The sequence below is a fragment of the Pseudochaenichthys georgianus genome, chromosome 1 (assembly GCF_902827115.2).
Source record: "Pseudochaenichthys georgianus chromosome 1, fPseGeo1.2, whole genome shotgun sequence".
In the NCBI taxonomy this organism is placed as follows: Eukaryota; Metazoa; Chordata; class Actinopteri; order Perciformes; family Channichthyidae; genus Pseudochaenichthys; species Pseudochaenichthys georgianus.
The window spans coordinates 13,563,830-13,708,008 of record NC_047503.1 but is presented as its reverse complement, the minus strand read 5'-3'; the positions used below and the strand labels follow the sequence as shown (position 1 = coordinate 13,708,008).

Here is a 144,179-nt window from a genome sequence, read left to right as displayed (position 1 = left end):
TCTTTCAGCATAACCAAGCAAATGTTCATAGTTTTCATCATTACTGACCATTTTTCAACAATCGTAAAATGCTGTTTTTTGTTTTAGTGCCAACTTCACCCACAGAATACTGGGCCTGTAGCTCGAACACAACATGTATTGCTCTCATTAAGAGACTCAGCAGCTTTAAAGCTTCAGTAGGTGTAAAAACACTTGGAAAACTGCAGAGCCAGGAGAGGTGTTTAATACTGCTTATACAAATTAAATACAACTCCCCCCCCCCCCCACACACACACACACACACACACACACACACACACACACACACACACACACACACACACACACACACACACACACACACACACACACACACACACACACACACACACACACACACACACACACACACACACACACACACACATCCCAATAAATGCCTCAGTAAGAGGAAAGAGGAGTTGAGGGAAGAACTGGATTTATGAAGAAAAAAGAGAGAAAGCATGAGTCAGCAGTCTGCCAGTAAGAGGGAATTGAGACACAGAGGAAAGGCTCACAGGATATAGCTATCACTGGAGCTCTGACAAAACAAGTCTGGGCTCACTTTACTGTGTGTGTGTGTGTGTGTGTGTGTGTGTGTGTGTGTGTGTGTGTGTGTGTGTGTGTGTGTGTGTGTGTCATTTCCTCAGCTGACTGTACATGAGGCCATCCAGTTCTGTAAAACCACAGCAAAACACAGGCCTCTTTATTTTGTTAGCGATTCAAGACTTTTGCTCGGAGCATAACATAAATACTTGAATCTTCGAGGAAAAGTTCCACATTTTGGGAATTTATTTTCTGTCTTACCAAGCATTCAATGAGAATATGGATACATACACTCTCATGTGTAATACCATTGGGCCAAGAAATAATACAAATATGTTGGTGTGTTGCAATATTAAACAACTCTCTTACCAGGGGATTTATATATCAAACCCAGAAATATTAAATGAGAGGTCTTTGAGGAAAGAAGACACAGTGTCCTCTACACAGTTTGCTTGTGTGGGACAAACTCACAGAACTGTATGCATAGGGCAAAAGAACGCAAGAAAACAACAGAAAGCCAAACAAAAAAGGTGTCCCCCACCTGTCACTATACAGTCCAATAACAACTTCAAATAGGTGGATAGACAGAGTATCTCCAGAGAAGAACTCACACACACATTGCCAGGAATTCCATGAATTCCAGCTTTCATTAAATCTTTCAAAACTGCGTAGCCTTTGGAAAATGTAATATTCTGTGTAACTACCATTAGGATATTCATGGGCTTGTATGTTCAGATTTGCACTCTTTAATCCAACACACTTTAATCAAATCTGTGGAGGTGAAGGCACAGCATGCAACATATGGATCTACTTAGCTAGACTAATGGTCTAGTGGACTAATGGTCCAGTTGTGGAGCCTTGTTGTGTAAGAGATGCCTTTAGCGATATTGTATTTAATGGTAAGATCATGTGGGTGTGTGGTGAGTTAAAGCCATTTTTATTTTCTCTCCAAATGTCTGCAAGATGACAAATCGTACAGTTAGAGTTGAATTCCGGATAGATTAAAACACTTTGAATGGGGTGACGTCACGCTTTGCCGAACTGCATTGTGATTCCGTCGCTTCGCTTTGCTCGCGTTGCTCGCTAGAGCAATGTTCTACTTTTGAAGCTTTAATCATATGCCAGTACAAGCTCTAGCCAATCAAACCGCTTCCTTGTGTGTCCGGGGCGGGAGATTCATGTGATTGTTAGTTAGTCGAGTTTCAGACAAGCCTACCAGCAAGCTTCAACGCACGCCGCCGTGTGGATGCTACGTAACAGTCAAAGCATGAGATGTTCCCACTGTGGGTCAAAAATAATGCGCTGTGATGTGCAGTCGCCACGTTGGATGCGATCCGAATTATCTAACGCAGCCCCTCGTCCTCCACAATGTTAAGCTGTAGGCACCCATTTAGCTATTGCTGTTAAAAGCTTGCTGCTCGTAGAAGTGTCCAGGCGTCTCCCCGGCAAACTTTCAAGCGTGGTCTCCTGCAGCCGCAGGAGTGGGACTGTTAGCATCAGCTGTGTGCTTGGCTTGCTGTTTAAAACACCTTTTTTTGCATCCATATCTCTCGCTAGAATCTCCCACCATTCAACACAACAACAGCAACGTCAAGCCTTTGGGCTCTGAAACTACGGGGCGGGCCGAGGTCAAATACACATGCGTTAATCGCACGTTAAAATAATTAGTGGCGTTAAAAAGAAATTGCGTTAACGCTTTAACTTGACAGCCCTAATAATTAAGCAAAAATATAAATAACTAATGTCATGCAAACATATTAATATTTGCTTGATTCCAGTGTTGAATTTGGCACAATTGCATACAAACGTCAAGGGATTTTAAGATTCTGAAGTATTATGCTAAAAACTCAATAACTTAGATTATTATTTATAGTTTTGCTGAATAGTTTCATGTCCGCTCTTACCAAACGTAAAATGCGAGGGCAGTGTGCAGACGGGGAGCATGTTAGCTTAGCTTGGTAGCCTCAGCTAGCTCTGGAGCTTCCAGCTCGGTGGCAGCAGGTCCCGCCTTGGCTCCGCCTCTTTGCCCTTATTTGGAGCAGGCGGGAGTTAGACTCTGACGTCACTGTCGAGACGTTCGTGGCTGACACCGCCTAATTTAGGCTTCTCAGCAACTCTGCAGAATCCTATGGGTGACGTCACGGACCCTACGTCCATCCAGTCTATGGTCGGGATGTGTTCTTTGGTGTCAGTTTGGTGTGTCAGGGCCTTTACAGTTTGACATTACATAGGGCATTATCATTGTGCCCTACTGTAAATGTCTATATGGATGACAAACAATTGAGTGCATGTTTGTGAAACTGAATGTCCAATATTCCTTATGGATGTCTTTCATGCAGGGCTATTTCCCTGGAATCTACCCAAGCCTGGGCCAAAAGTATGGGTATGCCCAACCCAGTCTCACAACAACAACAACAACAACAACAACAACAACAACAACAACAACAACATTTAACAGCTACGTTGGTCCACAGCAGGGGCGCCGCCAGGGATTTTGGGCCCCATGAAAATATATCACATTGGGCCCCACCACCAGGCACAGGCCACGCCAACCAAGCACAATTGCTGTAACCACACCTCCAGAACCCAATCGACTCATTTATGCTTTAAATAACTCTACCTGTACAGGCTTGCATCTATCTTGTAGTCCAATACTAACTGCACAATATTTACTGACACTGAGCGGTGAAAATACAATACTGTGCAGACGTGCAACATTCTGCTGCAGTATAATTCACTATTTGATATAACACTAGATAGATAGCGACAGTATGTAGTGAAGGAACGCGCTCCCGCTCATGGGAGACTGCTCGCGCTGCGCTCCGCAGCAAACAGCTGTTTGCTTTTCACCCAACAACGACAACCGCCTCACGAAACGCTATGTTGTAGCGTTAATAGACGAAACAATTTAACAAAATTGCTTGTCAAAATACCAATACCACAGGACCATTTTTATTTTTAAAGCAATACTTTTACCTTGAAAATCAATGCATTCTAATACCGGGTCAATTTGACCCCGGTGGCGATTTTTGGTATAAAAAAATCTCTGGCGGTTCTAGTGTTAATGTCAGCAAAACATTACAATTATTATTTACAATGGACTAAGCATAGCTAACAGATTAATTTCCACCACTCATGGACCACACACCCACCTTTTCTTTTGAAAAACTGGGTGACATACGTACTAGCATCCCTCCTCACATGCTCCAAGCCCCCAGGAAGTGCGCCGGAGTCTGATGAGAATATTCGTGCTGGTCAAACGGCGGTACTACACTTCCTTTAGGTTGCTGGGCCCGGAAACACTTTTTCCCATTGACTTACATTGGGAAAGAGTGGTCTGTAACTCGTTGGATAATTTTTTTTAAACTAAATAAACTACCCAGTATGAACGTTTGTATAGCCCTTATTAAAAACATTCGTTCCTCAAGTTGTAAAAATGTGCTAATAACGTTATTCTGATAGTTATTTCCCTCGGCATTATGAACGTGCATCTAACCCATGGGACCGCGCCGCGCGGCACGTTCATGTTACGTGTTCAGCACTACATGAGTTTCTCTTTACCTGATCTTTACCCATGGATGCACAATAACAACGGACCATATCGCCTTACTGCCAGCCCACGGAGCTGTAATAATGGATATATTGCACATGTTTGCTGTAATTCATCATTTGTAAACTATTATACTACAGTTGTATGATGTAAATCTTGTACCGTAAATGTTGTATTAAATAAAGTTAATATTACCGACGTAGATTAACGTTCCTGTAGCTTCTTATTGCACTTGCAATTGTTTTAGTTACTTGTGGGCTACTTAACATGAATAATCACAGTTACTATCCTTTTACTATTTCAAAAAGAAATAGGCTATTGTTATTTTAACTCCACCACAGTAATCCATCATCAGCTTTACTTTTTAGATAACGTTTTAACTCACAATTGATCATAACAGGCTTCAACATATACATTTTTATATATTACCAAGTGGTTTCATGTACAACCCACACAAGTATCATGCTAAATGAAGCTCTGTTGCTTGGATATCACTAGATCCTGATGTCAGCGTAATATAAAAGTACATAACGATTTATGTGTAATTTAGCATAATTTACTAGCTAGCCGCTAGCTGCTAACTGCCGCCTCGTTAATATAAATCCAGTACCATGCTGTCATGAACGCGCGGTGCTGTTACGTGTACGCAAATTCACGTGCTTAATGTGAACGAGCCTTTTGGGCGGCGTGGTTAAAGTTGCGCATGCTCTATGAGTGCATACGTGTACTTCTCAGGCATGCCGGGTAATCTGTGACGTTTCGCTCTCTCAAAAGTTGGGCCATTTTGTCATCATGCGCCATTGAGCAACTCTCATAGGAATGAATGAGGCCTCGCCTCCCACGCTGTATCCAGTTCTTTTTATACATCCATGACATGCTCTCACTCTCTGCTGCTAGAAATAGTGGTGCCGCACAGCATTTGGAGGCAGGACCAAACCATTACATGTAAATAGAGGGGGGTGTACAGAGTCTTTGGATAATTAACTTTTGGAATAAAAAAAGTGAAATGAATCGTAAGTTTAGTGAGTACACTATCAATATAACGTTGTATTAATGTTAATTATTGATGATTGATGAAAGGTTAATTAAACATGAATGTTCTAAACATTTGTGGGGCTCCTGTCAGTCACGGGCCATTAGAATCGTCCTAACTTTTCACCCCCTTACGGCGCCCCTGGTCCACAGGGCAAAACGTATGTTAACAACAAATCCTCTCAAATAATTGTTTTCTTTATATTCCTCATGGCAATTGTCCATGTCACGTGATCGTCAACTTTCCCGGCATGAAAAACAAATAGGCAGACACGGGACTTATTTTAAAGGTCTCCTATTATACAATTTGTAGGCATATATTATAGGTCTCAGATTATAATAAACATTAAACTGTTTTGCTCAAAATATCACCCGTTCTAGCCATGCCTCATACCCCTTCTATTTCAGCACTGTAATTAAAGTGCTGATTCTGGGTCCTTAGCTCAAAAAAAAAAAAAAAAAAAAAAGAGAGAGACGAGAGCTCATGCAGGATAATTCTACCCAGATACTCAGCATGTATCATGTTCCAAACCACATCTCGCAGGTTTACCACAGGTGAGTACCTTTTTATATATATGTATATATATATATATATATATATATATAATAGCATCCCATAATCCCCTCTGTTTCAGCCCTGTTTCAAAAGTGCTGATTCTCTGTCTGTTACTTTAGATCAGGGGTGGGGAACCTTTTTCCTCTCAAGGGCCATTTCAATTTTTTCAACATCCTCCGAGGGCCGTACAAATTATTGACCTCTGCTTAAAAATCACAGCCCATTCATTTGGCCTTTCTTTCATGCTGTGCAAAGAAAAAGCAACCTCTTAATCCAGATATCTTGCCATGACTCGCGCATGCATGCACGTGCACGGTGTGGTATGACCACCAAACAGAAAGATATGGACACAAGATGTGTGCAAATGTATTTAGTTTCCTATCCATGTGGACATGATTTAAGTAGGGGGGGGGGGGGCTAACCTCCTTTAGGGGGGTCCGGGGGGCATGCTCCCCCGGGAAGATTTTTGTTCTTAAATGTTGAAGTTAAAAGCATCAATCTGGTGCACTTTGAGAGCAAAATGAAGAGATCTATGGATACATCTTTCAACACCCATATGAAACAGAACTGTAAGCAGATTTACTTTTTCTTTATGGATATTTTACAAATCACTCTCCTTTCAAACTGTATTCTTGTTTATTAATAACAACTTTTGTTTACTGTCATATAGTATTTTATACCTGTTTACTTTATTCTCTTGTTTTTTGATAACTATAATGTTCATATAAAGATGTGCCTTTACCTCACTGGTTGGAGAACAAGCTTCTTATATTCGTTAGCAAGGCTAGCTAACCAAATGCTAATAACAACAAAGGTATTGACTATGATCAGTATGACAGATGAACAGATCGCCACTGGGCAACTAAAACACAGCCAAGCAAAAACTGCAGCATGTGTACGGATTTATGGGTACTGCAATGTTTGAAGTCCCGGAGCGGTGTTCTGGTGCTCTCCATCAGAACCATGGTCAGAACTGCACCCCAGTCAGACGAGACATATACCACGTGATTGACACGTTAGGCTCATGTTGTGTTCAAGGACCATGACCGTTGCCAGGAAAAACAGGCACTCGCTTGTTTAATTATTTTGCGGTCTAAATTTCTTTAATTTTTTACTTTTTTGCGTGTGTTTATAAATTACCTCGAGGGCCATACCAAATGGTCTCGCGGGCCGTATACGGCCCGGGGGCCGGAGGTTTAGATGAAAATAAGGAGCCACTCCCCATGCCCCTCTGCAAGATATTTGGTTAAAAAGAACACAATGGTGCTCTGAGGAGATTCAGGTGATAAGGTTGGGGGGGGGTTACCTTGGTTGGTTATTGGCTAATGGTTACACAAGCCAAAAAAATCGATATGACATCATAAAGTGGCCAAAATCTGATCAGCTCACTTTCAGACAGGTTTTTATATAAATGGATCAGGACAAAAAGAGAGAGAATCTTTGTTCCTGAAACTTTCAGAATCTCTTTACACAGAGGGGACACATGTTGATGTATGAAAGACATGGAAAAGTGGATTTTGCATAATAGGTGACCTTTAATAATGTTTTCATTAGATCTAATCCGAATTTGCTGAAATTAAAGTACATAATATGTAATTCAATGGTAGTAATAGTCTATCATTCAGTTTTAGATGCTCAATGGTGCCCTTCTCATTTGCTTTACAGTCAGAAACCAAAGCTATAAGTGGACTGCTCCAGTGGCTTCACATCACATAATACAGTAAGTAGCCTTATAATCAGCAGCAGCTGCCACGTCAGGAGCAAGTTATTACAGCCAAACGCCATCTAGTGGTCTCTTTGGGAATCCTAATTTGGTTTAAATTGAAACAGACTTTTCTCCACGCCTTTAGACCAGGGGTGGAAAAAGTACTCAATCTTATACCTTAGTAAAAGTAGAAGTACCAAGGTTATGGAATACTCTGTTACAAGTAAAAGTCCTGCATTCAAAATGTTAACCAGGTAAAAGTACAAAAGTTTTAGCATCCAGGGCTTGAAAAGAGCGTTATGGGATATAAACTGTATATATACCATTGTGGATGCTTATATGTGATGCACACAGAATGTCACATTTTAGCAGAGGCAGGCAGTTTGACATGTTTTGATGTCAGCACAGATTTAATTTATCAGCATGAGGACAAACAGCTGTGCCCCCTGTATGCACTGACAAAGTGGTCTGGCTTAATAGTTGTGGAGTCTTAGAATACCACAAAACACATTTTCAACTTGTTCTTGATTTCTATCCCACATTTCCTGCAGCCAAAAGAGGACTACCATTTCCAAAACAGCAGAGATTAAAACAGTTTTTCAGTAACAGAATCTTCCTCACGTTGTCCCTCTGAACTCTGTCTGGATGTCAGCTCAAGTTTGTATGCATAAGGAAAAAGAGTGAGGGGGGAGTGGAGACATAAACAAAGGCGTAAAACCTGCCGTCTGTGCAGATGGACAACAGATGCTGAACAGCTACTTGTTTAGGAGCTTTTATTCTGAAATGATTTGAGCTTCATGAAATATACCGTGCATTCCTCTGCTGTGAATTGCAAGTATTATAATAAACAATGTATTAATTCAAGTAATGGTAAATACAATTACGGGATTTTCTGCTTTGAATAACCATGACTACAGACCAAAGGTAGTTCTAACCATAGCTATTCATAAAAGTGTCTTAAAGGTCACCTTTTACACAAAATGCACTTTTTGATGAGTTACATTTAAAACTACAGACGCAGAATCAGCACTTTGTGCTGAAGGTACCTCATACCCTGAGGGCTTGAATATAGGGGCATGGCTACAGTTGGTGATCTGTTTGGTATTTTGAGCAAAACACTTCAGAGACATGTTTTGTACAGATATGGCCCTTCTTGGGAAGCCCACCACTGGAGCTGCTGTCAATTGCAGGGTGAACGAGACTGACATTTTACTCACTCTTATGGTGTGTTTATTTGAGTTGGTTAAACTAGCAGGGGCAAGACTGGTCTGATTTTGTAGTTGAACGTATTTTTTGGAAATATTCGCTACTTTTGGCCATTTCTGACTGAATCATCCAAATTTTGGATTTTATTTTAGGGAAGTTCCCGACAAGTTATCCAGACATCCTTGGTCTCAATGGATCTGCCGACTTAAGAATTGAGCTCTCAGAAAGAAGCTAAACTTCCAAAAGTGATTGGGTCCAGCTATAAATTCACAGAGGGCCAGCTAGGGTAACTCAACGAGAGAGTAATGTCAAATGACAGTAAAATTGACCAATCATATCTTCCCTCTAAATGGGTGGGCTTTATTTTCGTGGACTTTATGACAAGTTCCGCCCGCTCTGAAGTGTAGGTATGCATGTGTGTTCAACCCAGTCTCATGGCATCTCATAGATTGTTAATCTATTGATTCGTGTTCACCAACACGATTTCCCCCTTTTTTTCTCCGTGTTGCACAGCACGATTTTAAAAGCAATGTATTTCTACTATTAATGTGTTTCGTGCCTGCAGCACGTCTTTTTCTCCGGCCGGGTCGTTCATAAAAACATGTTCTTACTCAATATCAAGCCACAATTATTGCTTTTATTTTAAATCGTTTAATTTCGGACTTTTGTTGCCGTCTGTGAGGAAAATAAATGGGGCTCAGAGCCTCAGGATACTGAAATCTGTTTTTTGCTGTGATTTGGTGTTTATATTATATGCAATCCGGAAAACATTTTTAAAAGAATACAATAATACTTAATTCCGAGTGTTCTTGCTTTTCTCTTTGAAAGTCATCACATAACGGCATTGTAATACACGGTTCGGCTGCATTACATATTACAGATCTGCCGTAGTTCTTTATTTATAGAGCCCTGATGAGAAGACCTTTGGAAAAACTGAAGAAATGCCGCCGAAACTGAATACTTGACGTGGATCATAAATATATCAACAATTAAACAACATCTTCAATTTCTCTTCACACAATACGTCTCCTTGCAGTAACAACACTAACTCGGCTGACTTTTACATTTAATCTAATTTGTGGATAGGTTATATTTACACCACAACGGTGCACAACTGATATAAAAGGACTACTGATTTTCTTTGAATATAAGAATGTAAATACTGAGTCTGAAATAGTATAGCAATATGCTGTACAATTATGTGAAAACATGAATAAAACTACACATCTTCAGATGTTGTACATACATAAGTGTCCTACACTAATAATACAAAGTTATTATGGCTGTGTGTACCTTGTGTGCACCGTGGTTAAAGCACGTTATTGAATTATTGTTTTTATGTGTTATATTTGATTACAACAATATTAAGAGTACATACTTTCATAGGGGGAAAGTAGAAGGTTTGTGATAGAAATATAGAATATAAAAAATCAAATAGATACTGTAAGTGATCTCTACAATAAAACAGTTTAGTGCTGGATGTACAAATATATTAATAGGAGGAGGTGCAAAACAGAAAAACGAATGAACCTTTAAACATTAAATAACAGATTAAGGACTTCTTTTAAATAAGAAAAAAACGTTGGGGGTATCTATCTACAGATAAATATTAAGCCTGACAAAGTACTTAACGTCTAATATATTGCTTTCCTGCTATGTTAACTATGTTGAAGCACTTATTTTAACTGATATTATACTTATGAATTATACCCTTATGTATGTAGATAGTATAAGAAGTGTGCAGAATATGACAGTTTAATGGTGGAGGTACACACATATTGATAGATGTCTTGTAATGCACTGTTGAGGAACCTGTGACCCAAGTTTTTCATTCATTGCATAACTACACCGTATAGTTGTGTGATATGTCAAACCTTTGAACATCTTGAAAGGGATGTGCAAAATAGCCATAATATACAGTCTTTAATTAACTATTAGTAGAGAATAACGAGTAATGAATATACTTTCATTCATGTCAATTGCAGATACATGTTTAGTCTTCTCAAGCACCAACTATCAAATATCTCTCCTGATTGTTGGCACTTGACAATCACCTTACCTGCATTTTACTCAGGTGTAACTAAAGTCTGATTTAAGGGTTGTTTGTATTTCACATCATTAATCAGAATCTGCAAAGTAACTCAAATAAATGCAGTGGAGTAAAAATACCAGGTTAACCTCTGAATTGTAGAGGAGTAGAATTACAAAGTAACAATGAGCTGTCATGTGGGTATATATTAATTCTGCGCATTATGGACACAAGCGATTTTCACCCATTTATTAATTATATGTTTTACATTTGATAACACCAATGTGTTTAATACTGGCAACTTCTAATTGTGGGAAAAACGAAAACGTTCAGTAGAGACGTCCCATAGAACATTTTGCAAAACACAATAGCCCCATTCTGAGGGGGCGTTCGATTCCTGTTTTGGATAGTCTGGCGTGGTTTCATTCCATTTCAAACCGCTGTGTGACGCTCAGCGTAACCTTGGCGCACTGCCACTCCAACATCCAATCCCAAAGTTTGAAGATTAATCACGGGGACTGTAGTCCTAAACGATAGCTGGGGATTATGGGTAGTGTAGTGTCTTCGGCCACCCTAAACTCAGAAATGTTGACAATCGCAATGATGCTCGAAATGTCCCTTATAGGCCTACGTCTGTTTCAGGTTATTTTTATTTTGAAATTCAGTTCCTGACATACGCCAAAAAAGCCCGAGATTATGGAATTAAATCATGATAAAAGTAAGGATAATTGTGTGTTATTGGTGAGTAAATAACTGTTATTTTGAAAAGAATAACAAATTAGAAGGAAAAAAAGATTTAAAAATACAGATTTCAGTATCCTGAGGCTCTGAGCCCCATTTATTTTCCTCACAGAGGGCAACAAAAGTCCGAAATTATACGATTTAAAATAAAAGCAATAATTGTGGCTTGATATTGAGTAAGAACAAGTTTTTATGAACCACACAGCTTCCGGTCTTCCACGACCCGACCGGAGAAAAAGACGTGCTGCAGCCTGCAGGCACGAAACACGTTACCAGTAGAAATACATTGCTTTTAAAATCGCGCTGTGCAACACGAAAAAAAAGGGGAAAATCGTGATGGTGAACACGAATCAATAGATTAAAAATCGTGTTGGTGAACACGAAATGCCGTGAGACTGGGTTGGTGTGTTATAACAACGGGTCAAGCTAGGTATAAAATTCACGGCTCGCCACTGCTAATTCAAAGCCACAGCTCAGACACATGTAATGATAAAGATTGTTTGGCTTGTCTGATAAACTGAATTAGGCATTTACTGAACTCACTTTGTAAAATATGTTGCACAAATGCAGACACAGCATAAATAGCACAAATATTCCTTAAAAATAATAATCAAATTTCCACGAGTTCTGATGGCTGTGCAACATTTAGGAACTTTCCTGGCATGCAAAGTGCCTCTAAACGTTCCCGTGTTAGCCTTGTGGTTAGCAAAACAACACCGCCACCAAGGGGACAGTTATTTCATTTAAAAAAAGAAAATAAGGAGGAGTTGAGGAAAGAACTGGAAAACAACGTTATAGAAGAAGAAGTTATACATTTATTATTGAACCAGCTTTTGAAATCCAAAAGATGGGATAAGGGATTACAAAAAATCATTGCACTACTTAATAAAGTATTACTAGTAATAACTCTCATACAAAATGTACAAATGTTTGTTAAAAATGTCATTATCATCATAACAGGCCTTCAAATCATTTAGTTACAAATATAATACATAATGAAACTACTATGACACCATTTTGATAGAGCTTCATAAAGTTTAAAAGTCAAAATATTCAAACAACCCAACAGCTTGCATGGAAAATATTAGCAAAATGTATTGATGAGCACTAATCCTACTGCCTGCGCCATTTTCAGGAAATACATAAATAGTGGGACTGAGGTAATTGATATTGTACCAAGCAACATAACAAAACAAAAAACTGTCCAACACAAAACAAGCCCAGGATGCTTAATGGATGCACAGTCATAAATATGGCCTTTTACCCAAAAGAAGAAAAAAAGAATAAAGACATCAAATGTAATTTCTCTCCATTACCTCAGATATAACAACTTTATACACAAACAACTGCTTCTCCACTGAGAATGTTGATTAAAAAAACTAAACTGGGGTCTGAACGGATGTATTGGTCTGATGTGGACACATTGGATAGAGACGAGATGCAAACGGAGAAAAGGCATCTCCATTGAAAGAGTGTGAATGTAAATATGTAAGGCTGCCATCTTGAAAGAAAACGCCGGTTGCAATGGGATAGAATCGGTTACATTAGAAATCCTGCTCTGTGCGTGAGGTGAATGTTTTAACTTGCCTCGGCTTACAGTATGACATATTGTTGCTGTGGATGCGAGAGAATAATGTTCCGAATGTATTCAAATTCTTCTCAAACACACATGGGCTGTGGAAAAACTGATCAGTGGTTTCTTTACAATGAAGAAAGCGTGTAGGTCTTACATATTAAAGTGCTAAAGTGTCACAACCACCGTCTGGTGAAACAGTAGATTAAGCTATGACCTTATAAGTCTCTTCAAACATTGTATTAATATCTACCAACACTCACAGAAAGCGGCTCGAGTACCCAGACGGATACAGAAACATGTTCTCAAAGGCCTCAGTCCCGTAAGAAAGCTAGTCAACTCAGCATGTATGATGTCTTGGGGAAGGTTATGCATTCAGCTCTGTAGGAAACTGCCTGGAGGGAAATCTACGGAAGCCCTCAAGCGCCATACTTCAAACATTCCATTTACCCGGTTTTCCAGTGACAATTGATCAGATTTCTCAAGTTATTTATGTCATTATCTCTACATAACAATGTTGTTTTCCTGAATGATTTTTAAAAAGATCAAATGTTTGACATAATAAAATAGCTAATTTAAGATCACAAGAAAACATTTTCTCATGAATTGACATAATAGGCTTTGTCTCAGGAAAACAACAAGGGTTCTTTTTTAGATAATTACATTTTTTGAGAGAAAAAAGTGGAATTAAATGGTTTCCATGGGGACATTTGGGTACTGAAAAATGCGGACCATGGCCTTTTAGGACTTCCATACATGGTGGATATGTTGGATCCGTTTCCTTCAGGTCAGCATAGTGTGCTTTCCAAAGCCACCAGCTGTTACTTATTTGGGACAGGACAATGTGCCGACATCATGCGATTGGGTTTGAGTTGAGGAGGGGGTTCATGATAATGAGGGGAACAAAACGGAACAAAAAAGCATTGTTGACTTCCTGGAGGTTTTCCTTAAGTGTGATTTGGGAATCTCAGCCATAAACCGGTCTGAAGTTACAGGATTTAGGAAGTCGATGAACTGTATAAATATTAAAGGAAGAATAACACACTTCCACACAGAGCTAATAAAGCCTCACTCTTCCAAAGTAGCTTTGTCACAGTGTGCAATTTCTTTGTTTAACCCCAAACGGAGTACTTTCACACGGAGGAATGCACATACAGAAATTAAAGATTCAATGATGCTGTTCAACTGTCTTTCTAATACCCTTAGTAGAAATGTGAATGCTCAATTATAACCAGATGAAATTGCCATACTCTTTGGACTGCCAATTCTCCCTTAATGTTTTGTTAGAACAACTCTCTTAAAAAGGGAGTGCTTTTTTCTGTCTTTTCACGCTCATATTGAGTATTACAAAAATACACATATACATATATATATATATATATATGTCCATGTGACCATGCCACTGTTTGTGAATTTCAAAGGCCATTCATAGAAAGGGGTGACCATGAGCAGAAGGCAGAGTAAGGGTGTCAGAGTCCAAAAACAGAAGGCCAAGGAAGTCCAGCGGTAAAGTGATTTGCTGATCCCAGGTCAGTATAACTGTTCAGTGTTTTTGGTGATAGAGAAACAAGGACTAAGGAGCACTGGTCCCCAGGTGTGTGGCAGAATGTGTGAGGGGAAGTGTATGAGAGTTCACTGATTGGTTGGTGCATCCAAAAGGGAGTGTGGGATTGTGAGTGTTGCCATGAGGTCACTCAGAATCCCTCTGGACCTCAGAGGCATCGGCTCGACAGATAGGACAGGTTCGGTTAGCCTGGAGGGGACCAGAAAGAAAAGGAGATGAGGGTTAATATACCTCAAAAATGAATATACAACAGATGCTGTCAAATTCAGAGGAGGCGCTCAGCAGATTTGAAAGCCTGCTCACACCTTTATTGAAAAACAGCAACACCTTTATGCAAAGAAAACCTACTAGATTCGCACCATTGACCAATAGTTTCCAACATTCCAATAACGTACAAACAATCCCTGTCTATATATATTTGAATACAAGTTTGGTTTGCAGACAGTGTGAGACAGAAGTTGATGGTCCAAATACATCTGGAATGAACCGTGGCAAGGAATTTCCAACTGAATTCGCCGGACCACTTTCTGGAGTAAGTAGGCTTTAAGGAGAAACACACTGATAAAGGAATGATATCCAAACACCTAAATGTCTTTGCTCACCTTAAGCCACTTGTCGACACACTTGGCGTGGAACTCGTGATTGCAGGGCAGGACCCTGAGGAGCTGGCGAGACTCGAAGTCACACATGCACACCACACACCTGGAAGACAAAGCAAGGTTGGAACTATTTAGAAAAACATCTGTCACACCTCCCTAAACTTATAAACAACAGCAAACACAGTTCTTACAATGCAGATAAAAGGAGGAAGGCACTCACATTGTTTGCTCAGACTGATGGTTGTTGGAGTTGAAGCGGTACGATGGAAGCTGTTCGATATCTGCTTTGGTCAGACCGCGGGGCTTTGCCTCCCCGAGACGCTCCGCCAGGTTCAGCAGCGCCTGGAGTTTTCACACAGAAACACAACGTTTGCAAAGGAAACAGGCAAATGATAATTGGCTAAACATGTGGAAGTTTAATAGAAGTTGAACATGACCGTTTGAACTTTTGTTTCTAGTTATTGTGCTTTTTATCTTGTTTTTAATGATCGTTTTACTCCTATTGTGTTATTCTATATTGCATGTGTTCCCTGTACAGCTCTTTGGTCCACTGAGGTTGTGCTATATAAATAAATAAAGATTGAGATTGAAGTCTTACCTCATAGTTCTCCACCTCTCCGTCGTCTACGTCCAGCTCCAGATTGATAGTGGGGGCTACATTGGGGGGCACAGGGAGCATGGACCTGGATGTGGTTGAAGACGGTGACACAAAAATTAGGAACATTTCATTTGTAACGCATCTTAGGGGTACTGAAAATGCCCTTTTGTAGTTCTAACAGTAACAGGAGGAAATGTTAAGACTTACAGGAAGTATGGCAGGAAGCTGGGGTGGTAGGGGGACGGGGGCACCGCCTGCTGGGAGCGGTAACGCCGGCTGGTGAATCGACGAGGCATAAAATGTGGATAGGGCTGTGAAAGGTGGGATAAAGACAATCAATTAGATTTATTTTCATCAAAAATCAAACATTTCCAGACGTTTGAATTCTTTTACTAGAATTGCCGTTGTACCAACAGCAAATCGTGTATATTGTCGCCGTGTTAATTTTTCTAGCTATTCATTCTAACTTTGATTTTAATTTCCAAAAAAAAGGACCATCAGAAATATAAGAAAAGAAAGGAGTAGATTTTAATTCAAGCTCATTTCTAACCTTTAAAAATAAAATGTTAAAATGATGCTTTTCTCAAACTTGCCAGTCTTTGTAGAATGCTTTCCTCCTACCCTATATATATTTATATTTTTTGTACCATAATCATACATCACGATCCAAAACAAAGGCTAATGAGGTCATGGTTATTAATGCACTCACCGATGGGAAGAGCTCCTGCACCAGGGGGTCGTGGTGCGAGAGGAACTGGAGCGGTGTGGAGGGGGGCAGGGTGGGGGGGGGCTGGTGATGATGGTGGTGGTGGTGATGGTGTGCGTAGCTGAAGCCCCCGCCCACTGAAAGCTGCTCTCCCAGAAGCTCAACCTCGTTTTCAATCCTCTGTAAGGGCTGAGGAACAACACAGCACAGTGTTAATGGTGACAAACGGAACAAAAACAGCGCCAAACAAACTGAAATAATAAAATATGAACACTATATTATCTGATAGAAGAACTTAACTGATTTAAATTAGTTATAACATGTACATAAATTGATTCGAATTGATTTTTGACTGTTATATATCACATAGAAATAGAAAAGGGCTTATTAAGTAGACCGCATCAACTCTCCTGACAGTCCAGGAGATGGCGCTGTTCAACAATAGTCTCCCAATTTATCCCTTTTTTGTTTTTCACATGCAGCCTAGTGTTGAAGATTTAAATAACAGAATCATGATTTAATAATCGGATTAGATCAAATGTCATTTAACAAAGAAATTCAGGTCAGCCTAATCAACTGGGGTTATCGTCTTCTTCTGTGGTAAAAAAGGAGGACTCCCAATTCAGAATTTTTTTTTCATTACAGCCATTTTATATAGCTAAATACTTTTGAGCCATAATACCTGGCTCTCAAAAAAACAATCTTAAACTATTGTTAAACTTTATAAATAAAAAACTAAAACTACAATTAAATAAAACCTAATTAATTATATACAAATAGCTTAACCTTGGTTTGCGAGTAGTTTTGTAGGGTATTCAAACATATTCAGTACAGCAGATTTAAAAATATGATACTATCATTTCTGGGTGTTACAGTAACTGCATAATGGCTCCCTGTATGCATGCCAAAGCGCTCATATTTAGCACAGAACACTGCGAAAATCAATGAAAGTAAACTATTATAAAAACCCATCATTAACGTACCGATCGTGGCTGCTGCGTCTGGAAAGGCAGGAACTGTGCGGGTGTGGGGAGGTGGGGCGGGTGGTGAGCGAGGTGGGGGGGGTGGGGAAGCAGGAACTGGGGGTCACCGGACAGCAGCGAGGGGAAGGCATAGGGCATCGGCAAATGTTGCATTGAACACGCCTGTAGCATCTGAGAAACAAAGGTAAGAAGAAAAAGACATAAGAGAAACATTCAATGCATGTTTTCCAATGTGGCTGTAATTCCATATGTCACCATAAGGTGGCAGCCAAGACCTGGAATATTAACAAGCAACCTTTAAACAGGAAATATTCTGCAGGTCTTTTTACTTTTAACCCACTTTGCTTTTGAGCATTTTGCTTTTTCCGTGGTTACACTATGAGAGACTGCAAAGCACAGAGTTTCCCTTCTTAGGAACAAACAAGCCCACACACTCCTACAGACTGTTGCTCTCACCGGGTGGTAGTGTTGTCCAGTGCTGAAGACCACGCTGCAGGCGGGGACTTGTTGAGAGGAGCAGGTAGGGGGAAGGTGCTGGCCGCTACACAGGGGCGCTGCCAGACTGTGCGGGGGGACGGGGGTCACCGTGTAGGAGACCGGGACACTGGCCTGCTGCAGCTGGGGAGGGAACACACCAGTTAATATGCAGACACACACACACACACACACACACACACACACACACGATTTCTTACAGCGGTTATACTCACGATTATATCGGCTAAAATAATAACCATTCGAAATATTATGCTGATGGTCTCAAAAGTATGGTTGAACTCCAAAATGGCGATAAGACATACTGGAATAACTTGACGTTAATTTTATTTTTAAACTGATATTTCCATTGCATTAAAATTATCTGTATAAATAAAGCATAAAAACTAAATAAATCCCATCTAAGACTGACCTGTTCATGGAGGTCCATGACCATGGCTCCTTGCTGCTGCTGGACTGCGTGATGGTGCTGGTGCTGCTGCTGCTGCTGCTGGTGGTGCTGGTGGTGGTAAGGGTGATGATGGTGGGCAGCAGGGTGCAGTAGTCGTGGTAGGGTGGGAGGGTGGAAAGCTCGGGGCTCCTCCAGGCCCACGGCCCCGCCCCCGGCTGTGGGAGGCTGACTGTAGACGCTAGGCGTGTGTGTCGTGTACGTCTGGTGTGTGGGGGGGTGGTGGTGGTAGTTCTCATCCTGGTGCTCGGATGGCGACAGGCGAGGGTGGAGTGGTGGTGGGGGAGGCAGGTGACGGGTGGGTCTGGAGAGACGTCCGCGCTGACGCCTAGCTGGCGGGCTAGAGGGGGGGAGAGAGGGACAGTTACATTTTCAGGTTCATATTTGTATTTTGTGCCCCTACTGTGACATGTTTACATGCTTTAATGTCCAGGAGGGGAGTGTGTTGAGAGAAACTTTGGGATGTTAGCCTTTGCAGACCATTTACATGCATAGAAAGAAACCCTATCTAACACTACAGGACAGGGGACATGCCCAAAGAGTACAAAAGGGCCTTAACATTGTGTATCCTAGACATACGCGTTGTACGTGTTCGGTTGAACACTATACATCAAGATGGCGGAGCGGGGCTCTGGAGCATGATGCAGCGTCTGGCCTTTTCATCTCCGTTAAAAGAAAGATCGAAGAGATTCAGCGACAGATGTTTGACACAGAAGAGTAGTTTGTTTTATTAGCGTCTTAAAGACAGAATGGTATGTTTAGTTTGTAGTTTTCTGTCTATGTTTTCTTTTTCTATGTTTCTTTCGCTTGCAACTGGTAGACATTAACACATACATGTATATCAACAGTTTTGACGTAGAAATTGCTCAGCTATTGCATTCACTGCTTATGTCTTGTACCAGATACAACACCATAAGTGAAGTGCGTACACATTTGAACTTTATTGGAAGTGGGCGTAACTTGAGAGTGGAGCCGTACGTCAACAAGAGGACTCACCTGCGTCTGAGCCGAGCGGGGGTGAGGTATCTCTCTTGGTGGTAGTGCGCGTGGGGGTGAGGCTGTCTCCGACTTGAGGGTCCTGACTCCCAGGGGCGGATAGGGGGAGACGGGGTGGATGGTGGGGGGACGGCTGAGGTTAGCTGTTCCAGGACAGTCTGACTGGACAGCCTCTGGCGCTTTGGACTGGGGCTTTCCTCGCTCTGCAGAAGGAGGGAGGAGGAAAGAAAGTGGGATGAGTGTTGTGGTTAGTGACCCATAGCACTCGAATCTAATCAATTTCACTATGCTGCGCAGGCCTACAATCTATACTGCTGCATGGACGTTAAGTTCCTTTGTGACTCATGGCATTTCCTGTATGCTCCACAGTGAGCGTCTGTGTGAAAGAGAGCATATTACACCAGCAGCACTCGGAGGCCTTCAGGGTACAGAGTCACTTCCTCTCGGAGTGAGGAAATGCTAGACAAGCACTCACAGGCCCATGTGAGAGTCATGCAGAACACTCCCTCAGCAAATACTTTGTCTTGGAGACAAAACAAAGGCAGTGACACACGGACCCGCACACACCAAGTGAAATAGCTGAACATGCAGTCACCCAGGTTTAGACTGACTAAAGAGTTATCATGAACTCTGAGTCACTTCTCTTCGCAGCAGTGACTCTCACACTTGGCCCTCTGTGAGGCAAGCACACACACGTTTGCCACTCATGTGTCAGTTGTTAGTCATTCTGCTGAACCGAAGCTGTGCTCTGAAGAACACTCCTGTTCTTTAAGGGGCACCACAAAGACACACACCTTCATAGTCACCATCACTTTCTATCCATCCCTGATCACACCCACGCGAGAGCAGTGTGATAGCTAACAGGAAACAGCTGGAGCGCGGGCTGTAGAAATGCACCGTTATGGAAACGCCCGCAGACATGCACGACGTCACGTTTACATATGGGCAGCTGCCGCGGAGTTCTCCAGCCCATAAAGAACAACACTTTGTGAAGCTTCTGAGGAGGCGGCTAAACTCAATGTGTTTCGACTGTTGGCAAAACAACACTGTCGACTAACGGCTGTATCGCTCACGAGCCCTGGATGTGACCTGAGCTTGAGCAGCTGATGGGAAAGACAAACAACAACAATGACTTCATTAAGACCGGAGCAGATGACTGCATGATGAGAGGCCAGGAAAGAAGGACGGACAATGGAAGAAAAAGGGAAGTTTCAAAAGATGGAAGAAGCTTGGTGGAGCCACCAGAGCCTGAATAACGGAACATATCTTGGGTCACGACGAGTGTCAAACACCCCTATATTGAGCTTAATGTTTAAACTGCCCTTAAACTGTTAGGAATATGTTTCCAAAAGTATTTATTGGGGTGGGGAGGGGGGGTCATTTGATGTATGAATCAGTTTTATGATGTGGAAGAGAACGATAACATCCTAAATCTATTTTTAAATACACGTCTTTCTATAAAATGACCTTGATACTGATGGACAGTAATACTACAAAGTCAAAGTGAGCATTATTAAGTGATTTGTTAAAAAACTAAATACTTGAATTCAAATAGAGAAGCAGTCAAAACCTTTTAGGTAAAAATAGGTAATTTGTGCAAGTTGGCATAAATAATTGTTGCCCGTGTGTGCACATTACACAAATACACACCATCGTTTGCCTTTAGTATCGCACAGTGAACGGGAGAAGATCCTAATCATCATCCCCATGTATTGAAACCGGAATGGATTTTGCATCCATGTTTATTTAGGTAAATGAAACAAATATTCAGATACGAGTATAATAAATAGATCTATAATTCATGTTCTGATAAAAAGTGAAATGAATGGCAGGCACACGATCTATGCCCGTGTCTACACAGGCTGGAGGGTACCAGCGACATGCCCCCACCCCCAAACCTCTCTGTTCCTCTAGACAACACCCCCCTTCTCCTACGACCCTACACCCCACAACCTCTGCACCAGCCCCGACCCCGACACCCTTGGGACATCGACTGTGCCCATTTTCATATCTAAGCCAGCCTCCTCCACCCCGAGCCTGACATATTCCCTCCTCACACACACCCACCCCACCCATCCCCCCCTTTCCTTCCATCAGATAAGATGAACCCCTCTTCTTCCCTCCCCCCTTTTTCCTCCGCATGTCCTGTCCGAGACCCCAAGACAAAAAGTTATTCGACGGGACACACAGAAACAAACACACACTCTGTCCTAACACATGCAGACTATCGGCCATTAGTATGAAAGTTTGATGGGCTTGTCTACCCGCGTTAGGAGGGGGGGGCGGTGTCAGACAAAGGTGTGTGTGTGTGTGTGTGTGTGTGTGTGTGTGTGCTCAAGCAATATGCTTTATGTTCCAACACAGTGCTTGTTGTGAACATACACACCCACGTCTGGTCCAACCACATTTTCACTAATGCTAGAAAAAAAATATGCCAACTCTTCCAGGTTCAAAACACACACACAACAAACACACAGTGACTCAGGGTACTGCCCAGAAACATTGTACTCCATTACAGCACATTCTGCAGTGCCCAGTGAGGAGACCACACACACAATTCCTTTGACTAGGTCCACAACACACACACACACACACACTGAGTACAGACACACCCTGCCGTGTCCTAGTGCGCCATGTCCACATTTGGGATGTGCATGTACACACTCCTCGCAGTAACTGGCCAGCAGCTGTTGTGGCTTCGCTGTCAGTGCTGAGAACCAGAACACAGAGCAGGCCCTCGGAGTGCATGCAAACACTCGCAGGAGACCGTGAGCCGGGGTCTCTTTTTGCTCGCATTCAGAAAATTGCAGCGTGAATGTGAAGACAGCGCAAAAATGGTCATTTGCTTCTTTACAGATTCATTCATATTTGCTTCCACTCAAACACTCCGCCCCACCCCCACTTCTGTTCTTTCCATCAACAACATTTCAAAGCCCATTTTGTTTCCTCTGCCACTGTTCCTCCCTCCTTTTCCTTCCCTCCCTCCTTTCCCTTCCCTCACTCCAACCCAGTCCCACAGCTGGAGGTGAAATCATTAGCAATACCCCCTCCCTCCCATCCTCCCTCTTCCTCCAAGCTTTCTGCAACACCTTCCTCAGCATCCTGCCTCCCCTCGTCACCCGGTTGCTGCTTCATCTGCCTGCCTTTCAACCCAGGGCCTTGACTTGTGACCGTGACTCGTTTACTGACGAACACTTTGGTTTCAATTAGAATTATATTAACAACACGACCCTTTTTGTGAAAACTGCCATCATTGACAAGGCAATGCTGCTAGCATAGTCAGCTCCTACAATTTCATTAACAATCAAGAAATACAAGCTGTTGTGTGGCGTAGCATTGAGAGCACAATTTCACATGGAGAATTTGTGTCAACAAACAAACTTTACATTTCTCCACCCTTTGGGGGAGGCACACTTGTATAATGTATAACGTATAAACAGAGTTCAGATGTGCAATCGATGCTGCGTTTGAGTTTTTCAAGAAGGTAAAAGCACACAGAAGAAACCAAAGAGCGTGGACTTACTGAACAACATCAGCCAGTCATTCTCGGCGCCAGAATAGCTACAATTCCACTGAAAAACAGACGCACCGTCTCAGCTTTTCATTGAGATTTTAAGCCTAAATGCCTTATTTTATCAATTTATTTGAAAATAAATCATTAGAATAATATCCCAAAATATAAGTTCTACCTTTACTTTATAACTGTAAAGTAAGATGGCGTCACCAAAACTAAAAGCCATGTTTACTGAATGTATTCAGCCTCCTACTCTTTTTGACAAGTCCAGGTTCACTGGTGAACATGACACACATCGCACTCTGCATTAGAACGTGTGCACACTCATTCGAAACACAGTACACTTTACAAACTAGTCCGCTTCAGTGCGTTTCATTCCTTCACACAGCATCGGCTTAGAGAAGATATCATAACATTTAGACATGACACAACATGATCTAAATCTGGCTTAAAAACCATTCATATTACGTCGAAGGTGCTTACCTTATCACTCTCGTCTCCATATGCATGATCTGGATGGCAGTGGTAGGACCCTCCAGAGGCTCCTACAGAGGGGGAAGCAGAATACAACACAAGGTCACACAGGGAGACAACAATATGGCTACAATCTGTTAAGTCTGGCGTTTATTATATTATGTTACTTGAATTCATTCATTATTCCCATGGAGAATTTTAGCTTGGGATCAAATTCTGTGACATATTTACACATTTTAATGTTCAAAAAGCTCTTTCTTTTTCTCATACTGCCTATGCTGCAGCACCTCTTTTCACCCTCCGTCTGAAACCAGAGCCCAGTCTGCTCTGATTGGTCAAACACTTAGAAATGTCCCGCTCAGTAGCCTATCAAGTACCATCCAAACCATTGACATGCACCTTAACCTATACAAGACAAGAAAGGGAAAACCCAAAATAGAATAAAAACGGAACCCTTTAAGATATTTTATTTAAAAATACACTATTCACTAGTTGGAATGCCTTATGAGATCAATACTTACAGAAAATATAGGATGCATCACTAATCTGCCACACTGATACAATATTGCCAACCACACTGGCAAACCTCTCAATGGTTTTTTTCTAAATGTCAGAGATGTTTCGATTCGGGCCTCAACCCGTGTGTATCTGGCTTAAGAACAGGGCAACATATAAAGTCCCTTTTTCTAAACATTCCCCAATTTGTATAACCAAGCATACAATGTCTGGTCCTGTTCTGTGTGAATTCTGTTGACTGGCCTGAGCGGTTCCATCAACGTGTATCATTTGAAATACAGAATACAAAAACATGTTGTTAAAACCTATTGTTGAAATAGATAGCACCATTTATACCCAAGCACTGGGGAGACTCGTGTATCTACATACAGTACGTTTAATCCTTTTGTTGTTTATTGTTCTCGTGGATTTAATACACAGCGGCAAAAACACAATGACAACATGTTTGTGCGGAGGGATGCTGACCATGTGTAGTGCTCAGAAGAAACACATATGGTGTCAGAGGCGCACACACAGAACAAACAGTAATCCTGGATTAGAGGAGCTTTAGGATGATACCGCCAAGACTTTTACTCTTTTGTTTTTCCACAATCCTTTCATCTTTTTATTGTCTTTTCTATGCTAGCTTTTTGTTCTCCCCTTTAGCCGGGGACGTCCCCACCACAGATGGAGGCAGCGGTGTACACACCAAGGGTAAGCGATCCCAAGGGCACTCCAGATAAGGCTACCTTAACATTAGAGATGAAGCAAGCTGAAGCAGAAGGGAAAGGAGTGGTGGGATTTTTCCCGCTCACGGCCTCCCTCTTTGAAGAAAATGTGATTGACAACAAAGAAGAGATGGGGGAGAAAGAAAGAGAAAGAAGAGGCAGGCACAGTGAGGTTTTCACAACTGAACCATGAGCAAATTCCTCTCCAATCCCTAGAGCAAGGCAAAGTAAATGGAATTGAAAAGGCTGAGTTAAGTAAAGCTTACATTAGTATAGTGAAAACCGACTAAAAGGCTATATATATATGATATGAGATGGTTTGAGACGGAGTGCTGGTGAGGCATTCATGGGACTCGCCGCTCTTCTGTAAAACACCCATTCACCGGTCACAATAGGCAAACATCCAGCTTCCTCCCTGAATATGGTCCCACTTGCACATTGTCAGAGTTGGGTAAATGAGTCAGAGACGAGTCATTCAGTCGGAGTTACTCTATCGAGGCTGCAGCACAGCTTTCAAAATGTGCGGATGACATCATGTCCGCTGTTGGACGAACAGACTGCACACTCGCAGTTTAGTTTCAACACTTTAGGGCCTTGAGGAAAGTGGAATAGTAGGATGACGGTATGGATTTTAATGTGTGAACACAGTCATTCCCTCTCATGACATCCAGGCCATTAAAAAAAAAAGATATAGGCAATTTTCCTAAATACTATAACCCTTTTACCGACCCTAAACATACATCACAAACTATCTCATCAAGGTAGATAGCGGGGACTAAATGGGACCCTAGCACCTCTTTTCACCCTCTGTCTGAAACCAGAGCCCAGTCTGCTCTGATTGGTTAGCTGGCCGACTCAGTTGCGATTGATAAACGGCTTAAAGATGTCCCGCCCCTTAGTCAATCATGTTCAATGTGTTGGAGCGCTGGCCAATAGACGTGAGAGAGTGATGTCACTATGTCGCAGAAGTTAAGTAGTCAAATCGTGTATATAATCGATATACATGTATATCCAAAATGTACATTATTAATTTAACTATCATAAGCCTCATATGTTTGTTATGGACAAGTTTCATGTACAGTAACTATTTGAAGACTCCTACCCTTTATAGTGAAATGGTATGACTTCCCTACGCATGTTGGAGAAGAACACATTGCTAGACGTTGTGTACGTGCTTTAAGAAGACTACTGCGACCACAAGAGTGAAAAGCAAAACGTAGTTCAAAAGAGATGGTGTCCTTTATAAAGAGAGGTGTGATGTGAGAAGGAATCCTTTTAACCGGACGGTTCGAGAGTAATTCTACGCGAAGAACACTTCCCATAATCTGCTAAATGAACGACAATAACAGAAGAAGAAAGACAGAAATGTGCGATAAACATTTCTATCCTCACATAGTCGTGCAAGTCCACCACAATACACAATCCTTCTGACGCAAAGCAGTAGCCTGTAGAAGAAAAGAGGATGTCTCTGAAAGACCAGGAGCACAACCGTGATGGGAGGTGAGGATGCAGGGGGGAGGGGGGAGGGGGGTGTGAAGGAGAGAAACGACAGGGGAAGAGAATGTGGGGGGACAAGAAGAAGAGGATGGAAATGCACATAAAAGGGTGAGAGCAGTGAGGAGGCAAGGGAGATGGGAAAAGATAAAGAGTGGAGATGAGAAAAAACACAAGGAAGGCGAGTGGAGGGGGGAGAGAAGGCGAGGGAGTGAGGGTGGGGGTTGTGGCTTCCCCTCTTGACTGCTATTGATTTTCTGTAAGCCTCAGAGTGCATCAGCTATTTCTATCCATTTCCTCCACCTCTCCCTCCCTCAATCTCTCTTTCTCTCTTTCTACCCCCTACACCCTCCCTCACACATCCTCCTCCTCACACTCTCCATCACCACCCCTCCCTGCCACCGATCTATTTCCCTATCTGCCGGCCTGTCTCCCTCTTCCCCCGTATATCTGGCAGCATCCACATTGCCCTGCTATCCCTATCGCACCATCTCCGCCCATGATCTCCCATCGCCCTCGGTCTGTCGCAATCTCCTATAAAACTTCCCTTCTTGTGTCAAAGCAGAAAAACACAGGCGGAAGTGGGTGGAGTAAAAGCTGTGTGGATAGATAAGATGATAGATAAGTGACAGGCCCACTTAACAAATCATGAGGAACAAATAGGGGGAATTGGACAGAACGCTGTGGAACGTGTGCCAGTTTACATAAAAAAAGAAGTAATTTTAGCCAGGCATACTCGTATGTGTAACACACGCACCTCTCATATCACCCCGCCTCCTGAACACATGTCACAGCACACTTCACACCCTATCGCTAAAGCAGAGTTGAGTAACAAGCTGGCGCACGGGCTTAAAATAGGCAGGGTGTAGCGTCTGCCCAGCCATTACCTGGCTAGCACGGCTTCACACCGTGAATGTGTACGTGCAGAAACAGGACTAATTCTTCTTTAGTGTTCTTATTACCTTCCTCTCTGTTCCGTAACTGCTCCTCTCAAGTCTAAAAACTGCCAACACATCCCGCGGAAAATGCGCGGGTACACGCTAAATACTTGATCGTGGAGTTAAAATGCACATGGGCAGCTTTGAAAATAAGAATGCACTGAACAGAAAACCAGTTTTTGAAGTACATAAAATTGGCAAATAAATGCAATACCTTCTGCTTCCTTGAACAACCAATCATAGCTGGATGAATCACACAGCACTGCACAAACACAGGATATGCAGTTGAGAGGCTGAGAGTTAAAGATACCCAGAAACCCTTTCTTTGCATCTCTTCCCGAGAAAGTTGCACGTAACCATTACTTATTTGCATTACCATTGATTCATCTGCCGATTGTTTTTTAGATACATTGGTTAGTCAAATAGCAGAACATGGCCATCGAAAGCATCCAAGTGACATCTTTAATTGTTTTGTTTTCTAACCCAAAGAAATGACACGATTATGTTGTCAAATGTAGAAAAGCAAGAATTCTCAATATTCAAGACATGGAAAGTGTCATTTGAATGATAACTCGATTAAGAAAATAGTTGGCAGAAATGTCTGTCAAACCACTAGTTATTTTATTCCAACAATCATTGCAGATGTACTTGCCAATGATCAATTGATATGTTTATCTTAGGCTTGTTTTAATGACGTCGCTTCAACCCGACCTGGGAGTCTTTGACTTTGTGTTTCTCAAAGCCTTATGGAACGCCAAAAGAACATGTTCAGTTCGTGACCTTTACTTCACTTGAACAAAATGCAGCAGTTTATCTTTGGAAATGTAAAACAGCTGAATATTCTTAGATACAGGGCAGCGTGAGAACAAGTTTTTAGAGAGTACTTGTCCATGGACAAATGAGTTTGGCAATGTACTTGTCCGAATACATTTTTCACTTGTCCAGAATGGACAAAAATTGGGGCCACTGGAATCTTCTTCTTCGTCATCGTATTTTACATTTTCCCACGGTTTTTACGACACCGCTAACGTAAGTGAGCGGTAAGATTTTACTGCATCACACATAGGGTTGGGTATCGTTTGGATTTTAACGATTCCGGTTCTGCTTTTCGATTCCGGTTATTTTTGGTTCTCGGTTCCGGTTCTTTGAGAAGGTCAAAATAAGTCCCATGACAAACTGGGAGAAAAATATATTTCTGAAAACATTAAGTCAAATCTGTATTCCTATTTACAAATCACTTCATACTGTTGAATTTCTTACGGTTATTGAATACAATAAAAATAATCTCTGCATTGTTTAGTTAGTTCTAAGTGGTGCAGTTTGAGAATGTACAATTGGCCCAGTCTCCTCTGATGTTACACTGCAACCTGCAGAGTCCAACCACACATGTCCAACACATAGGACATAACCTAATAATAATAATAATGACACATTAGATGTATAGCCTATAGGCCTAGCACTTTTCTACAACGCAAAGACGCTTACACATGTCCTGCAATACACATGCTGCAGCTGCTCACTGCTTGTAAAAGTAAATAAATAGTATTTTCATTTCAATAATGTACTTTCTATACCCTGCTTCATAAACAATACTGACATCCCTGTGCTCCTCCGAGTCTGGGGGTCCGGCGATGTGAGGACAGCGCGAGGACACAGACAGGGAGGCTGCTTCATAAGGAAATGGCGGTCAATATTAACAACACAGGAGTTAAAACGCTTAATAACCTTCATTACGTGTTAGAGAAAGAACATAAGAAAGTTTGACAATAGCCGCGTTCACACTGCGGTACTTTTCCCACAAAGGTTCATGCGAACTTAGTTCATGATCGCGTTCACACCAAAAAGAGCCGGTACTAAAAGTAGTTCATGCGAACCTTTTAATCCCCTCGAAAGTCCCTGCTAGAGAGCAGGGACTTTCGAGCGGCTCTTTTTTTGAGAAAAGAGCTATATGTCTGATTGGCTGGGCGGATTGCAAACCACGCCCCGTAACACTCCCCACAAGTTTTGTGAAGCCGCCATTTTATTATCCTCGCATTAGCATTATTAGCATTAGCCCAGCGCAGAAACGCAGAGAGACTAACTTATGGTAACACAAAATAAAACATGGGAGCGGTGGAGATGAGGAGGTGTCGGCGTTCTGGCGATTTACTCGGAAGGCTTCAGTAGAAGCTGCTGGGACTCCAGCAGCTTCTACTGAAGCCTTCCCCAACTCCGGGGACTTTGGGCGGCAGTATACGCCGTGAAGTGGTTTGCGGCCTGCCAGTAAACCCAAAGCAGAAGAAGAAGAAGTGACGTCAGCGGCTTCATTTGCCTAATCCTCCCCCAGGGACTTTTTCTGGTGTGAACGCGATCTGTACTTAGTTCATGCGAACTAAAGAGTTCGCATGAACTAAGTTCGCATGAACCTTTGTGGGAAAAGTACCGCAGTGTGAACGCGGCTAAAGATGAGGCTGTTAAACGGGAAGCGGATCCGCTGTGTGTAGAAAGAGAGAGAGAGACGCTGAGCTGCACCTTGCAGCGATCAGCTGATACGGAGCATAGAGAGAGAGCTGCGGTCCGCGGGGCTCGGCCTCGCCTCCTGTCCTCACAACTCTTATTAATCCCGGTACCGGGTAATTGTTATTTGTTCCTACTCGGAACCGAGTTTTGCTTCCCAACCCGGCCACTGTGCTACACTTCCCACCCCGCTCCGCCCCCGTCTAACTGTACAGAAAACGGCGAGATACATTTCCTTAGGAATCGACAAGCAGAACCGAAACTAACACTTCTAAACGAACAATGGCGGACACTTACAATTTGCGAATGAGTTCTGCCATTTGTAAACTGAATGTATCAATAATTTGTCTATCAGGCCGAAAAACGTCACTTGTCCGCCGGACAAGTCAATTGAAAGATCTACTTGTCCGATATTGTAAATAACACGTCCCGGACGGTGGGACGTGTACTTTTTCGCACACTGCAGTGGACCTCTAAAGACCGGATGTGTGCAACATAAAGACTCATAGTGGCAGTATCAGTGCTGATATCCTGTCGTTACAATTTTGGTCATAGAACTGAGAAGTGGTGCAGCGAGACACTTGCTAATCCTAACGCCCCGTCTACACTACAGGCATCGAAAAATGCTTTCAACGCTTCGCCCCATTCACTTGAATGGGGTGACGTAGTTGATTTTGAATCTTCGCCGAACTGCATTGTGGGGAGCATGGTATGGCTTTGCAAACATCACGAGCATCTATCGGCATCACAAGTTGAACAATGTTTAACTTTTGAGGCTCGATGCTTGGCATCAGCCAATCAAATCCCGCGTATGCAAATCTGACAGTACAAGCGCTAGCCAATCAAACCGCGTGTATGCTGGGAGAGACTACGCAGGTCATTTCCTCATATTAAAAAAAATGGAGCGGTAGTGAATCACCCGGTGCTGTATGATCAGTCTCTGTTCATCTACCGGGATACAAACCGGAGGAGCGAGGCATGGAGGGAGGTGGCAGAGACAGTGGATGGAACTGGTAGGTTTTCGCCTGTTTGGGGATTTTATATCCAGTTTACTTCGTTTTAACATTGCTATTGCTTTGTATGCCGGGGGCGGGCGGGAGATTCCTGATTGGTTGTTGGGCTCGAGAAATCGCCAAGCCTCAGACACGCCCAGCTTCAAGATTGTTTGATGCCTGTAGTGTAGACGGGCCGTAACACTTTGGCAGGCATATACAACACTGATACATCATCAAAAAAATAAATAAATCATACTTTGATTTAGGGCTGCTCGATTATGGCAAAAATCATAATCTCGATTATTTGGGTCAATAATTGATATCACGATTATTAAAAACGATTATCCAATTACTTTGAAAACATCCATTTATTGGAAAAAAATGGAACAGTATGTTTTTAACAGTTGAATACGCTGAACTTTAAGTATAATTCAACTGAAAAACCAATAAAAAAAAAAAAAATCGTTTTATTTCGATGTTTTCATAATCGTTGCAAGCCAAAATCGTAATTGCGATTAAAAAATACGATTAATTGAGCAGCCCTACGTATTGATTTAGAAAAACGATTTGGAAAGTAGCCTATAGCATGTTATCTAGTTCTCAATAAACATACAATTTCAACGCCAATACAAAGTGTTAGTCGATTGGAGTATTGCTACCAATGACATATCCCTACTTTCAATTCTGTTAATGTGTCCAAAAGGAAAACTGTTTATACATGTTACTACGGTGACTTCCTTCCCTATGTATACATTTCTGACACTCCTGTTCCTCCTTCCAGCCCACCCAGGCGGCAACTAAACAAGGCCTGTCTACACACACAGTCAGAAGAGGTACATTAAAGTACACATACTTCTTACTCTCTCACTCATCCTTCTGTCCCCCCCCCCCCTCCCTTCTTATTCCCCAGTGAGGACAGATGCCAGCTGAGAGGGAGTGTTATCGGCCTAAAGGAAGTAATGGGACAGAAAGGCAGAGTCTCACTTATTTTCTACGATCATAAATATCAGCGCCATCATCACAAGTCGGCCATCAACTCAGTGAAACTATGAGGAGGAGCTTCTGTGAAGAAATGCGCTTTTCTGTGTCTTTGGGGAAACTAACGCACAATGGATAACCGCACAATGGATGCCAGTACATATGTGAAAAACATCTCCCTTAAAATGATGATGTCTGTATTAGGATTTTGAGAACATTCTTTCCTTAGGTATTCTTCAAAATGAGTTGAATAAGCGATACAGATACTGGCTGCATCAGGCCAATAATGACAAAAAAAAGGTTACGATTTATTTCGATTACAATAATAAGGACAACATTGGACGACAAAACTGACCCAATACCTCAATCTACACACTTGCAGTGGGGTATTCACTTCATGTGCCGTGCCAACTCACTTTGCATGACTGTTACAACAAAAGGCAGGAAGAGGACAACAAGCGGTGGAAATGGGGAAGGAGACAGACATGTTGAAATGACAAGAAGACGCAAACAAAGAGTTGAGACACAGAACTGCAAATTACGCTGGAGATTAAAATGCAAGAAGAAAGAAACAGTGAATGTGTTATCTCTAATATTCTGTCTGTCAGCAGGACAACGATTACGAAAAAAAAACGACTGGCCTAACTCTTAAAAAACTTAAGGGAAGGAAGTAGAACGGGCCAAAAAAGAAGCCAGAATCTAAATCTGAGTGGCTGTGGCTCAGTAGGTAGTGTGCTGGACTTGGAATCAGGGGATAGCAAGTTCGAGTCCCACTGCAGTCAGCACGTCGTTGTGTCCCTGGGCAAGACACTTCACCTCAAATTGCTCCTGTGGGGATTGGCCACAGTGCTGAATGTTTGGAAGTCGCTTTGGATAAAAGCATCTAACAAGTGACAGTGCATCTGTGCTGCCTTCGTGTGTCGACAGAATAATCTAAAAATGAGTTCCCGCCTTTAGTTAATGGTAACGAGTACGACTAGTCGGAACAACAACTTAGAAAGAGGTAACCAAGTTCTTTTTAGAATCCACCACATTTCCATTTTACAACCATTGTCTTGCACCCTTATCACAACCGAACGACACTAGCAAGACATTCACAGTTGGATGATTCCAGTGACATCAGCAGATCCACATTAATGGATTCCACCATACTTTGACTAATAGCAACTCTTGGCTCCAACCACTGACCTCCCCTTCGACCAGGCCTCCATCTGCTCGTAGCCAATCATTTTCATCCTTCCAGGCACAGTATCCACACCTCCTCCAAGGTTGCACACTTAAACTGAGGCCGTCTCTCTGAGCCATGCTTACAATAATGCTCCTATGTCCCTTCAACAGTCAGCCCTTTTCCATGAGCTTGTTCACATCCTCCTTTCTGTATTCCTCCTCTAATCATCTCTCCCTTTCCTCCTTCCTCGTCCTCTCCTTGCACCTGACCTTCCTGAATGTCAGGCACTGCAATGTCTCCAAATGATAACTCTTATAACAGGAAAATCCAACACATTCACTCTTTTGAAGGAGTCTCTCTGCTTCCATTTCATTTGTTCAACGTATTCTCCCTAAAGCAACATAAGTAGTGACATTTGGCTTCTTCTTTCCCACTTGTTTTACAAAACCAGATCAGAGCTACAAATGTCAGATTGGTGCATCCCAAAAAAAGCCAATCCATTGAGTGTAATGCTGATTTGAGGTCACTGTCCTCCACCCCCGAGATCTTCTCTTGCTGACCAAAGTGACTGCTTTGTTAGTTATTTGGAGTGACGGAGTAGCGGGGAACCCCTGCTACTCGGTCGAACCAAGTGAATGAGTTTCCCTACAAGCCGAAAAGAGGTTGCCCAGGCGACAAGACAAAGGAAAGTAACAAAAACACGTTTCCACTTCAGCTCGAGACACAAGAACGGAGATGATAGGAGTGGAGGGCTAAAGGTAGAGTGGCAGGAGTGTCTGGCCCTCTGCTGCTTTGGGCAATCCATTAAAACCATCCCTCCATTAGGCAAATGGGAGGGAGGAGGCCAGAGAAAATGGACCGGAGGGGTACAGAAAGGGTTGACTGAACTAAAGGGGAGGGAGAGATGAATGTCTAAAAGAGAGGCCAGGCTGTGACAGAGGCCGGTCAGAGTCAGGATAGGATATCAGCTACAGAGGATGTTTTTTACGCAGTCAGACCAATTTGGCAGCAGTTTTAAGAGTTTGGTTGGAACTTAAGCTTAAGTACTTCTGCTATGCTTCACTTTTGCACCTCGAGTCTACATTTTGCAGACGCGGCCTCTCAGGAGTCCTTTTACTTCCATGTTAACTTCCTAAAATGGTAAGCGAAGCCGTGTGAACAGCACATGAGATAGAATGTCAAAGACTATAGGGGGGGGGAAATGGGATCGCTCCAAACTGTATAAAGCAAGCATGAAACAACAAGGCACAAAAGAGGCCAGAAGATTTAGAATAGACTACTAGAGATTGCGAGGGAGGGGGGGGTTGAAGAGTCCAAGATATCATTAGCTTTCATGCCCAACGCAGGTGACTAGCACAGGAAGAATGGACTAAGTATCTCTTCTTCTCCCTCCCACCAAGCAGAAGCCACTCTGGAAATGGGAGAGGGTCGAATAAAAGGTGTGTAGCGTCGGGGAAAGGTCCGGCTGGCCAGCTGCTTCACTCGTGCAAAAGAATATTCAAATATAATTTAAACCCGAGGTTTCCTCTGGCTAGGTTCATTAACAATGTAAATAGCACTCAAAAAAACCACATTCATCTGTTTTTGTATTACAAATTAAAGCTTTACATTTGAAGTGCTTCTAAGCTACCAAATTAGCTTATATACGTTTGCTACACTTCGATTGAAATATAAATGTATGCACACATAGACATTACATTATTTCCATGTTATTATTATTATTCCTTTGTGCGCAGTGCCTTTTAAGGTCTAATTGAAATTAATCGAGATAATGTGCGAGTGCTGTAGAATCTCGAGCCGCTGCCTCACCCCTCTAGATCGAAATCCATTTGGATGGAAATACAATACAGTCATTCTATCCATTGATTTGTGCTATCCTACATGTCATAGCCAAGGTTTCTATGACAAAGTACGGGTCGTAGGTCACAGCAGACCGGGAACACGTCTGCTGATGACTCCCCGTCCATGGTGATGCAGGCGGATTTGTATTTCTTTTTTAAATAATTTTTGGAAAAATCATTTGTTTCAGTTTGTCTCCCTTTTAGCAACATTTCCTTCAAGCCCAGCCAACCTAAAGCGAGACATACAACACACAAATGGCTAGACTACCTATTGGCTGGCAGTGCAAAAGAGGCCTTTGTTTGTTGATGTGTGTTCAGCTGTTTTTCTTCTTACTCTCACAGACAGGTAATTCCAGTCCCAATACTCAGTTGCTGAGTCTCTTATGTAAACAAATGTAGACATTTATGTCAGTACAGACACAGACTTGAGGAGTATTGTTTTGTGTTTATACAAATTGCATTAGCGAATCTAGCATTTGAATTATATACAAGAAAATAAAAACAGCTGTAGTGACGAAGCTACATCGTGAGAGGAATGTCTGGGTTCTTAGTCAATACAAGTTATTCCAACATGCATGCATAATCATTTAGTGGACAGTTTTAGGAAAGCAACTGTAAGACATTCCTCTCAAACGATGCCTTTGATAAAGCCTTTACAATGTACACTACAAACTAAACTGGTGTCATGATTTGCACGTGAATAAATGTAAAAAAAATGTCTTTTTGTGTTCTTTTCAAATGTCTTTCATAAATAAATTACCACTTTCAAAAAAAATATTCCCCAAAGCACAGCAGGACACAAATACCAGCCGAGCATTCTCCTAACCTGAGAAGCCTGTTAGTTGTGCTGAAATAAAAGCTTTCCCATAGCCCCGCTGAATGTGAAACTCTAGCTGTGCTGTTTCTATACGTGGCTTACTGCACTGCATTCACTGTGAGTGCCCTCGCGTATTCTCCACCCATGCACACCCTCACTAAGTTTTGCTTGGCACTGGGGCATAAATATCAAAGTATGGCTTACCAAGACAGAAAAAAAACCCTATCTATGATTTGAAGTACTATGATTTTAGTTTGAGTTTGATATACAAGACTATGTCAAATAATAAACAAAGGTGTCAGCAGAAATGCAAGTCTTGTTTCCTTCCCAAATGTACAGGCCACAAATATGTCTCCTTGGTTATCAAGCAGTCCTTTTTGAATCTATGCCTAGCTTTGACAAAGATTAGACAGTTCACACGGAAAGGCTTGTTACCTAGCTACATCAATATTTGTGTAGTAGACTTAAAGTAGACATGCCACTGTGCCTTAAGAAAGAGTCTGGGGTTGACTAACTATTCACAGCAGTTCAATAAGCTCCAGGCGAGCCCAGTCCCCACACCACAGACTGCTGTTGTTCCTTTACCTACTGTATGTGCGAGCTGCGTGAACCACATCCACACTGCAGCTCTCTGGCAGGCACATAAAACACCCCGTCTAATTAGAATACAACAAATGTGTTCACACATGCACAGGCACTTGTGTCATGCCAACCCCAGGACAGCCCCCTCCCCGTCTCTCATATTGCCTTTGAAAACATATTAAACACCTTGACTTCAATCACTTATTTAAAAGCCTAATAAAGTCAAATAAAACGTGTGATTCAACAACCAATCTTGGTTGGTCTAGCACACACATTCAGTGACAATGACAAGTGGGGACATTTACCTTCCGCCGGGATGCGGTGCGCTCCGGGAACCGAAGAAAGCCTCTGAATGCCGGGAGAGGCGTTGCTTCCTGGGGCTCTTGGCTGGTTCTCCGGGTGGTTGCTGTGAGCTCCAAGTGGTGCGCAACCGGCACCGTGCTGCTGTGGATGTAGTTGCTGCTGGTGCTGGTGGTGGTTAGATCCCATGACTCCGCTGCCGGTTATTCCATTGCCGTTCCCACCGCCATACTGCTGGTAATATCCGGAACGAGAACGCGATCGAGTCCTTGGTGGCTCCATGGCCATTTGGTGGGGGTGAAGCGGGTGGAAGAGAAAAGAGGAGGACGCGGCTGGGGACTGCGGCGGAGAGCCGTTGGTGGATCCGGGCTGTACAAAGCCCCTCGCGCCGCTGTGGCTGTAGCTGTAGCCCCCGAGTCCTCTGCCCCCCTCCGCGCCCCCGTACTCTGTTCGCTCCGCCGACTCCGCCACCCCCGCTTCGTCGAATAAATCAGCCCCTTTAGGGACAGGCTCCGGGGTGGAGGGCAGCCGGGGGCAAACTCTGGGCTCAAGAGTCGTTGGCTGTCCAGCGGCTGCGATTGGCATTTCCTTACGGGGGGTTTCCTCTGCTTCTCTGTCTGCGTTTTTCCTCTCGGTTCCTCTCACTGAAGAAGTCACTGTTTGAAAATACAAAGTTGGAGAGTGGCTAAACTGAGCTATATCACCGTGTACACAAACACTGAATGTTCACCCCCCAAATACTTTTTTTTAGTCAAGCATTTCTGTTTTGACTAGCTACTTCCCCCAAGTTTGTCTAAGTAACGCGACTAAACACAGCGTGATTCCCCAAACTGGTTCAACCACTAACGATAACCTATTCAAATATCTCCCATATTCTCGCGTTTTCTTTACCTTAACAAAGTATGGGAAGTGGTTGGTGAATTAGATGTAAGATATAGCTATTCCTATTGAAAGTAACGACAAGTCTGCTCTGGTATACCGGCAACGTTTAGTTCATAACAACCGAGGAGAGCGTATGGCCATGGATCGCTAGCTCACGGCAAGCTAATGCATGCTAAGGTAGTGCGCATAGCTTATTTTGGTAAACGCATTATCACGCCTATTCTAACCGAGAACAACCGCGTTAGCACACCCGGACGCTTTCTGAGAGCCGTATGAATCCCCGAACTGAGTTTAAGTCAACTTTGTCCACTTTAACCACCATTTAAACTTGTTTAGCCAGTCTGTGTAAGGTCGTTCACTAGCTTGGCAATCCAAATGAACCCCTCCTCCTCCGCCGACCGACACATAGATAAAGCCCGTAGCTAGCCTCCCACGCCTCGAATCCCTTTAAATTGCTTGGTTTATAGAAACAAAACAAGAACGCTTTTTAAAATAACTTATTTTGTTGACTGAGTGTGAACCGGTAAAGGTTTTCCAACTTAAAAAGGGGCAAACAGCCAAGCGCACAGAGAAAATGTAAAAAGTGGTCAACCTAAAATTACAAAGAAAGAAGCAGAGCTAAAATTAACACGATCTTAACGAATGACCCCGCCTCTGAGTATACCGCTGAAACCCGGTCCAATTTTCTTTGCCCTGAATCGTTTTTTACAACGACTTACCTTGTATGTGCTCTCCTCGTACTGTACTCCTGCCTCGGATCTGTCGATAATATGGTGAGCCCAGCATGTGAGTGCATGCGAATATGTGTGTATGCGCCCTGTGTTCGCTTGGAGTCAGCGTGAAATGTGACAGACCGTCAACGCTCAAGTAGGATTTCACCAGGCATGTTCAATCGATACAAGAAAAACGAAACCGTCTGTAGTGGTTTCTCAGCATATACCTCTCCCAAACGCTCAGCGAAAACAAAATAACACGAAACTATATTTAAAAGTGTCGATTATGTTTTGTTTTCATTAACTTTAAGGTATAATAGCGAGTTTACCGGTACTATCAATTGTTTGTGGATCGGTAATCGATTATTTCTCCTTTTAAATCAGAAGCTGTGGATAGCAGAGAGGCAGGCTAAAAGGGGCTTTAAATTATTTATTTACAAATACCAAGCCTTGCCTTCCCATTGCAGCTGTTTCTTCTGGAGCCGCAAGTCCGCTTTGAGAATAACTATTTGCTGTGTTTGCAAAAGTGGATTAAAAAAGGGAACCAAGATTACGATTGACAAACAGGAAAAAACAAAACAGGGTTGATTTAGCCCATGTCGGAAATAAATCGGCCTAATTCAATTTTCACCATCAAGGCTAAAACAAAGGCTTGTGCGACCCTTCTGCTACTGAGCCAGATTTCGGATGGAACAAGTTTGTGCATGTGTCCACACACACACACACACACACACACACACACACACACACACACACACACACACACACACACACACACACACACACACACACACACACACACACACACACACACACACACACACACACACACACACACACACACACACACACACACACACACACACACACACACACACACACACACACACAGCTTCTTCTGTTCTTTCAATAAGATGTTAAAATATGAAAAAAATATGGTATTATGTGAATTTTGACATTTAACAAATTATGTGTAGTTCTAATATTCTATGAATCATCTGTCCTTATGTTTGTGTGTCAATGTGTGTGTGCTCGTGTGTGTATTTGGCCGACTATGTGTGTGAAGGGTGTGATGGATGGCATGTGAAGGGAAGCATGCATGTGATCTCTGTCTGGCTGTCCACACACACACACACACACACACACACACACACACACACACACACACACACACACACACACACACACACACACACACACACACACACACACACACACACACACACACACACACACACACACACACACACACACACACACACACACACACAATCCAAGTTCATTCTCGCTCCCCATACCATATTCCCTTGGTCTTGTTCTCTCATTTCACACACACTCAACCCCAACTCATCAACACACACACACACACACACACACACACACACACACACACACACACACACACACACACACACACACACACACACACACACACACACACACACACACACACACACACACACACACACACACACACACACACACACACACACACACACACACACACACACACACACACACACACACACACACACACACACACACACACACACACACACACACACCTCATTACACTCCCTTTCCCTACTTTGATGATATGCAAATATCCCTCCCACCCTCGCCTCTCCTCCGTCCCTCCTCCTCCTCTCCTCCCTCCCTCCCCCAAGCAGCCTCCACCTCCACACACTCACAGGCTAATGCACTGTGGCAGCGTCCACAGACAGGCGGGGAGGATCAATTTTTCACCCAGTGTGCTACCGATATTCATAAGATAAGGCCACAGAAGAGTGAAGAGAGAGAGGTGGGGGAGGGAAGAGGAGTGACATAGATGGGAGTGGGGAAATTGGCGAGTGGGTGTAATGAAGAAGAGGTAGGGTGTCCAGGAAAAAGGGTGAGAGGGAAAGAGGAAGACGACTAGGCAAGGATCAACACGGGTGAGAAAGTAGGGAGGGGAAGTCTTGTGGGTGTGCAGGAGGGTGGAGGCAGGATGAGTAAGTGGGTTAGGGGTGGTAGGAAAGGGGGATGGGGTGTAGAGAGGGCCTGGGGGATGGGGTAGGGAATGGATGGGGTGGTGAGGGAAAAGGAGGGATGGTGTGTGGAGGGGGGGTTATTTTGCTGACGTGCTCTCTTATTGGCTTGTTCAAACGCTGGGGGAGGGGCAGCAACAAACCATATTCTCACCAGCTGTAGGGAAGAGCAGAGAAACAAAGAGAGAGAGAGAGAGAGAGAGAGAGAGAGAGAGAGAGAGAGAGAGAGAGAGAGGAAATGTGTTTTAATGTTGATATTCTGGTCTAATTAGATTCCTGTCTAAGTGGCGGAATGAATGGCGCTGATCAGATAGAAATAGGCGTAGTAGAAGATGGGAGCAGGCTTTGTTTGAGTTGGAGAATTCTGATTTGTGAAGAGGTGCTTGATCTATAATTCAATTTCACTTGAGACAGATAGGAGCAAATTGTCTCTCGTGGATATATTCAAACTCTAATTTACACGTGTAGAAAAAGGCTTCCTTCTGGATTGCAGCTGAATTTTAGATGACTGACACGTCCTTGCTTTTATACCCCAGGTTACCTAATGGGTATGCAATATGTCTTTTTGTTCGGGTATAAGTGAGAATAACGACATTTAAAATGATCCAAATGTGTGAGTCTAGGTTCGATGATAACAAAAAAGAAACATATATGGCCATAAGGCGTGCAATGTCTGCCCAGATCAAGTGTGGAAATATAAAAAAATGTCCAAAATAAAAGATTAAATAGAACAGAAAAATAAATACCATTCCTGCACACACAAGAAGGCAGATTGAGAGCCATGTGTTTGTGGAGCCCAGCTGAACCCCGCCTGCTAAACCAGTCCGCTGGCTGTGACAGACTGACAGGCAGGGAAATAGAGAGCGTGGTGTGTGTGTGCGTGTGTGTGTGTGTGTTTTGGAAGAGAACACAAGAAGAGAAATTGAGACAAAGAGGCAGATTGACCAATGCAGACGGACACAACCGATACAACAGAAAGGAAAGAGACAAACAGGAGAGACATGGCGACATGGAGAAACATCCAAAGAGAGGAACGCACACTGTAGTGATACACAGAGAATGAGGGAGGAAAGAGGAGAGGGAGCCAAGCCTTCTGTGGCTTAGCCAGACTGGAGCGGTGGGACTTGGCTGGCTGTGGACCCTTGGCTTCACTATTAAAGCAAAGAAGAAAAAAAAAAAAATCAGTCAAAAAATGAAAAGGGCAAAGAGCTATGCCAAGAATGCACAGGCAAGAAGCAACACATTAGGTTATTTCCTTCTGCCCGCCTCTCCGTTTCCCCAAGCAGATCCAAACAATAGGTGTGACCCGCCACCAGAGCCGAGCGCTACACTGGTCAGAACCCTGCTGAGGGACCTTGAAGTTTAAAACGTAGCTTAACATCCCTTAGATATGCATTTTGTTTCATTCGAATGAGCTTTAAGGCTGGTAAAATGGTATTATCCCACACAGTCTGACTGCCATACACTTTATCAGCTTGTTCCAACCCTTTATCGAAGGTTCTTTATAATTGTAATATTTAAACCCAAGTAAGACGTTCTTTATGGTTGCATCATCGTATCAAATGGATTTTAGATCAATTTAATCTTTTTTTTAACCAAATTCAGTTTGACATATTTAGGGCATTTGATAACTTTGCAGTCTCCATTATAATTTGATATTTAGCTCTGTGCGTTTGATCAGTGTTTTGCTGCTAGTCTGAGCTTGTGATGAGTTATCCGTCAGCCGTCCTGAGTGTGTTACCACTTGTGTTAATAAAATAATGTATATATAAAATGAATCACACTTATGTCTGTAGCCACGCTGGCAGCTCTGTGATGCTGTACTTAGCCACTGGGATGCTTTGAGCTAAATGCCAACATCTGTATGCTAAATTGATCACAATTACCATCAGAGATACATCACAATGCTAGCATACTGATGTTCATTATAGGTATGGTGTTGCCGGTGATGTTCAGATCCAAGTTCAGTAGCGTGTTAGTTTGCTAACTAAACAAGCTGAGACTGATTGGAATATGGCTAGTTAAAAAAAAAAAAAAAATTATAATAATAAGAATAGCTTGGATTTATATAGCGCCTTTCATGGGACCCAAGGTCGCTTTACAAGGAAAAACAGGATTAAAAACAAACAAAAACAAAAGGCAGTCAGACAACCAGTCAGACAGACAACACAACAAATAGATTAGGGGCCGAAGGCCTTAGTACGCTCTCCGCAGGGAGAGCGTTCCAGAGGGTGGGGGCTGCCACGCTGAAGGCTCTGTCCCCGAAGGTTCGCAGTTTGGTGCGGGGGGTGGTAAGCAGGCCAGAATCTGAAGACCGCAGGTTCCGGGGAGGGGCATGTGGGCGAAGGATGTCCGATAGGTACTGGGGGGCATGGGCATGGAGGGACTTGTAGGTGAGGAGGAGGACTTTTAAGTTATGCAGGACTTGACCGTTAACCAGTGGAGGTGGATGAGGGTGGGAGTGATGTGCTGCCACGGCTTTGTATGTGTGAGTACCCTAGCAGCATAGTTTTGGACATACTGGAGCCTGTCCGGGGTTTTGTTGGGGACCCCAAACAGGAGACCGTTGCAGTAGTCCAAGCGGGAGGCGACAAACCATGCGTTTGTCGCCTCCCGCTTGGACTACGGCAACCGTCACTCTCGGAGTCGGTTGCCGAAACCCTAGTCGCACGGAGTCTGGCAATGTTCCTCAGATGGAAAAAGGCAGATTTGGTGACAGACTTGACGTGGGAATGGAAGGAAAGGGTGGAGTCGAGGATGACACCCAGGTTGCAGGCTTCAGGAGATGGGGAGATGGAGCAGCCGCGCCTTGGTTGCCACAACCATGAGCTCTGTTTTCCTGCTGTTTAGTTTGAGATAGTTGGACGACATCCGTGCTTTGATGTCATGCAGGCAGTTGATGAGAGACTGAGGGGGGAGCTGGGAGGATGGAGTGGTGCTGAGATGCTGTTGGGTATCATCAGCGTAACAGTGGAAGTTGAGTCCATGATGTCGGATGATCTGGTCGAGGGGGAGCATGTAAATGGTGAACAGGACCAAAGTTATGACCTGCTGGTGGCATACACAAGCAGTACCAGATTGTATTGATCCAAAAGTTGTTGGGGCAGACAACCAAAATAAGTACAATCCATTCTCATCATCCGTTCAAAATGTCTAAAGTGTCATGGCCATGCATCCAATAGATCTTTTAATTCTGAACCAACATTATGGTCCGGCCACTAGCTGGGCTAACATTGACTTAAAATCTCTCATTGGCCTTTGCTGTTGTTACTCTCACAGTGTATGGCATCGCAAAACAAATACTGGATGTTTTGTTCTTGTAGTTTCTGGCATGGTGTGTTTATCTGTTGCAATGTGCGTATGGTATTTACAGTGTCTGGTTAGCCATTGGGAGTATTGGACATTATAGTAGCCCCGAAGAAAATTGAAAAGCCAGAGCGGCGTCAACACCTGTGTAGTATCTGCCATTAACACACAATTTCCTCCATTGGTTTCTTCCAAGACCAAACAAAAATAAAAACATCCCATAATGCAATCTGACTGACCCAGCTACTCACAGCTACTAATCATGTCATATTAGTCACCATAATCATATCGCTACGTAGTGGCATGAAGGGGACTTACGGGCTTTGCCAGATTTATTGTGAAAAACAAGGACTTATTTTTCTGACTTTTCCATCCGCTGATACCCTAAGTAGAGGATTATAGCCTTTAGATCGTCTGACTCCGGAAAGACCATCACAGAGGGGGATATTTGTGGAAAACACACCCCAGAAATGGCTCCATGGTGCACCCAAATATCCACCCGGCTGTGCCAGATGAGCACCAGAATGGCTTAGGAACTCTAAAGGATGAGGGATCTTTTTGGCTTGGGTAGAGAAGCTTAAGCTGTGTCCCTTTGTGCTGTTGACAGTCTGATGGTTTAAGAAAATAAAGCGAGGAAATATCATTTGGAAAACAGATATTTTTTACACGAACAAACAATCACAGGAATGGTACAAAGTATCAAGCAGGTACCCATTAAGTCCCGATTTGGTCCTTTGGTCGTCATCCGTCAAATGTTTGAGATGCTTCTTGATTAGGCTTGCCATATGTTTTGTATTGCAAAGCTGATTCTGTGTGTGCTGCTGAGATGCAACCCCAAAGCCATGTCATATTCTGGGCTTGCGGGAGGAAAGAGGATGCCAAAAATTGAAACGTGATGACGAGTGGGTGTGTGAGAGCGAGCGGGGGGAAAGGCAACCGTCCAAAGGCTTCTTTTTTTGCCATGTGTACGCACATGTGATCAACAGTGCATTTATGTGTGGGAAGAAGGAATCCATCCAGCCGTTTTTCCTTCCAGAGCCTCTTCCTGCCCCCCCCCCCACCACCACCATTCTCAAAGCCGGCGTCAGGAGGGTTTGGCCTCGGCGAGCTCCAACCCACCAGAGGAGACGGAGGAGAGGAGCCAGTGTTTCTCCCTCCTCCGAGCTCTGTCCGTTTCCACCACACACACACACACACACACACACACACACACACACACACACACACACACACACACACACACACACACACACACACACACACACACACACACACACACACACACACACACACACACACACACACACACACACACACACACACACACACACACACACACACACACACACACACACACACACACACACACACACACACACACACACACACACACACACAGTGTGTGTGGTGTATCTCATATGACTTGGCAAAAGTGAACCATGCATATGTGCGTGCCAGTGCGGGAATGTGTGTGTTCAGAGTTTTGGCAGTTTTCTCAACGCAGCCTTACCAAAAGATCCACAGGGAAATGTGGTTTTAACGCCCCCTCTCTTCTCCTCCTCTTGTTTCTTTTCTCCCTCTCTCCATTTCACAATTACAGCTCCTCTGTTTTCCTATGCTCTACTCCCCCTTTCCTTTTAATTTCTCTCCAATTCCTTTACATTTTTCTCTAATTTTTCTCTAATCCAACGAGTAGAAATCCTCCCTGCTTCTCGCTATTCCTTCTCGCTCTAATGAATCAAATCTCTGCTTTTTCTTGGTGCATATTAACTAATCTGTTCTGTTATTATAATGACATCATCATCACCTGAATAAAAACGCTGTAACATGCGCCGGCACATCGGCCTCTGATTCAGGGTGTAGCTCCACACAATGAATGCTGATGGAGAGACATGAGTTATCCTGTAGGGAATGCTGGTCAGATGAAATAGCTACTTGGTATTCCATCCCCCTGCAAAACATGACACACAGGAGCGGCATGCTGGCAAATATGCAAATTATGACTACTATTTTTCATAGCCTTGTGAAGTTCATCACATGTGTTTGTGATGTTTAAAGCTGGGAAATATTCATTACAAAAGCACACATGTGTACATGTTTGAAGATTAAGAAGGCCGATATTTACTCAAGTGCTTGCACTTCACTTCTCAGTACACTTATTTTAGAGGTGAATATTTCTACATGTATCTGGTTGCTGTTCTCACAATTTGAATATGTAGGGTATTAAATATGCAAACAATCAATAGAATATAGTGCATAGTTATAGATTTAACTACCCAAGAGTAAATTAAGTTATAACATTGTTTACCTATTTGGCACCATTCACTATACTACCCACATATCATTCTGATCACAGATTTGTCCATATGTTCTAAGTATTTTCAGTTTCTCACTACAACGGATCCAGGAAATGTATCCCCCTTTTTGCCAAAACACAATTTGTAATCCTGGCCCGTTGTCTTGTTTCGTTTGCTGTCAAATGTGCGACCCAGGATCCCCTCAGCAAAAACAGGCCTGTTGGCTCTCCTGGCCCCAAATGGTGGACCAAGCCGCACATTGGTTTCAGGACAGCAGAGAGTCTACACATCTTTTGTTGCAGACTGAAAACTCAACTGTTTAAGCTGCACCTTTGCCAAAAATAACAGATACATATATATATACATATATATATGAATGGGCTTATAGATAGGAAATGTACCTGCAGGATTCTTGCTTCTTCATCTATAAATGCACTTATTGAAAGTCGCTTTGGATAAAAGCGTTAGCGAAATGGAATGTAATGTAAAAGGGCATTTTAAGTACCTTGTGAATACTTTTGGCTTCTTATATTAACGTTTTAGTTGATGTTTTCCTGCTTTTACATTCAAGCTTGTCACAGTAGAGCAGGGGTGTCAAACTCAAGGCCCGGGGGCCAAATCCGGCCCGCCACTTCATTTTATGTGGCCCACAAGAGCTTGCAAAGAATATAATAAGTTTATTATAATGATATTCGTACCGCTTTACAGGAGAACGTTGCCCATAAACTACATGTCCCACAATGCATCTCATTTTGTGACATACGCAATGAAGAGACTTGCAATGATTTTCCCTAGACTTCTGATTTCAGACATAGTTAATTATTAAGTTATTACCCTATCCGATAATAATCCAATGCAGAGGAAATATTGTAAAATTATACATTATTTTATATTTATTATCTATATATATTTATTTATATAGTCTTAAAGTTACCACCGGCCTTTTGAGTGCAACCATAATTCTAATGTGGCCCGCGATGAAATTCAGTTTGACACCCCTGCAGTAGAGGCACAAAATGCAAGTATGAACCTGAAAGTGAGCAATATGTCCCCGTTAAAATAACCCAAAAATATAATAAAATACACTGAAAAGGACATCTTTAACATTAAGCTGAGGACATTTTACTGCCACAACTTTCACTTACATGTCGTCTTTCCAAGTGATTTTACATGGAGGTTGCTACTTTTATCAGCAAAAAATGTGAATACTTGTTCCGCCCGTGTACAACTGTGCTGTCAGATATAATTCAGTCATTCATAAGCAAGACACAAGTGACAGTGATATGGATCGAAGCACACAGACGTTGGCCTGTCCTCCACGGTGACTCTAGTTCCCGCTCTGCTCTGAGAAGTTCATCAGAGTTCATCTTCTTTGTCCCTGCTGAGCTGAGGCCGGCTACTGTCTCCCTCCTCTGTCTCGCTCGTCTCTCCTCACCCCTGTCCCTCCCCTGCTTGACTTCCATCACCTGTCCCGAGGGGATATCTGCCTCCACACAAACACACTCACACCTCCCCCTCTGCATGTCCCTCAACCAACCGACCTCACCCTGCCTCTCCCTCTGCTCTTCGGCTTGCAGCCTCTTTATGTGATGTCACAGAGAGGAAGTACAGTGTGTGTGTGTGTGCGTGTGTGTGAGAGAATATAAAGGGGTGTGAGTCAGTGAGGGGGGGTATGCATGTGTGTGAGTATGTGACAGTGGGAGAGAGATAGAGAGACAGAAAGAAGGGAAGAAAGGGCTAAGTGTCTCTTTTCAACTCCTTGTTTTTAATAGAAAAGAGGGTGCACACAGCAGGCCGGGAGAGAAGATAGCTGGGAACCTGAGCTGCTGACAGCTGGTTTTGTCCCTCCTCTCCTCACCCTCTCTCTCTCTGTCTCTCTTCACAGTGTCATGGCTGTGCACCCAAAGCATCAGTATATACACATAGAGTGATGCTTATTAACACGGCTTAACACCTGATATCATGATTTATTTTCCACTGAAAGTAGCTTTTCAAATCACATCTTTCTCTCTCTTCCGGTGACGTCTCGCCCACCACATCCTGGTTTTGGTGCTCACGCAGACATATGTGCAGTTTAACGGTTTTCCTGTCAATTCACACACACACACACACACACACACACTCACATGCTCATGAAGCATATACGTTATCACACACAGTCGTCGTTGAATAATTACATACCATCATGGTAGGCTACTGTCCAATTTGCGGGAAGCCCGTCTACTTCGGTGAGTGTGACCTCCTTAAGTGTTTACTCAGTCTGGCATTATTTTTCTGAACATCCTTCAAGCTCGATCTCTAATTTTCTTCCAGTTACTTGATTCATCTGAAAAGGAAAATAGAAAACATATATGAATAGAAACCAGTAGGGTAAAGCAGAAGTAATAAGGTGAACATGTATTCATATTACTGGCAGTTTGACAGTGGACATTATAACCTGCCAAACACCGGTGCAACTCATGTTGCTAACGATGCACACACCTGCATGTAAGTGAGACATCGTTAATGTTATTCGTTACGCCTGTGCTTGTACTTTAAGTCAATATAGTATGTACTTTGAAAAACAAGCTTTCATATTTATTTTTAAATGTGCCACAATGGTTTTTGAGGCCTATTTGCTAATAAAGCTCTATTCTCCGAACACACAGACACACAAATGTGCGCGCACACATCCATGACAACAGGATGTGGGTCCAGCCAAACGAGCTTCAGCTGCTCTCCGGGTTTCCTCCCCAGCTTCTGTCTCTTTGAGTCACAGTCCTGTCCCCAACACTGAGATGTCACTATTGAATGCAAAATAGCACTTAAACCAAATAAATCAATTGGTTTTTTTACAGCTGGTTTTACTCTTCTCCTTATGAACCAGCTAAGTAGATATGATGTGGCCTGGCCCTCTTGTCTCTTTGTATACAACACCACATTCTTTACTATGTCTACTGTATTTTAAAATAAAAAAACAACAACAACATTATAATACTTTTTTTGATAAATGTGATGCTTTATATTACACATTTACCTCTATATCCAATAATCAATCAATACAAATAAAATAATGCAACATTTTAATAAAGTAGCAATTATGCTTTATTCATGTAAAGTAATAGGTTAAAAAATATAAAAATATGAATAAAAAAGAATAAAATAATTAAACAAAATGAATAAAATGCTTCAAAGAACATCTCATAGTATATCGTTTTTCTTATTTTTACATTGTTTGTTTGTTAATTGTGCATCCCGCCTCTCATTTATACCGTTTTCATTTTTCTCTGGTACAGGTGAGAAGAAGAGGTCCTTAGGGAGGGACTATCACCCTCTGTGTCTCAAGTGTCAAAAGTGCAACAGACAGCTCACACCAGGTCAACATGCTGAGGTATTTTGACATATATCTTCTATTTATGTAAAGGTAATAGCAGTTACAATAATTGATTACATAAATGTCCTATTTGTTTTTCAATATGACGAAAAGCCATATTGTTCACACTGCTACCTGAGGATGTTTGGTCCAAGAGGTACTGCCTTCCTGAGAGCATGACACACACAGGCACACACACACACGCACGCACGCACACGCACACACATGCACTTTCTGAATGTCTTCTCTGTGTGAATCTCTCCTGACAGGTAACAGGTGACTGGAGTCTCTATGGTGCATTGCAGCTCGTTCACACACTGAGCCGACATGGACTGAAGGAACACAGGGACAAAGAAAATGAAGAGTAGGCCTAAATAAATAAATACATATAAATGATGGACAGATATCTAACTATCCATCTACTATAATTTACACAAAATTAAAAATATTCATAAATGTGTGATGACCACTTGATGCAGTGTGTATGTGATTGTTCACTTTTATAATGTAAATTAATTTTCCGTCTGTATTAATAAATGTCAATGCCAATGTCAAACCACGTGGATGTCTAAGTCTCGAGGTGAACTTTGTAATCTGGATCCTGCATGCTCATATCTGGGCACACAGGGTGGGTGTATTCACTTGCTGACTAACACATACTCTAATCGCAGACAACACACACTAACGTAAAAAAATAAGAAGCGTGGAACTATAGGGTTCTCCCTCATCATCAGCAAGCCAGGGGGAAGGAGAAGGAAGGAGGAATGGATGAGGGTGGTAGCTGTTGGCAGGACGAAGCACATCTTATGCCAGCAGAATCTGCTGGAATGGGTGCTACAGTGAGGCAGAGACGGATCACACACACACACACACACACACACACACACACACACACACACACACACACACACACACACACACACACACACACACACACACACACACACACACACACACACACACACACACACACACACAGACAGACAGACAGACAGACAGACAGACAGACAGACAGACAGACAGACAGACAGACAGACAGACAGACAGACAGACACACACACACACACACACACACACACACACACACACACACACACACACACACACACACACACACACACACACACACACACACACACACACACACACACACACACACACACACACACACACACACACACACACACACACACAGACAGACAGACAGACAGACAGACAGACAGACAGACAGACAGACAGACAGACAGACAGACAGACAGACAGACAGACAGACAGACAGACAGACAGACACACACACACAGATATGTAGAGAGAGGAAAGTGTCATGCATCAGGCAAGTGACATTTGAGGTGTTTGTCCTTGAAGGCTACAGAAGTAAAGGGTATGAATGGGATGATGGTCAAAGGGAGAGAGGGCTGATGGGATTATTCTGACATCTAGCAGAGGGATGCCAGTGTGTCTCTCCAGCACGTCTTTGAACGTGTCTGTCCCCCTCTCATCCTCTCCTTCATCCTCCCTCCTCCCTCCTGTCTCCTTCACCCCCTCACCCCCTACCTTGATAGATCACATGACTGCTGTGATACCAGCTGGCTGACTGCTCATTTGCATGTGCATTCACTTATTAGGGAGACGGGTGGAGGTGATGTTGGGGCCCGAGTTATAGGTTGAGAGGGGCTGAGGGTTAAAGGGGGAGTGAAGTGTGCTGGGTAATTGACTGGCACTGGGAGGACTGAAGGAAAAGTAAGAGTCAAAGTGAAAGGACTAAAAGAGAGAGGCAGGTACAGCAGGGGGGAAACACTGCATACGTGTGGAAAAGCAGGGTTTGTCACTTTGCAGTATTCAAAACATGGGTCCAAACTGAAATGTGGAAATTAATAGAATTGATCAATATAGTCCCATGTGGTGGCTGAACCAAGAAAATAATGCCAATTTGTGGTTCCAACCTTAAATTCGGAGAAAATTAAGAATAATGAAAACATTATGAGGAAAAGAACAAATAAAAAAGTTTAATTTTAAATGAAGAAACAAAATAGTATGCTTCTAAGCAAAAGTCACTTTGTGTGGGACTCTCACGTTGAACCTGTCTTCATTTGTGTATCACTGTCGACATCTAGTGAACATAAGAGTTACTGCAACATTTCAAAGGAAGGAATGCTTTGAGGTGTATGAATGAACATCATATCTATGCCTAAACTTGTTCGCAAAGTGCCTCCTTGAACATGTAGTAAGACCATTGATGCAGTATAATGTAAAACAACAGAGCATCCCTTTTTAGTAATTGAAGTGTAACCCTCATAACATCTGCCCTCTCCTTAATACATTTTACACACGTTAAGATTTGGAAACATTTTTCATAAGGAAACCAAATAAACCAAAACCGAATAATTTCCAGCACATTATTGTTCATATAATTCACCATTCGTCTGCGTTAAGACAGCATTTACTAAATTCAATTACATTCTTTGTAACAAACCACTTATGCATCCTGTTCATACAAGCGTGCCAGCAGTTGAATAAAACATGTTGTCCTTTTAAACAACATTTGCTATCAAGATTTTAAAATCTAATCTTATTCTTAACACATCTCTGCATGTATAATTATTGTTCATTGCTTTGAAATTAGCTCTTAACAATTAACAGGAAACAGTATTGGCCTAACTGTTTCGGTAGTTCCGACTTCACGTTGAGCACTTGAAGGCAACGCTGTTCTTTGTGGAGCGCATGCGCAGTGTACCAACTAGGAAGCGGCGCAGACTGTTCTTGAAGGATTATGTGGACATATCATCGGTGAGCGAGAGTTGCTGTTTTTGGATATTTATTTAAGGTTTATATACTCGCGGAAAGAAGGGAGTCTCTTTAAAATGGACGGCTGACAGCTGAAAGGGAAGCCAGTGTAATTAAATGTACATTTATTGTATGTATTGAGCAACAATGATGTCAGAATGCGACCCAACAGAGACAGAGACCAACGAGTCCTTGCTGCTTGACAGCGGGGACGCAGCGGTGCCTGCTTCAGAGTGTAACTTTCACTCCCCAGACCCCCCGAAGGTGTTATTTGACAGGAATGGGATAGGCTTGGGACATGCGGCGAACCCCGGAGCCGCGGTTCGTATTACGGACTCTTGTGAGAGCTTCTTAACCGAGCTGGAGACTGACGGCTCCAGCGAAGAGGCGCTGCTGTTACCGTGCCTAGGAGGAAGCTCGTCTTCCCCGCGGAGTGTACGACAGAAGCGGAGCAGGCGGGACAGACACAGCTCGTCGTCGGATAAAGAGAACCTGGCCTCCCCAGGTAAATGTTTGGATCAACGCCTTGGGTACCTGACAGGGAGTACACACATAGACATTTAAGTTAGGTCAGGGAACACATGCTCGATGATAAGGAGAACAGGTTTTTGCCGCATATGGTTCAACGCAAAATGATACTGTGTAAGGTGCTCAGTGAATGCGACGTGGTTAAAACGTTGTGATGTCATACAAGCCTACTGGGACGTGTTAACCATTTCACTTAGAACTGGGCAATATATTGATATTATATCGTTATATGAGACTCAGATATTGTCTTACACTTTGGATATATATCCCATATGTCACGTGTCTTTTTATTTGTTTTAAAGGCTGCATTTCGGTAAAGTTATACTCTTATGAACTAACCCAACTGTTCTAGTTGTTCTTTAATTTGCTTTGCCAACGGTGTCATTCAATCCTCATATTGGATTTATTTTCTCATGTAAACTAATCATAATTTATGTAAATATTTTTCTCAAATCAATAAGTTAACCATACACTATCGTTACACTATCTATATTGAGGTATTTTATCATAACTACTGTGATATTTACATTTCTTCATATCACTGAGGCCCCTGGAGGATCTACTTGGGCCTGTTTTGTCCAGAACCAAAGTTGGTGATGGATAGGAATTAAGGTGTTAACTTGTTGACCCAGCACATTTGAGAAGTCCCGCATTTCTGAGCAAACAATATACCTCTGTGAATGTTGTTATAACTACCCATACATTACACCGAAGGCATTAGGCTTGTGCACTTTGCACGGAGTTGGAGTCTGTACCCTGTTTGTCTACCCAGTGTTTTTCCACTCAGCTGGTGTACCAGCAGCTGTTATCTTCCCTGTTGGGTGATATGAGCTGCCTGGCACTCTCACCTGGTGACCCAACACTACATAGAAGTCCAGCCACGAGTGCAGCTACAGTGTCCTCCCTGTAAACTCCCTACAATCCGACTTGTATGATAATTCTCTGTGTTAACACAAAGCCAGTTCAAGCTGGTGTTAAGCCTTTTATTATGCATATTTCTTCCTCAGAACAGAACATATTTTCTTGCCTGTGTATCGTCTGTTTTCAGCCTTAGATATTTGCAGCACTACATTTGTTTTGAACTATAAAAAGAAACAAAGCTGTTATAGCACAAAACAAAGGCTAGGTGATTCAGTCACCATGGAAGCGGCACATATTCTGACTTCACTTCTAATTGGACTCAACACCCTCCCCCTCATACCACCCACCTTTGTTTCCTGTTGTAAGACAATTTTTAGGCGTTTGTTTCTTTTTTATATGAGTCATTGCTTTCTCTCTGCTGAGATCTGTGCTCTATCGGGCCAGATATCTAGGCCAGAGTTAGACACACGGAGACTGGTGTCCCGTTTCTTCTGACCTTTTAGAATAATATTCTTCTGGTGTAATTGCAGTTTTTATTCAATGCATTAAAACCTATGATTAAAACGCACAGTCCCGAAAGAAGCTGTACTGTGTCGCAAAATGTCACTCAAAGTCCCTTTGCACATTGTGGCAGTTCAATTTGATCACACATGACTCTAAACCATGCGAGTCCATCCAGCTAAGATTTGCATTGTATCTGCCAAACAGCATTCAGCTCACCTGTTTCCACCGTCTTCTTATAACAGAACCCGTTGTCCAGGAGCACGCATAGCAACCTAACATTATCTTATTTAGTCATTCATTTCATCTTGATTGACACATTTGCATATATTGAAACTTTTAATCCTGTCAAAGTCTGAGCATAGGATTTCAATGCAAGCACTAATGAATTATGAATTCAAGCTGCACTGAAGTTGCGTGTTAAGTTCTTATATTAGCAGTGACCCTGTTCAGAGTGCATTGATGCGACATGCCACACACTGTTTGCTCTGCAGGTCTCTGGAGCTCTGAGCCAGCTGTACTCCAGCTGTGAAAAAGCTCAGCGAATCCCATTAACTGACCTCCTCTGAAGGACAGGCATTAAATATGCATAAGGCCTTTGTGCAAACACACACACACACACACACACACACACACACACACACACACACACACACACACACACACACACACACACACACACACACACACACACACACACACACACACACACACGCACTTTTGAAGTCCTGTACAGATGATGAGGAGGGGATTTGGGACAGAGGAAGTGTGCATGTGTATTCACTCCAGCTTTCTGTGGGGTGAATATAACTGGGAGAGATTCCATCCCGCCTCCCGCCTCCTGCCTCCTGCTTCCTGCCTCGTACACAATGACAATATCATCATAGACTTCCAACATCAGTACAGGCAGGCACACATCCATCATCAGCTGAATAAACACTCTGGATCCATTGTTGGAGATGAAATGACGAAGATAAAATATTGTGACAGCTAAGCTCCGTCTTACACACAGAAAGTAAATGGTGCTGTAAATCAGATGCACCCGTTGTACTTTATCACAATCTATCTCTAGGTCTGTGTTGACACCATGTTATTTCCGTGTTAAAGTCAAGAAGAGGTTGTGTCAACAGCAATCAGTTTCCCTACCAAAAACATTCTTTCACAGCCACACTTCCTGTAGCACTTACTAGTAATTAAAATGTGAACATTGTACATCCGGCTTCAGGGGGTTTGCTGCGGACTGCATAGTGGTTTTACTCACAGAAACAAGCCGTCTCATACTGGGTACAAAACCAGGAGATCTGTCCAACTGGAACACTATCATGTGAAAGAGGCCCTATTGTGCTTTTGGGGTTTCCCTTTCCTGTTGTGTATTATTATTATTATTATTATTATTATATAGGTGGTTGTTCATTGTAAATTGGACTGCTTTGCTTACTTGCGTAGCATAATTACATCACTATGTAACACTCGCGATTCTATTGGCTAGCGCTCCAACACATTGTACGTAATAGGCTAAAGGGCGAGACATCTCTAAGGCTCTCATTTCAGAGCGAAGGGTAAAAAAATATGAATTTGAACTGAAAATGAGACTTATCTCTTATGTTAACGAGTGGTTGCCAATGATGGTAAGCGAAGGCCAATAACTGGTTGCCAATTTCCCAAAATGGTTGCCAATGGCAACCTGGCAACCATTGCTGTAAATCCCTGCTCTGATTTAATTTTTGCATATCAACATCCTTCTGTTCTTCCTTCTTTTTAATATCCTACTCTCTCAGTCCCATCTTCATGTGAATTGGCTTCAAAGGCATCTTTGTTTCTCCTTATCTCTCTGTGACAAATGGCATGTTAACTGTCCCTTTGTCCTTCCTCCGACCCCCCCCCCCCCCCCTCGTCCCTGTGTCTGTCCCTTCATCTCTCCCTGCATCCCACTGTGACGTTACAGTGACTGATACAGAGCATATGGAGCCTTCTGTCAGCTGACTGTTCTCCTGTGGGAAGAAGCAGAACAGTCTTGAACGTGTCATGTCATATGATTGGACCTCCATCAAAGAAATAATTGGCACCCCACCAGAGAGCAGTCGCATGCAGAGAGCTCTATCAGATCTGCAAAGCAAAAGAAAACCCAACTTCTGACGAGTCGATCAATCAGCTCTCAGATTCTTGCTTTATATTCATGTAGCACAGAGTGTTAACATTAGAGAAACTGTGTCACCGGGTTAAGCTAACGTCAATGCTAACTTATATTTAGAACGCTGAATATGTTTGGGAGCTGTTTAAATATAGAAAGTTGCCAAAATAAGATATTACATAATACATGACACAGCGGCTGCTTATGAAACAGGAAGTGTGTCATACCTCTGGCACCACTTTTATCGTGCTATCTTTGGTTATAGATGAGAAACAGTTGATGGAAAATATTGACACATATGTTGGCTTATAAGCATATTGAAATTTGCATTATTTTATTCAAATTGTTATGGTTTTCGATTAAACCATTGCTTTATTGCAGCCCTATACAAGATGTATAGGGCTGCAATAAAGCAATGGTTTAATCGATTCGTTTTTTCGGGCAATAGAACTGGGAGGGATGAAACCCTCTTTAATGGTCACACATGCAGAGCACACAGTGACATTTGTTCTCTGCTTTGAACCCATCCTAGTACCAGGAGTCTAGTACTAGGAGCAGTGGAGAGCTATTGTACAGCATCCGGGGGGGGAAGGGGGGTGTCCGGTGCCTTGCTCAAGTGCACCACGGCAGGGCAGGAGGTGAACTGGGACCTCTCCAAGTAGCAGTCCACACTCCATATTTTAGGTCTGGTCGGGGACTTGAACCGGCGACCCTACAGCTCCCAGTCCAAGCCCCGACTGACTGAACCACTGCCTGTCAATAGCAGTGATGATCAATGTTTTCCAAAAGCTCTTGTTGTCCAGAACCTGGTAGTATGTGAAAATTAATTATTTTTCTTCTTAAAAAAATACAAAAAGTTGTGGACTAATTTAATTGTTGACAACTAATCGATTCATATTTGGAAGTAGCATTTTGTCGTGCAGAAGATCGATTATACTTCACATTAAGAGATTTAAAAAAACCTGTGTTGACTTTAAAGAGCTTTCTATATAGCAAATATAATCCTCTTTTTTCTTCTTTTACCAAAATGACCCATACATGTTTTTCTATATCATACATTGTTCATGAATACACAGATTCAAATGTTATGTCCTTTTTGGAAATGGTGTCATTTGGATATGCTATGACACAGGTCAGAGGTCACCATCAGTTAACCACGCTGAATGACCAACAATTTAACTGCATGGCATTTATCCCACCATGCATTTTGGAAGATGATTACGAATGATCATTTTGTTGGTACTTTAAGAAAAACTGTTGCGTAAATATGAATATCAATCTAATATGTTTTTCTTCTTCTAGGTTGCAGCAGTGGAGACTTCAACCATTTCCCAGAGGATCCCGAGTTTGCAGATATTATCCAAAGGGCGGAACAAGCTATCGAGAATGGAGTCTTTCCAGAGAGGATTTCCCAGGGTTCCAGTGGGAGCTACTTTGTCAAAGACCCGAAAGGGGTGAGGAGAGGACAGAGGAATCACACTGATATATGAGAAGGGGAGAAGAGGAAGGATCATGGACTAATGACAGCTTTCAAATATATTTGAATATTACTAATAATTTAAGAAAGAAATTCCCTCTCCTTTTAGATTTAGTGAACCAGTAGAAATGATAGCTTGCAATCAAAGATGCTAGCTTTTCGCAATTAGCTTACTGTGTTTCTGAGCTGCTTTGCTGACACTTGCTGAATAAGGCAACCAGCGAAGCTTGCATTGATGGCTCACGTTTGACATACATGCCGAGCATCACATGAACTAATGTAACATCCATTACAGGGAACATGTATTGATCTGAAGCTTGTTAGCATCATCCCTGTCACTTGACATGTGTTGCTTATGGCTTAAAATGTCTTGCCCTGTGGTTTCTGTAATGACCACATGTTCTGCCGTGAGCCAAATGTGGGCAACACGTTTTGTAATACTGTGTATCCTTCTTCATTTCTTCTACAGAAAGTCATTGGTGTTTTCAAACCAAAGTCGGAGGAACCTTACGGTCACCTTAACCCAAAATGGACCAAATATTTTCACAAGGTACATTGTGTCACATGGTTTATCTGGCTGTAAACAATCTAAAGGAGTTTAGTAGACATGTTACTCCACGTTTTTCTCCAAGTGTCTTTATTTGCCTCTCTCTCCTCCGCTCTCTCTAGCTGTGCTGTCCGTGTTGTTTCGGCCGAGGCTGCTTGTTGCCTAACCAGGGTTACCTCTCAGAGGCTGCTGCGTCGCTGGTTGATACGAAACTCGGCCTTGGAGTGGTGCCAAAAACCAAGGTTTGGGCTCCTTCTTAAGATTTGTGATTTGCGCCATGCCATTTTAGATTGACTGAACTGCAACAGGGTTCATGCAGAGTCTTGAAAGCAAGTTATTAACAGTTATCTTGCTTCAAATATACCCCTTGAAAAAGTGCATTTTCATTTAGTCTGGTGTCTCTTTCACACATTCAATCGTTCAACCCGAAAATATTATATTATTTGGTCAATAAAAATGCCTCACAAGCTAGAAAACCTGTGGAAATGCATTCAGAGAGAATAATCAGTTAACACTTGAATGCAACCGTAGGTAACGGTGAGAATGTTCTCTCTTCTTGGCTGTAGGAGCAACTAGACACGAGCAGTAGTCTCAAGGTCCAACTCCTCCAGCGCTAACTGAGCGTGTTCCTTTTCATCAGGTGGTGTATCTGGCCAGTGACACATTCCACTACAGCGCCATCGACAGAGCCAAATCCAGAGGGAAGAAGTACGCCTTAGAGAAAGTCCCCAAGGTGGGGCGACGCTTCCACAGAGTGGGCCTGCCCCCTAAGGTAACAGAGAGTGGTAACCCAGTAACCCAGAGTGGCTAATGTCACCACCTTCTAGCTGCTTTCTGCAAGCAATCAGTGAACAACAGAGACTGAAGTGTAGTAAACCTCTTCTGGTTTCCTTTCCATTTGTCCTGTTATTGCCACTGCTTGCCGTGTATCATGCTTGCAGTACAAGACCAAACAAATGATATCTTGCAAAAGGATATAGCTATAAGAGTGATAACTAGAATATTTATTTAGTTATTCTTATAGATTCATGTTTTTTTTTCTTGCAAGTTTACCATTTTATTCTTCGAGAGTTTCTAAGTTATAGTCCGCATTTCTTTCTTTTGAATCTGCAATGGGCTTAGTATCAAATTGTAATATTTATTATAACACATACTAACCTCTTTTTTTGTACATGTTTAAACAGTTTCCTTATTGTCCTAATGCTTTGTTTTACGCACCAGTGGCCTGCTGCCTTGTCATAATGCAGTTAAAGGGTTGTGGGCTCAGAACAGATGCAGTCCTGTCAGAGGACAGTAGAAGGATCGTGTCACACTCTCTGTTACCTCAGAAGACAGGATTATTTAGACAAATAGGCCATAGGAATCATAAATGTCATCTTCACTTGAAATTGTGTTCTTTTTCCAGAAAGTGATTGTGTATTCTTATGTCCTTTCTTTGTAGTGTGCTGAACACCAATTCTAGCATTTCTTCAGAGACCTGAATAACAACGTTGTGTAGCTTCCTGTTTTTCCTCTGAGACAGCCTTGTTGATGATCTGTAGCATTTCTCATGGTAGATGTTGACTTAAAGAATGTGTTCAGGAAGTAGATTGAGGAAGTTGGCCTCATTTTTAAGTGTCATACACTACTGGCATTTCAACTCATCACAACTATACCCTGTTAAGTCAACCTCCCAGCACATCATGAACATATACAGAAGCTGTTATGTTCTGTGTTTAATTTCTAATGTTGGGATGTGCGTTTGTTTTCAGATGGGCTCGTTCCAGCTGTTTGTGGGGGGTCACCGTGAAGCGGACTTCTGGCTGCGGCGCTTTGAAGCAGAGCCTCTGCCAGAGAACATCAGGAAGCAGCTGCACTCGCAGTTTGAGCGGCTGGTGGTGTTAGACTACGTCATCAGAAACACAGGTGTGTTGACATTTAAACACAACGTTTACTAAACTTAACCCTTTAGCTTAACTTAAAAAAAACAATGTCTTTAAAGAAAGAAAAGTCCTCTATATATTAGCTATAAGTTCTACTTTGACATAATACCACAGTTGTTATTGATGATAAAATGCTAGGGGCATATTTCTTTCACAATTTGGGATATGTGGATTTGGATTTTGATTACTTTGACAATTGTCAAAAACTACACTTTGGATCCAGTATTTTAAATTGACTGGCTGCTATAATAAATGCATGATTTTATGCTGTAATGTCCATGCAGATATATTTAGTCTTTAATGGTCTGTAATTTGGTTCACTTTACCTTCCATAATGAAAAGATAACATACATCTTTGCCACAACGCATTAAATAAACCAAATTGATAAATAGGGAAAAAGCCACAAATTGCCAAAATGTTCCTAGTGAGGCATTAGGGTAAACTCAATGTTGCATAACCAGTCCATTCCTGTTTCCTGTTTCCTGTTCCAGTCTCTTTCTATTGTCTCGTTTTGCTCATTTGAATATGTTAAGATTTATTGTTGTACTTTCTAGCCATTTGCAGTCATTCTCTTTGGGTTCTTTAACAGTACGTAATCACTTGTTGACATTTTCAGAATCCTGGAAAGTTCTCTATTGTGTTACATTGAAATTGCACTCGTCATCTAAATGTCCATTCATTTTTTTGAAGCTGTCTTATTGTTCTCTTTCACCCACCTACGTATGAAAACGTAATATTGCTCTACACTCCTTTCAAATCAAACTTTCTCTTTGTCTTTCTCCTCAGATCGAGGAAACGATAACTGGTTGATCAAGTATTTGAAGCCAGGAGAAGGAGTAAAAGGAGACGGACAAAAGGTGAGGTTAAACCAAAACATACTAAGGGTGTGTTTAGATACATTCTCACTCTGCTGCATGCATTTGAACGGCTGGAATGCTGATATATTTTCATCGTGAGACACTGGTTATATGGCGCGCTGTCACTCATTCACAGGCAGGGAACACAGGGGCCCACATAGACAAACAAAAGCTTAGATATAACAGGTCTGGAACCAACCAGAGCCCCTGTGACTGGCTACAGTAGCCACAACCAGGGCGTTTCATTAGCACCCACTGCAAGGCAAACGGCAGACTTGACTCCTCTTCAGCGTTAGACAAATAATGGCAAACTAATTGTTGACGGATCCCATTAAGAATTGTATTGAGTGTACTTTGAAAAAACACCCGTAACAGCAAGTTCACTGTGGCGCAGTGTGCATCAAGAAGTGATTTTCAATAATAACAGTACATCAAACAGACATGTATTGGGTCTTGAATGAATGAATAATCTTTATTTACATGCTGTTTTTACAGCACAGCCATCACTAAGACCATCTGAAAGAAACCCTTAATCAGGAAATGGTGTAAAGATTTTTAAAAGATTTGGGTACGGAGGAAAAGAGAGAGGGTTTTATTTTCTGACACTGCGTGAGTTCCCCGACGCACCAGGGACACGTATGTATACAAGACATCACAAAGTGCATTTTGCATGATGGGTCCCCTTTAAATCTTTGTATTTCTGTCAAAAAAATTATGCATTTATGTTTCTAGTAAAATAATACATTTGTAGTAGTACAATCATTGTGGTATGTACTGATACACCTTATTGAAGGTGTCAATGAATAAATAATTAATATATCCAATGGCCAGGACCAGTGAGCGCTCTGCCTTTTGACTCCGTTACATAAGTTCTGATCAGTTTGGATTTGGTATGATTTCAAATTTTAAAAGCTATTTATAGACTTTGTGGGCTTAAACCAACAGCTTTTTTTTGGCTAAAATGTGTCTCACAACCCTTGGCTGGCTCCTCCTCATCCTCGTGTGGAGCCCTGCCAGAGCCCTGTCTGACTCATCATCAATCAATATGTGACATGGGTGATGAATGAGCAAAGGTTGTCATCTATCTGTGGCAATTAATCAGGCCTCTGGACTGTGATCAATGACGTGTCTGATCATGAATCATTCATCTCTCAGAGAGCTGTTGGTAACGATTTCTCTGATCCCCCCCTCTCTCTGTAGGATGCAGATTGGTCAGAGAATACTTCTGACTCGTGCATGAAGATCGCAGCGATTGACAACGGCCTGGCCTTCCCCTTTAAACACCCGGACGAGTGGAGAGCCTGTACGTTGATCTGTTTCCTCCAATCAGATCTCTTCTTTCATGTCCTGTCAACAACTGTCCTTCCTGATAACGGTGGAAACAGCAGTTATTGACTTCCATGATGAATTCATTACTTTTGTCATTAAATCTATAGGATGACAAATCCATCACAACTACAGGGCACCGCATCTGAACATATGTATTTAAATTATAATGATGCATAACCATTTCATAATAATAGTGTTAGAATTAATGATTTTAATTTTGAAATATAATTTGTTTGTTATAGGAAAATAACGAGTCAGAGGAAAGGTTTTTGGGGAATATTGGGAAATACACTTATGCTTAAGCTAGCAGACAATTAGCTTAGCTTGGCATTACAACTGGAAACAGGAAAAAACATCTTAATAATTTAGCTTGGAGCTAATTGTAGGTGGATTTAGTTTGTTCCTTTTAGTTGACTGTTGGTCACGACACAACATCATAAAACAAAGACAATGTAAACCCTACAAATATGGACATTTGTGATTAGGGAAGGGTTTAACCAGTGAAACCCCACGCAGCAACGCAACATCTTGCAAGAAACAGCGTCTTGAGGGCTTCTTAACATTTAATAAACTATGAATGTGTCATACTCACTTAACGGGAAGAAACTCAGCTTTCAGACAATATTAACCATGTTTAGCTAATCGAGACAAAAGGGTAATAACAAAGGCTCTGAATTAGCCCTGAGCGAAAAAATGCTAACGCAATTAGCACAGAACTCAAGGTAAAATACCCTTATTACTTATCAAATCTGCACAAACAAGATATCGATTAGCAGGCTGAGATTCCACAGATTCCAGATATATAAGTATCATCACTGAGCGATCAGAACTCGCGACAGGGGAAGCAAACATAGACATCACACCACGTAGCATTACGGAGCAAACACAGGAGTAATTCTTACCTATGCTGTTGTTCTGATCAAAAGTTGTGTTCAATGGCATTAAAACGATAAAAACGCTGCTGAAGGTTAATCCATAGGTTAATCCAATGTGTCTGTCACTTTGAAATTATTACTGATAATCCATCTTCATATTTATCTCTACGGAGATTTCATATTAGTTGCTATGATAGCTACGAGAGTGTATGACAGCTTCCGGTTTTGGGCATTCTGGCTACGCATCACTCATTCACCAATGGGCAATGTTTAGATGGATTTTAGGAACTTCCGCTCGATTCTATTGGCTCTAACGGTTCAAAAGAGGTGTCAATCATCAAAATCAACCAAGGGGGGCCATAGCCTACTGTAGATATGGAAAATCCACCCAAATGACCCCAGAAGTGTTTTTTTTTCTAAATCTCTCTAAAAAGGTCAAATGTCACTTGTTTTGCATCAATCTTGATACAGGGTACTTATTATATGTTATAGTTTGGATTCCTAAAGCTTTTAGTCTACCACCATCATTCAAGGGTGGTTTTCACTACAAGTAATGTTTTTATTTTGGACGGACACTAAAATGTACATGTTTTTACTGTGTTCAATCAGAATTTACTTTAAAATAAAGAGTTCACTACTAAATCTACTGTTCCTCACCCAATCAGACCCCTTCCACTGGGCATGGCTCCCCCAGGCTAAGGTGGCCTTCTCCCAGGAGACCCGAGACCTGGTGCTGTCCCGCCTCTCTGACATGAACTTTGTCCAGGACCTCTGTGAGGACCTCTATGAGATGTTCAAGGTACAGACCACCTCACCTCTTTTCCTCCCTCTAACAGCTGTATACAAACAGCTGTCACAAGACTCCCGCTAACATGTGTCATCGTTGTTCCCTTCAGACGGATAAAGGCTTCGATAAAACCATGTTTGAGAGACAGATGTCTGTAATGAGGGGACAGGTGAGTTTCTTTTTTTTAAAGTGGGATTTGACTGTTTTCAAAAGCTTCTCTGCCTTCGTGTCCTGTATTTTGTTATATCCTTCCTATTGTCCTTTCTCTCTTCTGTGCCCTACTTTCAGTCACTTTGGTTGTTTTTTAATGACTTCATTCCTAACCGCCTTGACCTAATTTCTCACCATCCACTCCTGTCTAGTTCCATGCCTATCGTTGTGACAACTAAGCGTGTCATAGAAGTATCATAACATTGCTCAAGGCTCTTTTTTGATATTGTTCTTTCAGTGTACTTGTCATTTTCTGGTTACAATACATAATACATGTTTTATATTCCATTAGAGCTGACACGAGTTTGGTTTGAGAGGAAAAAAAGAAATAATTTATGATTAATTGTCATGTTTTGATCAGGGGAGCAAAGTCAGGGTAGTTTTTGATTTTTTTTTTAAGTGTGGTTGTATGAGGTACTTATCCATAGTCAGTGCATTACTACAGTAGTTTGCAGTCAGCCCTCCCCAGTTTAAAGAAACAGGCTTTCCTGGTGTGGACAGGTGCAGCATCAAAACACATTTCAGCCACCTAAAGTGTATGTGTATGCTCCTTTAGGAGTATCTTCACCATTTTACGTTGCTGTCAGACAGCCATTACAGAGAGCTGAAGCTGTCGATGTTGCCTGAAGAACACGAGAGTAGCTTTGGGTTATGGAGCAGAGGTGGGAAGTAACTGTCATACATTTTCTCAAGTTACTTTACTGGAGTATTTCCATGTTATGCTATTTCGTACTTCTACTCCACAACAATTCAGAGGTAAATCCTGTGCTTTCACTCCACTACATTTATGTTGTGCCCTTAGTTACTTTACAGATTTGCATGAATGATGTGAAATATAATCAACACTTAAATCAGACTTTAGTTCCACCTGGAGTCAATCCACAAGCTACCCTGCAGTATACAAAGTCATTACAGCTAGCTGCACCTTTACCAGCTTCAGATCTGAGTACTTCTCCCGCCTCTGGTCATGGAGCAAATGCTGTGCTTTTGAAAGGGGTAGTTCTGAATCACAAAGGTCACACAACAACACAAACAAGCTTATCATTGCAGCGGTAAGAAGCCAGTCTCTTGTTCTGCAAGGTAGAATGACTGTTTTTGTCAATGGAGTATTTTAGGACTTCATTCCCTGTTGGAAAGGTCTCTCGGAGCAGAATAAAGTTGTGAAAATATAGCACTCAATCAATCAATTGAATACTTTAGGTGGCCCTTTTCCAAACCATAGTGGTCTGTAGATCATTGTCTGTAGATCAAGTTGCAAGGCTTTATTGTCATGTGCACATTAAGTCACAGGCTCCTCCAACAGTGCAACATGAATATATATAGGATAGAACAAATAAAATAGTGCAAGAGATTGTTTTGAAAAGCACACAACGAAATGTAAACAAACACCGAAATATAACGAAAAAACTGCAGATATGGAGAAGAGCCAAAGACATGATTACATGATGCTTCATATAACGGTGTTTATGGATCAGTACCTCATCAAGCCCTCTCAATTATCCCTTTAACTTCACATACTCTCAAAATCAAGCAATGCAACAATGAAAACCGCTTTCTGTATGTCATACATGACCACCCCTGTTTATCACCAGGTGTTGAACCTGACCCAGGCTCTGAAGGACGGGAAGAGCCCCATCCAGCTGGTGCAGATGCCGCGGGTGGTGGTGGAGCGCAGCCGCTCGGGGGGGCAGGGACGCGTGGTTACCCTCGGCAACGCCTTCACACAAACCTTCCACTGCAAGCGGCCCTTTTTCTCCTCTTGGTAGAGGGCAGCGGAGGGAAGACTTTTGCTACAGCTCTTTATTTTTCTTTCCTGAAGGGAGGAACAACAACATGGCACTCATATTTTGGGTGGTAGGAAGTAAGATGGAGAAACATTCCTCAAATTGTGAAGAGGCACACCAGTGTCTGCAAAAGACCTTGGGGCTGTTTGTTGTTACCATGGTGACTTGATAATCGGATTTTCCACAGAGGTGGGCTTTGTTTATTGTTAGCAGGCAGAAAGGAATTTATTTTGTACCCACCTAAAGAACCTACGGAAATCTTTCGCAAGGTCTCTCAGTGGGCTAATGGCCAAAGAAGTAGTACTTGACTGATTTGTGGTTCAGTATGTTTGGGGATCGAAAGTGATTTTTTAAAAAATTTGGAACAGTTTGTTCCTGGTATGGGATAAACACCCAAACTGTTTGCTTTGCCTTGTAGGATTACTTAATAAAATATAGATGCACTTGCACTGCTGGAAGTGTTTGACTTGTTCAGCAGCACTGGGTGAAAGCGCTGTTTTTACACAGTGTTAGTTTTTAAAATCTGCATCTAACGCAAACCTAGTGTCTTCAACTCTCACTACTGCCAAAATCTGTGTGTGGACGGAGTATTTAAAAGCCTCAAGAAAATGAATATCGTTGAAACTTGAATATAGACTTTGGGGAGGGAGGACTTAGTATAAAAACAACATTGCTTGAATGTAATCTGTTTACGTTTTCTATATAGATTATTGCTCCTGAACATTTCAATACGAGTGAATGCTGTCAAAAATATACTTTTTTCTTTTTCGTAACAATGAATGTATTTGTTGTTTGACATATATTTAATTGCTCCTTATAAGGCGCAGCACCTCTTTCCTGCCCTTTATGATACGTTCTATGAAGAGAAGAAACTAAACAGAGGACAATATTTCCAACATGCTCGAGGCTGTTGTGATTTCTTATGTATGCATCTAGAAATTTCTTTTCCAACTCAATGATTGTATAAGAAAAGAGGTATATTTAACAGGTGAAAAATAAAAATGTGCGAAATTTGAGTCTTGTGACGTCTTAAAACATTGTCGACCAAGGTGTGTTCAGCGAAGACAGTTTCCACTCCCACGCCAGGAGCATTGAACCTTAATGATTAACTGATGACGGGAGGATTAGCTCAAAGTGAGCTATTAATAACTCCAATGCAAACCAACCAGACCTTTATTATTACAGTTAAATCAATGACCTTGTGGACAATAATGTTACTAAAAACCTTCAACCGACACCATCAAATTGTAGCTGTGACTTAGACAGTGATGGAAGAAGTATTCAGATCATTTCCTGAAGTAAAAGTACTGATACCACGCTTAGGGGGAAAAAAGAAGGGAAATGTTTACAAGAAAAACCACTAAGAAAATGACTAATAAAATATGTACAGTATATCAGACTTTAAAGTGGAAGAACATTAAAAAAAGTCCCAGATTTAAAACCTAAAGTAGGTTTAAAGACCGATTACCTACAAAATATAAAGAAGCATAACATTTAATTAAGATACTAGTATTTAGGTCAATAAATAGAGATCATGTACACCCCAGCGCGTGCACTACACTCTGCATCAGCCAAACGACTCGCTGCACCCTCACTGCGAGGGGGACTCAAGTTCCCATCAGCAAAAACACGTGGGTTTGCTATCCTGGCTCCAAAATGGTGGAATGAGCTCCCCATTGACATCAGGACAGCAGAAAGCTTACACACCTTCCAGCGCAGACTGAAAACTCATCTCTTTCGACTCCACTTCGAGCGATAGAACTATTAACAAAGCACTTATATACTAATAAAGGGCTGGCTTATCTAAAGCCAGTTGAGTAGCACTTGAAAAGCTTGGCTCTATGAAACCTGATGTACTTATATGATTCTGTTTTCTTCAAGGTTGTGTTTTCTTCAAGGTTGTACTTATTGTAAGTCGCTTTGGATAAAAGCGTCAGCTAAATGCAATGTAATGTACTAATTTACATTCCACTGCTGGTCTTGTATGCAGTGGAACGATCCACATCCTCAAAGATCAGGTTGCAGGTTAGAACATTTTAATTTTAATGGAGGCATTGATGATCACATGTTATCACCTGAGCCCAAACACATTCATAATTTAACCGCTGTCAATTAAATGTAAATACATATATGAAACACCCACATGCTCCCTCCCCAGTATGCCGGAAGTAGTTGAAAAGTGTCACCACACACTCATATGGACTGAGGCAAAGCATTTGGAGAAGAAATAAGATATGAAAACATATATTACAATACGATTAGTGTGCTTTTCAGAAGTACAAAAAAAAGAAAGAGCACACGTGGCTTAATACTGCCACCATGTGGATAAAAAGGTGCATCTCTTAACATTTAAAATGCAATATCACTACCACTCTCAAATTGTTTAACACTTTCTCTAAAAACAATGACTAATATTACAATCATGTTAAAAGCTGTTTTCCGATGCACGCTGCATGTTTACATCAGTCATATTTTAACCAAATGGCTCATGCACTTGTATATTTGTGGGAATTTGTTTAGGCCTATTTATATTTTGATTTGTAGGCTACTGCGACATAAGCAGCAATAAATATGAGAAATGCTTGCCGCAAGGATACTAAAACAGTTCAACTGTAGTCTGCACTGAAAAAACTGAAATGTTCATTTTAATTAACTGTATTATCTCTACTAGTTTCACATAACTATTAGGTTAGTTGAAAGCAATAATATTAAGTTGAACCTAATATTTTTTTCTAAACTTGATATTATAGCTTTCAACTAACCCAGAGGTCTGCAACCTTTTTGACCAAAATAGCCATTTTGCTCCCTTTTCCCAAAACATGTTTTGTCTGGAGCCGCAAAACATATTTCATAGCTTGATAGCTTATAAAGTTGTATTTATTGTTACATCATAGACAAAAACTACAGTTTTTTGGTATTTATTATTTATTACATTATATAAAACTGTTAACCTCTAATAGGAAACAAATAACTAATTATTAAATAAAAAAATAATACTCTGGTCTACTTTAAAATAAATTAAACACAGCACTTGGAGTCCTCTGCACATTTGAAGGAACACAAATATAATTAAAATGGGCCCACTTTGAAATAAATAAAACATATAGCTGCACCCAAAAAGAGTTAAAGGTAGGGTGGGTAAGAATGGAGAAACCAGGGCTGCAGTCGAATAGTCCATTTAGCTTAGGAACCTTCCTAACCGAGTGAAATGACCCGGAAGTCCCTCAGTGGCAGCCATGATAAGTGCCGTTCGAATTCTCTATAGGCGTACAAACTGTAACTATAAGTGTCTGAAATAAATATGTGTAATGAAACAAATACCAATAACTGTATTACTTTGTTTTCTTATGCACAATTTCTTCATACTGTCTTTGTCTTTTTCGTCCTGCATTTATTGTGCCCCCCTCAGAAAATAACTGGCCCCAGCTTGGCCCCCCCCAGTCAAATTGGTCTAGAACCGCCACTGCAGAGGAGACGCGTGAACAATTGATTAATGTACAATATTTCACTCTGAATTGTTGAAGAGAAGAAGTATATAGTTACATAAGAAGATCTTAATAAAATAGAAGCATCAAACGTGTTTCTCAATTATATTTGAGTATGCACTTACTCTACTGGAGGAATAGGCTGCTTTTATTTAGTGTTGTGCGTTTTATTCCCACTGGATGGCGTGCATTATCAGCTACATGTAGTGAGTGGCCTCCAACTAAGTGATGTAGTCACCAGGTTGTCAGAATATGCAGGCAGGCCCTGATGACTAATGTCCGGAGTAAAACTTCCAGAGAGCTGAGGACACGAGCCCAGTCGATCTGTGGAAGTAGCCATCGGGTCCAAACACAGAAAATCATTAAGAAAGAGATATTAAACAATCCAAAAATATCCACCATATAACTTTGTGTCAAGTCTATCACAATGCAGTTACTTTTACTCGCAGCTGCATTTCTCTTTACGCACGACTTCACTGGAGCTGTGCGTCCAGAAAGGTGCGCGTCCCGCTGCGAGGTGAGCTCGTGTCCGAGCCCCAGCTGTCCTGCCGGCGCGTATGTCCCGGACAGATGTAACTGCTGCATGGTGTGCTCCCCCCGCGAAGGAGACCCTTGCGGCCGAAAGAGCGACCTGCCCTGCGGGGATGGCCTGGAGTGCAAGCTGCTCGCTGCGGGGAAGCGGCGAGGCTCCAAGGGGGTCTGCCGGTGTAAGATGGAGCATGAAGTGTGCGGGAGCGGCGGGAAAACGTACGGGAATGTGTGTAAGACGAGAGTGGCCAGCCGCAAAGCTGAGCAGAAGGGGAGACCTGCAGTCAGCCAGGCGCATAAAGGACCCTGTGTTCCCTCATCCACAGGTAGGACAGCTTGGAGTGCGCACATTTTGGGGGATGGGCAAATGATGATCATCCAAATGTATAAAACTTCTTTAATTGAGTACATGTTTCTGTTGTGATATGTGCTTAAACGGCATTCTCATGGTTATTATGCATAGCACACGCTGTGATAGTTATCAGTGCCAAATCAGTACAAAGAATGTTCGGTAAAGTTGGAAAGATATTGACAAATTCGGACTTGACGGATCTATTATTCGGAAACCAAACACCAACGACGTCTCCTAACATCTGTAGTAAGGTAAACAACTCGCTAAACCCTAATTGTCATAAAACAACAAGCCAAACACGGTCCTATCATACAGCAAAGTGCTACCAAACTCAATTCACACATAAGTGGTCTCCTATTGGTTGTACATAACATTTTCATTTGATTTTTTTCATATTGGTGTGTTATTTGAAAAAATCCCCTGCTATACAGTGTTACCAAAATCCCTTCACACATTAATGGTCTCCTGTTTGTTTTACCACCGCAAAATCATTTATCTTTGCATATCTTTATGAATATTTATTGTGTAAAATATTAAAAACTTCACTACTATACAGTGCAGTGCTTTAAAAATAATTTCTCACATGATTTGTCTCCTTATCGTTGTACTACACAACAAGTTGTTGGTGAATGTTTCATGTGAAAAATATGAAATCCATTTCATATTTCTTCCTATTTATCTTCCATAGTGTATGTTTTACTAACTAGATAACACATTTGAGAATTTTAGTGGCATTGCCTGTCTCAAATTGTATATTAATCCTACAGTAACTAACTATCGGTTGTGTGTTTGTGTGTGTATTATTAATGGAGTTTGTTCTTCATGCCAGTACAGGTCGCTTCTCAATCCATCCCAGCAGCCCTCGCTACAAGTTCAACTTCATCGCTGACGTGGTGGAGAAAATAGCAACAGCTGTTGTCCACATTGAAATGTTCATAAGGTGTGACATTTGTTATAATACATAACCTTTTAAATTATACATATAATTATTTGGGTAGCCTTCACACATCTTGTCAATAGAAACATAACACAACCTGCACCCAATATAAGACGTGTTACAAATGTAAGCCTCACTCTCTGCCGTCTCCAGACACCCCCTGTTTAGTCACCACGTGCGTCTCTCCAGCGGCTCTGGTTTCATCATGACCCCGTCAGGTGTGATTGTGACCAACGCTCATGTGGTGACCACGGATGCCATTGCCACGGTAACAGGGCGGCTGCGCGTGCAGCTCCACGACGGTGACGCATACGAGGCTGTGGTCAGACATGTAGACAGGAAGGCAGACATCGCCACCATCAAGGTCAATCCCCAGGTGAGAGCGTACAAACTCAGCACAGGCACATTAAGTCTAGACCATATCCTCATAACATTCTCCACTCTTCTCTCTTCATCCAAATCAAAGTATGCTATGGTACAAAAACATTCTGAACTACTGCACAATAACCCACATCCTGACACGTGTCCTTGACAGCTTTCTGCTAGATATTCTTAGCCAGATACTTTCCTAAACACCCGCTCTGTGACTCAGAGACACCGCGCCAATGTGTGTATTCTCACACCCACATCTCAAATACTAAGACACTTTTGTTTTCATAACACTTTTTCTTAATTTCTCTCCCAGTATGTCTCTATTGCACATTTATTTAAAAATACATTTCAATGTTTTCATTCGTCACGCCTGTCTGTTCTGTGCTGGTATGTTTGATCCCACATGGGAGCAGAAGAAGCTCCCTGTGCTGTCTCTGGGCCGTTCAGCTGGTCTGAGGCCAGGGGAGTTTGTGGTTGCTATTGGCAGCCCCTTCGCCCTGCAGAACACCGTCACCACCGGCATCGTCAGCACCGCCCAGAGAGACGGAAAGGAGCTGGGCATCAAGGACTCAGACATGGACTACATTCAGACCGACGCCATTATTAATGTGAGCACAGCACACACCACAGCGCATGAGGTTTTTTGTTGCATAACGATGTTGGTTGTTTGCATATTTCTTAAAATGTCAATGTTATTGTTTCATCTTTTCTGGGAGAAGTATGGAAATTCTGGAGGACCTCTTGTTAACTTGGTGAGTAGTGTTATGATCAGCTTAATATTTTGAGCTCACATATGATTGTACGCTCAAGGCCCACTCGTGGTTGCTGAAATTCACAGAACAATTGTATTGACTGTTTTATACCTTCATTGACTGCCGACACCTTCCTCCTTTTACACAGCAGTTCGAGGCCTCTAGTTATTAACAAGACTAAAAACAGTCTCATGGCGGCCGCATTTTGCCATTTTTCGGGCCTCTAAAACGGACATCTATAAATATAAATCTGTGTAATTTGAACCGGATTGCAGAAGATCAATTCCATACACCATGTGTTATGATCCATTTAAGTATGGCACAATACAAGGTGAATACATATGTGTTTTATTTGCCTTCTGGACTGTAAGCTTGGAGATTTAGTGAGTTTTAGTTTTGATCTATATTATTAAAATTGACTTTTTGTTTTGAAATATCTGCACTTCAAATAACAAATACAAACTTGTTGCATGAAGAAAAGGATAAAATAATGTAATTGAATGATGAAAGAGGCCTTATTATGCATCTCTCTGCCACACACTCCCCCCCTGCCTGAAACGTATACATTGTAGTGTTTACCTCCGCGACATAGTGACATCATTAAATAGGGTCGGGACATCTCTAAGCAGTTGACCAATTACAACAGAGCTGGCCAGTCAACCAATCAGAAAAGACTGGGCTCTGGTTTCAGACAGAGGGTGAAAAGAGGTGCTGCTGCACAACCTAAAGAGCTTTTTGAACATAAAAGCATGTAAACATTTCAAAGTAGAGGCAGAAAATATAAATATGAACCTGAAAATGAGCTTAATAGCCCCTTTTAAGACGTGAATCAGACTGTATTCCATGCTAACATTTGCATGAATAATTGCTTTATTTTGTATCAGTGCCTGCTTATGGCAACATTTCTGGTTTTAACCTGTATGAACTATTTTCCTTTAGGTAATATTTGTACTAATGGCAATGATATTTAAGCCTTTTTTTACCCGACACTAAAGTCCAGTCTAATTGTATGGGCTCAGAACAGTCTCATAATACACACATGCACACAGAAGGATTCACACTTGTATTTCCGGAGCCACACTTGTGTTTTTCAAAGCACACACAAATGTGTTCCGTTTCATATACATGTAAATAAAATCCAAATACAGAAAAAAGTTTTACATATGTATTTTTGATCCTCACATATTTGTTTTCCGTTTAAATCCTCTGAACCTGCAAACACAAACCGCTTCCTGTGCACGGATCGCTGTGCATTCGTGTGTGGGTTTTTTGAGACTCCCCTGACGGTCAGCCGATTCGTACTTGTAATTTTTTCTATCTATAGCCAATCAGATGTCTCCTCAATTCTAAGCCAATCACATGAGCGCACCCCCACGAGGGTATGATTTATTGCGTTCATGACGTAGCGCTTCATGTACGCATTTTGCGCAGTCCGGAGCTGACAGGTCCATGGAGCCTGCCTGCAGGCGCTAATCTCAGGACACTTCCACTCTCAGTACAGCGCCACTTTCCGAACAGGAAATGCACGCAAATACAAGCCTTTATATTATTAAGGTACAGCGCCACTTTCCGAACCATTGATGAATGCTTGTGTACACAAAAACGGCAGGCAAAACCGTTTTAAATGTGTGTTTCCTGTGTGGCGAATACAGCTGCTTTATTTATGTCTGTATGAAGTTGTTGTGAGTGTGCGAGGGAGCAGCTACAGGTTAGCTTAGCCTAATCGATCAGTGCACTACGAAGCCAGTGCTAGACAGTGGCCGTTTCTCAATCGCGAGGATGCTTGCTTGGTAGCACATGTCTTCAAATCACTTGCTTCAGAAGCTAGGCAAGAATCCTTCCTGGCATTCGGAAAACGAAGAGTGGAACAGGCTAGCAAGTGTGCAGGTGTGCATCATATGAGAGGCCACGCCTTACATTTTCCGCCACAGATTTGGGTAAATTGGTCCGTGCGCAAAGCATTGTGGGGATTTTAAGGACGCGAAGTCTACCCATGTGCAGCCTCGAAATTACCCCCAAACCAAGTACGCGGCCTCGGTGGAATTCCAAGTATGCTGGAGATTGGAACAGTCCTTCGGCGGCACTCGATGACGTAGCAAATATTGGCTTGGAAGTCAGTTTCCTCGAGATTGAGAAACGGCAGTGAACTGTCAACGGGGGGGGGGGAGCCCCGCCGGTCATTATCGGCCGATATTCACTCTTAATAGTTTGATCGGTGCTCTCTATAAAGGCCGATCAGGAGAGCAGGATCTGATCAATATGGACATAAAAGCGAGTGAAGTGTAACCGGACGCGAGAGAGAGATCAGCTGCTGAGTCTGACGGAGACACGCAGCTCTGCATAATCACCTGATGCTCCGCCCTCTGTTTAGCGAGCTGACCGGACAGCGCAAAATGCGTATATGAAGTGTCATGAACGCAATAGATCATACCCTCGTGGGGGCGCGCTCATGTGATTGGCTTAGAATGGAGGAGACATCTGATTGGCTATAGATAGAAAAAATTCCAAGTATGAATCGGCTGACCGTCAGGGGAGTCTCAAAAAACCCACACACGAATGCACAGCGATCCGTGCACAGGAAGCGGTTTGTGTTTGCAGGTGCAGGGGATTTAAACGGAAAACAAATATGTGTGGATCAAAAATACATATGTAAAACTTTTTTCTGTATTTGGATTTGAATTACATGTATATGAAACGGAACACATTTGTGTGTGCATTGAAAAACACAAGTGTGGATCCGGAAATACAAGTGTGACTCCTTTTGCGGATCATGAAATACAAGTGTGAATCCTTCTGTGTGCATGTGTGTATTATGAGACTGTTCTGAGCCCATACCTTTGAACTGTGTTAATGTTTGTGTTGCTTTCAGGACGGTGAGGTGATAGGCATCAACACTCTGAAAGTGGCAGCAGGGATCTCCTTTGCCATACCCTCAGACAGAATCAGTCGCTTCCTCACAGAGTCACAGCCCAAACACAGCAAAAGTCAGAGGTCAAAGGCTGAGCAGCACAGAGGTACTAATATAGTTTCAGTTTTATGTCCTGTGAGAGTTTAATGCCTATGAAGTGGTTCCAATCACAGTTGTTGATTGTTGTTGTGACAGAAAAGACAAAACTCCAAAGAAGACTTCCAGAGGAACCACAGGGTGATGCAGGTGAGAGCTGTTGTAATGCTTTAAGTTTTACCTGTGTTGTTTTCGGAGATGAATATTCTTTAGCCATCAGGATGCTTACCCTGAACAAAGCTTGAGTTGTGACATCCACACACACTTTGAGTAGTTATACTAACACAAATTTAACTCAGCTTCTATTTAAAAGACAATGGACTTTTCCCCCAGTTTCTTTCAGTGAAACTACTTTTTATCCTATCTGAAAATAAGTTTATTAGTATTGTTATTGGTATTTGTAACACTGATGTGAGCGTTGTGTTTTTTTGTGCTTCAGTCTGGTAGCAGAGTTGAAACGTCAGAATCCAGACTTTCTGAGGGCTGCGGTGAATTTTTGTGCAACAGGTCATACCTGACACTCAAGCAGAAAAGTATGTTCACACACTCCTGCAATAAGCCAAGCACACACACTGACATCGCAGTGAGGAAACCCCGATGGGAAACGGACAACGTGTCATCAAAGTAGCACTCAATCGTTGATTTTCAAATGCTATATTGATTGCCATTTTGTATTTCTTTTTTGACATTTGGTCTGGTGTTGTCAAGTTGTTACATTCATTTGTAAATTATTTGTGCAAAAGACATTACACTTGGTTTGTTTAGCTCTTGTTACATTTGTGTTGTTCTGTTAGCCATTTTAAACCAATTTCGCATCTCGAGCTGCTTAGCTCGCTAACTTGTGCTAACGTCATGGGCTCTGCCGCAGCCTGTGTCACTACGGCAGACTGAAAGGTGGTGAATACTTTATTTTAACTTCAACCCTCGCAAAAGGACTGTTTCAACTGGATTTGATACATTTTTGGGAAGTCCCGAAGAGCAGCTTGATTTATTAAGGAAGAAGAAAACGCCACAGCTAGCTAACTAAAGCTGCATTCACATGATAAGCTAATTTCTTTGCGGTGAAAACAGCCATTCAAGTGTCGTTTCTTTAGTTAAATTCTCTGCTCGCTAGCGTGGCTACATTTAGCCACGTCATCTTATTGGTTGTGTGTTGAAAGGTCAGCAGTACCCAAAGGTGGGAAGTAGTGGAGTACAAATACTTTGTTACTTTACTTAAGTACATTTTTCTGGTATCAGTAGTTTTACTCCACTACTTATTTTTCTGACGACTTTTTACTTTGACTTCTTACATTTTTCACACAAATACCTATACTTTCTACTTCTTTCATTTTGAAAACAGTTTTGTTACTTTAGTTTACTTTAGCAAAAAAGTATTTAGTCAGCCACCAATTGTGCAAGTTCTCCCACTTAAAATGATGAGAGAGGCCTGTAATTTTCATCCTAGGTATACCTCAACTATGAGAGACAAAATGAGAAAAAAAATCCAGAAAATCACACTTTCAACTCCCTCCAAAGATTTTCTATGGGGTTGAGATCTGGAGACTGGCTAGGCCACTCCAGGACCTTGAAATGCTTCTTACGAAGCCACTACTTCGTTGCCCGGGTGGTGTGTTTGGGATCATTGTCATGCTGAAAGACCCAGCCACGTTTCATCTTCAATGCCCTTGCGAAGACATCAGAAGGGTTAATTACTTCTTGTTTAAAATAAATATAAAACAAGAGTAGTTTATTTGTGATGTGATTTGTTGCATTGTGTTTTGTTCTTATTGGACTGCATTCAAACCTTGCATGTATCAGGACACATGAGGACTTTGAACCTCAATTATGAATCATGATTTGCACTATTCAAAAGTAAATGTGTATGAAGCACCAGGTAGGGAATCTGACTCAGGATCTACATGGCAATAATTGTGTTGGTTCATTTTATTTTATTTATGTTTTGATGTTCAAGCAATACAAAGGAGAATGGCGTTATGTCCTCTTTTTCCCTGGTATAACAAATATGACTTGTTTTGGTACCTAATCACTCCTCCACCTGTCGACTAATGAATACCAAAGACCTGGGGCCTAAAGCTGCCTTCAAAACAAAAGCATATAGTCAGACTAACTAAAATATTGGCACTAATGTAATGCTCACATTTCTCTGTACAAAACAGCAATACAATACCTATAACAATATATGTATATATATACTTATATATAACAATAAATAGGACCAGTACATCTCTTCTATAAGTTCACCACACATCACACAAGTATTTTTTAAGTTGAAGTCAATACATTTACTGACAAAGAAAACAATCACAATAAAACAATAGAATAAATGAAGACCAGGCAATTGGCTGGTTCAGTTGCTGTCACAGCGGACACAGGAGAAGAGAGCGTTTCTGATGCTCTTCAAGAATCTCCTGACTCTGCTTTTTCTTTCGCGGCGGGTCACTTTGATGACCTCTGAACAACCACAAAGAAGCAGGATGTTAGTGCGATCAAACAACTACAAACACATGAGACTGTGAGGGCTTTAGACATGTGACTTACCAGACTCCATGTGAGCAGCTTCGTCCTCAAGCTTAAAATAAACTGTTTCTGGCTGAGCAGAGACTATTTGCTCGGGAAGAGTCACAGCCTTGAACGCAACACTTTGGACGTTTTCAATGCTTTGGAAGCTCTCAGTCAGTGAAGGCTGTGGTGGGAGACTCTGCTCAGCCTCTCATCATGTCAACAATCACGGTTTCAATGCTTTGGCTGACTTCAGGGTCCTGCTCCACAGCGAAGAACGGATGCTCCAGGACTGTGAGGGGAATAATCCGTCCACACTTGTCCGGCAACAGCATATTTTTCAAGAGGTCCACAAAGTTCAGTAACTCCTCTCTCTTGGCCAAGTGTCTGTAAGGTATTACCTGCAATACATTGAAGGTAAAACATGTCTAAGTAATCCTGTAAAATGATGCAAAGCAGTCAGAAAATGTATCAGAGAAATCCTTGTAATGACATTATATTATCTAAAAAGACAACCTACCTCCACCAGGTCATCAAGAGACCTCAGGTAAAAAAACGGGTTTCCTCTGAAGTGATGCCCAGTCTGTAATGCAAACTCCCATGGAGTCTAGAGAGACAACGTTTTGGTTACATTGTTTATCCAGACAGACACACACACACACACACGCACGCACGCACGCACGCACGCACGCACGCACGCACGCACGCACGCACGCACGCACGCACGCACGCACGCACGCACGCACGCACGCACGCACGCACGCACACACACACACACACACACACACACACACACACACACACACACACACACACACACACACACACACACACACACACACACACACACACACACACACACACACACCTACCTTAAGTGTCCAGATTTGCTGGTTGTAGCTCCCCTCAATGTTAAAGTAGAAGCTGCTTTTTTGTCCACGGTTCAATAGAACATCTGGAGGCTGACCCACCAAGTCCACAATTTGTTTCAGTGTGTCATATTCGTGGACCGCAGGGAACAGAGCAAAGCCTGCTGCTATTTCCGCAGCCACAGCACCGAGAGACCACATGTCAATCTGTTCACTGAAGTCCATGCCCAGGAGGACCTCTGGTGCCCTGAGAGGAGAGGAAAACTTCTTGTTAAACTCACTTTTGTTTATTTTCCTTTACAGAAACAGACTTCCGATTTTTGCATCAAAGCCGCAGCCTCTGTGCCACATGTTTTATTATTCCTACCTGTACCAAAGACTCTGAACAGCAGTCCCTGGAACGGCCTCGGACACGTGGCGAGCCAGGCCGAAGTCAATGAGTTTGACCTGAAGCGGATGCTGCAAGCGGTTCACCACCATAATATTCTCAGGCTTTATATCAGCGTGGATTATTTCCAGGGCCTCAAGGTGGAGCAGTGCTGTTGTCAGCTGAAGAAACACAAAGATTGAGATGCTTTAGGATCACAACAATGTACATTTTTAGGTCTGATTTCCCATTAAATCTCAAGTAATTAAATGATGCTCCTAAAGAAAGGAATGATTTCACATACTTGACGTAAAACTGGACGGATCTCAGCTATGGGCAGAGCGTTGTGTTTTCTCTGCAGCATGTACTCATAGAGACTCAGGTCCAAGTGCTCAAACTCCAAACAAATTAACTTTTCATGGTAGAACGAGCCATACCATTTCACCAGACTGCATTTATCGGCATCGAGAGTCTGCAGCTTCTGGAGAATTTTAATCTGTGGAAGAAATACAAAATGTATTATTGCTATTTGTTGTCACCTTCAATACGAGGTTGTAGGTTTCTCATTTCAAAATAACTCAACACGTAACTTCAGATTTTATAATAAGAGTTTGTAATCTACCTCTTCCATAGCTCGCTCAAAGAAAAGGGGTCTATCCTTGGATATTTTAACGGCCTTCTTTGTGTTGGTTACATTGTCCATACACATGGCCACCTTACCAAAGCTGCCCTCCCCGAGAAAGGCCTGCACCTCGTAGCCGGAGGACAGCAGGGTCCCCTTGTGGATCGGGAAATCGTCTGTGGAGGAGAGGAGAGAGGAGGAAATGGACACACAATTAAGTTACATTTCCCAGTCCACAAAACAAATCACATCACATTGATCAAATTATACTAGCTTTCTGTAATAGCTGGGAAACGAATTAACAAAACACAACACTCTTTTTTATGAAAATGTTTAGGATATGTCTGTAGTGATTGAGAAATGAAGTAGTCAAAGTATTAAACAATTAAAACATCACTTTGTTGTATTATTAAGCATTTTTAAGCACACATTTTCCCCTTAATAAAGTACTAATTGTGTACTTCAAGGAACAAAATATTAGGATAGACAATTGTTACTGAGATTATTACAACATTGTGTTTAAAAAATGCACATTTATTTAGATGTAACAGGAGTATTCACAAATATGTACTCAATTACTGTACAAGATTTAAGATCCAAACAAAGATATTTCTAACCATAACATGTTACTTTCATTCTATTTTTAAAAATAGGAAACATTAGTACTAAGCCTGGTTCTTATTTTGTAACCACAAACTAAAACAAAACTGTGTATTGAGCAAACATAAACTTAAGTCTGTTTTTCAGGACTTTACTTTACTGACTGTTGTTTACTACTCTCTGCTTACCTGTGACTGACATGTCACTTATTGTCTCTGATAGTACTGAATCAAATCGTGCTTGTGTTGAAAATGCGGTGAGGAGCAACAGATGTGTGTCTGTGCGTCTCAATTTCAGGTGAATAACTGAACAGTTTCCCTGGAAGCCGGTCCATATGTTTCTAAAACCTTCCAGTGTTCCATTCTGGAGTTCCATCCATTCTGATGGAACGTTCCAAAATGGAAGGCATATGCAATTGAGGAAACATGTAAAATGTATTTTAAGAAAACATGAAAGTCACATCAATGTAAATCCTTGAATAGGCTGAGATGTTAAAAAGTGAAAAGAGAAGCTTTTTTACACACTCTGATCCTCATGCACATGCAGTTGAGTGCATGCATGAGCATCAACCTACTAACAGCAGCAGACACCTGTCAGCTGCAGGCTGTTTATAAGAGCCACTCAGTAGGTCACTACTGCCATCTAGTGGTGATACAGAATTTCTATGACCAAATTAAATACTTTTTTCTTCTTATCTTTTTAGAAAGGTTGGCTTTAATTTACTTTTTTTTTTAGAAAACTATATTTGAAGCACATAGCAGGCTATGAACAGATTCAACTGCATCAATTAAAAAATGTGGGTAAAATCCAGAGGTGGAAGAACACTACAGTGTAAAAATACTAACAATACTTACAAGTAAAAGTCCTGCTTTCAAAATTGTACTTCAATTGTAATAAAAGTGAAAAAGTATTAGCATCAATCTATTTTAAGTACCAAAAGTAAAATACACTACTGGGTTGCTTAACCTATAATAATATATGATAATGTATGTGTCAATTTATATCTTGTACATATTGGGGCGCCGTCAGGGATTTTGGGCCCCATGAAAAGATATCACATTGGTTACCTAAACATTTTTTTCTTAATGTTCTAAAATTGTTCGGGCCCCTGTCAGTCACGGGCCCTTAGAATCGTCCTAACTTTTCACCCCCTTACGGCGCCCCTGTGTACATAGCTAAATCTGCAAAATAACAAGTAAATAAGTCTGTCAAGTTAACGTAGTGGGGTAAAAAGAAGAACATTTGCCAACAAACTCTAGTGGAGTAAAAGTTAAAAGTAGCATAATATAAAAATTCTAGAGTAAATGTACTTAGTTACTTTACACCACTGGTAAAATCCTACATGTAACGTGTCGAGTGTATTTAAATCAATCTAGTTTGCACTAGCCATCACATACAGAACAGGTTAAACTGAGTCTTTATTTCATCAAATTACTTTATGAAATCAATCTTTAAGTGACGTTTTGAACCAGATCCAGGCTGCTGCCATGCATCAGTAAAGCAGTAGGTGTTGCATACATCGAGTCAGCTAATCCGCTTAATCTGAGTGAAACCCGTCCAAAACATCAAGGCATGTAATCATCTACACTGTCATATCGTGCCAATAAAGAAAATAGATTTACTTTAAGTCAGTTTCAAGCCTTTCAAATACGCCCCCTCCCCTGTACCTGAGGTGAACTTACTTACTGCAAAATCAGTCTAAAAATCAGTTATTTGATAATATCTGTGAGCTAAGAGATGTTGAGTAAGTACATTTATTTTTCATCAAGATACATTGATTCAACGTTTAATTACGATTTTTGAGGACATAGATTTAATTTTGGAAAGTATTTCTGTTCATTTGTCCAACATGTCATACAGAAAACAGCAACACAGAAATACATGTTATTAGTAGGGCTGTCAAACGATTAAACATTTTAATCAGATTAATCAAAGTTTAAAAATTAATTAATCATGATTAATCACCATTCGAACTATGTCCAAAATATGCCATTTATTTATGTATATTGTTGTGGGAATGGAAAGATAAATGAAAGCAGGCGGATATATCCATTTAACATACAGTATGTATGTTTATTATAACATTTTTCTGCATGTCAAAATGAAAGACAACCCACACACCTATCAATCATCAAACCGTGGGGTCTTAATTCATTACGTGTTGATTTATATCAACGGGGGAGTACTTCAGGAAAGTCGACAGAGGGGGGGGGCGATGTGGAGTACTTCGTGACCACAGAGTGTGAACGTTGTGATCAGCTGTTTTAGCGCAGGTCTCCAGTGAAGGGGGGAGTCTACCTCCGCAGCCGGTTGGCGTAGTTTTGGCACAGTTCCGTTGTACAGACCGACGTTAACAGCAGCCCTGTCTGTGCACACGGAGACCGACTCTGTCGTCCGGTGATCTAACCGCCTTCTGGAAAAGCTTCACAAGTACGTCGGTACGCAAATGCGCTTTATGACACAAGTGACGGTACGCATTTCAGATGACGCACATAACCTGCGTACCAGTTATGTGCACCCCTGTACCAGAGCCATATTATTACTATTATATGGCTCTGCCCTGTACTACAGCAAGAGTATTCTCCGTCGGGACTTCCTGCAACAACACCACGCCGTTATCAAAGATGTTCTATTGAGAAGACGATCACTACGTGACAAAAGTTTTCAAAACCGTGGCTACTGAAATCAATCTTACTAACGGCTGTCTGTGCAATTTACTCCGCGCGAGTTGGCAGACTTTATTTTGCTTACTTTAACATCATTTTTCATGGTGGGGCTAAGCCATTTCTTGGTATGGGTGTAGCCTACCCCAGTCATACCCTGGCGCTGCCACTGGTGGCACGTATGGGGCGGGCCATTCTGCACATGCGTTAAATGCGTTAAATATTTTAACGCAATTAATTCAAAAGATGAATTACCGCCGTTAACGCGATAATTTTGACAGCACTAGTTATTAGTTTTAATATGTTAAATGAACTGGCAACCTTGGTAGTAAATTCAAATATCCTATAAAAATACTATGAATTAAGTCATTGCTTATGTAGAATATGTGCACATTCATATGATATTAAAAGCTAATTATTTGCCAGCCATCAAACTATAAAACACTTTGCAATAACAACATTTTTATAAATGGTTACAGGAAGTTACACATGTTTTGCTGCACATGGACTCACACAAACAGTGACAGAGATGATGTGAGAGCACAGAAGGAGGATTACATGTATACGCTCCAGGGCCTCGATAACATATTACACCTGTATACATAATGTGCTTGGCCTGCTTATCTACGTCATTAATATTGATAGTGTCCTGCAGTACCTGCTATAGATTTGGCTTCAATAAGATTTCTTCTTTCAGACTAGTGAAAGGAATACATCTTCCTTTTTAACTTAGATTTGATTGATTTCAGACAATGAACATAAAACAACACAATAAAACAAACAACATCAGTACAGTGAAAAACATTGTTGTCAAACAGCCAGAGTTTCACTAAATAAGTATTACTGACACAGATGGCGGTTGACATATACATAATAGTAGGGTAGTAGGGTATATCCACAATCATGCTCAATTTGAGATGTTTTTTTTTTTTTACCATAAACTTAGATTGGTAGGTTTGATGTGAACACACAACATAAGGTAACCCCAGTCCCTTACAGTGAGTTGATGCCCCCGGGTCTCATGTTGTGTGTTTGATCTGTCCACTTATCAGAGATGTGGTGGGGAGCAGGGCATTTCTGCAGGCGCCTTCCTGGACTCCTATTTACTTCTCACTCCAGTTTATTTGACCCTATCACAACATCCCTCACCTCCCATTACTATTCCGACGACACTCAAATCCACTCCTCTCCCCCAGCCTCCAAGCCGAGGTGTTCATATCTCGTACACCTCTCGCTCCAATTCACTCTCAAGTAGATGGAGTGACTCTCCTCTGTGGAAGAGTTTGCCCTACATATGACCTTTACATTTTAAACCCACAGTGACTTCTTTTTTTTCATGATCTTGGTGTGGTTATAGAAAACATCTCAAAACATTTCCCCATGTGACTCTTATACTGGCTCGTTGCTTCGACGCACATTCTTAGTGCCTTCTTTCTGTTTGCCACGTCTTACTTGAGGTTTTTTTATTTTAAGAAGCTCTCCACTCAAATGGTCAGCTTACTGTTCGTGCAGAGAAAATAACCCTGGATGATGCTATATACCCCATAGTACGTGTGGGATTAAAATGTGCCCTCTATATGGATAACATATGCTTATTGGAAAAAGAAAAACAATTAATATAATAAAGCAATATAGAATGTAATAAAACTGAGGTCCAGTCTCAATGCTAGCACAAGCGGGAATCCAGAATCCTTTTAATAATAAAAATAATAATAATAATGCATTTTATTTATAGAGCACTTTTCTATAAAACGGAAAGACACTTTACAAAGTAAAAATTCATAAAAACAACACATTTTAAATATATAAAACACAATACCCCTAACCCTTAATTACAGATTAAAAGCAGTTCTGAAAAGGTGAGTTTTGATTTGTGATTTGAACATGGTGAGATTGGGGCAGTGAGGGCTGATGAATACCTGGCATAAGAGTTGATCAGTTTATCCAAATTATTTAATAAAACTAAGTGTACATGTTGCAATTGTGATGTCATAGAGTTTGCTTTAGGATTGGGGGCCAAGGTTAAAATGTCAAATTTAGAATGTTCCTACAAAAAAAGTTGAAGTGAAACTTGTATTAAAAGGGCCATTTTATTATGAGTCGCAACTCGTTCAAATTATATTAAATTGTGGCCATGGTAATTTTTGAGTGACAGGTCGCTACCACAAAGCCTGTTTTTTGCAAGCCACAATTAGCAACCCAATTAAGATCTCAGTTTATTAAGTTACGCTAACCAAGCTAGCAAGCTGGGGTTTGCTGGTATTCAAGCGTTCCTTATGCTAATAGCACATGTCCCGCTGGGCCTCGCTCTTTCTCAGCTCCAACCTAAACAATTGGTTGCTTCTGGTGCCAACAAACAAGATGCTGATGAAGCCAAACTCGAGACAAACACACAAAACGATGGCTACATACACTTCTAAATACAGTTAATGGTGTTTGACGATTGTAAGAAGTGCATTACAAGGAAATGTAAAAAAAGTGTTTGTGACTTTACCCATACGAAGTCAAATCAAGATATGATTGCTGCTTTAATGTCAATCATTATTTTGTCTCTGCCCCAACATTTTAGTGTGATACTGAGTTGCCCGGGAAGGCCCTCTTTTAAAGACAACCTGACACTACATTTAGTCAAAGTAGCCCAGTTGAGTTTATCTTCTTTGTTTACTGTTTATATCTGCATTAAAGATCCTTATAGGGTGCTTTTTTTCTATAACAACCCTAATGAAATAATGCAAATCCGCCACTGGAGCCGTTAACCGCTCTAACATTAGGCGCTCACCCAGGTGTGAGTGTGTTTATGAACAGGGAAAGGCAGGTTGTATGTTGCAAGCTCAGCAATCTTACCAACACACGCACACTCAGCAGACCTTATCGGGATAAATAAAGATTAAAAAACCAAACAAGTACGGAGCTCGGACACAGTAACTCCTCGTCTGTGTAACAAGTTGATATATTGTCAGCACCAAACAGAGTCTGTCCTGACTAGAAATATATAAATGTGTCAGGAATCATCTTGGTTCCTGTCTCTTGAGCAGCCCGTTACAGAGAGAGGGGGCGGTGGAACAGCAGAGTTAGAGAGGGAGGGCGTTGGGGAATTGCCGTAAACTGTGGCGTGCTCATGCCAGTTGACTTGACCGAAGCAGACACACACTTCCATTATGGCGGATTGAAATGTCCACTGGACCGTGTAAAAGGGTAATGTGTTAGCTATATGGCGTGGACTGTGAGGGATTTATGCACATGCTAGAGCCATGAATACTGACACGGGAGTACATCTCTCATCAGTCTTTGTTGTGACATCATTATTTCTGTGTTAGGAGGCTTTATGAGTGCATTAGGAGAATGTGTGTGTGTGTGGGTGTGTGTGTATGTGTGTGTGTGTGTGTGTGATTTAGATTCAATTACAAAAACGTGTATTTATTTTGGTTTTGACACAAGTCTACAAATCTATTATGGCCCCTGTCAGCCAGTAAATCTGCATTGGGTTATTCATGAGCAAGAAGCAGGAATATCTCAAAAAGGTGCAGACTCCCTGTCTTCTCCTCTTTATTGCTTTCACAACCGAGCCTTTCTCTGTCTTTTTCGTGTATCCTACAGCTGAGTGGCCTGCGACATGACTCTCCTTTTAGTGTAATGGCAAATCATAGCCATGTGCGCTTGGTCTGACTCCTGGTATGAATATAAAGGCGAGGCCCACACACTGGGTTTCTGCATAGCAGCCCTGAGATTATGTAATGATTATAATAATAACATTATTTGGATAGCACTTTATGAAAAGATGCAGCTCAATGTGTTTAACAGCAAGATAACGTAACATAATCAATACATAGCAATATAAACAGTTTGATAGGAATACAACTAACTACAGCACTGGAAGTTATTCTTTTCTGAGTTGAATTACAGAAAGGCTGCAGATGGTGGATGAATAAAGACATCGTGGTGACAGCAATTCCCACTACGGCCTGATTTGAAAGTCGCCCTCTGGTCAAAAATGTGTTCTTGTTGCTGTGCAGGGTCAGAGCTATTTTTTGACATTCTCCTGCTGAAGAGGGAACATGTTCTGTGTTCACCTCATTTAAATACAGCTGGAGAGGATTCTGCTGAATCACAACTCGTTTCGGAGCGATTGTCATCCAGTATGCAACAAGTGTCATGTGGAAATAATATTTTGAATTAATAAAAAAACAAGTTTGAGGTAATCTTAAAAGATAAAGATTGTTGCTGATACAGATGCAATCCAAAATGTGCAGCATGTGGATTGTCTTGCTTGGTTTCCCTTTAGCTGGGCATGCTGTTATTGGGGATCAATACAGATTTTTTAGGATCCCAATTAGTTTATCTTGCTGGGGTCCAGGCCCGGTTCCAGAACAAAATGACTAAGGGTGCATCTGAGATTAGAGAGGGTGCAGTGGTAAAGTGCTATTTTTATAAATGGGGAGTGTACCTAACACCCTCTATGGGGGTCCTCACCTCCTCTGGGGGGGTCCGGGGGCCCCTCGGGGGCTCCCCCGGGAAGATTTTCTTTAAAATATTGAAGTTAAAAGCATCAATCTGGTGCACTTTGAGAGCAAAATGAAGAGATCTATGGATCTATGTGCTCTTTGCTTGATTCATGCCTTCCCAGTCCCTTATCACGTAGCCTATAAGAGCATGGCGCCAGTTGTTGTAGCCAGTTGTGGTGAAGGCATCTGACTTACTTGAACCGAAATGTCTACATGCATAGCAGAAGATGGCATCTTTTTTACATGAATATTCCAGCCAATCTCTGTTTTGAAACCATGAGCTGCAAAATGAGTAGCCTACGGGCGAGTTGGGCACTTTTTTAAATATACCTGGGCAGGCTCTGTTTTGCCGAGGTCCTCTGGCACATGCGGGCCGCTGAGGGGTGGCGGTGTTTGGGGCAACGAAGACCGCTGCGGCTGCTCCACCTCCGTGGGCGAGGCGGGCAAAGCCGGCGAGTCGGGCGTTATTGTCCACGACAGTGGCCGCGTGTAACGTAATGTCCCCATGATCTGAACTGTTATTACCTGCAGTAGATACTGCAGTGTTACTGCTGGCGATAAGGGCTGGTTGTTTTAACCATTTTCTGATGTCCATCATCACTGACACTGATAGCTTTGTAAGAACCTTGCAGATGACGAACGCGCAGCGGCACAGGTCACACGCACCTGACATAATAACGTTACTTACCGTTTAAATTGACCAAATAAATGCAGCAATGTTATTTAACCACAATTCCAATTTATTTTATTTCAACTAAATTCTTCTTCTTAATATTCTTCTTATTATTATTATTACTACTATTATTATTATTATTATTATTATTATTGTTATTATTATTATTATTATTATATATGTAATATTTTTCACTTGTTTTTTTTTTTCACTTTTCATTTCTTTTTTTTTCACTTTTCATTTTTCAAATGAGGGTGCATAACGACTCAACTGAGGGTGCAATGCACCCTTATGCACCCCCGTAGAACCGGGCCTGCAATCATGTATACAATAACGAAAATGTATATAAAATAGATGGAGTACTTTAAGTAGGTTTCAACACATTACACTGAAGACGAAACTGAGAACATCAGTTCCTTGTCTTTTTCTAAAATCCTGCAATATCATATTTTATTAGATGTTGTATTTTTGCTTAATGTATTATTCCATTACTCCCCCCTAGAGCCCTCCCCTCTCACATTATGACAACTTCTGGTGACAGCTGGCACGGCATGGCTTTCTGTTTATACTATAACGAATATTCCTGGAGTAAATGTGTCCATAATAGCACAGCATGTCGTAGCCTTGTGCTCCTTTAGCACACATGAAGTGCGCGTTTCCCTCCTTTTCTGGTCGAAGTTTGTGTTCGCTTCGTGCCATGATAAGTCGACTACCACAGCACCACTGGCTCAGCTAACCGACCGGCAGCTCTCCATCAGTTGAAGCCGTGACGCTGCTCAATGAGGAACACACACACACACACTCACACCCTCCTCCTCCTCCTCCTGGCTTCACCTCGGGGCCACACGGAGTTTCGTGGGAAACACATGTACAATGCGCATCCTTCCCGTTCACGCTGCTCTTTCTGCCACTGTGCCGAATTTATTTTAAACGTGTCTGCTTTTTATCAGAGACGACGGAACAGCGCAGGTGAGCGTGGCTACCTACAAGCAGAGAAGAAGTTAAATACGGATTTTTTGTATGGACGACAAGCGCGGCACTCAGTCGGACAGCTGTATTCGGATCGGTTAAATTTCCCCGTGGCTTCGCACAATGGACAGCACGGCTTCTCTAGTAGTCATCTATAAAATAAAAGACCAACATGTTGTCTCTGGCAGATAAACATTGTCTTCAATCAACCTCTTTATCATATTAGAGAAGTTTCTTTTTTATGGTTTGACGCTGCTCAGTATTCCGGTAAAAGGAGATCACTCCGCGTGGAGAGAAGTGAGTTGTAAAAAGGCTTACGATATCGGGACGGAGTATTAACACTGTATATTTCAGCTGTTCACTGTTGATGCAGTTTTTTTGGAGGACAATATAAGAAAGTAGCAAGGTCTTCCAAGAAAGGAGATGACTTCCAGCACTGTCCTCCTGCTCTTCATCCTCTCTCTCACAAGTAAGTTCCCCTGTCAAAGTATGGCTGTGTGGTGACGTATTAAAACGAGTGTTTTAAAAAATGTTCTTATTTATTATATTTTCACCACAAAAACGCGTTGTGATTTTCAAAATGAGTATTATTGATATAGTCAGCTTTTGTACAAAAAAAATGGGTTTAACAAATGTACATTTTCTGTCCATCATTAAACAATGTCCATGGTGCTGATGCACACACAATTTTGCAATTATGCAAAAAGATAAAGACACACTTCAATAACCCCCCCCCTCTCTCTCTCTCTCCCTCTCTCTCGCTCTCTCTCTCTCCCTCTCTCACGCTCTCTCTCTCCCTCTCTCACGCTCTCTCTCTCACGCTCTCTCTCTCGTTCTCTCTCTCTCTCTCTCACACACACACACACACACACACACACACACACACACACACACACACACACACACACACACACACACACACACACACACACACACACACACACACACACACACACACACACACACACCCACCCACACACACACACACACACACACACACACACACACCACACACACACACACACACACACACACACACACACACACACACACACACACACACACACACACACACACACACACACACACCCACCCACACACTCTTTCACACACACACACACACACACACACACACACACACCACACACACACACACACACACACACACACACACACACACACACACACACACACACACACACACACACACACACACACACACACACACACACACCATTTATACATCACTTCAGGGGACATTACATTGATTTACATGCATTTCCTGGAGACTTATCCATAACCAACACATGCCTAACCCTTACCCTTAACCTTACCCTAATCCTAACCCTAACCAAGTCTTCACCCTAAAATTAATGATTCCCCTCATGGGGACCTCCAATTTGTCCCCATAAGGGAAGCCAGTCCCCACACGTGACTATGTAAACAGAGTTAGGTCCCCACAAGTATAGTAATGCTAGACCACACCCACACCCACACACACCCACACACACACACACACACACACACACACACACACACACACACACACACACACACACACACACACACACACACACACACACACACACACACACACACACACACACACACACACACACACACACACACACACACACACACACACACACACACACACACACACACACACACACACACACACACACACACCACACACACACACACATGAAATTGACTTTATTAGGTTTCAGTGAGCTGCAAAGCGATAACTTACCCAATAATACGAATTTGTTGTAGATAATGATGCACAGTTCACATTAAAGGTGTCACTAATTTGAAATGGGCTATTAATGAAATGAGAAGATATCCAGAAGGCTTCTTTGCTATGAAAGGTTAATTACTGTAAATCCAACTGTGAGAAGTCTTTGAGAGGACAGACTGATCAAACTGCTGTTTTTTATTTTGTAATGATGCAATGCATTACACACAATACATAATTCAACCTCTTCTCCACATACCAGAAATATCATACACATTATTTTACTGAAATTCCATTTAATATACTTTTAACCAGCCACATTTGAAATACAATTGAGTGGAAAAGGATATCAACATCACCATCAAATACCCCATCAGGTGTAGTTTATTTGTAGAATAACAGCTCCTCCAGCTGCCCACATCCCCAGTTTTCAGAGAGAACATCAAGGACATGACCTGAGTTTCATTAATAATAGCTAGGCTTCGCTATGTGTGTCTTTAAATAGCAGAAGAGCAAAAACAGTTTCTGATGTGATTGGTACCAGTTGCTGATACAAATGTTGCGATAATGACCTTATACATATTTGTATTCTGTGAGATCTCGTTTACATTCTGGGTATAGAGCCTGGTGATAAGTGTGAGCCCTCATGACTTAAAGAGGCCCTATTATGCTTTTTGAGATTTACCCTTTCCTCTCCTACACACTCCCCCTGCCTGAAACACCTTGATAATAGTCCTTTTTTACATTTGTGTTATATAGTGACATCACTATGTAACACTCAAGCTTCTATTGGCTTCATACATTGTATGTGATAGGCTAATGGGCGGGAAATCTCTCAGCGGTTGACCAATCACAACAGAGCCTGTCAGCTAACCAATCAGATAAACAATATGAATGAAAAATAAAGAACTTTTTGAACATTCAAGCATGTAAACATATCACAGTAGAAATACAATTATGAAACCTGGAAATTACATAAGATGTCACTTGTTGTTCAATTAGCATAATAGGGCCACTTTAAGACCCCTGTGAATCTCTTTGATGACAAAGTTGAGTTTCTATATTCAAACTCTCAACTTTTCCTCACAGACAGGGTCCTAAAAAACTGTTTGTGGTTCATACTTTGAAGATACTTGTAAGTAAAAGCAGATGGGCCCTTGAATAATTTACAGGAGGCTATTTTATACCTACCGCCAAGAGAGCACAGTCTTTTAGGCAGAACACTTGGCTGTCTTCACCAGTGTCCTAAAAGGAGAGCTTCTTTTCTTTTCAACCCGACCTTCTTTCAGGGTTTTTTCCCGGAAATTGCATTAGCTGGTGGGTTTCTCTTTCGCTTTAGCTCAATAGGAAAATAATTAATGAGACAAAAGAAAAATCTGAGCCATCGACGTAATATCCACGCAACAGACAACTAATGGACTCTGACAAAGATCCGATACGACAGGAAACACAGCCAAGCATTATTCTGTTACATCCATCAAGACAAAGATACACTAGAATCAAGCTTTGAATTATTGAAATGATGTAATACACCAAGAAGGCGCATAGCACTTCTGTATCTTTCACCATGTTGTTGTGAGTGTTTGTATTTCCCCGAAGGACTGGTGATTTGACCAGCTCTTGTTATATGCAATAATGTTTGGCACTATTCCCCAGCATATTTGCTTTTACTGAATCTGTCGTAAAACATAGAGATTAAAAAACAAACCAGTTATAAAAAAATATACAACTTCATCAATTGTATACATCACAGTCTGTTGTGGAAGTTATAAAGAGCCCTTTTGGCCCTAGAGGGAGCTTTGTGAAAAATTGCATATTTCTTCAAGATATCACTTGAGCCATTTGCTGGGTCTGAAGACTGCTTGTTTAACATTTTGTAGCCTCCTCATTTCTGCTGAAAACTGGCAGCTCGATGCTACATTAGCTGCTACTACCATAACACGCCTAAATATTTGACACAACATGCTATTATCAGTTGTCATTCCCATTATGTACCAAGGTGAATTGGGCATAAGCATCTGATGGCGAAGCGTCCCCATTTGGCCATATCTTCTTGCAAATGTAATGCAGCAACATCCTTGGCTTCTCTTTGCTGCATTTCTTCAGCCATATACATGAATAAATACGATACGATACGATATACTTTATTGTCCCCGTAAGGACATTTGTTCTGGACTCCGTCCTGCAGTTCCGCATACATGTACATATACAAACATAGTGGACATTAAGAGACATACACATATCATCAGTCATACACCGTTTGAACAAACACAATACACAGACGCTAGGGGTGTAACGGTTCACAAACATTTCGGTTCGGTACGTACCTCGGTCTTTTGGTCACGGTTCGGTTCGGTACGTTTTCGGTACAGCAGAATTTTTTTTCACAAAACAAAACATATATTTTTTTATTATTATTAAACTGTGAATAATGTATTCACTCAAATAAATACAAAATATAATAAGATAAACATTAAGGTGCAGCATTTTGATGAACTGAAATAATCTGTATTTGAACTTTACTGTACTAGTACTCACAAAACATAAACTATTAGTTTTGGGTTTTTAATTATTATTAAACTGAATAGTCACTCAAATAAATACAAAATATAATAAAATGAACATTAAGGTGAGCATTTCGATTAACTTAAATAATCTGTATTTGAACTGTACTGTACTAGTACCGCAGCCAGTTTGACATTATGACTTGCTTGTCATTGTATTTTCATGTTTTTTTATAGAAAGATGAACTTGTCCACATTGCTTGTCGAAAGGGCAGATCTGCTGGCACTAACAATGTCTCCTGCTGTGGAGAACACCCTCTCGCTACGGACAGAGGTAGCAGATAGAACCAGGTAGCGCTTTGCTAACATGGCAACATAAGGATACTTGGCGTTTGTAATAGCTTTGGCTCGGTCTGAACTCTCTGCGAGTGGTGGAGGCTTAAATGCTAGCGGGAGTTGGGTTTGCACTTCAGTCTTTTTTCTTTTGGTACCGGTGATATTCACGTTCAGGTGATGCCTTTTCAAGAGTGTGCCAGTTTGATGTATTGCCAGCCGCGTAACCAATTTTAGTTGAACAATGCCGACAAACAGCTTTGGTTCGTCCACCTGTCTTTGTCCGTCATCCTTGTACGTAACTGCGAAACCAAAATGTTCCCAAACCGGAGACTTCAATGATGCTGGAGGATTTTCGAGCTCAACTTTATCTGCGTTCGACAGTTCCTCAAATTACTGACTACATTTGAACGCATCCCTCTGACCAGCTCTCATAGTATGCCTCTCATCCAATGAAATGCCTTGCTCGCTCTATGACGCGTTGAACCCAATGTGAGCAAATTACTCTGAATGCTGCGACGCAGCACCTGAGATTACTTCCAAAAAGTTGTTCACTTTCTCAATTTTTTACGTTTAACATTATATTCGTTCGGTACACTTCGGTACACACGTGTACCGAACCGAAGGGCCCGTACCGAATAATTTCGGTACGGGTACGTGTACCGTTACACCCCTAACAGACGCACATACTGACAATGGCGACCTATTGCACTCCCTCATGGCCAACATTTAAAAAGTACATTTCATTACATTTGACTACATTTCATTTCATGTGAATGTTAAGAAGCTTAATGGACATAGGTAGGAATGAGTGCTTATAGCGGTTCAGCCTGCTCTTGGGAACCCTGCATCTTCTACCAGAAGGTAGGAGCTGGAATTCTGGGTGGAGTATGTGGGTGGGATCAGACGTCCATGGATCAGACACAATTTTGTTTTCCTGTCTGATAATGGACTGCTCATATATGTTTTGGAGAGATGGGTGTTTTTTAACCCCCATCATTTTCATAGCAGTCTGTACCAGGCGAGCGATCTGTGACTTTGACTGCACTGTCAAGTTACCATACCAGGCAGTAATACCATACCTAATGATGCTCTCCAACACTGCATGATAGAACAGTAACATGAACTTCTGCGTCGACTCCGAAAGCCCGGAGTCGACGCAGAAAGTTCAATCGCTGTTGAAGTCTAGAGCACAGACCTTGAACATGCGCCTTCCAGCTGAGTGTATTATCCAGATGGACACCAAGGTACTTATAGGAGCTGACCTGAGTTATGGGTTCATTGTGGATAACCACCGGCCTAAGGTCACCCACTGCCTTTGGGTCCCACACCATCTCCTCAGTCTTCTTCACATTCAGCACGAGATGGTTAAAATCACACCACTGCACAAATCTCTCTATTTCAGAGTGATAAGCCGATGAACTGCTGCCTTTGTGCATTAAGACAAGGATAGCTGTATCATCTGAGAATTTGATGATATAATTCTCCGGGTGGATTCTCATACAGTGGTTTGTGTACAGTGTGAAGAGGACTGGGGAGCTCACACAACCCTGGGGGGCTCCTGTACTGATTAGAGATGTCCCGATCCAATCACGTGATCGGGGATCGGAGCCGATCACGTGATTTTCAAAAAATCGGGGATCGATAATTTTTTTTAAAATTTATTTAATGTTACAAAACAAAAATGACCATGTTCACGTCTTAAAGTCATCCTGAGGACTTAGTTTTGGTTTAAAATTACACAACATCATGTATGTGTTGCTTTCTTTGGGCTTGTTTTCAGACCTGGTTGCTTATTTCTCTGAAATCTGGCAACAGAATGGGCGCAGTGTCTAATAGTAGCAGTAAGCTAACGAGAGGCTACGTTCAGCTGGTGACTCGGGAGTCGGGACAGAGAAAATGTCAGGAGTTTGGAAGTATTATGAAATTGAAAGCGAAGGCAGTGTAACAGCCAGATGCAATGTTTGCAAGGCAGAGGTTCCGCGTGGTGGAAAGAACAGAGCTGAGTTCAACACGACCAATCTAATACGCTACCTGAGAAACAAACACCAACAACAACACGGCGAGTACACAGCGGCCACTCAGGTAACGGCACTGAAACAACCGACACTTTCAGAGACTTTTAAAAGGAAAGAGAAACTGATAGCTGAATTCATCGCATTGGATGACCAGCCGTTATCTGTTACCTTTTTTTTCTCTTAATGCATTGCATAAAGATCGGATCGGGAAAAATCGGTATCGGCAGATTGTCAAAATCAAATGATCGGAATCGGATCGGGAGCAAAAAAAGGTGATCGGGACATCCCTAGTACTGATGGTCCGGGGCTCTGAGAGGGCATTGTTGACCCTGACTTGCTGAGTGCGATTGGTTAAAAAACGAAAAATACCATTTCAAGATAAAAGGATTTATACTGATCTTTATCAGTTTTTAAAGCAAGATGTGGGGCTGCAGTGTATTAAAAGCCCAGCTGAATTACGATATAACATCCTCTGCACTCATACGTTGGGGTACCATTTTTGCTTTTGTATACATTGCAATACAAGTGATGCTTTCTTGGTCAACATAGAACGCATAGAGACATTCTTTAGCATCCAAACTGATGGGAAATGTACATCAAAGTGTGCTGAATTTCCCTTTATTATTACCTAACCCCTTGTGTTCTTTCCCAATAGGTTACACATGTTTGCAGTATATACTACATAATAACTGAATAATTTGCAAGGTATAATCTTAAACTTTCCCACACATGGTTATACGTTAAATACAAGCATTATATCTAACTTAAAGTCACTTCAAATGGAATATAAATATGAAATAAGGCATCTTACTACTATATTAACCTTCAGTTTAACTTACATCTTCCTCTTGTGTTAATAGACTCAGGTTCTTAGACATGATGTCAACAATAATTTATCAACTAATTAATTATTAAGTCAAAATAAACTTTAGACTGAAGTTCCATTAAGTTCCAGATTCCCTTGCCTCTCTTGCTTTCAAATTAGCTGAAACTTTTGCCGTTGAATGTGACATGAAAACTTGGTACAGCAGGGTGCTGTTCTGGAAAGAGAACATTGAAGCTCACTCAGCCTTCGCTGCATGTGATCTTACACAGCAGAAACTTCATGTGGCACAGAGGGGCTGAAGCATTCCAAATATTTAACGCTCTCTCTGCTGTTGTCAGTTTGTTTGACAATGGAGACACAATGGCCGAGGGAAGCCAGGAGAGCATTTTGCTTCTGACTTATTCATACGATCACTTTTTACATAACCAATAATTTAGGGCTGAGGAAACACAACGCTTCAGGGGTCCTCTCACAGGGGGAGGATGCATGACTGGGTTTTTTTGTTTGTTCTTTTGCTCTAAAACCCTGCAGTTAAGCGTGAGACCGCTAGAAGCACCAACACATACACACTGGCATTATAAAGAGAACACGGGATTCCACCTTAATGCCCCTTTGGAAACATTTACTTCATTTACAGCCAACTTGTTTATTGTTCATCATTGTGACACTGAACTGAAAACAAACTGTGATGTCATGCTTGGAACAGCAACGCTAACACGAACACATAATTGTAATTGTTGCATTTGAAGTCATTGCCAGGGACATAAAAAGACAACAACAGCTTTATTAACATGTATTTGTTGTATTTTAAAATGTATGATATGTAATTACATTTAAAAAAAATACATTTAAATTGAAAATACAACTTAAAACATTTTATTTTTGGGATTTAAAGCCCTTTCAAAATGGAATGTTTTCCAACTCTCTGCATTGTGGCTTGTAGGCAGCAGGGCGGAGAATGCAGAGGAGCGGCTGGTGAACTACCTGTTGAGTCCAGAGCGCTACAACAAACTGATCAGACCGGCCATCAATAAGACGCAGCAGGTCACCATCTCCATACAGGTGTCTCTGGCACAGCTCATCAGTATCGTAAGTATATTTGATTTCATTCAGATATTGACAAAAGCCCTGAGTCTCTCACAAAAATGCTCCTTATTTCTACCTGTTTGACAGAGGTGGACAGAGTATTCAGATCTGAACTTATGTTAAAGAAGCAACACTACAGTGTGGAACAACTATTTTACAAGTAGAGATCTCACACTAAAAATCTAATTTAAGTAAAGTAAGATAGTATAGGTTTCAAATTGTACTTATTGTATCAAAATGACTCAATGACACAATCTCTTATTTCAGAATAATATATGTTATTACTTAATTGAGTAGTGATGCATTGTTGTGTTCATTACTTTAAAGGTGCAGCTATTAAAAGAGGTTTACTGCTATGTACTGTGTGAATTGTACAATAATGATGATGATGATGTTGATTATATATTATTGTAATCATCAAAGTTACTGCAGAAAAATGTAGTGGAAGTACAATATTTACCTCTGAGATGTAGTGGGGTAGAAGTTGAACGTAGAAGAAAAATTGAGAATATGTAGTACACTGTAAGAAACGTACCGTGAAATTCACAGTATTTAACTGGCAGCAATTGACAAGTTACTTAATGTAAAATGAATTACAGTAAGTAACTTGTCAATTGTTGCCAGTTAAATACTGTAAAGGTAATCACAGTATTTACAAGTTTTTATTTACAGTAACAGTGTAAAATGAAACACAGTAACTTCCAAGTATATATATATTCCAAGTGTATTTGTGTTTACGGTAATAGTGTTTTAACTGTAAAATGAAACAATATGTAATTACTTTATTTTTTGTTATAGCTGTAAAATAAAACAGTAATTTCCAAGCATTGTATTTTTGTTTACGGTAATAGTGTTTCCATTGTAAAATAGAAACTTTAATGCTATAATTTTAAGTTAGAGTATCAGTATTTTAACTGTAAAACAATATATTATAGTATACTTCATGTCATGCTGGTGATTTACAGATGACCAGAATTTCTTGACACAATTTTAAAGCTCACCAATAACTGCAGTGAGACAGCAAACACATTTTAACAATGCATTCTTAATTGTTGAACGGTATCAAGACCATGTATTTTCTTGTGCTAAATGATAAATATTTTCATCCATAAAACAATCGATATTAATATCCAAAAACATGGAGATTGCATTTTTAAAACAGTGGCGATAACAAAACAGAATATGAAGCCATTTCTTCTGCCAAGCCATTTTAGAGACGTGCTGTAGTTGAAAAGGTGTCACGTCCTCGACACAAACTGGAGAACCCAAATGCACGACCCAGAGACAGTCTTGAATGTAACAAACATTTTCTTTTTAATGTCATTGAACAGAAAATCCCTCTTAACAGAGTAAGTACTAGAATAACAAAAACACACTCACAAGGAGGACAAAACTAAGCATAGCAAAAAGAGAACTTAAACTAACAAAACAACTAGGGCTGTCAAACGATTAAACATTTTAATCAGATTAATCACAGCTTAAAAATTAATTAATCATGATTAATCACCATTCGAACTATGTCCAAAATATGCCATTTATTTATGTATATTGTTGTGGGAATGGAAAGATAAATGAAAGCAGGCGGATATATCCATTTAACATACAGTATGTATGTTTATTATAACATTTTTCTGCATGTCAAAATGAAAGACAACCCACACACACCTATCAATCATCAAACCGTGGGGTCTTAATTCATTACGTGTTGATTTCTATCAACGGGGGAGTACTTCAGGAAAGTCGACAGAGGGGGGGGGGCTAGTAGAGTACTTCGTGACCACAGAGTGTGAACGTTGTGATCAGCTGTTTTAGCGCAGTTCTCCAGTGAAGGGGAGAGTCTCCCTCCGCAGCCGGTTGGCGTAGTTTTGGCACAGTTCCGTTGTACAGACCGACGTTAACAGCAGCCCTGTCTGTGCACACGGAGACCGACTGTCGTCCGGTGATCTAACCGCCTTCTGGAAAAGCTTCACAAGTACGTCGGTACGCAAATGCGCTTTGTGACACAAGTGACGGTATGCATTTCAGATGACGCACATAACCTGCGTACCAGTTATGTGCACCCCTGTACCAGAGCCATATTATTACTATTATATGGCTCTGCCCTGTACTACAGCAAGAGTATTCTCCGTCGGGACTTCCTGCAACAACACCACGCCGTTATCAAAGATGTTCTATTGAGAAGACGATCACTACGTGACAAAAGTTTTCAAAACCGTGGCTACTGAAATCAATCTTACTAACTGCTGTCTGTGCAATTTACTCCGCGCGAGTTGGCAGACTTTATTTTGCTTACTTTAACATCATTTTTCATGGTGGGGCTAAGCCATTTCTTGGTATGGGTGTAGCCTACCCCAGTCATACCCTGGCGCTGCCACTGGTGGCACGTATGGGGCGGGCCATTCTGCACATGCGTTAAATGCGTTAAATATTTTAACGCAATTAATTCAAAAAATTAATTACCGCCGTTAACGCGATAATTTTGACAGCACTAAAAACAACACAACCTGACAAGACTGTAAACAACCCTCTCTTTACTGAGGCCTGGCACGACCACACGTGGGAACAAACACAAACTGACACAGGACAGGGGGGAGACAGGACTATTTAAACATGAGGTGAGTGGGAACAGGTGGAAACAATCAGGGAGACGCTGACGATGGCGGGAAAACACACAAAGGGAGGAAGTAACAGGGCCTGAAATGAGAGACAAGAGGTAAGTAGAAAATGAAACAGGAAATGGAAAACGAGACACGACATGAAACACGGGGACTTAACTAGAGATGAATGACATAAATAGACAGATCTGACATGACATGAATAAACATGAAAACCTGACTAAACATTAAATTACAGACATAATACATAAACATAACTAACACATTTGACGAGACACAACAAAAGGCACTGTTTGGCAAATACATTATCACTATTCTTAGATAATACACAATATTTTAAAACACTTTGAATACAAACAACCAAATGCATGCAGGAATGGACCATGTACTGAACTTACAAATCTTACACGTGTAAGACATTTTGATAAGCTTGCCGAGTACAGTTAGCTTAACTTGCTTTTTCACTAAGCGGCCTGACGTAGGACTGTCAAACTTTGGCTAGGGTTACATAAATTAACTGACAAAATTATTTGTATTAATTACTTTCTTTGTCTCTTGAGTTACCATGTCCATTGGGGGAGTTTACTTCCTGGTTCAGCAAAGGGTGTGGTCTAGCGCTGAGGACTTATAAATACTGCAAGGAGCCAATTGGGACAGATTGGGACAAACCACCTGCTTCCATGTTAAAGGGGGGATTTGGGTTTGATCAGTGTTTTCTGTTACTATTAATTATCCCATGGTTTCAACTTGGTTTGGCCAAGCCACTATATAGGTTCCTTGGGTTTTCATTGTAGTAGGTCAGTTGGTTGAGTTAACACCTAAGTGTTAATGATGCCATGTTTCTTTGAGGTATTTTCTGTTGACCTCTTTTATAGGCCTAGTTATTAGAATTTATTGATTTATGATGTTTTCTGTGTACTTTTGGGTACATAAAAAACCCAGTTTATTTAAACCACTCCTGTGTCCTGTTGTTCATACCCCTCACTGTTTATTCATCATTCAATTCATTCTAAATTGTATTCTGTAGATTGTGTACATTGCTTTTCACTTTACTGCTTTTTGCACTCCTGGTTAGAAGCTAAACTGCATTTTGTTTTCTCAGTACCTGTAACCTGTGCAATAACAATAAAGTTGAATCTAATCTTGAGCAGGAACTAATGTATTTACATATCTGACATTAACGATTAAACACATTTGTGTATTCTTTATAAATGCAATCTGGTCAAGACCACTGACGGAAGTAGTTTTGCAAAGTAGTGGTTCTGTCTTTTACATGTAGGATTCAACCCCCCTTGTATTGATTTGTTTTAAAATGAACAGACACTTGAGTCATTCATTTGGAGTGATATAATAATTGTTCATCTGCAACGAAGAACGCCAACGCAAATTCCACCATTGCAAACCGAGTCAAGCCGACTCTGAGCTGTCCGACTTCAGGCAAGCTTGTTGAGACCTCATCCAGCTGCAATCGGCTATTCTCGTCTACTTTCGAGCCATCACAATAATAATACAAATTATGATTATTACCTTACTTTTGTCTATTTTTATTCCTCTGTGTTGCGTTTTTAAGGTGCAATGCCAAGACACATTCTTTGTATAAATCAGCACCACATTTGTAGTTCTTCCGGTTTGCAAAGAGATAGGGTCTTACAAATATATATCTACTAAGTATATAAAATATCTAGTATAGCCAAACTAGTAATTACACTGCATCAAGATTATGTATATTAAGAAAAATATGTTGGTTTATTTAAGATATTTTAGATATTTTAGCTATTCTAGAAATGGGGTTTTTCGGTTAGTTCTTTCTTTTTTGGTTCTTCTACAGTACATTGTTGGTTACTGTGATCTTCTACAGTACATTGTTGGTTACTGTGATCTTCTCCAGTACATTGCTGGTTACTGTGATCTTCTACAGTACATTGTTGGTTACTGTGATCTTCTTCAGTACATTGTTGGTTACTGTGATCTTCTCCAGTACATTGTTGGTTACTGTGATCTTCTACAGTACATTGTTGGTTACTGTGATCTTCTCCAGTACATTGTTGGTTACTGTGATGTTCTACAGTACATTGTTGGTTACTGTGATTATCTACAGTGCATTGTTGGTTACTGTGAATATCTACAGTACATTGTTGGTTACTGTGATTATCTACAGTGCATTGTTGGTTACTGTGATCTTCTACAGTACATTGTTGGTTACTGTGATTATCTACAGTGCATTGTTGGTTACTGTGATCTTCTACAGTACATTGTTGGTTACTGTGATTATCTACAGTGCATTGTTGGTTACTGTGATCTTCTACAGTACATTGTTGGTTACTGTGATCTTCTACAGTACATTGTTTGTTACTGTGATCTTCTACAGTACATTGTTGGTACTGTGATTATCTACAGTGCATTGTTGGTACTGTGATCTTCTACAGTACAGTGTTGGTTACTGTGATCTTCTACAGTACATTGTTGGTTACTGTGATCTTCTACAGTACAGTGTTGGTTACTGTGATCTTCTTCAGTACATTGAGGTTACTGTGATCTTCTACAGTACATTGTTGGTACTGTGATTATCTACAGTGCATTGTTGGTTACTGTAATCTTCTACAGTACATTTCTGGTTACTGTGATCTTCTACAGTACATTGTTGGTACTGTGATTATCTACAGTACATTGTTGGTTACTGTGATATTCTACAGTGCATTGTTGGTTACTGTGATCTTCTACAGTACATTGTTAGTTACTGTGATCTTCTACAGTACATTGTTGGTACTGTGATCTTCTACAGTACAGTGTTGGTTACTGTGATCTTCTACAGTGTATTGTTGGTGATGGAGATATTGAGGGATTACTGGTCCACTTTTCAAATCTCCGCGCGTCCCTAACAAGCTGGTTATCATACAGGAAGGAATCCAGAGCTACCAAGTAACCATTAAACAATAATCTACTTTAATGGTAATATGACAATGCAATACAATCAATACAGTACAAATTCAATACAGTTATCTTTGGGATCCCATACTTACTTGATAATCATGTGAGCCAGCCAGTGGAAAGAGAGTGAACACAGCGTGGTTCCTGTGTTTATACATTGCTAACAATGGGAGGAGTTATCTGATCCACCCTTTCAGACCTCCGTGATTGGCCGCCCAAATATCACCAATACCTCAAATCTTAAGTCCCCCCAATCACAGTAGCTCAGCTTCATTATCTTCTAGATCTGAGTTGAATGCAAGTCAAACCCTCACCTTCCCCCATCTTCCTTTGTTCTCAACACCACATGTCAACCGGCCCCAAATCCAGCTCACAGTTTTTACACAAATCATTTCCCATTTTAAGCTTATTCATAGTTTGCTAACATGAATACATACAAATATTTCACTACAAATCCCCCTTTTTATCTCATTCTCAAGAGATAAACTTACACAAGGCATTTTGAAACATATCTACTGTGTCTGTCCCCCAATATCGTATAAATCTATCAGAAACTGATACCCAAAGTACTTGAAATCGTGAAGGAACCATGAGCTGAGTGCTAAGAAGCAGTCTCCTGGTGGTGAATCATCAGCCCGCCTGCCGGCCCCCCCCCCCGAAGGAATAGCCCACAACGACAGCTGATAGGGAGGGGGAGATGCGGCTTTCCCTTCACGGGTGGAACTTATCGGAGAGAAGTAGACTCCTCTGCTGCCTCGACAAGTCCCTCAGCCCACTGCCAGCCGCTTCCAAGTCGTCTGCTGCATGGATGTCCTCGAGGTCCTTCTCCTCCAGTCCACTGATGACAGCATCCGAGTCGACCTCCTTGACGAGAGCCAGATCCGTCCTGATGTCGTCCCCTGGTCCTAGCAGGTGGTTTCCCCGCCGCACACTGGCTCCCGTGGTACGAGCTGTCCCCCTTTCCTCCTATGCGGACGGATGAGAGATCCGCTGGGTCACTCGGTCGGGGCCGGAGAGCCTGGGGTTGAGCCACTCTGTCCTGATGACCGTCAGCCTCCTGCGTCTCGGGTCCCCCTTTTGCCGTCAGCAACCTGTGTGGAGAAATCTGATACAAATCCCTCAAGCCTACGCTCCGGGGCCCTCGGCTGTTTGACCCACCACTGCGTAGGCCACTTGGAGCCTGTTGGTGGGGTGTCTTAAAACAACAGACGTCTGTGAACAGGTTTTCTAAATTAATTGTACAGCTTCAGAATCTTAATACTTGGACTGCGCCAACTAAATAAGAACCCCAACATCTTTAGGTAAACTAAATAACATATTTCAATAGCTCTGAATTTCTGACAAGCATCTGTGTTTATTTTTAAATGAAATCCTTGAGATCCCATTAAAAATCTAAATATGATTTGAACTGCTAATGTTTCTGGTAAAGAAACACACTAATGTTATGGATTCAAAAACAACCAAAATCACAATACTAAAAAAGTGAATGATTTCCTGGGGATACTGCTTTTACCTGTCAGTGCTTAGATATTATCCCGCTGAAAAAATGAATACAGAATTCCAACAAACTGTCATCAAATGTCTTTCTATTATAAATGTAGATGAAATGTATATCCCCATAATGACCTAAACAATAAAGTCTATGGCTTTTACTTCTTTACCCGGCTAGTTACATGATGTTGTCTAAATTAAATGTTGTCTCATTACATTACTATGTTTTAGCTTAACTGTAAATATGTTCTTTCTACATTTCAAACCTCAGTTACTTTAATACCTGTTGAAACATTAGTTGAAACATTACTCACAGGTCAACTTCTTCAGTATTCCATTCTGGACTTACATCTCTCTGGTAGCCCCTTGGCCACTGATTCTTTATCTGTGTTACCTGCTATAACTCAATATTTTATTAGAGACATGTCAACATTCATCAAACTGTATCTTATCCCCAGATAGGGAGCAGGTCAATTCTAAAACTGTCAATCAATGGTCAGATTGAACAATCGAGTTGGGGCAGCAGGTTCCTTTCAGTCCCTAAATGAAAAATGTACATTGTGAAGTTTACACTCCCCCCTTTTTACACATGAACTCATGTGTAACCAAAATCCTGTATGGGAAGAAAACCTTCAGGTAATAATGGATTATAAGAAAATACCAAACATTTTTCCCAAATGTACATCCATCATTTCCACAGTAAACACCTCAGTGAAATGAAGTGTTTCTCTCCATCTTTCAGTCCTAAAAGAAACAGAATCTTCATGTTTTAGTTTGAGTTTCACATTCTGCAAACTGCCACCTCCTGTGGGAGTGAAATATCAAGTAGATTAGAAACGGGTCACATGTGCGGTTTCCCCTTTTGTGGAATGTTAGGAAACCTCTCATTTCACACAGAGCCCCAGAAATAATGTGTTAGTCCAAAAACATGCTTGATTAGTCATTGTTTTAAATCATGCAGTTGCACTTTATCATATGCAGACACACACCCACACTCACACTGTCAGGTTTTAAAGTCAGGTTTGGTCAGGTTCACCCCAGAGTCAGTCATGGACAGTGCTTTTGTCACACTGTCAGTCAGGGTCAAAGGTCATTTGGTCTCGGTCTTTTGGCCATGTCGTGCTCTGCAGAGTCTTTTCAGAGGTAATTCAGCATAGGCGGGTACCCTTTATCTACAAAAATATATCATATGCGGAGCGCCATTCCTTATTCATTCACGATTTCAACTATGATTTTCAAGATGGTTCTAACTTTTCATTGGGACTTCTGCCTCCCACCTTTCCTGAAACTTGGTACAAAAACTCACTTCCTTAGAGTACTACTACTACTACTGCAATTCATTTACACCTAATTAGTATTAAAATGACTAATAGATCTATTTCAGAAACTTGTGTACATAACTATTATCTTGTGTCAAAACATTACTAGGATCTGTGTAGCTCTGCTATGCATTTCATAGCTCATCTTCAATTCTGGTCCACCTAAAAATAAATGTTAAACTCTTTAGCAGTGTGTGGAACCTTGGGTGTCCGAACATGCAACAATTACTCCCTCCTTTATCAAGGATTTAAAAACAGAAGTCATTTCATATTTCCATCTTAAAGCCCTCCTATGGTAATAACTATGCCACAATGGTGAAATCAATTCTTTAGATTGGAATACTATATCTGGCTTGGCACTAGCTCTCCCTTTAACATTATCCATACAGATAAAGATTTGTCTTATAGAGTGGTTCCTAAAACTATCCCTTTAATGGTGATCAATATTGTAACAAATGAGATCACTACTTTATTCACACGTGAATACAAATCTCTTAAAGAATATGTTGTTAACATGGTGAAAAGATTGAAGAATATGGTTCTACTCTGTACTCCAGAACCCACTGAAGTTAATTCAAGTTCTTTAAATGTGCGTTTTGTGAATAAGTGTGTTTATGTGTAAACTCACTCATTCCCGCTCTCCTTTTCTCCTCCTCTGGTTTTCTCAAGCCGTGACCCCGGCCTCCTCACTTCTAATCGACCATGCCGACTCCTCTGATTCTGTCTTCTCTTCAGTCCATCAGCTGTAACTCCATCTGCTGTAACTCTTTTAGGCAGCCATTGGCCCAGTTACATCTGCAGCCCCCATCATGCCACTGTTCTTGTACTGCTTTGCATTTCATCTCCTCCTTCACAGTCTCTCTGCTGTTTTTATGGAGGGCGGATTCTGCTCTCATGTCCCACACTTTGCTCTTGTGCCAAATCTCGTGGCTCAGCTTGGAACTTCATGCCCTGCCTGAGGGACTGATGAGCGTAGATCTCTGCCTGTCAGCAAGCTGTTTGGTTCTGGGTGCTACAGGTGGAGATAGTTCTGGCTGCAGTCTTGTTGTTGTTGTTTCAGCTCTGGTTCTCTGTCTGTTCGATGGAGAAGGAGGAGTCTCCTGTTGGGTTAGGTCTTTTGTCTGCTTGGAGGGTCGGGATCGTAGCCTTTCTAACTCAGAGGGGGAGTCCAGGTCTCGGGACACATTACCTATAGGAAGTCTAGCACACTGAGGTTAAATAAATCCAACCCTTTCCACTCTGACTCTTTCTAATCATACTATCTGTCTTAATTGTTAAATGCCATCTAAACAACATAATTGATGTCTACTAATGATATTACAAAAACTCACTCTAAAAATAGTTTCATCCATTGCTACATATTTACCCAACATAACTCTTTCAGGAAACCATTTTCTCCTATAAATTGAAAAACGTACATGTTTCCAGCATCACATATTCCACACACTACGAAAGAACATCTTCATATTTTAAATCCCACTGTTACTTAGAACAATAGTAAATCTGCAGAGCACACTAATCCGATCACAGTAATGTAATTTGACCCAAGTGTAGGACCATGTCGTTCCTAAAAATGTTAGCAAACTCCAACTACAACATTTATAGATAAATTGATTGAGCAAAATGAAATGTTATGTAATTCAAAATGTGACAAAAGAACAATGATTTGTCTTACACAAGATTGTGGTCTAACAGAATGACTCCTGACCTCATGGGGTCAAATGACTTGGATGCTGCTCATCCTGAGCATGTGGCCTGAAGAACAAAAGGACCTCTTACTCATTAACCCAATGGACTCTCAGAGATGAGATCTAGCCCTGAGGTGGCTGACTTTAAAATGAACTGTGACAAATACACCACATGCTTGTGGGTACATTATATTTTACACAATATAACACAAAACAACACTACATTAAGACAATAACCACTCAAATGAGCCTTGGTGAAAAGCATGAAAGACAAAACAACTTAATCTACTCTCATTGTTCGTTCCACCCTCAATATGCCAACTTGCTGGCCCACTAGTTTAGCCTCACTGTTGCATGATTAACACAACTCCTAAATAACATTACAATATATATTTCTTATCATCTCTCCATGTCCAATCTAGGTGGAATAATCCACTATTATGTTCAATTTGAATCAAACTTTAACCTGCATGTACTTCATATACTCAGCAAAACCCATTCTTACTTCCCCTCAACGTTACTGTATGCAATTAATTGCTCTAAAATATAAGTAAAATTCTCAGTAAATGACGAATACCACGAAATTCACAATGCAATGTTTCTTATTTATTTAAATATCTACGACACATTGATCTATTAATCTTCAATGTTATTCACTCCTTTTTTAGAGGAAAGCTGTGAAGAAAAAGTGGGGGCTTTCTCGAACCCACGGTATCCTTCCAGCATGACTTCGCATTTCTTTATCTGACTTTTCTCCCTTATCTACTCGTAATTATTCACAGAAAAGTATTCCCCGTACAGTCTATCCAGCACGTTTAGATTTTTAGATTAAGTTTACAGACATAGGGAAACGAGAGCCGGTCCCGTCACAATTTTGGTGAGGTTCGCGTTCTCTCCCTCGATTTAACATATAACAGACCTCTGGCTTTTAGCTTTCAGCCTTGGTCTGTTATTTAACCCCAGTTTTAAACGGCGACCCGATCTAAAATATCGAGTTTCCAGGTTTTGTCGTGCAGGAATCAAACCTCGCAACCAACAAACTGCACCGTCTCCACGCCACTCAGGAATAAACTACCTGTAGATCCGCGCCAAACTGCTCTATTTACGTTACGCAGGACTTTCCGTCTACCTGGCGATCAACGTTCACGTTTTGTATATAACTTTCCTAACATAGTAAAATATGCATTGTATATTCCATTTAAACTTTAAAAACACTGTGAAACGCCTACAGACAATCCTAAAGTTTTAGCATATCCAATTACAGACAGTCGATTTTCATAACAGTCGTCTGCGTACCTTATTTGTCAGGGCCCTGCTGATTGTCTGAGATGTTTGAAAACGTTTGTTCCCGACCCATTCCGGTCGTCCAGATCCTTCCTCAGCTTTGTTATCAGGCACGTCGGGTCACCATTTGATGGAGATTTTGAGGGATTACTGGTCCGCTTTTCAAATCTCCGCGCGTCCCTAACAAGCTGGCTATCATACAGGAAGGAATCCAGAGCTACCAAGTAACCGTTAAACAATAATCTACTTTAATGGTAATATGACAATGCAATACAATCAATACAGTACAAATTCAATACAGTTATCTTTGGGATCCCATACTTACCTGATAATCACATGAGCCATCCAGAGGAAAGAGAGGGAACACAGCGTGGTTCCTGTGTTTATACATTGCTAACAATGGGAGGAGTTATCTGATCCACCCTTTCAGACCTCCGTGATTGGCCGCCCAAATATCACCAATACCTCAAATCTTAAGTCCCCCCAATCACAGTAGCTCAGCTTCATTATCTTCTAGATCTGAGTTGAATGCAAGTCAAACCCTCACCTTCCCCCATCTTCCTTTGTTCTCAACACCACATGTCAACCGGCCCCAAATCCAGCTCACAGTTTTTACACAAATCATTTCCCATTTTAAGCTTATTCATAGTTTGCTAACATGAATACATACAAATAGTTCACTACATTGGTTACTGTGATTATCTACAGTGCATTGTTGGTACTGTGATTATCTACAGTGCATTGTTGGTTGCTGTGATCTTCTTCAGTACATTGTTGGTTACTGTGATTATCAACAGTACATTGTTGGTTACTGTGATCTTCTACAGTACATTGTTGGTTACTGTGATCTTCTTCAGTACATTGTTGGTTACTGTGATCTTCTTCAGTGCATTGTTGGTTACTGTGATCTTCTTCAGTACATTGTTGGTTACTGTGATCTTCTACAGTACATTGTTGGTTACTGTGATTATCTACAGTGCATTGTTGGTTACTGTGATCTTCTACAGTACATTGTTGGTTACTGTGATCTTCTACAGTACATGGTTGGTTACTGTGATCTTCTTCAGTACATTGTTGGTTACTGTGATCTTCTACAGTACATTGTTGGTTACTGTGATCTTCTACAGTACAGTGTTGGTTACTGTGATCTTCTACAGTGCATTGTTGGTTACTGTGATTATCTACAGTGCATTGTTGGTTGCTGTGATCTTCTACAGTGCATTGTTGGTTACTGTGATTATCTAGAGTACATTGTTGGTACTGTGATTATCTACAGTGCATTGTTGGTTGCTGTGATCTTCTTCAGTACATTGTTGGTACTGTGATTATCTACAGTACATTGTTGGTACTGTGATTATCTACAGTACATTGATGGTTACTGTGATCTTCTACAGTACATTGTTGGTTACTGTGATCTACTACAGTACATTGTTGGTTACTGTGATTTTATACAGTTGGGACGTTACTACTGCTATTTCTACAGTAATTCCAGAGTTGCTGTAATTTTTGGTTGGAAACACGGTATTATACTCTAAAATGGTAATTTACTGTGCACAAACACTGTAAATAACTGTGGATTTTACAGCCATTTTTTACAGTGTAGAGTTCAAATGTCTCACAATTGTACTTAAGTACAGCACTTAAATGTACTTAAATTCTAACAAACTGATATTTGATAACTGACATCCTAAATGTAATGCTTATGATATAAAGCTTACAGCTGTTCTTGTGCATCACAGCTTAGGGCTGTGCGATTATGGCAAAAATCATAATCACGATTATTTGGGTCAATAATTGATATCACGATTATTTTGACGATTATTCATTGAACTTTAAAACAAATAATATTTTACCAATAAACAAGATCAACAAATATGTTGGAGCGCACTTCCAAAACCATACTAAACATATATTATTAATATGATAAATAAAAATAAATTAGACCAAAATAAATTAAATCAAATATGATGTAGTGCACTGTCACAACCTACTGAAAACTCCTTAACATATAGCCAACATGTTGGTAAAACATATTCAACATATTCCACTCAGTTAAACGTTGAAGGCTGGCCAACCGTCATGGTCCAGAAGTAACAGGAAATAAATGTTGAACTACCATTTAAGACCAAATAAAAATGTTTAGGCCACCATGGCAAATGCTGGTAGGGCTGCTCATGTCATCTCTTAAAGATTTTTTGCAAGAAACACCAGCCTGTTGACATGAGAGGCTTCTCAATACTCAAATTTCCCCTCCTCAACTCCTCGACTCCTCGGTCCTCCGGTAGTGACCCGGAAATGAATTTCAGCGTGCCATTTTGAAGGACGTCTCATTTCTCTAAATGCACACCGAGGACCGAGGATCGAGCGTCGAGGAGGCTCTCTGGAGGAGCTATAACCGAGGATACACTGATGGTTCCTCCACGGGTCCTCCGCGGATGCATTTCCGGGAACGGTGGAGGCGTGACGCACGGCCGGACTTATCTCAGCCAATGACAGCTCTGCATGCATCCCCTGGATATTATTTTAGAAACTGCTCTCATCGCAACGCGATGTTTACAGAGAGAACAGCTGTGAGGCCCGTGCAGAAAGCAGAGCAGTGTGTAAAATATATATCACTCAGTATAACAGGCCTACTCTCTTTATTTGCTTTAGTTTAGTAGATATCTACAAAGAGTCCATATTTTTCTAAGAACATTTAGTGCTTCACAATAAAATACACAACGGCTGTAGCCTGATTATGCTTTAGGAGCTGTAGGTGTTTTCATTTCATTTCAAACCTTTATTTAACCAGATTGGTCCCATTGAGATCATAGATCTCTTTTTCAAGGGAGACCTGCAGCATATAGGTCCCACATGAAACATGAAACAATAAGGACATTATACATTATATTTACAGGATACATAGTTATAGACATTTACAAGTGCCCATTGTATCAGCAAGCATTTCATTTACCCTAGCTTTAAAGACATGCAGAGGAATGAGATGCTCAGTTTCAATTCTAGCTGAAGATTGTTCCAAGCATGTGTGTGGTAGGCCTATAGTGTCGGTGCGTGTGGTACAGTGTGTAGGTGCGTGTGGTACAGTGTGTAGGTGCGTGTTGTACAGTGCGCAGATGCGGCGGACAGACGGGTCTCAGTTGGTTTGATGTCCTTACTTTTAATACTTGCAAATACAACTTTTGTAAATTAAATATATGTGTGTCTGTGTGTCCGCATCTGTAGCCTGGTATTGCCTCATTATACCGCACTCTCAATGAACTCAAAGTAAATATGTGGGGGAACAATGTGCAGCTGATCTAACAGAGATTATAAAATATGACGAAACACTCGACAGCTGATGCAGCTGTTGCCACGTAATAATGAACGGACGTCGCTTTAATATGACCGCTCAGAGGAGAGGAGTTCTCATTTCTTTAAACGTCTGCTGCTTCCCCTCCTCTCTCCTCGGTTCCCCTCCTCGGTCCTCCGCTCGCATCTCCTGTGGGCGGGTCTAAGTATCGAGGAGGGGAGTCGAGGAGGGGAGTCGAGGAGGGGAAATTTGAGTATTGAGAAGCCTCTATGGTCTGGTTTCAGAGATGAGCGCAGGCAGGTGACAAGCCACCTGTACTGAAGACCCTCAGCCACGCCCCGACACATGGGGTGACGCTGGCCAATCACAAAGCTTTGATGCGTTCAAGTGCATTATTCTGGCACAGGAAGATTATGTTACAGGACATTAACGATAAAACTGAATATTGTTGTTCTATTTTTAGACACATCTCGCGATCGACTGGTTGGGCACCCCTGGGCTAGACCATAGGTCTGTTGTGGTAGCAAAGTAGTCAGCTGAAGCCACATCTCTCTCAACTTCCCCACGGCATTTGTCATATAGTGCAGGTAGCGCAGACCTGCTGAAATAATACCGAGACGGCATCGCGTAATGCTTGTCCAACGTGTTGACAAGTTGCTTGAAGCCCTGGTTGCTAACAGTGCTAACTGGGCACATATCTTTAGCGATGTGAAATGTAATGACAAAGTACTTGCAAATAGTGGAAATAGTTTTACCCTTCTTTTTAACGAGTTGCTGCTCTTGTTCTGACATCTTCGCTCGCGCTGAGCACTCACAACACATGTCACTCCCACGTGGCCGAGTGGGCTTTTAGGGAGGGGCGAAAGCGCACCCAGCAAAATAATCGTATTTTGTCAATTATGCTGTTTTCATAATCGTCGCAAGGCATAATCGTAATCGCGATTAAAATACGATTAATTGCACAGCCCTATCACAGCTCATAACAAACTTGTAACATGAAGTTATATTTTACACTTGGTGTCACCATTAAGCCTTTTAGGATAATATTACATTACATTACATGTCACTTGTTAGAAGCTTTTATCCAAAGCGACTTACATACTCAATACTGTGGACAATCCCCACAGGAGCAATTTGGGGTGAAGTGTCTTGCCCAGGGACACAACAACATGCTGACTGCAGTGGGGCTTGAACCTGTGACCCCCTGATCCGAACACCAACGCACAACCCACTGCACCACACGCCTCTCTATTAGGGGTACTTTTGCCATCAGTCATACTGTGCACGCTACATCGTAAAGCCCATGCAGGCCCATTAGGCCCCCACACAGGTGATTTCACTTAAGTGCCCTAATTAGTGCTCTGTGTAGCAGCTGTGTTTGATTGACATCTCCATTGGGGCGCGACACCCTTAACACGTTTTTTACGAGGTTAATTAACTTCATTGTACAAGTTTTAAAAAAACGTGTATGGTACTCTACTTGAATCTACAAAAGGCTCTCTTTATAGTAGACATTTTGACTGTTTATAGTAAAAAGCAAAGGCGTTAATCATAAGACTGACAGTGGCTCAGCTCTATTCAAGTGCCTCACTCAGAGAGACAGTGAGAAGCACGCATCAAAGCAGCTAAATGGAATCATTAATTTGATTATTTACACCTGTGTTGTTTACACTGTGACCTTTCATTTACATCACGCAATGCTTGAGTTTCAGACCCCATTTACGCGAGAACGCAAACGCAAACAAACCGAATTTTATATCAAAAAAGTCTTCCGTTCACACGCATTCGGCTCAATTAACGGCCGTTTCTCAATCGCGAGTAAAACTGCTGCAAAGCAACTATTTCAAGTATACTATGTCATCGAGTGGCACCGAAGGACTGTTTAAATGCATGTTAAATTCCCAGCATTCTGCGACACTCTATGACGTAGTATACTTGAAATAGTTGCTCTGCAGCATGTGTACTCGCGATTGAGAAACGGCCAGTGTGTCCGTTCACACGAGACCGCTCGACCCGCTGGAAACGCTGTAGTACATTATGCCGGGCCTGTAAGTGGCGCTGTACTTCCGCCACAAAATACACCAAAAGCAGCGAAGAAGACTCCCGAGCATGGTTGCCCTTCTGTTTATGCCCCGCGGTGGTTTTAGCAACATGTAGTTCATGTAATTCTCCATGTCCACTTGTTGCTGATGGTTGTGGTAGAGGAGCTGTAGATTTTGCACTAACATCTGTAGCATGGTCAGTAGAAGTAGCAGTAGCTACTGACCATGCTACAGCAGTGAGCAGCAGAGGTGGGGATATGGTTTCATCGTTATCAGGAAATGATCGTATAGTGGTTCTCAAACTTTTTCTGTCATTCCCCACTTTGAACAGGTGGGCCGTTTCAAGCCCCACCTGTTCCTCATCGCTCCAATAAAATGGTAGGCCAAGCTTAAAATTGTCAAATGTATCGTTCTATAACAGGGGTCTCCAACCTTTTTTAGGATGAGAGCTACTTTCAAAAAGTCGTGAGCTACTTTTACTCCTCTTTTTTTGCAGTGTATATATTCAGCACATTTTAACATTATTATATGCTTACCTTTAACCTTTGTGTGCTATTTGGGTCTGTGGGACCCGTTTTCAATGTTTACTAAAAGAACATGTATGCAATTTAATTATTTGAACCTGCTTTATTTGGGGGTGGACCTCACCTCCTCTAGGGGGGTCCAGGGGCATGCACCCCCGGGAAGAGATTTTTTAAATGTTGAAGTTAAATGCATCAATCTGGTGCACTTTGAGCACAAAATGAATTTATGGATACAGCTCTCAACACTCATATGAAAGGGACCTGTATACTTTTCAATAATCCAAACATCTTTAGAATATGATCACAACCAATACAAAATGATCTTATGTTACCTAGTTAGCATTCTTTCTTTTTATGTATGCATATTTTACTAATCACTCCCCTTTTAAACGTTTACTGTCCTATAGTACACATTGGAATGATTTCTTACTTTCTTTATTACACCTAGGCTATTACATAGATAAAGGTGTGCTCTCTCTAGCTCTCTCTCTCTCTCTCTCTCTCTCTCTCTCTCTCTCTCTCTCTCTCTCTCTCTCTCTCTCTCTCTCTCTCTCTCTCTGTCTCGCTCGCTCACAGAGGCTGTGTGCTCCTCTGTGGCGATGATGGCTTGCGTTAAAAAATTATAATAAACATAGGCCTATTTGTAAAGTGAGGGGACACAAACGGGATTTCGAAAAGTGTCATGGTTAAACTCCTTATGAAGTGGTGAGGTGCCGCTCCACATTGCTTTGCTTCCCGACTGCAACGCTGTTGTGTGTGTGTGTGTGTGTGTGTGTGTGTGTTGCGGCTTTCACACCAGCGCTTTTCCCTTTCTAGCTCCGAGCTAGAGCTTTTCTGGTTCAGCTCCGGTTTCCCTTTTCTGCTCCCGCTCTGTTCACACCGCCCAGAGCCCGACTGGTGCTGCCAATGCTGCGTCATGACGTCACCGTTTACATCGCTGATTTGCTCCCCAACGGCGATACGGCGCTCACAACAACAACAACAACAACAACAACAACAACAGGGAACTGCGATGATCGATGATCGTGTTGCTTTTAATCACACGAAGCCAGATTAAATTAAATAACAACTTCTCCAACCTTATACTTTTCTCCAGAGTGCCGTGATTCATTGTTTATTCATGTGTTTCTGCAGCATTTACCGACCGCTGCAGTGTTGGCTGCTCTTCCACAGGAGTTTATTCTCCCGTTAGCTCCCGGTTAGCTCACACTGCAGCGGCCGCTCTAAAGTATTCACTGTCCGACTCACACAAGCAGCTGATACATATCCCCAGTTCCCCTTAGCCTAAGTGAATGTGTGTCAGTCTGAATTGACGCTGTTTGGCATCACAACGCTGTTATGAAAGTTTCTCTGATATAAAATGGGTGATGTTAGCATAGCAACCGAAGCTAAACTGACTACTTGCTATTGCTATCCTATTGTTGCATAAACCGTTTTCTACAGGCACATTTTACCAGCGTATTTTTATAATGATTCTACTTGTGATAGTCGGACACGACAACCTGTGCAGCCCATGTATTGATTCCATCCGATAGCTGCTATAATACAAAACAAAACGTCTGCCTCTCTCCACAATGATCGATAACAGTGAACGGATGGTCAAAGTAAGGTACAAATAAACAGAATCACACGAAGCCTGGTTAGTGTTGCCTGACTTTATAAAGTGTGTTTATAAGCACTACTGCTTGTAGGCAGGCATGACAGTCGACCCATGTTCAGGGGAGGTGGGTTTAGTTTCCTGCACGCAACGTAAGCGACGCCACCTCTTAGCTCCGAAGCTCTTGCCTCTAGACCGACAATTTTTTGGAGCTGGAAGTGAACCGGATTCCGGAGCTAATAGGCGGCGCCGCTGCGGTGTGAACAGGAAAAACCGGCACTTTTCAGGCTCCAGCTCCGAGCCGGAGCTGAAAACGCGTTGGTGTGAAAGGGGCATGTGAGCGTTTCACATGTGTGTATGAGAGATTTTTACATATGTCTGTAAATGATTTTGGTTTCAGTTGTGTGTGTGTGTGAGCAAGCTCGGATTGGCCATCGGGAGTGTCGGGACTTTTCCCGGTGGGCCGCTGCCTTTGGTGGGCCGCTGGCTCTGACATAGGTGGGCCGTGGACTTTCACAGCGCCGGTACCGCACCCGCCGCCGCAAACACCTGCCGTTGCTAGGCTCCGGCGGATCCGGCGCTGTGAAAGTCCACCGCCGTTGCGAGTCTCCGGCTGTAACAGTCTACTAACGCCCGCGAGGACCCAGGTTCGATTCCGGGCCTGAGGTCCAAAATATTTATAAAAAAAAAAACTCCCGTTCATTGCGTCCTTTCGCGACCCACCCACATCTCTGCGCCATCTCTCCACCAGTGGGGCACGCCCCACACTTTGAGAAACGCTGGTATAGGGCGTACACACTGAGCCGTTTGGGCCCCAGAGCGTTCCGTTTGCAGATCTATCCACCTTGGGATCCGTTTCCGCGGTTCCGTTACGGCCTTGTGTGAACAAACGGGCTATACGCGAGAGAGAAGTAGCAGATACAACCCGTTTCGTTCTCGTGTAAACAGCACATCAATCACAATGGGGAATTCACTGCACAATGGTTAGGGTTAGGGACGGGTTGAGGGGAAGTTTTAGGGTTACATTGAAACATGACAGCTAAAATAAATGTAAGTACTACATTTTAGACAATCTTGGAACTAATCAGCTGTCGGTCTGACAATGTTTTATACTTTGGGGATAACAGGTTATATTTTAGCAGTCTGGTGAAGCTAGCTGACCTCCAGATGCCCCACATTCTCTCCCTGCTCCAGGCATTGTTTACAGTTCAATTAGCAATTTGAGTCATGAGACTGGAGTTGTTGCTGGGCAGACAATGTCTATGACCGGATTCTTTTATCTTTCAATGCAGAAATAGAGTTTAGAAAAGGGCTAATTAAAAGCTAAATAGACCTCAGTTGATAGTGTTCAAGATTGTACTTTGGCCAATGAGTTCAGCCTTTTTTGCTCTCCACGATCATACGTGACCACAAAGCCTGTTGTCAACAGATTCTGCATTCAGATGTAGATATCTGTTTTTAGAGATTAAAATGTACAATTTGTTATATTCTCATTTGACCACACATATGTTTTCACTGGGTGTGCAATTTGAAACTCCTGCACAATAAGATACATTTCAGTTCTGTATGGAGTATACCTTTGTGACATTTGTGTATATTATTTGTCCCCAAGATTCAAAGGCTTTATTGTCATATGCTCAGTAGCTAGAGTGTAGAAATGGGTAGAAAAATCTCCCAAGCTCCTCCAACATTGCAACATAGTTATATAGGACATAAAACCATAAAACAAATAAAAAATTAAAATAGTGCAAAAACAAACAGTAGAATGATTAGAATAAAATTGTGAGAAATAGTGAGACCAATATGAAAGTAATGCAGTTGAAGAAAAGGTTTATGTTTCTGTGTTGACTAAAAACACTGCCAGTAGACAGCACTATAACAATTCAACCATTTATTTTGTAAGGTTTAAGTTTTATGTAAATTATATCATTGTTTTTTTCTAGAATGAAAGAGAACAGATCATGACGACCAACTTGTGGCTGTTTCAGGTACAATACATTTTCTAGCGTGCCCAGTGCACACACACAGTGTTCAACATACAGTATGTGGGTGACTCTGTCAGTGACATCATTTATTAACACTATCTCTGCAGGAGTGGAATGATTATAGGCTAAGATGGGACCCAGAGCAGTACGAAGGCATCAAGAAACTGAGAATACCATCCAAACACATCTGGCTTCCGGATATAGTGCTTTACAACAAGTAAGTATGTGCATGTCATCCAACGAAAGAGGAAACCAGTTTATTTGTTCATCTAGTTATATTATGTTGTTCTAAAACCAGTTGAATGGAAAAGTAAATATAACATTTTCAGCCTGTGTGCATTTGTGTGTGGCGGCCTCTTATTAATGGCTTACAGTATGGTATTAGTGGATTTACAGTATATCATTAAGAGGTTTTCCAAAATTGCTATCGGCCATTAAAAGCAGAAAATCTGCAGCCAAAATAAGCCTGTTTTTCTATAGGGATTTTGTAATTAAATGTTCAGCATTCTCTCTCTTCTAAGCCTAGTCTGTTTTTAATTTTTTTTGCTGAGGTGAAGGGGATTATGAATTACTTAATCAACGTCTGCTTTTAGACAATCATGGGGGAGAGTGTGGGTTTGTTGAGTATTATAATTGCAATGAAGCGAAAATAGATTTTCCTGGTCTCCGGAAAAATATCGTCCCCATACAACAGAACAGCATTATCAATTACGCTTCTAGGGAAATGTATTTTGCCCCAAATAGGTTTGTATTTGTGATTTTATTTATCACATATAAGCTTTGATTCAAAGTCTGCCGAAGTTTGTGTTGTGCCACAGACTCATCCCTCCTCGGCACAGCACCAAGCGCCTCGGACAATCCTTTGTTCCTGTAGCCATCAGACTGCACAGCAAGGGGTCACAATGTGACACAATTACTGGACATAAATACACACTGTTTCCACACATTCATGTAATTATATCTAATATGTATATAGTTTAATTTTAATTAATTTCTTACTTCATTTCTTATATTGGGCAATATGTATATATGCTCATTTTCATTCATTTGTTATTTCATAGTTTGTCATGATTTTTATTTGTATCTTTGATTTAATCTTTACTTGTGTGAATCTGTGCTGTCCTGTTTTTAATCCTTACCTTGTTGCTGTTGGAACTACTGAATTTCCCCACGGTTATTAATAAAGGTCCATCTTACTCAGCCTAGCCAACTATTTTTGTACTTTTGTTTCATTTTCATTGTTATGAATGTGATTGAAACTGCTACCGTAATCCAGGAGAAAGAACATCACCCTTGAAGCGTTAAAGATAATGCCCATTGAGCACTTTTCCATTGAAAATAGATGCAGTAGTGGTATAACATCTCTAATTAGACGCATGCATTAAGACAATATTTCACCAGGATTTGCCTTTTTTTTCTTCTTTTACATTGCGCTATTGATAGCATACCATCATCATCGAGCCTTAATAAGAAACCACATCCATATTTCTCATCCAGTATTGCAAATCCTGTAATTTTTTTGAAAGCCGCTGTTACTTTATTGAAAGTTAGCTGACTTGAAATAGTTCATATTTAAGTGTTGCACTTAAACTCTGATTTCACACACTCTAATCTTACATCTTCCCACAACCTCTTACAGTGTTGACGGTGTGTACGAAGTGTCCTTCTATTGCAACGCTGTGGTCTCCAACACAGGAGACATCTTCTGGCTTCCGCCTGCCATCTACAAGTCGGCCTGCGCCATCGAGGTGCAGAACTTCCCCTTCGACCAGCAGAACTGCACTCTCAAGTTCCGCTCGTGGACCTATGACCACACGGAGCTGGACCTGAGCCTCACGAGCGACTTCGCCAGCCGGGACGACTTCACGCCAAGCGGGGAGTGGGACATTGTCTCACTCCCGGCGCGCAAAAATGAGGATCCCAATGACATCACCTACCTGGATATAACCTATGATTTTGTGATCAAGAGGAAGCCGCTGTTTTACACCATTAATCTGATCATCCCGTGTGTGCTGATCACGTCTCTGGCTATCCTGGTGTTCTACCTGCCGTCTGATTGTAGGGAGAAGAACACGCTGTGCATCTCAGTGCTGCTGGCCCTCACTGTGTTCTTGCTGCTGATATCAAAGATAGTGCCACCCACCTCTCTTGCAGTGCCACTCATAGGTAAGTCATATTTGCGTGTGTCTGTGTGCAACTATATATAGTTAGGGGTTTGAACTAAAGATGCATTATTGGATATGTAAAGGGTGCCTATTATGCTTGTTGGGGGTTTCCCTTCCCTGTAGTGTGTTGCATAGGGTTTTGTGCATGTTAATGGTCTGCTAAAATCCCACATTTCCCAAAGTCTCTCTCCCACACACACACATTACATTACATTGCATTTAGCTGACGCTTTTATCCAAAGCGACTTACAATAAGTGCATTCGACCAGGAAGATACAAACTTGAAGAAAACAGAATCATATAAGTACATCAGGTTTCATAGAGCCATAACATTTAAAGTGCTACTCAACTGGCTTTAGATAAGCCAGTCCTTTATTAGTATATAAGTGCTTTGTTAGTAATTCTTTGTTAGTAATTATATCGCTCGAAGTGGAGTCGAAAGAGATGAGTTTTCAGTCTGCGCCGAAAGATGTGTAAGCTATCTGCTGTCCTGATTTCAATGGGGAGCTCATTCCACCATTTTGGAGCCAGGATAGCAAACCGACGTGTTTTTGCTTATGGGAACTTGGGTCCCCCTCGCAGTGAGGGTGCAGCGAGCCGTTTGGCCGATGCAGAGCGGAGTGCACGTGCTGGGGTGTACGGTTTAACCATGTCCTGGATGTAGGAAGGGCCAGATCCATTCGCAGCATGGTACGCAAGTACCAGTGTCTTGAAGTGGATTCTAGCAGTTACTGGAAGCCAGTGGAGGGAGCGGAGGAGCGGCGTGGTGTGGGAGAATTTTGGAAGGTTGAAGACCAGACGAGCCGCTGCATTCTGGATGAGCTGCAGAGGTCTGATGGCACAAGCAGGTAGACCAGCCAGGAGGGAGTTGCAGTAGTCTAGGCGTGAGATGACGAGAGCCTGGACCAGAATTTGCGTCGTTTTCTGGATCAGGAGGGGACGTATCCTTCTGATGTTGTAAAGAGTGTCAAGAGCGGGTTGTAGCAGCGATGTTTGCAGTGAAGGACAGTTTGTTATCTAGGGTCACACCCAGATTCTTTGCAGTCTGAGTTGGGGAAACAACAGAGGTGCCGATGTTGATTGTTAGGTCAAGAGTGGGACAATCTTTTCCTGGAAGAAAAAGCAGTTCAATCTTGTCAAGGTTGAGGTGGTGAGCAGACATCCACTGAGAGATGTCAGCTAGACAAGCAGAAATGCGTGCAACAACCTGGGTCTCTGAGCGGGGAAAGGACAGAATTAATTGGGTGTCGTCAGCATAGCAGTGGTATGAAAAACCATGCGTGCTAATGACAGATCCGAGCAAGTTTATGTACAAGCAGAAGAGGAGGGGACCAAGAACAGAGCCCTGAGGGACCCCTGTAGTTAATTGACAAGGGTCGGACTCGGACCCTCTCCAAGTTACCCTGTAGGTACGGTCTTTGAGGTAGGAGGTGAGGAGGGAAAGTGCAGAGCCTGAAACTCCAAGTTCTTGGAGAGTGTGAAGGAGGATCTGATGATTCACTGTGTCGAATGCAGCAGACAGGTCCAAAAGGATGATGACAGAGGAGAGGGAGGCTGCTTTGGCAGTGTGCAGTTCCTCAGAGACAGCGAGGAGGGCAGTTTCTGTTGAGTGACCTGCCTTGAAACCAGACTGGTGCGGATCCAGAAGGTTGTTCTGATGGAGATAACAGGAGAGTTGTTTAAAGACAGTGCGTTCAAGTGTTTTAGACAGGAACGGGAGGAGAGAGACAGGCCTGTAGTTTATAACATCAGATGGGTTGAGAGTGGGTTTCTTTAGGAGAGGGTTTACTCTTGCCTCCTTGAGACTGTTTGGAAAGTGACCAGAAGTCAGAGAAGTGTTGATGAAATGGATGAGAAACGGTAGAATATCAGGAGCGATAGTCTGAAGGAGGTTTGAGGGGATAGGGTCCAGAGGACAGGTGGTAGGGTGGGCAGAGGTAATGAGGGTAAGAACCTCACTTGGCGAGAGAGGGGAAAAGGAGGTTAGTGTGTGGGTGGAAGGAGGGTCTGGTGACCCAGCGTGAATAAAGGTGAGTCAGAAAAAGAAGAGCGAATATCATCAACCTTTTTTTCAAAGTTAACAAAGTCGCTTGACAGAAGGGGGAAGGGGCTTTGGGGGGGTCCAAGAGGGTGGAGAAGATGGAAAATAGTTTTTTGGGATTGGAATAGGAAGATTGGATCTTATCTTGAAAGAAAGTGCTTTTTGCCTTAGAGATCGAAGCAGAGAAAGAGGAGAGGAGAGCCTGATAGGTTAGGAGGTCGTCATGGTGTTTGGATTTCCACCGTTTCCGCTCTGCTGCCCGAAGGATGGTTCTGTTAGCACGCAGTGCGTAATTTAGCCAGGGAGCAGGAGGGGACTGACGAGCCTGCCAAGATTTGAGAGGACAGAGAGAGTCCAGAGAGGATGAGAGAGTCGAGAGGAGAGTTTCTGCAGCAGAGTTTGGAGGCAGGAGTTGGAATGAGTCAGAGGAAGGGAGGGCTGAGAGCACTGATGAGGCAGAGGGGGAGAGGGAACAGAGGTTACGGCGGACAGGTGCAGAATGAGAAGAGATTAGTTTGTTATGTTTGGAAAGGGGTAGAGAGAATGAAATGAAGAAGTGATCGGATGTGTGGAGCGGGTTTACAGAGAGGTTAGAAGTAGTGCAGTTCCTTGAGAATATGAGATCAAGGACATTGCCAGCTTTATGAGTTGGTGGGGAAGGAGACAGTGAGAAAGCAAAGGCGGTTAACAGAGATGTTAGTTCGTCTATCTTCCCTGTCTGGAGGTTGAAGTCTCAGAGAAGTACAGCGGGAGGGCCAGTTTCAGGGATGTGTGAGAGGAGATTATCTAATTCCTCCAAGAAGTCCCCCAAGGCGCCTGGTGGATGGTAGAGAACAACAATGGTTAATTGTATAGGATGGGTTAGAGTAACGGCATGGAATTCAAAGGTGGAAGGAGTGAAGTTAGGTATTTTGAAGAGGGAAAAGCTCCATTTGGGAGAGAGCACACACACTCTGCCTGTGACACCTAGTTTGGACTTCATTGTTTACTGCGGGGACATAGTGACATCACTATGTCACACTTGCACTTCTATTGGCTTGCACTTCAACATATTTTATGTTATATGCTAAGGGGCGGGACATGTCCTACACATCTCGGAGCGGTTGACCAATCACAACAGGTTTCAGACAGAGGGTATTTGTCCTCTTTAATAAATTGGAGAAAACTCAAACCAAACCTATAATATGACCAGATCACAGCTAGATTTGTATACAGTTTGAAATTAACACATCACACACAAGTAACACTGTTAAAGACTGCTAAGACCAGAACCAAACATTTTAAACATATCCTTCAGTCAAATGTTGCTCCACTGATCCCAGGTAAGAAATATTTTTGGCTGATTTTGGTTGCCTCTGCATAGAGCTAGAAGGCCTAAAGACTGCCAAAGTACAAATGTCAAACTAACACTTTTTGTAATGTATTACCATAAATAAAACACTTCTGCAAAGGTCCTTACAAACAATTATTTGAGTTGAGTCTGAAAAAACTGCAAGTACGATGAGTTAAGCGACAGACCTTTATTCATTATTATTACCCCTCAAGTATATCTGATATATAGCTATTGATACTATTTGCTGTTAAAGAAAACTCACATTAGAAATCTTAAAGGGCATAGTCCCTCCTTTTCTGATAAGCTGTGAAACAGACAATTACAACTTCACAGCAATCAAATAAATACGAGTAGAAGCCTTTACAATTGCTCAGTAAATATTAACAGTGTTGATGTTAAAATTGGAGCCTTAGAGCAGCAAATGGGTCATTGTGAAATTGTTCTGTCGTTGCAATGATAGAATTAGTGGCCTCATACAGACAGATCTTTTTGACACTAAATTATATACAATATAGGCCTTATTCATTTGTTCATGTTGGCATCTTGTCTTTCTCTCTCTAAGGTAAATACTTGATGTTCACCATGGTGCTGGTCACTTTCTCTATTGTGACCACCGTCTGTAACCTCAATGTGCATCACCGCTCCCCATCAACCCACCACATGCCAGAGTGGGTCAAACATTTCTTCTTAATCCGCCTCCCCGACATCCTCTTCATGAGGCGTCCAGGCTCTTCCAACAAATTTGATAAACTTCGCAAGAAGTACGCCACCAACCAGACTACCGTCGGGAAAACCAATTCCCAAAGCAGCACAGGCAAGAGGCAGTATTCCAACGTCAGACTTGGAGGGGTTCGAACAGATGCAGAATCTTTCTACGTGAATGAGGACTTGGCAAACAAGTTTTGCTGGAAGGTGGATGACGTCCCAGATGGGGGTAGTGGGTTTTCAGACTTCCAGAAGCCCTTGGCTTCTCAGTGGGATGCAGATGTGGAGGAGGCAGTAGATGGAGTGAGATACATCGCCGAACACATGAGGACAGAAGACGACGATGACAGGGTGAGGAGATAAAGCTGTGGTTAAAAGAAACATATGAAGGATGATGAACAGGAAGAGATAGGATCAAAGGATGAAAGGAAAGGAAGACAGAATTCATTATTTGAAAGAAATAGGGAAGAAAAGACATATAGAACAGATAATAGACATGGGTGATGACAAAGATGCAACAGGGAGGAACATTTGTACAAAAAATGAAGATGTTGTCAGTGCCAGATAAGAAGACACGGAGCACACCATGTCTTAAATAATTCAGTGTTTGCTTTTTGCCCTTCTGTGACATTATTTCAACCTCTCAATTATTTATTTTTCTCTTCTGAAAACCTCAGAAAACCCTTAAACACAAACTGACTGTCTAACCCTAACCCCAGAAATGTCGCTCCAGGCTTCTAAACCAAACTCCCACATTTAATAAATATTACAAACATTTTTTGCAGCTGTAATGCTCATTGCAAATTCTTCATCAAGCTGCCTCCTTTCCTATCGTCTGCAGTCCGTTTAAAACTATTTCCCAATATGCATTAGGTTTCCTAGAGGCTTCCGTACTTGCATTATCCCGAATGTTACCAACTATTATTTGTTTTAATCAAGTTAATAGTCATTTGTTAGATGCCTGTAATATCGTCCTATCGACTTAGCGCATGTGTTGTTGTAATTATTTGCCATAAGCTGACATTGATGTATTTTATGTCCAGAGTTAAGCTGCATGTTAGCGAAACACATCTTAGACCTTTGTCGTTTTAACTTTATATTAAGGTAAAATATTTGATTCATCTGATTTCTGGATTTTAAGTTTTTATTGGAACATAACAACGAGGCGGAAGCGATACCATTGCCGTCAATCAACGCTCAAAGTGTTCCCCAAGCAATGTGCTCAAAGTTTAAATTATTTAAACTTTGACATCATTTTCTGCTGACCTTTGGATGCAAAACCATCATGTGACAGCTGTATGGAATGGTGCAAACTAGCAGGGAACGTAACCATGGATGTATAATAAGAACTGGATACAGCGTGGAAGGCGGGGCCTCATTTATTCCTATGAGAGCTGCTCATTGGTGCACAAAGATAAAATGGGCCAATTCTTGAGAGAGCGAAACGTCACAGATTACCCGTCCTGCCTGAGAAGTACCCGTATGTGCGCTCATAGAGCATGCGCAACTTTCACCACGCCCCCCAAAAGGCTCGTTCACATTAAGCACGTCAATTTGCGTACACGTAACAGCACCGCGCGTTCATGACAGCATGGTACTGGATTTGTTATGATGGATTTGATATTAACGAGGTGGCCGCGGCAGTTAGCAGCTAGTGGCTAGCTAGTAATTATGCTAAGTTACACATCAATCGTTATGTACTTTTATATTATGCTGACATCAGGATCTAGTGATATCCAAGCAACAGAGCTTCATTTAGCATGACACTTGTGTGGGTTGTACATGAAACCACTTGGTAATATATAAAAATGTATGTATTTTGAAGCCTGTTATGATCAATTGTGAGTTAAATCTTATCTAAAAAGTAAAGCTGATGATGGATTACTACTGTGGTGGAGTTAAAATAACAATAGCCTATTTCTCTTTGAAATGTGATGGAGTAAAAGGATAGTAACTGTGATTATTCATGTTAAGTAGGCCTACCCCACAAGTAACAAAAACGTATAATACTTGAAGGAAAGGTGTAAAATGTTTCCATAAATACCAATATCACACACTACAACAGACTATAACACTCCTTTTTATTAAATACCAACCATGTGTATATATATATATATTAGGGCTGTCAGTCGATTAAAATATTTAATCGCGATTAATCGCATTATTGTCCATAGTTAATCGCGATTAATCGCAAATTAATCGCACATTTTTTATCTGTTCTAAATGTACCTTAGAGGAATATTTTTCAAGTTTTTAATACTCTTATCAACATATGAGTGGACAAATATGCTTTATGCTAATGTTTATTATCATTTGAACAATGACAAATATTCTCATGAATATTAAACACAACAACCTCTGAACATTACAAATATTCGGCTCAATTCAACCTGGAACCTCTCGCATACAATACAAATGGTGTGCGCGTGCGCGTGTGTTTGTTGGATCGTTGGAGCTATGTGCAACTCAAGGCATATGCTCGAACGGGAGCTGCCTGGACGCTGCGATCATGTTGCTGCAATCATGAGTGTGCTGACTTCTCCTACAATGTCCCACTGTCTGACTTCCTGCATAAAGTCAAGTGCTCGGCGCAGTTGTGTGGATAGAGCGCTCCTCTGTTTTCATTTAAACAGCTCCTTATATCCGTTAGCGCAGCTAGCTAGCACCCGATGCTAACAACAACAATGCACGTACGGTCTCTCTCTTGCTCACTCGCGCCACACAAACACACACCCTCCCGGTCCTCCCGATGGCCAGTCGGTGCCTGCCGGTGAGCGTGGAAGTGTGGTCTGCCACAAGCGGACAGCAGGAGCGGGGCTGTCAGCAGCATCAGCTTGTAGATGGTATTTTAAACTCGATGCTCTCTGAAACTACGGGGCGGCCGAGGAAAAAAAATACACATGCGTTAATCGCGTTAAAATAATTAGTGGCGTTAATTTTTTTTTGCGTTAACGCGTTATTAACGCGTTAACTTGACAGCCCTAATATATATATATATTTATAAATATATATGCCGCTAAAACTGTGTAATATACCAGGCTGCTAAATCCTCCAAACTGTTACAGTCTGAACACGTAACATGAACGTGCCAGGCAGCGTGGTCCCGTGGGTTAGATGCGCGTTCATAATGCAGAGGAAAATAACTCAAAATAACGTTATTAGCACATTTTACAACTTGAAGACCGAATGTTTTTAATAAGGGCTATACAAACGTTCATACTGGGTAGTTTATTTAGTTTAAAAAAGAATTATCCAACGATTTACAGACCACTTTTTCCCAATGTAAGTCAATGGGAAAAAGTGTTTCCGGGCCCAGCAACCTAACGGAAGTGTAGTACCGCCGTTACATGACGTAAAATACATGACACTTTTCTCTGTGCGCAGCAAAACAAGCTCGACAAAATGGCTTCACCAGTCTGGCAGTATTTTAAGGTGTCCGAAAAATACAGTAAAATAGCGGTATGTAACGTGTGTAAAGCAGAAATCCTGCAGTTCCACCCGCTGTGACGGACCGGTGAGCGGAGCAAAACACACACTAAGAGTTAGACTTAAAGCCCCGGACACACCAAGCCGATTTTGGCCGTCGATGGATGTCAGGCCGACGATGAGCGTTCTGTCGCACTACTCAGATTGGTGTGTCCCGCACCGTCATGTCTTTTCGGCCGTGCCGACACCTTTTTGGCCGAAAACCTACCGATTCCACATGTCGAATCGGTAGGCAATCGGCCAAAGGCTGTCTGTCAAATAAATCACTCTGATTGGCTGTTCAGCTTAGCGAGTCAGTGCATGAGAAGCGAAACGGAAGTGAGGGACCCAAACAAACGATTAAGAAGGCTGAGATTTCATTTAACTCCAGCTCTCGACACAGGTTCGGGAAAGCCCAATGAGCTTCTCGTTGTAGAGGGAAGATGGAACGCACACGCTATTTGTTGTTTGTATATATATCACGTAGTCTGTTCTTCTTCTCTCGGTGTATCACGCAGGCTGTCTTCCGGTTGTTGCTTCTTTTGAATGACGAATACACACTACCACCACCTGCTGGTAAGGAGAGTTATTGCCACTCACGCATGCGCAGTTCGTACGTGCAACTTGGCCGTCGGCTGAAGTCTTTGCGGTGTGTTCCAGTGCGACACATGGCCAAGACGCAGGAGACGCGAGGCGACACAACAGTCGGGTCCGTCTGTGTCAGTTATTTGGTGTCAGCTTGGTGTGTCCCTACCTTAACACACTTAGCTATTTTATCTACCTGTGGAACAAGCTAAACTAGTTATAAATATATTTATTCTTCACTGTCGGGTCACTCATTACTGGATCAGTGAGCTGCCTGCATGAGATTGATACTGAGGAGAGAGAGAGAGCGAGAGAGAGAGAGAGAGAGAGAGGTTCCTACACATACCACATACTCTTAACAACCTTTAACGATCGCATCTTGTTGATTTGGTTCCAGATCATACAAGACTGGAAGTACGTAGCCATGGTGATTGACCGTCTGTTTCTGTGGATCTTTATCCTGGTGTGTTTGACGGGAACGCTGGGGCTCTTCATGCAGCCGCTGTTCCAAGGCCACAAACCCAACGCTGATGACACAGAGTGAGTCACATACACATGACGTTTGCTTTGCCAATAACCAATAGCATGACACTTCACTTTGTAATCTAGCAGTTTTTCTGGTTGCATGCCATATTTGAGTTAATTTGCAAAACATATCAGGGTCAAGTCATACTCCAAATGAATAATCAACACTAGTTTCATTGATATATCCTAGACCAGTGCTTCTCGAAGTGTGGTCCGCGTGAGTATATTGGTAACATTTCACATTTGAACTAAATAAATACATTTAAGTTTTCCGCACTCTCGCGGGAATATCTCCGCATTTAAATCAGAACCGTAGTCAACCCTGTATAAGTTATTTTGGTAATTTTTACTACTTCAATATTGCACTTAATTTTAAACTTTAATCAGAAACACATTATATCTGCATATCTGCTTCTATAAATCCTTTGTTTTTGTCCTTTTATAGGTATGGAGATTTCTAGGACGTTTGGAGATTAACTATAACAACTTTAACTGAGAAGCTGCACCAGGTCTAGCTCTGATCTGTTTTTTGCTGGTTGGATCCGACACATTGCAGGCAGTTGGTTGTTTCTGAAACAGTGGACCTCAAACAAACCGAATGATACACGGACACTTTTATTTTTTTTACTGCATGGCTTTTATTTCTGACCAACTATGCATCCATCCAAGCGCTGCCATCACCCCAGGCATGGAAATATTTTATTGACACTCTTCTAAAACCTAAAAAAGTATTCTGACAAGATTATAATATTGCCATTTAGCCGAGATTGCTCCCATTCCATTTTTGAAACTACCTACAAGACAAGTACGGTCTATTTATCCCAGCTCTAATTTTTCCCAATGTAAAGAAAAACTACAAAGCCAATGTAAAATGCTGTTAATTTGTCTGTGTTTCATTTTGACTAGTGTGCTGCTGAGGGAACAGTTGGAGCTCTTTACAGACATACAGAGGGTCATTACACATTACAGCTCCTATACGACCATGAGGTCTGTTCTCCCTTGCAGCTCTGTCGATGTGAAAATCAGACAATAAAAGACTTAACACAAATTGTTCATGTTGGCACATTAAAGTGGATCCAAATTTCCTTTTCTAAAACCAAGCTTTATTGCTAAAACTCCACCCAAATATCCACCTTTTACTTGTCATATTATCTCTCACTCTGTTCTTCCCATGTTCTGCTTTAGAGCCTCATCTGCACCAGCCACCTCCAAGGAAGTGCGTAATCATTGTCCTATTTTAAATAATGTGTATTCTCTTCTTGCTTTCTCTTTCCGTCTTTCACTTGCTTGGTAATATACACACATTTTATTTTGTTTATGTGCCATATATAATCACACATGTAGCTGTACAAGGCTACATATATTATCATGAAAAAGATGACACTGACTGTATTGAAATACATGTTAAATAAATGACTCTTTATTTTATGTGTTTGGCAAAGTTGTTTATTGTCACATGTTCCCCAGCTTCTTCCTCACATTTTGGATCGTAACAGTGGTTTTGCACAGCTAAGAACATAAATCAATCAAAGTAATCAATACAACACTTTATTAATCCCAGGGGGAAATTACATGTATTGACAGTTGCACTACATTAGATTACATGATATAGTTATATTGACATAAGTTCAATTAAAAATGTGCAATAAAAGTCCTTGTAGCCAAAGAAACACAATGTTTTGGGCACAGCATCAGAGAAACAGGAATAAGCACAGAGACACTGACTCAGGTTCATGATGAAGAATCAGGCTCATGGTGAATACTCAGGCTCATGATGAAGACATGCTGAAGACTCATGGTGAAGACTCAGGCTCATGATGAAGACTCAGGCTCATGGTGAAGACATGGTGAAGACTCATGGTGAAGACATGGTGAAGACTCAGGCTCATGGTGAAGACATGATGAAGACTCAGACTCATGGTGAAGACATGGTGAAGACTCAGGCTCATGGTGAAGACATGATGAAGACTCAGGCTCATGTTGAAGACTCAGGCTCATGATGAAGACTCAGGCTCATGGTGAAGACATGATGAAGACTCAGGCTCATGTTGAAGACTCAGGCTCATGGTGAAGACATGATGAAGACTCAGGCTCATGATGAAGACTCAGACTCATGGTGAAGACATGATGAAGACTCAGGCTCATGATGAAGACTCAGACTCATGGTGAAGACATGATGAAGACTCAGGCTCATGGTGAAGGCATGATAAAGACTCAGGCTCATGGTGAAGGCATGATGAAGCTTTCAGTGCAATCATTGTCGGCCCAAACAATCCGGAAGACGAGAAAGGAAACGTTGGAAACATTGTTCATGGAAACGTTGCCCGAACAGTTGGAAAGCCATTGATGGAATTATTGTCAGATATATCATGATGCAGCAATGTGTCAAAGCACATCAAACTAAACCCAAGATATGCCATCTGAGCCATTACCCAGAGATCGTACGTTGCATGAATGCAAAAATCAGCAACTCAACGGCAACGAGACAAATCTAATCTTTCTCTGCAAGAAAGTTTAGAGAGGGCACAGCTTAATAAGTTACTACTGGAATTTATTAATAAAAAAAGTAAGCTCCAACAAGAAAGCTTACAGTTAATGGTACAAATATAGCAGGTACAGGCTAAAAATGCTGGCAGTAAAAAAGAAGTTATTACATTTTGGAGTTTAATATGTATCTTAAAATAGCTTTTGTAATTTGTTGATTTTCAAAATAATTGTTTAGCAGTGTAGCAGCACATACAGAAAACACAGAAACAAGATTATTTAATGTACAGGATGTGCATAGGATAGTTGCCCTTACAATTTAATCAAGGGGTATCCGATTTTGTCTCTATGCCCTCTTTTTCTGAACCACCGTTTTCCCTAGGCACACAAAAGGAGATTTAAAACCACTAACCCTGGTGAAAATAGGTCTGAGCATCATTTAACAAGCTTAAAATCTTTTTAGAATCCTATTCAGCTGTCTGGCCAGACTCACTATTGAACACTGACATCAGGAGGGTAAATATAGTTGAACCACTCTCTCAGTAAGAGAAAGGAAGGGAGAAACTATTAGTGGAAGAGATATCATTTCATAGCTTTTGTGGATGGGATAACTGGCACTGTTAAAAGACTGTTGAGTCCTGACTGTACAGGATAAAAGGAGGTGCTCAGCATCTCAGAAGGGGGCAGACAGGGTTGGCAGAAAGTGGTGGGAGTATTTTTATACTTTTCAAATGTTGGTATAACAACACGAAAGTGTGATTTTTGACATGTGCTTTATCTGGGTGACCTCAAATATATTTAGAACATTCAGAACCCAAACTAGTTTTCATCATGTGTTGATCAAACAGCATCGGTCGGTGTGAGGTCTTGTGAATGTATAAGTGTGGCTCTGAAAAACATACTGTATTGTTGAAAATGTGATTAAGGTAAGGATGTCATGAGTTAGACAATCTTACAAATTATTGGCTAAAGGTCTGAGCACACTCGGGACAGCACCCACTATTTCTGATGTTCTGATGTAGCTCACGAATATCCAGGCTAAGACCTTCTCCTATGTGCCCTGGGCGGTCCGATTAGTAACTTGAGATGCGAGAAAGAGCTGCAGTCGATTGATGACGTCCAAGACGGGTTTGTTTATTGGCTTTCATGTGCAGCAATCTGTTTGTGGAGATAATACAAATGTGTCCCCAAGTTTGCATTTCACCCTATTCTTTTTATCTTTTGTGCTTTCTGCACGTTGTGTTTACCTGCATTCAAAAAGCTTGCCTAAACGTGATTGCCCTAATCTCTAATACAAAACGTCCCTGCAGTGCTGCCCCTGGCCAAATTGGGGCCCTGGCGAAATTTTGTTATGGGACTCATGGTGGGGAAACGGTGACGTTTCACACAGAGGTCAAGGAATAGACGATAGGGTTAGAACTTAGGAGTTGATTTTTGGACTATTCGACTGCAACCCTTGTGTTTTTGAGAGCTTATGACGAGTTATGTGAGAGGACATTGTACTGGTTGTGAGAGAGCATACTTTAAAAGGAAGTCAGGTTGATCCAACAGGAAGCCAGTTTAAATATTCATTCCTTGACTGGTTTACAGCCTTGAAAACAAAGCCTGAAGCTGCTCAGAGCACTGCTAGCTACATTTGAGCTGCAATAAGAACTTTTGGTAACACTTTATATTAAGGTACACAAATTCACCATCAACTAGTTGTTAATTAACATGCATATTAGCAGTATATTGGCTATTTATTAGTCATTATAAAACACTTATTAATGCCTTATTCTACATGACCATATTCTACAAGTAATAAGCCATTAGTTGAGCGTTTTTCCTCAATAACCCTCTAATTAGTGCTTATTTATTGCAAGTAAGGAAGTTGTTGTACATGAGTTTTTGTCTTAATATGCTCTGCTCAATATGGGCCCAATAAGACAGTATTACTTAATGTTGAGTTATTTAGACTTAATTAACACTTATAGTTTCATGTCTTGTATAAGAATAGATCATATTTGATCAAAAATATCTATTTGTGATCATACTGTGTGACCTGCGTGTATGTACTTACACAGTAGTTGTACTGTCTCTGTGTGAACATAGATTAAACAGCCAGCCAAACTCTTTTGAGAGCCAGAGAATGAGCAGCCATGCTCCTTTATCAGGGTATATGCAGGAATCCTGAAGTCAAATTTAATACCTTTTAAGACCTTTTTTAAGACCCTTTCCATACATTTTAAGACCTCATCGTAACTTCGAGTTCTAACCGGTTACATTGGCGACACACTTGACCTCACATTTACTATATTGATTGTAAGATAGCACAACTAGAGTGCAGACAGACTACTGAAGTCTCCTCTCCACATGAACTTCAACATCTCTGTGACGGTCAGGTTTAATGCAGTATGCTGCTTTGCTGCTTCTGTACTCTGTGCTCTTTCATTCCAGTAAAACTCCTCAGAAACCATTAGAAACCAGTAGAAACCAGTATTTGACCAATAAACAAAACAATTGACAAAACTTTGAAATATGAAATATATTAAACTTTGGTGAGCTTCAGCGGGGTAATGCCATACAGGAGCTCCCTCACAAATACCCTGGGTTAAATTGGGCTGGGGCTGTCCGGGGCTAAGCCCGGCACATAGGACGATGCTCTGAAGTCATCACCCTCACACATTTGTCATATGTTTACAAAAAACGATATATATGTTAAGACTTTTCTCGTTCTTAATATAGACTATATTTAGGGTCGATATGTGTTGACCTTACTTTAAAATAGCAGATCTCTGTGACCGGATATAGTTTGGCTTAGACCCGGCCCCAGGAGGACGCATACAGTAAAACGCAAATGCAAAAAAGTCTTCCGTTCACACGCATTTGATTCATTAACGTGTCCGTTCACACTAGACCGCTGGAAATGCTGGAAACGCTGGAGTACATATGCCAGGCCTGTAAGTGGCGCTGCTGCCACCACAAAATACACCAAAAGCAGCGAAGAAGACCCCGGAGCATGGTTGCCCTTCTGTTTATTCTCCGCGGTGGACGGCGTGTTCTCCTGCTGTATATCTCTCAGGTAGTCCACCAGCAGATAAACCCCCCCCCCCCCCAGAGCGGAGCAAGGCAACGAAACTTAAAATAAGAAGCATCATCTTATGGCACGCTATGCATGGGGCCGCCTTGAGGGGGTTTCCCGACATGTTGTTTCAGTAAATTAAAGGGTGTTTCATGTTGTCGTTGCTGTGGACCTTCTTAATACTTTTTAATACTTTTTAATAGCCTTAATTTTCGCTAAATTGATTTATCAACTTTTAATACTTTTTAAGACCCCGCGGACACCCTGTTTATTGAATTGTTTGCAGTCTACTGACATTCAAACGGAGTAAAACTATAAAAAAAGAAGATACAAGGCACTTAAGGATCTCATACATGCAAGTGTAACATACACAGATTAACACATAGGACTGCTAAGTGTAAACAAGGTAAATATAGCTAATGCTAGCAGTGCAATAAGCATACAGGCTAGTATAGCTAACGCTAGCGTGTATGCTAGCGCGAATGCTAACGCATTTTAATGCAGTTTAAACATCTCCAAATGTCATCACATAAACACAATATATGTTACTAATCCTTACAGTCAGTGTAAGTGTTAGGCTTACACTTACAGTCATTGCTTTCTGACGGACTTGACCCTTTTTACTCTTCAGGTTGCATCGGGAAAATTAGTAGCAGTCAACTGCCATTGTGGGCGGTGTCTGTCAAACAAAAAACATAGAGCCAATCAGGAACTGAGAATTTAATCCAACTTCCATTTCTCTCTCACACACATAACTATTCTTATGCACACACCCTATCATTCTGTTTTATACACATGAACTATCATTACCTCTTATATGCTATTATTCGGCCTTTCATTCACTGCTATTCTGCTTTACATATATGACTATTGTTATCAACATGAAATACTATTCCCTCTTACATAGGTTATTATTCTGTTTTACATACATTGTTTACCGATTACACACTACTATCTTCTTTCACATACACTATTATAATGTTCTATTAGATTATAGTTGTTTGTGAAAGACGATAGTGTGTGTACGAGAGTATGATGGTGCGTTTAAGAGATTTTGTTTTTGTGTGTGAGAGAGAATAGTTATTTATGTATGATAGTAGTAAATGAAGGAAGGAATGACAATACGTTAAAGATCAAATGCAAAGGTTTTTTTATAATTGCCAGTAAAATCGAAATCATATAGCTACAACACTATCTAAGATATCGCAGTATTAAAATCGGAGATAATATGCGTCTGGCAATGCGCAATATTTATTTTGTTCAACCCCCAACACCAAGTCCGACGATTTATTTTCTCAGCCGCTCCTCCGCAAGATGGCGTCGCGTGACGTCAGAGTTGCCAAACAAACAACCCTGGTTTATCGCTCCCAGCGGCTCCCGCCGATAGTACAACTTAGTTTCGTCTATCATGTCTGATTCTGAGTCGGAGGCCACCCACTATCTGGAGTATGTTGTCGACATCCAACCATATCTATACGAGCCTCTGATGTCGAAGAGGAAATACAAGGAAACGTCACCTGATATCACCGATGAAAGTGCTGATGGCGATGATTCAAGTTCGCCATCTGAGGAAGAGGAAAGCATTTCCTAATCCTGAAAGCGTTGCCTACACAGGATTTAAACCAGCCGTCAGTGAATGATCTGTGTACGGTTTCAATTATCTATATGTGAATAATAATAAGTGAATGTGTAACACGAAATTCAGTAAAAATAAATTACATGAATTACTTTAAGGTACTTGTGTATGGTTGTCTTATTGTATAATAGTTGTGCATAAAAAGAAGAGAAACATTATGTGCAGTATGGTCAAAAGTATAAAAACAAACAAAATAATGTACATAGTGTTTAATTAATTTATTATTATTATAAGAACAAAATAGTGCCAAGGGCTCTGTAGTTTACCACCATATGAACTCTGAAAGAAACACAGCAGAAATTCTTAACACACCCCAGAGTTATTGTCCAGTGACCAGCTGCTCAACGGAAGAGTGTTTTTGAATCATCTGGATTTAAATGCATAACTCATATCAGACCTCAAACCTAACATGACCACAGCCGTCTTCTCAAAATAAACTAGATATGCACAATTGTATCCCCCTGGTAACCCTCATAAGTATAACCAAGGTCAACATGAAATGAATTGATTTTGAGCACCAGTACAAAAAAGAAAGATGTGTAGTGCCGAGAGATAGGGAGTCGCAGGCGGTGCAATGGAGGTACAAAAGTTGACTTTATTTGTTACATGTTGTCCGGTTGCAGTCCGGGAAGAAAGAGAGAGAAGACAGGAGGGCACACAATATATATAGAGATCCACATACATGTCCATGTGGAAACAAAACCCCCCACTGTAGTTCCATGTGTGGATTATGTAACCCAGTGTATGTGTGTGTGTGTGTGTGTGTGTGTGTGTGTGTGTGTGTGTGTGTGTGTGTGTGTGTGTGTGTGTGTGTGTGTGTGGTCACCACAGATGTCACAATTTATTTATTAAAGCGACTCCTGCTCCTCTGTACTCCAACAAGCACAAGCTTGTTAGGTTTTACAAATGCTGACGCAATTGGGGGTGGGACTTGTCTGTTTGACCTCAGAGCTTCGTCCTTCTTGTAGGTAGGGTAAGTATTCCGCAGCTCAACAACCTCTCCCATCAATTATTGCACATAAACTGAAAAGACAAACAAGGGGGAAAATATTAATCCAAAAACAACACATTCGGGCCCTGTTGAAAGCTTAGCGATAGGCAGAGATGTTCACAAGTCTTTTTTTGCAAGTCCAAGTCAAGTCTCAAGTCTTTGGTCACGAGTCCAAGTCAAGTCTCAAGTCTTTGTGGGGTGAGACTTGATCAAGTCTTTGGTCACGAGTCCAAGTCAAGTCTCAAGTCTTTGTGGGGTGAGACTTGATCAAGTCTCAAGTCTTTGGTCACGAGTCCAAGTCAAGTCTCAAGTCTCTAAAAAAATAAAAGTCTCATGTCTCTTCTGGTTGTAATAAGCCTTCTATTGTCTGCTGCTATCCAGTCTGTTAAGAATACTGCACGCTATATCTAAGAAATTCAAAGCACTTACTGTGTTATTATCACTCCTATATATTAGCATACAGTATCAGTACTGATTAGTTGTTTGTTATATGATCACTTTAAACAGGCTATTGCAATATGAGGAAAAACATCACACTTTAGCTAAATGCAAACAACTTATAAGCAAACACTTCAGAATCAGAAATCAGTATCACAAATACAAAGCTAGTAGCAAGCTAAGTTAACATTACATAGCTGATGCTGAGCTAAACATGTTTGCTAACCGTCCATATGTGTTAATGTGACTGACCTCTCCGGGTGAGTTTTCAAGTGCCTGATGAAATTCGACGTTGTTGCGCCAGCATCCTTGATTTTGATATTGCAGACTTTGCAGTGTGCGCTCCTTTTGTTGGTGCCGCCGGCGTTTTGTTCGAAGTTTTTGTAGTTGAACCTAATTACAAGCGGTACAGCCGCAGGTGTGCCGCCGGTCGCCATTGTGTTACTACGAGGTAGTAACAGAGGCGCGCACGTCTGCGTAATGAGCCCGGCTAAAATAACTGGATGGCCTTCCTGCCTGTCAGCCTTCCATCTGGGCACAAACTGATCTCGTGCCCTCATTGGTCATGTGCGCGTTCGTGTGTGTTGGAGGAGGCGGGCTCTATAAGGAGCAGCCTCTAGCAGATTATCTCCGGTTGTGTATTTTCAAATTCTAGCGATCTCGAGCCGGTTTCTCTCAAACTTACCTACCCCACCTTTAATACGCCAAAATAGAAAACACAATGATTGTTCACGAGTCCCAACACACGAGTCCAAGTCGAGTCTGAAGTCTTTTGGTCACGAGTCCAAGTCAAGTCTGAAGTCTCTGTGTGTGCGACTTAAGTGCGACTCGAGTCCGAGTCGCAGACTCGAGTCCCCATCTCTGGCGATAGGCACATTGAGCAGACACTCACCGAAAGTTGGTGTAACTCTGACTGCTTTGATGACTGGCTCTCCCCTCCTGGCCTTCGGAAATGACACGCCCCACATGTGTTTCCCGGTCTGCGTCATAGCTTGAGCCCGTGCAGAATTTTCATTGAAGTGTAGTCCGGCTAATTGTACTCTGCATCAAAAAATAATAATATAAATTGTGTAGGACAATTCACCAAAATAAATCCTGTGACGACCCCTCCACTACAAGGGGTGCCGTGTGTGTGTGTGTGTGTGTGTGTGTGTGTGGTTTGTTCAGATTGTTGTAGGCGCTGATGAGCCACACCTGTGGGCGGATGGCTATCTGATGAGCTGCACCTGGTGAAGCGGGATAAAGGAGGAGCCCAGGCGGTTGCGTCGGTCTCACTCCTCTGGGCACTTTCTCGGTGCCAGCCTCGGGGACCTGTGGCTGGTTTTTGTCATTATATTGTAAATAAGATAATAAACACTTGTTATTCTCTTACCCTTCGTCTCGCCTCCCTGCTTTTTGTTGCAGCCCAGGAGCCGGGTACGAAGCGTAAGTGTGTATTCTCTTATTTACAATATAATGACAAAAACCAGCCACGGGTCCCCGAGGCTGGCACCGAGAAAGTGCCCAGAGGAGTGAGACCGACGCAACCGCCTGAGCTCCTCCTTTATCCCGCTTTACCAGGTGCAGCTCATCAGCACCTGAAACAACCTGAACAAACCACACACACACACACACACACACACACACACACACACACACACACACACACACACACACACACACACACACACACACACACACACACACACACACACACACACACACACACACACACACACACACACACACACACTGTGGAGGGGTCGTCACAATCCCTTGAGCAACGGAATTTTTAGAAATACCTGGCAGCCATAGTAGTGAATGGGAAATGCACGCTCTTGGGTGCAAAGAATAAAATGACTTTATGAAACGACTCCAAAGACGACGTTTGTTCTGCAGGCGACAGGCGAGCGATGTCCTTCAACAGCAGCTTGCTTTTGACGATCAGCTCCAGCTCTTTGTAGGGTTTAGAACCTTTGGGAAAAAATATGTAATAATGAAGTGGTTAGAAGAATGTTGGGTTTTCTAAGTGCTCACAGTCACTTTTAATTGCGAGGGGGGCATTTTGAATTGGGCCAGGAGGCATAATAGTGGATTTAATCCCTATCATAATGCATATTGTTCACACTTTTCCGTTATGAGTGGAGGAGCGATGAATGAGCTGCAGATAAACTTCAATGCTAACAGTGAATTAGCCCCGAGCGAAAAATGCTAACCTATTACTGCACCGAAATCACTCCTAGTTCCCTTATTACTTATCCTAGCTCCACATCCAACACATTGTTTATGATCGTAAAGACACAGAATCTAACGATGCCCACCTCTATAAGCAATAAAACTTAATAAAACTGCAATTCCGTTATCTGCGTTATTTGCTGTGCTCCGTGCGCTTTGAAATCTAATCAAAAGTTGTTTACCTCAATTATTTGGCGTTTCTCCATCGCCCGGCTCTTTCGTTCTTTCAGTGGTTTCTTGTGCTGAAATATGGAGGGGACGGCTCCGGGTTTCAGCCTCCGATGTACTATTAATGCTTCTGCACCAACAGACTTGATGATAGCAGGATCAACGTCGTATGCATCACACGCGAAGTGGTCAGAACACAACTTGCTCCATTTTGTCGGTTGCCAGCCAACACGATTCACTAAAAGAATCCATTTTTGGCGGATGATTTGGTCTTTTGGAAATGCATGGAAAACTCTCCCAGATCCTGCACCGTTCGTGCAACAAAAAGCACAACAATAACCCATGTTAATTCTGTTTTCTTTTCGAAAAACATGTGACCGAGACTGCCGAGTCATATTTGGTCCAGAGACTGTTTGGCAACAGTGACGTCACGCGCGGAGGCTGCTGGGAATGTCATGTCAGAAATTCAGACGGCTTCGGGTCGAGTTTTGTATCAATAAAAAGCTTTTTTTCGGGGGTATTATCTCGATTTAAATAAAATAAAAAATATAGGTAGTCTTAAAAACAACATTTCTATAAAAATGTAGCATATTTGGAAGCTTTGGATTTGATCTTTAAAGACGGTATGATGCTGTGTATGAAAGAGTCTGGTGGTGTACATGTGAGATTCTGATATTGTTTGTAAGACCAAGTATGAGTTGTGAGCTAGACGGCCTCTCATAAGAAAGCCTCCTTCCTCAGTCTGACAGTAGAGTCGACGCTCGCGAAACAGAGGGCCTCATCATATAACTTTGCGTGGGGCCTCAAGTTGGCCAGGGACGGCCCTGGCAGGCATGCATGTGTGTGTGGGTGACTGTGTGTATGCAAGTGGCCAAATTTGTGAATGCCATCTGGCAACCAAAAGGTGAAAATAACATCGCCTTCCAACTGTCAGCAGCCTCTGAAGACTGAGCACACATTTACTTTTGATGTAGTACTGAATGAACACGCACACGCATAGTCTATGATACGATTTAACTGGCCAAAATCCTTTATCTCAGCAAAAGGGAGGCACTGATTCCTCAAGTCAGCACATCAGCAAAAATACTAGGAGCCTCTGCTGCGGTGGACAGCTATCGACAAAGCGCATATTTACTGTTCCTCAGTTGTGTGTGTGTGTTATTTACCAGGTGTCCCACCCTATCAATATGAGTTGGACTGGAGCATAAATGTGACAGATGTGACAACGGTGTTTCTGGAGGAAAGGCCAGAGTGGAACAGAGCAGGCCAGTCATACTCTAGTATAAGATTGTGAAACGTAATATCCTTTTGTGAAACTTACATCAAAGACACATTGCTCAGGTGCTGTAAATGGTGGGCCTTTAAATGTGCATTTTAAACATTAATATGACAGAATTAAATCGAAATATATGATATAGTTCCACATGGATTTGTTGGTTAATCTGCAGTACAATAGACTGGTGCACACCAATAAAAAGTAAGGTATGGATGTGATAGATACCGTAATTAAATTAAATATATTTATTATTTCAAAACGTTTTCTAAAAGTATTTGATAAATGGTTGAAACAAGTAGCTTCTGCCAAGTGTTTTTTTGCTAACTTGACTAAAGCAACTTGAGCATATCATATGAACTAACTTGTATTATGCTTAAGTGTTGCCAAACTGATGACAACAATGGGCTCCCTTGCGTCACTGCTTTTTTTTTCTGTCACTACAATGATTTTGAATTCTGAATGGTGCCACCGTTTTTCACAGAGCAGCGCTTTTCCAGGACACTGCTTTTTAAATGATCTCTCTCCATCCCTCCCGTTCTTGCTACAGTGACTTCTGCAGATACCTCCTAACCCACCTGATCTCTGCTGCAGCCTTACTTTAAATGAGCCAAGCTTTATAGATCAGCACTTTTTGTACAGCACCCACATGTACACACTGAGCTTTTTGTCCCTTTGTTCAGGTACCTGAAGGAACCTGCTTTTGTCTGTCGTTGTGTCAAGTTGGTAACAAAGATGTTAAGCCAGCTAATGTTATTATAAAACTGCAGAGTCATTTATGTAATGGCTTGCTTTAATCATGTTTAACATCCATCCTGTAAAATTACACTTTTCTTAAGAGTGTGGTTTGATCGTCAAGTTATTTTTAATTGTTTTTTGAGGCATTATAGCTTTAAAAACACCGGTGGCTCCTCCCTTATTTACAGTAAAGTCAACCATCTCCTGGCTGAAGCTTCATATGAATAAACAGTGGCGGCTGGTGGAATTTCTTCTAGGTAGGGCTGTGCCACATGCAATCAATTTCAGCAAACATCCCAGTATGACTTAATGCAAACAAAAAACAGGAGTTTTCAGTGTTCATTTACCAGTCTTACATTTTAATGCCTCCATAAACAATTTAAGCATTTCAGACTGAGGACTATGGCATTAGCAATACTTGCATGTTTGTAAATATATATATATATGATCTATATAATATATATTACAGAATTGTATAATTACATCATGTTTAGGTCAAAGCCATGTATTAAAGTCAGACTGTAAAAGTGTGGATCTGTGATCTGGAAAACAGTGTCTGGGGATTGGCGCTAGTTTCCTCCCCCCGCTGCTCGTTGAGGAAACACTACCTTCACTCCTGTGACTGTTTCTCCCCATTTATCAGGTAGGAGAGTTGTCAAGAGTTACTGTGACATTTTGAGTGAGTGTGTGTATGTATGTTAGCCCATGTATGTATATAAAGCACATAGAGCATAAACAAACACTGTGGAGGCGAGCGCCGCCACTATTTTTGCATCAGTGCAATTGTTAAGCAATATAAAAAGGAGAGCCTGCAGCATAACAGCGCCTCCTGACCATGTTTCAAAGGTGCAAAGTGAAAAAGTTAGGCTCCTTAGCTAGCCGTACAGGTGAAGTCAGTAGGCTGGGGTCGCTGGTATCATCCAAAGATGGACGACTTGCTGTTGATGACGTCATGTTCCCATTCCCTATTGTAATTTCCTAACCCTTTTTTTAACTTGAACACTAAGCAGAGTTGTTATTTTTTTCTTACTTGTCTTCTCCTCATACTGACATACTGACTAATCTCCTCCAAAGAAATCCTCTCCAGCACTCACTTTAAACTGTTTTTGATCGCACATATCAACAGCACGTGAGGCTTTCAGGAACCCAACCATATTTATGTTGTTATGCTCTACAATGTTCGCCAGTGTTAACAGGGGTCTGCATCCTGGTGGATTATCCAACTCCCTGCGTAGCTAAAATGTCCTAAGGGTTCTCTCTCAAATAAGCAGGGTTTTGTGGGGCACCCCTGCAGTCATCCAGCGAGCTCGTTCTGCTCCGTCTAGTCGCGCTGGAGCTCGAGGGTGGAACACACTCCTGCTCCTTCACACACACTCCAAGGAACCTGGACACGTGCCAGGCTCCATCTATGTGACCCATTCCTTTTTTCTCTCTTGCCTTTATTAACCTCCATTCCTCCTCCTTTCTTTATTTATGTTCTCTTCCACTCTCTTACTCCCCCCACCTCTTTTTTCGTCAGTCTCTTGTAAATTGTGTGTGGAGAAATGGGAACTAAAAATACGCCAGTGATAAACCCAATTATCCGTACTTTTTCACGCTACACGCCCAAATAGCTTAGGACGCGGTACAGGCCGAGTGCCAGATACCAGCATTCTGTGTGGATACAGTGTGCGCCTTCACCTGAGTGTTGTGTAGTCATTTAAATAGCTTCAGCTGACTGCAGTTACCAGTGTGGAACTACAAATCAACTGACCACAGTATGTAATGTATGTATGTAACTATGTAATGTCTTGTCTTTTATCTGGACCCTGAGTCTGTAATACAGTTTTCATTCATTCATTCATTATTCACGCTGACTCTAAGAAATTGATTTTTGACACAATTCTTATTCAGCACTAGAGGCGAAGTATGGTATATTCTTCAGAGGAGACTAGTGCAGAGAGAAACCGCCGAGATAAAGTTGTGCCAGCCCAGCAGGCCACTCCCTGATGACCCTGCAGTATTTTACTCTCTGAGTCTCCGCTGTGTCTTTGTGGCTCTTCTAGATATCGCCTGCTAAGCATGATGGCTTAAGTCAGCTTGTCCCATAGGATAACCCCCTTCAGGCAGCACACACTGTTTGATAGCTGTGTGTGTGTGTGTCGCTGTGTGTGCGTTTTTATGTTTGGCCTGCCGTCTGAAGATGACCAGAAAGGTCACCAGCACAGAAACACTGCACTGCAAAATAAATTCAAGATGTAATTCAAATATTTTCTGAAACAACTTTGAATATTTAAAAGACTTTTCCTTTCAGATATGTGATTACAGTCTGCACACAGCTCTGATGCAATGTCTTTGGCAGTTGAGTTTGAACTATGTAAAAACATTCCCAGTGTTGACATTTGGTCTCTAATTATAGTCCCATTTTGCCGCCACAGCAATGAATAAAAGATGCCCAGCTCTACAGACATTAATAAGTGTGATGCTCTTAGACAGCACTTGATGTACTAACAGAGATTTGAGCTTGTTTAAGTATTCCTCTCGTCTGTGAGCTCGAGTACGTATAAGTGTCAGATAC

General features: G+C 41.6%; 6 protein-coding genes across 9 annotated transcripts; 4 read left to right on the top strand and 2 right to left on the bottom strand.

Moving 5' to 3' along the window:
- Positions 1-12,175: 12,175 nt before the first annotated feature.
- On the bottom strand, positions 12,176-37,910 carry LOC117450716 (E3 ubiquitin-protein ligase RNF38-like). 2 transcript variants are annotated; one of them, XM_034088674.2, is made up of 13 exons: positions 37,767-37,910; positions 36,171-36,821; positions 23,343-23,404; positions 19,346-19,548; positions 18,314-18,689; positions 17,863-18,024; positions 17,407-17,577; positions 16,427-16,612; positions 15,925-16,028; positions 15,718-15,802; positions 15,340-15,461; positions 15,123-15,222; positions 12,176-14,709 (listed from the first exon to the last, which is right to left on the bottom strand). In XM_034088674.2, exons 1-13 carry the CDS (start codon positions 37,831-37,833, stop codon positions 14,647-14,649), a joined length of 2,352 nt encoding a protein of 783 aa, XP_033944565.1. In that variant the 5' UTR covers positions 37,834-37,910; the 3' UTR covers positions 12,176-14,646. The 2 variants fall into 2 exon arrangements, with proteins under 2 accessions (XP_033944565.1, XP_033944650.1); XM_034088759.2 differs by having other exon boundaries at positions 16,427-16,603.
- Positions 37,911-47,466: 9,556 nt separating this feature from the next.
- On the top strand, positions 47,467-49,298 carry LOC117454880 (cysteine-rich protein 2-like). Its single transcript, XM_034094153.2, has 3 exons — positions 47,467-47,618; positions 48,666-48,760; positions 49,012-49,298. Exons 1-3 carry the CDS (start codon positions 47,576-47,578, stop codon positions 49,108-49,110), a joined length of 237 nt encoding a protein of 78 aa, XP_033950044.1. The 5' UTR covers positions 47,467-47,575; the 3' UTR covers positions 49,111-49,298.
- A 2,170-nt stretch (positions 49,299-51,468) lies between these two features.
- pi4k2b (phosphatidylinositol 4-kinase type 2 beta) lies at positions 51,469-66,352 on the top strand. 2 transcript variants are annotated; one of them, XM_034088431.2, is made up of 11 exons: positions 51,469-52,031; positions 56,850-57,001; positions 57,494-57,574; positions 57,694-57,813; positions 58,212-58,304; positions 59,323-59,476; positions 60,281-60,351; positions 61,552-61,654; positions 63,221-63,354; positions 63,452-63,511; positions 65,145-66,352. In XM_034088431.2, exons 1-11 carry the CDS (start codon positions 51,674-51,676, stop codon positions 65,316-65,318), a joined length of 1,500 nt encoding a protein of 499 aa, XP_033944322.1. In that variant the 5' UTR covers positions 51,469-51,673; the 3' UTR covers positions 65,319-66,352. The 2 variants fall into 2 exon arrangements, with proteins under 2 accessions (XP_033944322.1, XP_033944247.1); XM_034088356.2 differs by having other exon boundaries at positions 58,212-58,343.
- A 2,896-nt stretch (positions 66,353-69,248) lies between these two features.
- Positions 69,249-75,265, top strand: LOC117450643 (serine protease HTRA3-like). Its single transcript, XM_034088557.1, has 8 exons — positions 69,249-69,675; positions 70,536-70,641; positions 70,792-71,014; positions 71,424-71,618; positions 71,730-71,762; positions 74,632-74,776; positions 74,866-74,916; positions 75,206-75,265. Exons 1-8 carry the CDS (start codon positions 69,249-69,251, stop codon positions 75,211-75,213), a joined length of 1,188 nt encoding a protein of 395 aa, XP_033944448.1. The 3' UTR covers positions 75,214-75,265.
- Positions 75,266-77,013: 1,748 nt separating this feature from the next.
- On the bottom strand, positions 77,014-80,049 carry LOC117452303 (homeodomain-interacting protein kinase 1-like). Of its 2 annotated transcripts, none has more exons than XM_071204314.1 (8): positions 79,915-80,049; positions 79,127-79,302; positions 78,809-79,000; positions 78,505-78,686; positions 78,141-78,384; positions 77,789-77,875; positions 77,308-77,706; positions 77,014-77,220 (listed from the first exon to the last, which is right to left on the bottom strand). In XM_071204314.1, the coding sequence occupies exons 1-7, from the start codon at positions 79,925-79,927 to the stop codon at positions 77,521-77,523; spliced, it is 1,080 nt and encodes a 359-aa protein (XP_071060415.1). In that variant the 5' UTR covers positions 79,928-80,049; the 3' UTR covers positions 77,014-77,220; positions 77,308-77,520. The 2 variants fall into 2 exon arrangements, with proteins under 2 accessions (XP_071060415.1, XP_033946736.1); XM_034090845.2 differs by having other exon boundaries at positions 77,018-77,220; positions 77,308-77,669.
- An 8,365-nt stretch (positions 80,050-88,414) lies between these two features.
- Positions 88,415-130,011, top strand: LOC117450374 (neuronal acetylcholine receptor subunit beta-2-like). The gene is made up of 8 exons (XM_034088284.1): positions 88,415-89,002; positions 96,896-97,041; positions 117,759-117,803; positions 117,908-118,017; positions 119,440-119,966; positions 123,902-124,395; positions 128,492-128,634; positions 129,065-130,011. Exons 1-8 carry the CDS (start codon positions 88,957-88,959, stop codon positions 129,078-129,080), a joined length of 1,527 nt encoding a protein of 508 aa, XP_033944175.1. The 5' UTR covers positions 88,415-88,956; the 3' UTR covers positions 129,081-130,011.
- Positions 130,012-144,179: the final 14,168 nt, after the last annotated feature.

Bases quoted from the DNA above. Each gene is read 5' to 3' on its own strand.
- LOC117450716 (XM_034088674.2), bottom strand. From the start codon at position 37,833: ATGCTGGGCTCACCATATTATCGACAGATCCGAGGCAGGAGTACAGTA. The intron at 19,549-23,342 runs GTAAGCACCTTC...CTCCTTCTGCAG, and splicing joins ATGGAGACGAGAGTGATAAG to AGCGAGGAAAGCCCCAGTCC. The intron at 18,025-18,313 runs GTCAGTCTTAGA...TTCCCTCCCCAG, and splicing joins TCATGGACCTCCATGAACAG to CTGCAGCAGGCCAGTGTCCC.
- LOC117454880 (XM_034094153.2), top strand. From the start codon at position 47,576: ATGGTAGGCTACTGTCCAATTTGCGGGAAGCCCGTCTACTTCG. The intron at 47,619-48,665 runs GTGAGTGTGACC...TCTCTGGTACAG, and splicing joins CGGGAAGCCCGTCTACTTCG to GTGAGAAGAAGAGGTCCTTA. The intron at 48,761-49,011 runs GTATTTTGACAT...CTCTCCTGACAG, and splicing joins CACCAGGTCAACATGCTGAG to GTAACAGGTGACTGGAGTCT.
- pi4k2b (XM_034088356.2), top strand. From the start codon at position 51,674: ATGATGTCAGAATGCGACCCAACAGAGACAGAGACCAACGAGTCCTTG. The intron at 57,814-58,211 runs GTTTGGGCTCCT...CCTTTTCATCAG, and splicing joins GAGTGGTGCCAAAAACCAAG to GTGGTGTATCTGGCCAGTGA. The intron at 61,655-63,220 runs GTACGTTGATCT...TCACCCAATCAG, and splicing joins CCCGGACGAGTGGAGAGCCT to ACCCCTTCCACTGGGCATGG.
- LOC117450643 (XM_034088557.1), top strand. From the start codon at position 69,249: ATGCAGTTACTTTTACTCGCAGCTGCATTTCTCTTTACGCACGACTTC. The intron at 69,676-70,535 runs GTAGGACAGCTT...ATGCCAGTACAG, and splicing joins CTGTGTTCCCTCATCCACAG to GTCGCTTCTCAATCCATCCC. The intron at 74,777-74,865 runs GTACTAATATAG...TTGTTGTGACAG, and splicing joins AAAGGCTGAGCAGCACAGAG to AAAAGACAAAACTCCAAAGA.
- LOC117452303 (XM_034090845.2), bottom strand. The intron at 78,385-78,504 runs GTAGGAATAATA...CTCTCCTCTCAG, and splicing joins GTTCAGAGTCTTTGGTACAG to GGCACCAGAGGTCCTCCTGG. The intron at 77,876-78,140 runs GTAGGTGTGTGT...TTGTCTCTCTAG, and splicing joins AGCAAATCTGGACACTTAAG to ACTCCATGGGAGTTTGCATT.
- LOC117450374 (XM_034088284.1), top strand. From the start codon at position 88,957: ATGACTTCCAGCACTGTCCTCCTGCTCTTCATCCTCTCTCTCACAA. The intron at 97,042-117,758 runs GTAAGTATATTT...GTTTTTTTCTAG, and splicing joins TGGCACAGCTCATCAGTATC to AATGAAAGAGAACAGATCAT. The intron at 117,804-117,907 runs GTACAATACATT...CTATCTCTGCAG, and splicing joins CCAACTTGTGGCTGTTTCAG to GAGTGGAATGATTATAGGCT.